At 45.4% G+C, this 123939-nt stretch overlaps 7 protein-coding genes and 2 long non-coding RNA genes across 25 annotated transcripts in view; 4 read left to right on the top strand and 5 right to left on the bottom strand.

Moving 5' to 3' along the window:
- The first annotated feature begins 2366 nt into the window (after nt 1–2366).
- On the top strand, nt 2367–7386 carry SPATA31G1 (SPATA31 subfamily G member 1). Its single transcript, XM_027105609.1, has 3 exons — nt 2367–2875; nt 3282–3949; nt 4241–7386. The coding sequence occupies exons 1-3, from the start codon at nt 2645–2647 to the stop codon at nt 6558–6560; spliced, it is 3219 nt and encodes a 1072-aa protein (XP_026961410.1). The 5' UTR covers nt 2367–2644; the 3' UTR covers nt 6561–7386.
- Nucleotides 7387–11518: 4132 nt separating this feature from the next.
- VCP (valosin containing protein) lies at nt 11519–25597 on the bottom strand. 2 transcript variants are annotated; one of them, XM_027105595.1, is made up of 17 exons: nt 25212–25597; nt 21888–21999; nt 21530–21702; nt 20289–20431; nt 19589–19719; nt 18744–18875; nt 17693–17795; nt 16907–17040; nt 16693–16828; nt 16222–16334; nt 15649–15813; nt 15437–15559; nt 14964–15176; nt 14457–14765; nt 14021–14176; nt 12338–12492; nt 11519–12187 (listed from the first exon to the last, which is right to left on the bottom strand). In XM_027105595.1, the coding sequence occupies exons 1-17, from the start codon at nt 25226–25228 to the stop codon at nt 12082–12084; spliced, it is 2421 nt and encodes an 806-aa protein (XP_026961396.1). In that variant the 5' UTR covers nt 25229–25597; the 3' UTR covers nt 11519–12081. The 2 variants fall into 2 exon arrangements, with proteins under 2 accessions (XP_026961396.1, XP_026961397.1); XM_027105596.1 differs by having other exon boundaries at nt 25147–25527.
- A 1117-nt stretch (nt 25598–26714) lies between these two features.
- FANCG (FA complementation group G) lies at nt 26715–33548 on the bottom strand. 7 transcript variants are annotated; one of them, XM_027105599.1, is made up of 15 exons: nt 32298–33548; nt 32049–32155; nt 31773–31863; nt 31244–31375; nt 30810–31012; nt 30168–30303; nt 29860–29990; nt 29613–29759; nt 29327–29478; nt 28888–28954; nt 28339–28628; nt 28140–28186; nt 27810–27965; nt 27227–27350; nt 26715–27097 (listed from the first exon to the last, which is right to left on the bottom strand). In XM_027105599.1, exons 2-15 carry the CDS (start codon nt 32142–32144, stop codon nt 26989–26991), a joined length of 1881 nt encoding a protein of 626 aa, XP_026961400.1. In that variant the 5' UTR covers nt 32145–32155; nt 32298–33548; the 3' UTR covers nt 26715–26988. The 7 variants fall into 7 exon arrangements, 5 of the variants coding, with proteins under 5 accessions (XP_026961400.1, XP_026961399.1, XP_026961402.1 ...); XM_027105598.1 differs by having other exon boundaries at nt 32049–33548; XM_027105601.1 differs by having other exon boundaries at nt 28339–28394; nt 32049–33548.
- Nucleotides 33549–33682: 134 nt separating this feature from the next.
- On the bottom strand, nt 33683–41132 carry PIGO (phosphatidylinositol glycan anchor biosynthesis class O). Its single transcript, XM_027105594.1, has 10 exons — nt 40333–41132; nt 39584–39727; nt 39275–39398; nt 38456–38615; nt 38064–38243; nt 36313–37837; nt 35545–35748; nt 35113–35327; nt 34432–34502; nt 33683–34280 (listed from the first exon to the last, which is right to left on the bottom strand). Exons 1-10 carry the CDS (start codon nt 40841–40843, stop codon nt 34019–34021), a joined length of 3396 nt encoding a protein of 1131 aa, XP_026961395.1. The 5' UTR covers nt 40844–41132; the 3' UTR covers nt 33683–34018.
- A 171-nt stretch (nt 41133–41303) lies between these two features.
- Nucleotides 41304–45665, top strand: LOC113619996 (uncharacterized). The gene is made up of 2 exons (XR_003432609.1): nt 41304–41417; nt 45449–45665. It is a non-coding gene; the product is annotated as an uncharacterized LOC113619996 (long non-coding RNA).
- Nucleotides 45610–49166, bottom strand: STOML2 (stomatin like 2). Of its 2 annotated transcripts, XM_027105607.1 has the most exons (10): nt 48773–49166; nt 48396–48533; nt 47827–47926; nt 47651–47709; nt 47458–47559; nt 47178–47312; nt 46874–47018; nt 46674–46753; nt 46305–46433; nt 45610–45890 (listed from the first exon to the last, which is right to left on the bottom strand). In XM_027105607.1, the coding sequence occupies exons 1-10, from the start codon at nt 48953–48955 to the stop codon at nt 45753–45755; spliced, it is 1209 nt and encodes a 402-aa protein (XP_026961408.1). In that variant the 5' UTR covers nt 48956–49166; the 3' UTR covers nt 45610–45752. The 2 variants fall into 2 exon arrangements, with proteins under 2 accessions (XP_026961408.1, XP_026961409.1); XM_027105608.1 differs by lacking the exon at nt 48773–49166 and having other exon boundaries at nt 48328–48434.
- A 674-nt stretch (nt 49167–49840) lies between these two features.
- On the bottom strand, nt 49841–61387 carry ATOSB (atos homolog B). 4 transcript variants are annotated; one of them, XR_003432608.1, is made up of 10 exons: nt 61277–61387; nt 53890–54033; nt 52672–53638; nt 52457–52515; nt 52160–52265; nt 51876–52034; nt 51480–51548; nt 51221–51396; nt 50872–51103; nt 49841–50517 (listed from the first exon to the last, which is right to left on the bottom strand). XR_003432608.1 is itself a non-coding variant. In XM_027105603.1 (9 exons), exons 3-9 carry the CDS (start codon nt 53560–53562, stop codon nt 50950–50952), a joined length of 1614 nt encoding a protein of 537 aa, XP_026961404.1. In that variant the 5' UTR covers nt 53563–53638; nt 53890–54033; nt 61277–61387; the 3' UTR covers nt 49841–50949. The 4 variants fall into 4 exon arrangements, 3 of the variants coding, with proteins under 3 accessions (XP_026961404.1, XP_026961405.1, XP_026961406.1); XM_027105603.1 differs by having other exon boundaries at nt 49841–51103; XM_027105604.1 differs by lacking the exon at nt 61277–61387 and adding an exon at nt 56916–57134 and having other exon boundaries at nt 49841–51103.
- Nucleotides 61388–61722: 335 nt separating this feature from the next.
- LOC113619990 (uncharacterized) lies at nt 61723–73439 on the top strand. Of its 2 annotated transcripts, none has more exons than XR_003432605.1 (3): nt 61723–62657; nt 71282–71339; nt 73305–73439. It is a non-coding gene; the product is annotated as an uncharacterized LOC113619990 (long non-coding RNA). The 2 variants fall into 2 exon arrangements; XR_003432604.1 differs by lacking the exon at nt 73305–73439 and having other exon boundaries at nt 61725–62261; nt 62443–62657; nt 71282–71453.
- A 9660-nt stretch (nt 73440–83099) lies between these two features.
- UNC13B (unc-13 homolog B) overlaps nt 83100–123939 on the top strand; it is a 226154-nt gene continuing 185314 nt past the window's right edge. For 4 of the 5 annotated variants that reach the window (XM_027105593.1, XM_027105589.1, XM_027105590.1 and 1 more), the window contains exon 1: nt 83122–83420. In XM_027105593.1, coding sequence (XP_026961394.1) covers nt 83399–83420 — 22 coding nt within the window. In that variant the 5' untranslated portion in view covers nt 83122–83398. Of the gene's footprint in view, nt 83421–123939 lie in introns of all 5 variants that reach the window. The other variant, XM_027105592.1, reaches the window with a different exon arrangement.

Raw genomic sequence — 123939 nt, 5'->3', positions numbered from 1 at the left:
TTTTTTTTTTTTTTTTTTTTTGCTGTACGCGGGCCTCTCACTGCTGTGGCCTCTCCCGCTGCGAAGCACAGGCTCCGGACGCGCAGGCCCAGCGGCCATGGCCCACAGGCCGAGCCGCTCCGCGGCACGTGGGATCCTCCCGGACCGGGGCACGAACCTGCGCCCCCTGCATCGGCAGGCGGACCCCCAACCACCGCGCCATCAGGGAAGCCCCTCAGTATGTACCTTCAAGCCGTTTTATGGTTTCAGCTGCTACATATATACTGGTGGCTGTCAAATTTATATCTCCCCCACAGACTACTTTCCCAAGCTTCAGATACATGTATCTATCTGCCTCCTGCCTGACATTTCCTTGTCACAGGAACCTCAAATGCAAATGTCTAAAATGGAACACATTGTCCCCTCACCCTAAATTGGTTACCAGGTTTGTGTTACTTACCTCAGTAAAATGTCACTAACATACACACCCAGTTCCCCAAGTCAGAATCCCTAGAGTCATTCTCAACTCCCTCCCTACTCCACCCTATCCCACTGGTAACTAAGTCTAATCAACTATAACTTTAGAATTCTACTTGAACCTGTTATTCTCCATTCCCATCATCACTGCCTTGGTTCAGGCCTCATCTTTCATTTTGCCTAAACTAAAGCAAAGTTTCCCTAACCAATCTCTTGCCTTCAATCTCTTTGCCCTCAATATAGCCAGAGTGTTCTTTCCAAGACACAAACTTGATCTTGTCTCTTCCCTGCTCAAAAATTTTCAATTATTTCCCATCACCTTCAGGATAAATTTCCAACGTCTTAGTCTGGTATTCAGGGCCCTTTGTGATCTTGTCTATCCTCCTGCTTCCCCAACCCTCAACTAATACTACAGCTGCACTGCAACACCTTCAATTTCCCTAATGGGACGTGGTTTCTCTGACCCACCACCTTTACACAGGCTGTTTCTACTGCTTGGATTGTCCCCTCTTCCCTACACTCTCATTTTCTTGATTCCTCAAACCAAGCACTGGTCATCTCTTCTGGGAAGCACCCCCTGACAAGCAACCCCCTACCCCAAGGTGGTTAGATGTCCTCCACACCCCTTAATACCCTGTACATATCTCTATTTTAATTGTCTATTATTTGACTGTTTCCCTCACTGAAATGGGACCTACTTTAGCACAGAGACCCTGTCTTACTTCTGCCTCCTCAAGCCTGAGCACGATACCTGATCCATAGTAAGCACTTAATAAATATTCTCTGAATGAGTGAATGAATAAATCTAGTCCCAATCATGGTACCCATGGAGAAAACTTTCTTGCCCAAGATTACATGGCCAAACAGTGGCAGAGCTAGAAAATCCAAGTCTCCTCAACTTCAGCTCAGCGCTCTTCCTACCAGACTAAGCTGGCAGTTGATGGGGGATGGGGTGAGAAGAGAGGCATTGAATTGGACTGTAAAGGCAGATGTTGAAGTTTGACCCTAAAAAGAGGAGTTGACATGAAACAGAGTGGTGGTTTTAGGGAAAAGAGGGGCAAAAGAAAAAAAAAAAAGGGTCAAGCATGTTTGATTTGTCATCCTTAACATGAATATTTGTGGAAAAGGTCTCAGGCAACCTAAAGACATGAGATGTAAAAGAGGAAACAGACTCCATCTATTAAAGATGAAATGAGGTGTATAATCAGGAACCTTAAAAGTGATGGAAGAAATTTTCATATACTGAGGTATAGGGAAGTCATTCTGGCTTATATATGATTTGACTTGAACTTTATACTAACTACAAGCCTGTCTTGTGGTCTATCAAACATACATTGCACATCTGCTTTAACCATTAAAGAAAAGCGTGCAAAAAAAAATAAAGTGTGCATTGTCCAGAAGTAAAGAATATCTGTTATGAAATTAGAGATAAATGCCTTCCTTCCTGGGATGTCAATGCTAGTACTCCTTTGACGATAAGGCTCCCTTCCCAGGCACCAAGGTCATACTGACTTGCTGTGTACGAGCTAATCTGTGTTTTTTGAAACGTTGAAGGAATGTACCCCTGTCATGTTTGATGTCCTTTGTTCTGACAAGATATAAAGCTGTGCTGGAAAACAAGCTTCTTGGGAGCAGTTCCTCAGAGCTATCTGAGAGGCTGTCTCCTGGGCTACAGTCTTCAGCTTGGCTCAAATAAAACTCTCCTCTATTCTATTCTTGTTATAGATTGGTTATTGATCATTTATGGCAAAAAAAGAAATAATGTTTTAACATAGCATATACTATATACTACTCTAAGCATATAAATGTTTTCATTTAACCCTCAAAACAACACTATGTGGTAAGTAATAATATTATCCCCATTTTACAGATGAGATAACTGAGGCACTGAAAGATAAAGTAGTTTGAGATTTCACAGGTAGGAAGTGGCAGAGCTAGGATTTGAATAAGGTAGTTTGATGCTAGAATCCATGTCCTCAACCACAATGCCTGAAGATAATTCTGACCTTGTTAATCAAGACAAAAGGGGATCACTAAGCTTTCACTGAATAAAGTATGAGTTGTCTGGTGGGCGCAATTTTTGGGCTCTAAATTCACAGAGACTGCTGTTAGGTATGTGGGGGATGGGAGTTCTTTGTTCTGTGATGCAGTGATGACCTCAGGGTAAACTGCCACTAGGCTGAGGAAAATGGAATGGCTGCCAGAGGGCCTGCTTGGGGCTGAGGGGGACATGGGGCTTCTCTGGGGCCAGTTGACCCATGCCCTGGCCTGCAGACACTGTGGCAGCAGCTGCCTTCTGAGTCCAGGGAACCTGGTAACACTATTCTTGTTCGTGGTTTGGCAGATCCAGAGGTGGTGGCAGCTTGGGAGATGGCGACAGCTTCAGCCCTGGTACTCTGGGGACAAGATGCAAGGCAAGGTGGGTGACATAGGTGTGCAGCTGGGTAAATGACTCACCACATGAGTTCAGGTAAGGAATCATTGACATCAATGTGGGCTCAAAAGAGTGACTATAAGCCTTAAATGTGAGGCTGGGTGAGTGACCATTAACACTAGATTTCAAGCCAGCTGAATGATCATTGACCCTAGATGTGGGGTTATGTAAGGGAATGCCGATCTCCAAATGTAGTTGGGTAATGGCCATTAACACCAGATGGGTAAGTGACTATTGTCCACAGATGTGGGCCCCAGTGAGTAACTGTTCACTCACTGTAGAACAAAGACTGAGGGCTTAACGGTACATCTTGTGTCTCTGAAAAAGGCTTCATGCCTGATTGTATCTTTCTCCACTCCCCAGAAAGATTGTATCTTTCTCCACTCCCCAGGGCCTACCACTTCTGTACCGCGTGGCTTTCCTTGATCACCTGTGGAAGCAGAAGTCAGGGGAGGAAGAAGAAGAGGAGGTATCTCTGGATCCACTGAAGCCATGTTCTCTTCCCAAAGAAGCTCCTATTGGAGAACAAGCCACCACAGCCCCATCCCAGCCATCCTGTGATTCTGAGGGCCTCCACAAGTCCATAGGGACACTAGAGCAAGTACTCACGCAGACCCCAAACCCTTCCAGATCCTTCCCCACCTTTCAGATCTTGACCAACCTGCCTGTGAGGCACAAGACAGCATCAGGGAGCCACCTACAGCAGAGAGAAAGCCAGCTCTTCTGGGGTCTCCCCTCTCTGCACAGTGAGTCCTTGGAGGCCATCTTCCTGAGCTCAGGTGGCCTCTCTCCCCTGAAGTTGTCTGTCAGTCCTTCTGTCTTCTTTAACAAGTTTGCCTTCCTGCCTAGAACCCCAGTATTGCTGCTTCCCCAGTATTGCTCCCCAACCCCACTTCCTACACATGAAGTCCATACTACAGAAGATCTGGAAGGAACGGCCTCTGACCCTCAGCAACTTCCCTCCCCATCTTCCCCTCCTGTCCCATCACTTCCCCTCCAACTTAAATTCTTTCCCATGGACCATAAGAGAGTCCTATATGGCACTGGGGCAAACACACAGTGGCTTACACAGCAGAGAGAGGTCCCTTGGGTCTCTGAGGATCAAGCCCTGCACCCACAGCCTAACCTCCAAAGAACCAGGCCCTCCAAACTCTTCCATTCATCTGAGGTCTGGTGGAAGGTGCCATGGGATCCTGGCCTCCAACAACACATTCCAGACTCACTCTGTGCCTCCCTAGCAGAAAATCCTGCTAGCCTTCTGGGAGCCCTAACTAGGTCTGAGGCCCCATGGAGGACCACGGGGCAAAATGAGGACCCCAAAACCCCTGAGCCAGCAGTGCCAACTCCCAGCCTAACCCCAACTTCTCTGCCAGAATGCCAAGGAGCCAGCCCTATAGGAGGCCTCTCTGGACCTGAAGCCCTCTGGGAAACCACAAGGCGAAGAGAGAATCCTCAGATCTCTGAGCCTCCGACCTCAGTCCCTTGCCAATCTGTAGCCCCCATGACAGAGCCCCAAGGAACCAGCACCCTGGAAGTTCCACCTGTATATGAGACTCAGTGGGGAACCACAGGACATAAAGAGAGTACTCAAGCCTTTCAGCCCCCAACGCCAGCCCCCTGCCCTCCCCCACATCCCCTGCCAGAACTCCAGGGAGGCAGTCCCCTGGGAGATCCATCTGGATATGAGCCCCAGTGGAGATGCAGAGAAAATTCAACAAACCTTTGGGTCTTTGAGCCCTCAGCCTTGGACGTCGACCCAGGACTCCATGGAACCATGCCTGCATGTGTCCCATCAGGATCTGAGACTCCGTGGAAGGGCACGCAGAGTAGAGAAAATCTTTGGGTCTCTGCAGACCCAGTTTCATCTCCCAGCCTTCCCTCAGCCTCTCTGCTGGAGTCCCTAGGAACGGGTGCCCAGGCAGTCTTGTCTGAGTCCAAAGCTTTGTGGGAGGCCATGAGGCAGACAGACAACCTCTGGACCTCAGAATCTCCAGGCCCTGGCCACAGCCCATCTCTAGTTCCTATTCTAGAACCCCACAGAATCAATCCTGTGGGAGGGCTCACTGGGTCAGAAACTGCATGGAAGGACACTGATCATTCCCGGAATTCCTGGGCTTTTGAATCGCTATCTCTGGCCTTCAGCCCGCCCGCAGTTCTTTTACTGGATTCCCTCAGAGTTAGCCCTACGGGGGTCCTGTTTGATTCTGAAGCTACATGTGGGGACATAGAAAGGAGAAAGAACTCCTGGGCCTCTGAGCTCCTGGCTTGCAGCTTACCCCAAGACCCATGTAGAGCCAACCCCTTGGGAGTCAAATCTGACTCTGAGCCTACTGCGGGGGACATGGAGCAGAAAGAAACCTGTTGTGTTCCTGTGTCCCCATTGTGGGGTCCCAGCCCATGCCCAAACTCTATGTCAAAGTCTCACACAAGTGAGCCTATTGGAGACCAATGCAACTGTAAACCTGAGGGGGAAACAGTGGAGCAGAGAGGGAACTGCTGCACCACTGAACTCCCAGCCCCAACCCCCAGGTCACTCTCTGCTCCTCTACCAGATCCACACATTGACCTTGAGTTTGTGTGGAGGAATGTGCAACAAAGAGGGATCCCCCAGGACCCCAGCCTTCCAGCAGTGGATCCCCTACAGCCAATACCCTGGCCTCCCACCCAAGCTGAAGCTCTGAAGATTGAGTGCAACCAGCCTGGCCTACCCAAGGGAGAGCTGTTCCCAGGGGCTAAGGCAGAGACTCCATCCTCCCAGGGTGAGGCTGTCCCAAAGATGCCCACCCACTCTGGGGTCCAGGCCTGGCACTGGAGTAAAGAGCTGGAACTCAGGCTGAAGAAACTAGAGCAGAGCCCTGCTTCCAGATCTCTTGGCCCAAGTCAATCATTTGGCAGCTCCCCTGCCCTGAGCTCCACAACTCAAGCCACCCGGAGACTCTCTTCTTGCCCACCACAGCAGATTCATCCCCTCAGTCTGTGCCCCAACTCTTCAAGCTGTCATCCCCCTAAACCTCAGAGCACAGTAACTCAGCCTGTCCAGGTCCCCCACTGTTATCACTCCCACTCCTCTATCCAACCTCAGCTATGGAAGTCTGGCAGGGCAGAACAAGAGCCTCAGAAAGAGCAAAGAATGAATGTGAAGATGTCATCCCAGGGGTCATGTGTTCACTGCCCGGGCCTGGAAGAACCCTCATACCCTGAGGTTCCAGCCTCAGGCAAGAGACAGGACAAGGCTTCAGCCCTGTCTTCAGCCAAAAAGAGAGAGCGCCCCAGGAAACCTAAAGGAGACCACGGAGAAGGGGATGCAAAATTGGGCTCAACCACAGTTACAGGGAAAAGCCACCTAGCCCAGGCCAGACTAGCAGAGGTCCCTGTAAGCAGACTTTTGCAAAGATCTCAGCACAGGGACCAGAGCTCTCGACACACTGCTCCCTCCCTGCAGCCTCACTCCAAGGCTTCAGGTTCCCAAGGTCAGAGAGGGGCAAGGCTGGGAGCTGGTGACATCCTGGCCCCTCGTCACTGTAAGCACTGCCCTTGGGCCCAGAAGCATCTTTCCTCCCCCACACCTCAGGCTCCCCTTACCAGGGGTCTCCAAAGGATGTTAGCCAAATTTCTGGGTACCCATGGACCCCTGCCCACCAAATCCAGTCAGCAGAGAAAAGGCTGGTAGTACTGGCACCCAATATAAGTACCCCAAGACCTGAAGCCAAACCAGTTGGGGGGTGGAGACACAAAGGAAATCCTAATAAACTAGCTGAACTAGACAAACCCCACTCATGTCTTTTCTGGAGTCTGGGGTACTGGAAATGACGGTTCCCTATTCTGCTGCAGCTGTATCTCCTCAGGATCAGGTCCCAGAAGTAGAGAGCTCAGGATTCTATAGGCTTAACTTTCTTTTCAAGCTGTTCACAGATGATCAACCTGGAGTCTACAACCTGGAGTCCTCACTCTACAGGGTGAAGCTGTTAAGGCCAGGGGAGCACAGACCAATGCTGCCCTTGAGAAAAACTTCACAGCAAGTCAACAGAAGAAAAATATATCCATTCACACGAGCACAATTGGTCTGGGTCTAGGCAGCTGCTCTTGGTCCTGGGTATGGTCCCCTTCTTCACATACTTGATACACAAGTTCCCCACATATATTTCTAGCCAATTCTTGTCAGCCCTCTGCTCTTTTCTCTCTCTAGTTTAGCTCATGCACCTCCAAGGCCACAAAAACAAGTCCCTTTTCATATGTTTAGCGATCGCTGAATTTCTTCTATAATTGCCTGTTCATATCGTATACCCATTTTTCTACTGCATTGTTTGCTGGGTATTTTATTACTTTTCTACTGCTGCCATAACAAATTATCACAAAACAACATAAATTAATTTTATTAGAAGTCTCACAGGGCTAAAATCAAGAGGTTGGCAGGGCCGCATTCCTTTCTATAGGCACTGGGTAGGATTCGTTCCTGGTCTTTCCCAGCTTCTAGAAGCTGCCCACATTCCTTGGCTATTGGCCCTCCTCCTCCATCTTCAAAGCTAGCAAAGGCAAGTCAAGTTCTTCTCACATCACTTTTTCCTCCCTCTCCCACTTTTCAGGACACTTTTAATTACATTGGACCCACCTCAATAATCCAAGATACTCTTCCTATCTTAAAGTAAGTTAGCTAGCAACCTTACTTCCATCTGCAACTTTAATTCCCTTTTGCCATGTAGCACAATATATTCACAGGTGCCAAGGATTAGGACGTGGGCATTGGTCAGGGGGTTTGGGAATGGCATTATCCTGTCTGTCACAGATATTAACTCAACCTGTTAATATGCTGCAAATAGTTTCTCCCAATCTGTAGCTTATTTTCTAATTTTAAAGCGATTTTACCATGCCAAAGTTTAAATCTACCAACATGTTCCCTTATGGATTCTAAGACACTTTCTTCTAGCACCCTCATGGACATTTGTTTATTTATTTTTGGCCATGCCGTGCAGCATGTGGGATTTTAGTTCCCCAACCAGGGACTGAACCCGTGTCCCCTGCAGTGGAAGGGCAGAGCACTAACCACTGGACCACCAGGGAATTCCCATAGATGTTATGTTTAGATTGTTAATCTAATTTTTGAGTACAGTATGAGGAGAGAATCTAACTCCCCCAACCCCCAAAAAAGATATCCAATTTTACCAATACCATTAAAAACATAGTGTCTTGAACCCATTCCATTAAGTGCGATATTTCAAAACATGGGTCATTTTTTAACCATCTCTAGGCTTCAGGATCCACCTATCTTACCACCTACTAGTATTGTCTCATATACAACCTGTCTAAAACTTACTCATTTTCCCTTTAACCCTGTCCTCCAATGTGCGAATTCCTATTGAAGGGGTGTACAACATCCACCCCAGTACTGAAGCCAGAAGCCTGCTCCTGACTCCTCCTTTAACCTCACGCCCCAATCTAAAAAAGAAAAAAAAAAAAGATTATCTCTGGTTATTGGGAATACTATATAATTTTTGGCTGCATTACAGATCTTAGTTCCCCAATCAGGGATTGAACCCGAGCCCATGGCAGTGAAAGCACCAAGTCCTAACCACTGGGCCACCAGGAAATTCCCAAAAATAAAAGTTTTTTAAAAAGTGAATTGTTGGGCTTCCCTGGTGGCGCAGTGGTTGAGAGTCCGCCTGCCGATGCAGGGGACACGGGTTCGTGCCCCGGTCCGGGAAGATCCCACATGCCGTGGAGCGGCTGGGCCCGTGAGCCATGGCCGCTGAGCCTGCGCGTCCGGAGCCTGTGCTCCGCAACGGGGGAGGCCACAACAGTGAGAGGCCCGTGTACTGAAGAAAAACAAAAAAAAAAAACGTGAATTGTTGGAAACTCCCTGGCAGTCCAGCAGATAGGATTCAGTGCTTTCACTGCGGGGACCTGGGTTCAATCCCTGGTCGGAGAACTAAGATCCCACAAGCCGTACTGTGAGGCAAAAAAAAAAAAAAAAAAAAGTGAACTGTCAATGAAAAAAAAGTGAATCGTCTATACACAACAATGCACATGTAGTTGACAATACTGTACTGTACACTTGGAAATTTTTGCATGAATTTTATGTTATTTTGCCACAACAAAAAAAGAAAAAAAAGTTCTCTAGCCCTGAAATCTGACGGTTACTTTCCTACCTAAACCCCCAGAGGACCCACAAGATCATTAAAATAAAGTTCACACCTGGCATGTGAGGTTCTTCACAATGTGGTTTGGCCTCTCAGAATTCACTCCCTTGCTAGTCAACCTGATGCTTCTTAAGCATGCTCTGACCCCATGTCAAGCCTCCCATCTTCCTTTAACCCCCAGCTCAGACTGCCTCCACAGCCTTCTCAGATTCTCCTTAGTACGGTTTCCCCTTCTTTGCAGCCCCATAACAATTTATGTCTTGTTGATAGCACTGCTTTCCTGATATTATGGCTATCAAGTCCTTCAAAGACAGTGAGGTTCTGTGAGGTCAAGTTCACACTCCCAAACCAGTGCTCTTCCCAATCATAACATTCGCTCTACTCTGTATAGTTGGTTGAGAAAAACAGTCAGAAGGTACATGTTTCCCTCTGCCTCCTCTCACTAATGTTACTATTCTGTTCCAAAGTTTTATTTAGCCCTAACTTGTCTATAGGGTCTGAGCCCAACTTACCACCTGCTGGCCAGGAGTGAAACTGAAGGTACTTTCCTTCTCCCCACCTATCCACCCCCAGAAAAATAGTCTCATAGTCTCAAAGACAATGCAATTCTGAATTTCCACTTGACATAGGGCCATTTAATGAGTCTATGCAACTCTGAATAGCTTTATGAAACATCCAAGTCCTATATTCTTAAGTCTTTTTAAGCCCTCAGTAGGTTGTAGGGCCGGGCAAGATTAACAAACCATTTAACATTTGTTCAGTTCGGTCAAACTAATGACTGGCATCCTGGGCACCATGTAACCACTACTCTCAGGGCTACTTGCAGGATCAGTGTCTTGGACCCCAATATATTTCAAGATTTTAGATTTATAGTTCCATCTTTGCTTTCGCCTCTGTGGTGAACTGTTGGTCCTCCATGATCTAATTTGATGCCATATTTTTGGTTAGAAACCCATCTTCTAATCACAGCACTTATCCTGTGGGAAGATGGCTATAGTAAGATCACATTCCAATTTCTTTCTGGGAACCCTGTGGGGAGAAAGATGAACTGCCTATACAATTTGCCTCTTGGTTTAAGTATGCAGGCTTCTGCAGGTGCATTTTGACAATAAACAGTCCCTCACACTGCTTTCTACAGTTTACGAAGCACTGTCAATCATTTTATCAGACTAAGAAATCTCGAGGCCCCAGAAGAGCTCCGTGCCTTGTGTGACACTACACTGCTATATGCACAAGTGTGAGAAGCAAAACCAGGCCTCTCACAAGTCTGCTCTTATTTTTTTCCTAAAGAATCTATAAAGCTCCAACCACCTTCCCTATAGACACACTTCGTGTTATAAGTGAGTGCAAAGCAATCATTCCAACACAAATTTCTATCACATATCATCCAGTACCTCTACCTATTTTGTGGGATCTTGCCTTCTGTTCTGTTCCCATAGCTTGATGCAGAGGTACCAAATGTCTTTACCACAAAAGACCTTGTCTTTGGTCTTACTGAGGTTAGGTTGCCACAGGGATGAGATAGAGTGACAATGTCCAGAGTAGGAAGACTGAAAGCTAAGCCGTCAGGATACCTAAAATGGTAGGAAAACCAAAGGAGGACCAAAGACAGGATCCAGTGGAGGAAGTGTCACAAGGGACAGTCAATGCAAATCACAAAAGTGCAAGAATATCTATTTCACAGCACATGAGTTCAAGATGCCCTAGTTTAATCACCCCTAGTTTAATCAGACTATCTTGAGTCCTTGTAGTTTACCTACCTATGTAGATCAAACCAGAGGCTGGTATAAGTACTAGAATGACTAATTTGACTCAGTGGATTATTTTCTCTGCACCATACTCCTTCTTCGATAAGGCATCGAGGTACTGATCCCAAAAGCACGAAGTGATTACGTTAGTACTTGCTGAACGAAGAGGATACTCTATACCTGGACAAAACTATGCAAGCAATCATCTGAAAAACGAGGAGCAGGGGAGGATGTTTCGTTTAGAAAGAAACACATCCAATACTAGAATTTTATATTAGAAAAAAAGCTATGTTTTCATAATACAAATTACATAAAGGTGGACATAACTGTAAGTGATCCTCAACCAGAACATGAATATATGAAATTTTTAGATGCATCAAGAGAACATCCATCTCCAGACAGAAACTGTATCTTTCTACAACTTTTAGATTTTTGGAGGACACCCCAATTCAGCCTTGGTCAGGAAAAGGGGACTCTGCAGGCCTAATCTCACCATCCACATCAAATACAGGTAGAGGATCCCACATTCACCACATCTGGAGCTCCATCAGGCTGCTCTCCCTCCACTGCAGTCCTATCCAGTGATACTGCAGACACTGGGCGAGGCAGCAGTATACCAATGTTTATCAGTAGGGGAAGAGGGTGCAATCTTAATTCTAGAATTTCACATTTGGAAGAGTGCCTTGGCACTCTTGGAGTAGCCCAAGGCCCTTCCCAGGAAAAGAAGCAGGCACAGGGGTCAGGACTCAGGCTCCATTTTGACCCAATGTTTATTGTCCTTTTACAACATGTCATTTTGGTTTAGAAACTGCTTGTGATTAGTTTTCCAACATTAACTCAAAAGCATGTAAAATAAGAACCAACCTACTCTCTATATAAACACTCAGCAACTGTAGCCCTTCACCCTCCTACCCAGGTTGGGTAGGGGGAAGAAGGGAGGGCTTGGGCAGCATTGAGTGAAGTGCAGATGCTTTACCGTGGGGAATGGCGATAATGCCTTTGTTCACACCCATAGAGGTCCCCTGCACTGCCCCAAACTACAACAGAAAGAGCATGGGCCCAAGGCCCAATTTCTTGATGGTAATTCATTCTCCGCCTCCCAAATGGAAAATCACTTTTATTTTATCGCTTTTGTTTTGTATTTTTTTGCAACAGCAAGCCCCGGTCCAGAATCTGGCTGCGGCTGAACTGTTCAGACCGAGGAGCGGAGCAGGCCGTGGGCGCACCCTGGTCCCTCCTGGGCAAGCGCCCCCACCCTCAGGGAACAAGGTCCAGCCAGGCCAGCTCACTGCGCGCTGGCCACCACCACTTAGCCATACAGGTCATCGTCGTTATCTTCCGTGTACACACTGCCACCTGTGCCAGCACCACTGCCCTGACTGGGGCCAGCTCCACCTTGGTTTCCTGAAGGGAATCTGCACGAGAGCAGAGGCAAAAAAGAGGGTTAGGGCAGGGCTTGTTTAGGATTTTCACAACTACCCATTCTAGCCTCCTTAGGGCTCCAACTACCTTGGCTGTAGAGTTATCCAAGACAAATTAAGCACTGCCCACTGAAACCTAGTTACCTGAAGCTGCCAAAGCCCCGACTCTGTTGAAGGGTCTGAGCAAACATCTCATACTTCCTGATGTCATTATCACTGACAGAACGGCGGGCAAAGCGCATGGCTTCCTCAAAGTGATCTCGGCGGATCTCAGGCACTGGATCATCCTCTTCTACCTCCTGCAGGAAAGGTAAACACAGACCACCGGGGCTAGTTAAGGCTCAGCCTGCATTCCTTCCCTGGCCTTCCTGACCCCATTACTGCAGTAGCTTATGGCAGAGGCTTAGAGGATTGGGCCTCTCCAATAAGTTGGGCCTCTCCTGAACAGGTTGCCAGGCCAATCTTCCTAAAACCGAGTCACTGCCCTGCTTAAAAACCTGTCAACGCATTCTTGAAAAGGTAAACCTGTAGGGACAGAATTCTTATCAGTGGTTACCAAGGGCTTAGGGTGGGAAAAAGAAGCTGATTAAAGTGGTATGAGAGGGACTCCCCTGGCGGTCCAGTGGTTGAGACTCCGCGCTTCCACTGCAGGGGTTTGACCCCTGGTTGGAGAACTAAGACTCCGTGTGCTGCAAGGCACGGCCAAAAAATAAAAAAAAATTTAAAAAGTGGCACGAGGGAACTTTTGGGGATGATGGAAATTTGTCTATCTCAACTGTAGTTATAGAACTTATATATTTTGTCAAAAAGCACAGAAATAGTACACCTAAAAAGGGCGAATTTTACAATATGTAAATTATACCTCAAAAACATAAACTTTTAAAAAGAAAATGTCAAAGTGCTTATCACATCTAGATTACACCTTACCTACTGGCCTCACTTCCAGCAACATATGATGTCTTCAATTCTACCCAGGTTTTCCCAGTTCCCGTAATCCTACCTCTCAAGCGGGTTATTTGGGCGCCTTATTTCCTTTACCCAAATTCTCTCTCTTCACAGCCCAGGCTCACACCCTATCTCTTCTACTGAGAAGCCACTCAATTGCTATGATTTATGAGACTGCCCTCGGATCAGTGTATCAGTAGTTTATAAGCTTTTTTTTTTTTTTTTTTTTCGGTACGCGGGCCTCTTACTGTTATGGCCTCTCCCTGTTGCGGAGCACAGGCTCCGGACGCGCAGGCTCAGCGGCCATGGCTCATGGGCCTAGCCGCTCCACGGCATGTGGGATGTTCCCGGACCGGGGCACGCACCCGTGTCCCCTGCATCGGCAGGCGGACTCTCAACCACTGCGCCACCAGGGAAGCCCTAGTTTATAAGCTTTGATGAGACGAAGGAGAGATGTCACAGGCCCCCTCTAAAAGGTAAAGAAAGCCATTTATTTCTTTATTCGCGAAGTCAGTCTCTAACACTGTGCCATGATACAATGGGAAACAAGCAAGATGATATAGAGTCCCTATCTTTATTGAGCTTACACACACACTCCACCAAACTGTGCATTTAATTCAAGGGGTCCATGGAACACCAAGGATAGGTCCACAGACACTAGGTTCTTAGCCCTGCTCTATGTGTTTCTCTGCTGATCTCTTCTCAGCCTTTATAATTCCTGATTGAAGAGGTTATATGCTCAGCATTTTCTCTTTGATGCCCTGCTAAACATCTCAGTCAGGTGATCTTTCCAAAATCTTATACTCTTAACTCTAGGGCATTGTGGAGACTGTCCCCTGGCTTCCCACAACTGGCACATCTGGGGAAAGGATGCAGACCCACCATGGCTGATGGGTTGGTCTGCCTCTCCCGTTCTCGCCTGATCTCACTCTCGATCGATTCACGGATGGCCAGCTTGCAAGCACGTTGGCAAATCTCTGTCAAGTCAGCTCCAGAGAAGCCATTAGTCATCTTAGCCAGGAACTCCAAATCCACATCCTAAAAGAAGCAACATATCTATCTTAGCATTCAGTCTCTCCTCCCCTGTGATACATGGATCTTTGACCATCCAAACACTCCCAATTCCAGTTTGTCCCATCTTTTGCCACCCCGTTTTATTCCTTATTCTAGATTACCCTAATACCCCCAAATCTTCCATATTCCCTTTTCAACCATAACCCCAGGAATCCCCAACGGAATCCTGTCCAGGAACCAAACACCACTCCACACAGCCTGCAGATTCACAGAAGTCACCACGACCCCAAGACCTTGCACCTGCCTTGGCAACTGGGGACTTGCGCAGGTTGGCCTTGAGAATGGCAACACGGGACTTCTCATCAGGAAGTGGGATGTAGATGAGCTGATCAAGGCGGCCAGGTCGCAGAATGGCAGGATCAATGATGTCAGGCCGGTTGGTAGCGCCAATGATAAACACATTTTTTTTTGTGGACATGCCATCCATTTCTGTCAGGATCTGGTTGATGACTCGGTCAGCAGCCCCACCACCATCTCCAATGTTGCCACCACGGGCCTTGGCAATCGAATCCAGCTCATCGAAGAACAGTACACAGGGGGCAGCTTGGCGGGCCTGTGTGAGGGGACAGATGGACTCAAGCATTAGCACAATCGGATCTCTCAGATCGGAGAAGGAACGGAAGATAAAGTGACCTTCACTGCCCTAGCTGAGCTGCCGGAATGAGATGGTGTTTACTCTCCCAAAGAATAGCCTCCACCCTTAACTTGTCCCCAAGCAAGTGAATTGATAGCCCAGCCACCTATAGCTCACCTTGTCAAAGATTTCTCTGACGTTGGCCTCAGACTCCCCAAACCACATGGTGAGCAGCTCAGGACCCTTGATGGAGATGAAGTTGGCCTGGCACTCATTAGCAATGGCTTTGGCCAGCAAGGTTTTCCCACAACCAGGAGGTCCATAGAACAGTACTCCCTTGGAAGGTGTCATACCAAACTTGAGGAATTTGTCTGGGTGCTCCACAGGATACTAGGAGGAAAAGCAAAGAGGGTTCAGGGATACCTCCATAGTTTGAAAGAAACCTAACCAAACAGAAGCATCCTCCCACACCATCCCATGGTGAAGACCCAGGTTCCCTAAAAGCAGGCTCCTTAGTGCCTCCAACCAGAGAATAGCAGGTTCCCGAATTATGCTCACAATTTCTGCAATGAATGTGACAACACCCCAATATCACCCAGCTCAATTACAACGTACTGACGCAGTGACTCACCCTGGACCAAGCACCCTACCTGGACCAGCTCCTGAAGCTCACGTTTGACATCCTCCAGGCCCCCAATGTCCTCCCAGGTCACCTGTGGTACCTCTACCACAGTTTCCCGCAGTGCTGACGGGTTGCTCTGGCTCAGGGCCCACTAAAAAGGGAAGAAAAACTGGGGATGAGACTTGCCAGGGGAGATCAAAGTGCATGTGTGTGTACCTGAGATATGGGAGAGGCCCTTACTCGGAAGTCATCCATAGTAACTGCCAGGGAGTTCATGACCTCAGCATCGATGGTCTCGTCCTCTAGGTCAATGAGGTCCATCTTCTTGCGGATGGCTTGCAGAGCAGCCTCCGAGCACAGGGCTGCTAAGTCAGCGCCCACATGCCCATGAGTTTCATTGGCTACCTGCAGAGAGAAGATCTTCTTACTATGCTGTCTCTGAGACCTAGCTGCCTTAGGAAGCTCAGAGACAACAGAATCCTGGTCCCTTCCCCTGACTTCTATCTCTGGGTCCTTCCATTTCCCTGAACACATACTAGTGGCCCTTTCATCGGCTGGGTTTTAAGTATTCAAGCCTGGACTCGGGGCCTGGAAATAAAGCTGCCCCCCAAATTCTGGTTCACTCTAATTCAGTGTCAACCGAGAAACATGCCAACCCTAGTTTCCTGGATTCAATCTGAGATCACTTCCCTTCCCCTGCACAAGAATCAAAATCAATTGCCTCACATCTGAAGCTTATGTCCCTAGTCGGTTCCCTTCAACTGCCTGGAAACAGATATCCTAACTTCTGGCCAGCCCTCTTCATCACTCCACCTGCTCAAGGTCCACATCATCTGCCAGCTTCATGTTCTTAGTGTGGATCTGAAGAATTTCCAAGCGTCCTGTAGCATCAGGGATTCCAATATCCACCTCCCTGTCAAAGCGACCTGTGAGACAGTGCGTAAACATAGACAGGAATCATTTCTGGTGCAGAGGGAAGAAAGGGCAGGCCTAAGGTGACCACCCATCCCAGTTTGCCCAGGAATGTCCTGAAGTTAGCACTGAAGGCCCCATATTCTGGGAAATCCCTTGGTCTCAGGCAAACCAGGATGGGTGGTCACCCTAAACATGACATGGAAAAAGGGAAAGGAACCCTGGGCCCTAACACTGCAAAGAGCTTCAAGAAATCCTCAGGAATAGATGACTTAGATGAAGGACAGATGTGGGATCAATGGGATTAAGGCCAGTAGAGCCACAATCTCCCCAAGAGCAAGGACAGCAAAAAAAGAAATTTGGGGACCTTACCAAATCGTCGTAGGGCTGGGTCAATGCTGTTGGGTCTATTGGTTGCTGCCATAACAATGACATGGGCTCTCTGCTTTAGGCCATCCATGAGGGTCAACAACTGTGATACGATACGCCGCTCCACCTCCCCATGGGTCTGTCGGGACAGAATGTCTGGTCAGAAGTGAAGTCAGGACCTTTCAACACCCCACTATCCCCTCAGGTAAGTTCCTACTTTTTCTCTTTTGGGAGCAATGGCATCCAACTCATCAATGAAAATAATAGCAGGAGCATTCTTCTCAGCCTCTTCAAAGGCTTTACGAAGGTTGCTCTCAGACTCACCAGCCAACTTGCTCATGATCTCAGGACCTGAAAGCATATAGAATGGATACAATGACAAAACTATATCCTTTCTCAATCTCAAAAGAAATCAGCTATCTTGTTCGCCCAGTCCAGAGACAGGTCCTAGGTGAGAATATGGTAATAACCTCTACTTACTTTCTCACAGCCCCTACCAACCATTATCCCAGGGTAGCCACCAAGCCAGGATAAAAAGTCAAGGAGCTCAATACACTTATCGAACAGTTGAGCTGGAAGTATGAAATGATCACAGCAGATGCTATGAGACCTCTGGCCAGAGCAGAAGCAGCACACCAGTTGGACCTCTACCAGCTAAATTTCATTCTCAAAGAGATAGCTGATCTCAGCCAGTCTTCCCCCAAACCCTCTCAAATAAGTAAGCATGGACATTTTGAGTTCTCATTCTAACTTACTCCTCTTAAATGTCTTTAGTCTGTCCACAATCTTTCTCAAGGTGGGGACAGATCAGGCGGCACCAGAGTAGAATACCATCCCCTTGTTGCTTATCTGTCTGCAATGTACTTTAGAATAAAGGTACTGAAATATACACAAGCATAGGTATACAAATGAACATGTCCATGAGTTCTCCAGCTCATGAGACTGGGTCACGCTCAGCTCAGAGTTGAGTCCAGCCAAACACAAAGTGAACCAAGGCTCCTACCATTGATCAAAAAGAAGAAGGCGCCAGTCTCATTCGCCACAGCTCGAGCAATCAGGGTCTTTCCAGTCCCTGGAGGTCCATAGAGCAGGATTCCCCGAGGAGGCTGAGGACCAGTACAGAAGGTGTGATTAGGTTCAGACTCCCGCCTTCTCCCAACCCCAGCCACCCTAAAATGGCTTGACAAGGGCTCCATCTAGAGAGGGTGAGAATCAGAGCTCAACTCTGACACCAGTAAGAGTGAGCCCTCAAGCAGCAGCTGCTAGGAAGACAGTTTACTTCAGACCATACTCACTCCTCTTAGCAGCAGAGAAAATACTGCTAGAAAGCTGACAATACTTATGAATGCATAGGAGACAAAGAGCAGAGAAACCACACCAAGAGACTCTTAGTGTGACTGAGTCTGAAGTCTGAAGGGACTAGGAAAAGCAAGAGGCCATTAGGCCAAGGGCCTGAATTTAGACAGACAAGAACCAAGGACTACCTTAGACATTTAAGAGTGTCGGCCAGAGGCTCACTCACTCCAGTTATCCCAACCCTCCAGGATTTATTATCATGTTGGAATGCCTTCCCTTACCAACTACCACAAGTATTCCTCTTTGAAGTTGTCTTTCATCTTCAGGGTGTCCCATGATATGGGAATGATTGGGATGTTACATTTCAGACCAGCAGTTCGCAAATATTTTGGACTCAGGATCCTTCACACTCTGCAAATTTCCTTAACTTCTACTTCTACTGGGCAGCACTGTTCTACACAGGTTGGCAAACTATGGTGAGATTTTATTTACAGGGTCCATTAGTTGAAAATGGTTTTTACCTTTCAAAGGGTTGTAATTAAGAAAAAAAAAAACAACAGAGAACTTAACTGGCCCACTCTGTTGTAGATCATTAGTAGCATGAATGAATTTAGAGCCCTCTATAAACTCAAATACAGTACTTCCTCTCTAATCCAAGGCAATGATGAAACACATGTATGAAGACGTCCTAGAATTAGACAGCAAGTAGCTGTTAATCACCACCCTAGACTATATCCTACAGAGCCCAGGATGCTCACCTTCACACCAATTGCCTTAAAGAGAGCAGGATGTCTCAGGGGCAGCTCCACCATCTCCTTTATCTGAGCTAGCTGCTTCCGGCAGCCACCAATGTCATCATAGCCCACTTCATTCAAAGACTCTTCCTCATCCTGAATATGGAAGAGACAAAGAAAAGGAGAAGGCAGGAATACTACTATCAGCAAAAGGTGAGTTTCTCCAAATCTGATGTAGAGAAATCTGCTGTATGAGAAGATTCTCCTCTAAGGGGATCATGCCTCAAAGGAAAACTCTAAAAATCCCAAAGAAAAGATTTCTTTTGTTTTGTTTTTATTTTTATTTATTTGGCCGTGCTGTGCAGCTTGTGGGATCTTAAGTTCCCTGACCAGGGATCGAACCTGCACCCTCAGCAGTGAGAGTGCAGAGTCCTAACCACTGGACCGCCAGGGAATTCCCAATTATTGCTTTTGTTTTATTTACTTACTTAATTATTTATTTATGCCAAGGCAAAGATTTCTAGCATAGCCTTTCCCTATCACACTGTCCTTAGTCTTACTGGGATGGGCTTCCCTAAGACCTGAAGCTAGAAACTGTGGGAAATGCACAGGGGTCTAGATGCCAGCATCAGCACCACTTCCTCAAAAATTATTCCAACCACTTAGACCTTTTAGGTTCAATCTAGGTTTTTAAAAATTATTGGTATCAGATACTTCCAAGAAACACCTAGGCCCAGAAATGAATACCTAGGTTTTCCACCTCTGGGAAGAAGCTTAGCTATCAAGTCTGGATATTCTTTGGAACTACCACACAACTGTCCCACTAAGTAATCACGAAGTAGGGTACCGGGATCAGGGAGAGAACTCACCTCTCGTTTGATAGGCTCCCCTTCACAGTGAATCACTGTGTCTGGAGCAACAATACAGTAAGGACTGGGATCTGTCTCCACTACTTTGAACTCTACGGCACGCATTCCACCCCGGACAAGGAAAATGTCTCCTGTGAGAGCAATCAGCACAAGAGCAGTTAGAGGTATCTATTACCAGACCAAGTGAGAATTCCTCATCAAAACCTAGAATCTAGAATGCCAAGTTCACTAGATATTGCCCTTTCTCCTTCCCATCCACATCTCATTAAGCATTAGGCAAAAATAGAAAGTAAACTGTGAAGAGTCCCTCTGCCACTCAAGATAGTGAACAAAACCTGACGTGTCAGAAAGAAGCCCATAAGGTTTTTGACTTCTGGGGTATAGATAACCCAGGCTTTCACGACAACCACCAATGGTAGAACTGTGCTAAATATTAAGTACACTTTGGACAGCCAAAATGGCCCACCTCTTCCTTCAGAGATAAAAGAGAAGACAGCTTACTCTACTGGAGCAAGGAGTGGGAATGGGGAAATGGGGGAGCGGAAGGAAGTGGGGAAGGAGAGAGTACACATGAGCATATGTACAGAATGTGTGTGTATAGACACACATATGAGAATGAGACAAAGATATCCCAAGGTTTACTCTTAGGTATCCCTACAAACAATCACCCTTAAGTTCAGTCCCTAGAATTATTTCTCACCTTTCCGGATGGGTCGATAAGCTTCCAGGAAGTACGGCTTAAGGTAAACCTCAAAGAGATTGCCAGTGATGCCTTCCACCGTGTCATCGATGGGTAGTACATGGATACGTTTGCCGTACTTCACATCAGGGCATGGCTGGATGCTGAGGATGACAAGCAGACTCCACGTTACCAACCAAACTGCAGCCCCAAGCACTGGGTGTCCAAAAGGGCCTGGCATAGACAGCCGATGGCAAGCAAAAGAGAAAAGGCAGGGAATGGCTTTAGGTGAAGAGAGGCAGGAGGGTAGGGTGGGAGTGAGGGCAAAGAAACAGCCAAGCAGAACAGGTCACACGCAGGGTGGGGTAGTAGGGGGAGCCTCTAGAAGAAGATGCTGGGGTGGCCCACTCCCAATCAGTGAGCCAAAAGGAAGACCCACACATCTGGAACCCTCACAAAGACACAAGAGGGAAGGTCTTCAGTGAGAGATATCCAACGATGACCCATTCTGGTCAGTATTGGTAACCCAATGTTACAAAGGGAGACCTTAGTCTGACAAGTGTCAGGGTCAGAGAAATAGAAGTGAAAAAATAATCTCAGTCAGGTGGTCAGAGCACCTTGAGAAAGTGACTAAGCACCTCCAGGAAGAAGGCTACATGAAACCTAGAATCCATGGAAAAGAATCAGAAGTCTGAGATGCTCCTGGCCAAGTGACAGATGGTTGGGTAGCAGTGGCTAGAGATGACTCCAAGATGGGGAAGCCTCTTGCCTAAAGTTAAGTCTAAAATCACTCAGACTGGTGCTATCCTAGGTGTGGCTCAAACTATGCCTCTCTCCTAGATTAACTTGGATCTTTATACAAACCTGCTACGAGTCCACCTCGTAGCCCATACTCCCATCTCATTCCAGCCCCAACAAAAGCCATTAATGCAACCCAGCTGTAAGGTTACTTGGCAGATACAAACACTCAAATGGCATCCTAAACCAGGGTCTAAGGTGTGATAAGTTATATTTCTGGTAGAAAAATATAAAGGTACCAAGAAAGTCATAGAAATGCCAACTTGTCCCAAGGGTCATGCAAAGGCAGGCTTTGAAGTCCCAGAGGCAGAACCAAAACCTAAAGACAACCTAGAAACATAAGTCTTCCCATGGCCTGCAAGCTCCCAATATCTGCAGCTGCCAAGGCCTTGGTGGGGGTACTGCCTGTAATGCAGGCTGTCTCTGGCCTCCCATCCCTGAGGGGCCAAGAACCCCACACACACCTGATGACATCCCCCAGGTGTACGCGAAGGTTATTCCGAACAACTCTATTCATTCGAATCTTCTCATCAGAACATGTGTCATCAGAAAGCACAATGCACACAGCTTCCCGCCTCTTCTTTCCTTTCAGCAACACTGTGTCACCTCGGAACAACTGCAGCTCATCCATCTTGGGCTGAGGAAAGAAGGTTAAGGCCTTTGGGTCACTGGGCCAGGGGGTAAGCAGCAGCCCTGGAGGTTGGGATTCCCAGTAAACCCCACTCTATCTGTGGTCACTGCAAGAAAAATGAGAAAAGAAACCTGGGAAAAGCCCTCAGGTTAAGTGCAATAAGCAAAGATTGGACTGTGGACCCAACTTACCTGGGACAAGGATACCACACTGTTGTCCTCATTGATGGCTTCATCAACAATTAACCGATTGGGACGGTTCTTCTGTTTGAGGATGGCTGTTGATAAATCATCACCTTTTGAACTAGAAAGAGAAAATGAAGTCAGTTCCAAAACATATTCCAGCAAGGGCCCCACCAGTCTCTACCAGCAACTCTTGGTATTCTGAGTACTGGTATCCTAGCTGTAAGGTCCCAGGTGATCTTGCCCCAGGGTCAGGAAACTAAGAAAACAAAATAAAAGTGGAGACTGAGCAGTATTTAGCAAAATGAAAATAGTCTCAGACAGTATAGAATAGCGATTAAGAGAAGGGGCTCTGTAGTCAGACCTGTTGGGTCTGAATCCCAACCCTGCCACTTAACTGTGATCTTGGCCATGTTATTTAACCTCTCTGGAGGTTGATGTCCTCTTCTGTAAAATGGGGACTATAGTAGCACCCATCTCAGAGGATTACTGTCTTAAGCAAGATAATGTATACAAGTTCAACACAACGCCTGACATATGGTATCAACGGCCAGAATGATTAGCACTGCAGAACATAGCACAAGCTCTTTCCTTGCTAACCTTCTTGCAGAAGGAAGCAAGCAAGACAGTCTCCCGTAGGGCTCAGGGAGGCCCCAAGCCCCACAGAGCAATCCTGGAACAATGAAGAATCATTAGAATTACCCTTCTTACTGGCTAAACCTGCTGAACGCCAGAGCATTCTATGTACCACAGGAATGCAAAGTATAAAGACAATCATATTTGGGAAAAAAAAAACACACACAAAACACTAACACACCTGAAACCTTCATCAGAAAGAAGCTCAAGCTCAAAAGGAATCTCAGAAACCTCTGCAAAGACACACAACTCCATGGGGTTGGTTCAAAAAGTTAAAACCAAGAAATGCTGAGACATGGGGCAAAGCCAAATCCCTCTCACCCAAATCAAGGTTGCCTGAGTCTGAACTGAGTTTAAACTATCTAAATAGTTTCTACCATTCCCTAGAAGCTAAGATCATTCATCTGACACCAATTTCTCACTTAGCTCATCTCCAGCCTTCACTAACTAGACACAGTGGGCTCTCCCTCTGAAGAGCTACCCCCTCTTAGTAAGGCTCAGGAAAACATGAGCATTAACCAAAATAAGAGGGCCAGACAATGGAAGAAGCCAAGAAATAAATAAAAAGGAGGCTTTTCCACGGGTTATTTCTTCATTCAACAAATTCACATGTGTGTGTGTGTGTGTGTGTGTGTGTGTATACATATACATAAAAAATACGTCAGGCATCGTTCTAAGCATCTATCAGTCAACAAAAGAAGACAAAAAAGTATTCCTATTGGAAATACCTTCACAACTTGCAAGAAAAAAGATGCCTATGCTCTAGAATACGAGCTAGGGAGTTACGGGATTTTTTACATCTTTTGGTCCTGATACACTCAAAAGAAATACAAATCCCATTCATCTAAAAAGGTTGAAAGTTTTCTGCTGAGCCTCTCATATAGGCTTTAAACTAGTTTATTCATTCCCTTTAAACTAGTTTCCAAGAGTGGAGTTTCCTTAGGTTTAAACTTGCCTCCCCCAACCCCAAGGTGGTGATCACAATGCTGCATACTCTTCCAATGCTTATCAACACCCTAGAAAGCAAGCATGGTCAATATGAGAGTTGAGGGCAATTTAAATCCATCCATTCTCCGTCTCCCCTATGCATTAAAATACCCTTCAAGGGCTGCCCATCTTCCCGTTTGATGTATAGGACCAGGGCTAGAGAAAAACAAAATGCCAGATGCCTCTAGTCATCAGTTTGTATTTTAACCCCAAAGCTGCATCCTAGGAAAACCTCCAATCTGCCTACCATTCCTGACCCCAGCACTGGAGATGAGTGGGATGCTTTTCCCTTAAAGTAAGGACCTTTAATTCCACATCTATCTACTGAGATCAAAGGAAGTAATCTCTAAATGAGGGAATTCAGTTTGATCATGGGCCAAGAGCTGTCCCGGAGGCTCTCTGGGGACATCCCACTGGTCTTATGCATGAGTCAGGCCCTTTCCAGAACCCCAATGGGCCACAGGGGACTTGGACAGAGTTCAGGTAAGTCATCAAGATGACCTAGAGATCAGAAACTGTCTATGATGCCAGGTTCCAAGAATTTTGGACTTTTAGTCTTGGAAACTAAAGACTAAGAGACTACTTTAATTCTTTATTAAGCAGTCCTTTTAAATAGGCACCTGAGTGATACTTCACCTCAATTCAGAAACTTGAGAAAAAGGAACACATCTCAAAAAAAACTAAACTCTCAAGTCAGGAAGGTGATTTGCATAGAAGGGTTTCCATAGGATGAGGGTGTCTTCCCCCCGCCCCCCCCCCACCAGTATCTAAAGCTCTTAATTCTAAAATAGGTAGAGGTGGCCAGGTTTTATCTGATGCTTTCCTTAGTAGAGGGCCCAGGATTGCTCAACATAACTGCTTAGGGAAAGGAACGTGTCTTTGACTAGTTAAGGCATCTCTAACTCTCACACCTCAAAGGCTGAAACTAGAAAGCTCACAAAATACGAACTGAAGTTTGAATTTTAGCAAGATCCTACTGAACCTCATTTCACAACATCAAGGAAAACTAACTAAAGCCTTCTCGTATGAATAACAACAGGCCTAAAGTATGAAGGCGGCCAGATGCGAAAGGCTGGGCCCGCCTCTCCCCAACAGCTTCTCACCACTCAAGTCGTAGACGATGCCAACCACAAGCCAGGCCGAGCCGGCTCTAAAAGTGGCCGTCGTGAGCTTCCCTGAGCTCGCCAGGCCTTCCCCTGCTCCGGCCTCCGCCTCGGTCTCCGGGCTCCTAAGGCCTTCACGTGGCCCAAAGTCCACGCCCACCGGGCGCAGTTAGGGCGTTGGGCCCGCAGGGCCTGCACTCTCTGGGGACCAAAGGCCTAGAGCGGGTGGCAGGCCGGATCGCAGGTGGGCGCCCCCAGGTTCCGGGGCGCCGCGCCAGCAGTGTGGGCCCGCAGACCTCACTAGGGCGGGACGGCCGCCCAGAGGAGCCAGTCATGCCGGCCCGGGCCTGCATGACACAGCACGATCTGGCCCAGGCCCCGACCCAGGCCCAACGCAAGCCCCGCCTAGGGGGCGCGCGGGGGCGCAACCGGGCCCAAATGGGTCCGCGGCTCCTCATTAGCCCCCTTCCTCTCCTCTCCTCTCCCTCCTTCCCTGTCTCCACCTCCTAGACGCGCCCACAGCCAGGCCCGGCCGGGCCTACCCAGCGAAGCGGGTCAGCCGGTGCGCGCACCCGCGGCGGGCGGACGGGCGCGCGCACACACTCACTCAGCTCCGGAGGCCATGGCGCGCGCCTCTCCCGGCCGGCGGCTGTGGCGACCCGTGGGTAACGGCTACAAGGGGTGGCAGGCGACCGACTGTGCCGGGTCTTGGGTCTCCCGGGCTGAGGACGAGTGGAGCGACAAACCCGCAGACGGCCTCCCTCTCGCTTCCTCCCAGCGGCACCGGGGCGGTGGGCGGGCGGGCGGGAGACGCTGACGCCTGATCCGCGAGGGGGCAGCGGCAGCAACCACCCAAACGACGGCTGCAGACGCTTCGCTAAGACTGAGCCGAGAAGAGCCGAATCATCGGAAGGAGAGGTGCTCTCACCTCAGCCAATCAGCGCCTGCCCTGGGGACTCCCTCCCGCCTCTCCGCGCCTCTCCCCAGCAACCCGCGGACCGGAGCCAATCAGGAAATTCGCTTGCTGCCCGGCTCCCGCCTCAGGGATGCAACACGCCTAGTAACGCCACGGCAATTGGCCGCAACGCTACGCTTCCTCGACGGATTGGGATTCTCGACCAATCAACGAAAGGAAGAGGGCCAGATCGACTGGCGAAAGGAGAGGCTTTATCCCTGGGAGGCAGGCTCTCCCACTTGGCTCCAGTTCATTGGCTCCTGAGCTTATCCTGCTGTTAAAACCTGGCACAATGGATTGAACCCTTGTATTAGTCTAGTCCTGTTGTAGTGATAACCTACACACCCATCTTCTCCCAAAACCTGAGTCTCCACCCTAACCCCTCTCCTTGCTCCTTCAATACGCTGGCTCCAGCCATCTGTATTCTGGACTCTGACTAGCATCCCAGCTCTTAATCCACTCTACTTTATTGTCATTGCACCCTTTGGTAATCCTAATCCCATAGGCTTTATAGTTCCTCAGGGCTTAGAGATATATGCTTCCTCTTACCAACAGGTATTAATATTTATGGCTAAACGAGGGAGGACAGTCAAGTCCAGAGAGGAGTCACTAGGCAACTACAGAACACACAGCAGATTCAACAGAACCCAAAGCAGCAAGAAAATTGTAGGCTGAGACTTGAAGTCCTCGGGCCCAAAATGCCAGCTAGCCCTGACTATATTCAATAGGCAGCTTTGGGGGCCTGTTGACTGAATTCACCCTTCACCCCCTATCCACACAGTCACATTTGACTGACACAGTGGAAATCCAAATCTGGAATGAGGGAGGGGGTGGGGAGTCATTCTGAGAGACTCAGGTCTGCTTGTCTCTCTGCTCTAAGAATCAGATACTTGCCCTTCTCCTGAGGACACCACCTTCCAGACCTAACTCCACTCATTCTGTCACCTCACAAAGGATCCTGGGCTTTGGGGTTTTACTTTTAGGCAACAAGAAGGACTAAAAGCACTGCCACCTGAGTAAGGATTCCTGTAGCCCTTTCTCCTGAGGCTCATAAGGTAGATGATGTTGGGAGAAGGTATCATAGACAACCAGCACTCAACTGAATCAGACAGCTTTGTCTTCCCACTCAAGTGTATGTAGTAGGCAGACAAGAGATAGGCATGAAATTTTACTCAACACATGAAAAGGCAAACAGGAAAAAAGGTGCTATGAGCAAAGTCAATGCCTTGTTGGTGGAATGGGGGCTTCTTCTGGAACCAGAACAGCAATAACCAGACCAAATTTTGGAGAACTACCACCAGCCTCTCCAATGCCAGACTTATAGTGGAATGGTCAGCTCCAGCCATGTTCCCCAAGGATGGTATAGCAGAAAGCCCTCCCCACAGATGGCCCACTGAGGCCCCAGCTCAGGTTCTTTGAAACGTGGCAGCTACAGGTCACAAGTCTCCAGCAGAGACGTCCGAAATTCCTCAAAAAGGGTTTCATGGTCAGGGGGATGGATCCAGCCCAAACAGGTTTCTAGGTACAGGGGGAGAGACCTGAAAACAAAAAGGGTGATGTCTAAGGGAGGACAGGCAGAAGACTGCACAGCCATTCCCTCCCTTTCATTCACCACCACTCCCAACAGGCCCAAGGACTCCAGGACGCCAGCTGCCTCTTAACCTCACCATGCAGCATTCTCCTGTGGCAACTCAGTTTGGGCCTCCAGCCTCCGCCAGAGAGCAGTGGCCTCATCCCTCCGATCCAGCCTCCTCAGAGTCTGAAGCAGGTGAAAGGAAGCGTCTTGATTACCTGTAGCCCCACCCCAGAGTAGAGAGCCTTAGAACTTGACACAGACTTAAGCACCATTTTATAAAAGGGAAAACTAAGGCCTAGAACAGGGAAGTGTCTTGCCTACATGGTACCAGGGGTACATCACTGCCAACCATGCCTAGCCCTGGGCACTGCCTGCCCAGGACAAAGGGCCCAGCTGACCCTGCTCCTGCCCAACACATTCTCAGCACAGTTATGGTCTCTGTGTCTGAAGACACTGGGAAGCCTAGAGAACTCCTGAGAGGCCTTCATACACACTTGTATATGTCTTGCATATGTCTACACACCTGGATATATCCCTATATATATACAGGCACAACCCCATTCACCCCTCCTATCAAGGAACATCACTCTTACACTAATCCCCAAGTACCTCCCCCACGGCCCTCTCTGTCCTTATGCACCTGTGCATAGCTGATGTCTTGCACATGTACATACCTGGGCACACCTGCACACTGAGAAGGAAGTCCTGTAGGGCTTTGGTATCCTGGCCACTGGCCACCCATTCCAGTCCACGACTAATCAGGGCGGCTGCGCGAAGCTGTTGTAGTGCCACATCTGATGTACACCCCTGCTCACAGCTGGAAGCAGGCCCTGGAGACCACTCCCAAAGTCAAGACATGTGTTCCCAGCCACACTGTCACCAACACCTCAAGTCCCCTCTCTATCTCTTGTTTGGAGTCCCTTTCTCTTAAATCTCCTGGTGGGCTAGGACACATGGAAAGGAAGCCACCACCACCACAGAGGAAAACTGAGAGTCTAGATCACCTTGTTCTTTATCCGTGGGTGTGGCCTGGAAGAGCAGCTCAAGGCACCTGAAGTGGGACACAGAGCAGGGGTAAAGAAGAGTCAACCTCAGAAACTCTAGGGGTGAGTAGATAAGAATGGAGCTCACCAACTCAGGTCCCAATTAGAAAATTATCCCTCCACATTTCCTGGAGGGTCCTGGTTGGCTTCCTGGGCTCACCGGCTAAATTCACTAATTGCCTCCTTTTGGGCCCCCAGTTGCACCCGAGCGTGGCCCTGAAGCAAATAGGTGGCAGAGACCCAGGGTGAGCAGTGTGGTAACTCTTTGGTTCCTCTTCTGGCATCTTCCCACAGCCGGGGCCTCTTGGGACGCAGGGATGACATGCGGCTAAGCAGCTCCTCACACACGGTCAAAGCATCCTGGGCTCGGCCTGCCTGAATCAGCGCTGCTGCTGCCTCCAAGAACACCTCAGGCACACAGGGCCCTCGGGGGCATGGGGGTGGGGAGAACTGGGGTGGGAGGAGAATGCAATGTCTTGAAGAGACATGAGCCACCACCCCCAACCTCTTCACCAGGCTCTGGTATCATGCAGAGACCACCCATTGCTTGCTGCCCAAATCCCCCCTTGCTCTGGGAACCTTCCCAGTCTGGTGCCCCAGATTGGACAGAAAGAACAGCAGAGGAAAAGTCAGAAAAAAGGAGTCCTGCTCTACTCCAAAGGAGACTCCAACCCTTCCACCCCATTGCAGAGAAACACGACATACCCACCTTTGGCTCCGAGCCATCCAGCAACAGGGCCAGCAGGTCCAGGTAATGTTCTGCAGCATTCTCTGCCCTGAAGAGTCATAAGCCATGAGCCTCACCTTAGGCCATAGCAGGGCACTCCAAGGGCTTTTAGCTAAGGGCACTGGGGTGTGGGGAGGGCGAGGTTTGGGGACTCCAACACTGGGGCTCAATATGGATCTCTACTACTTACAGACTGGATTTGGGAGAAGACTTTAGAATTTTCAAGATACACGAGGTTAGTGTCTGGGTAAAGAATCCTCAGTTCAGGTCCAGCAGCAAGGCAGGAAGCTGAGAGTGGGGAACCATGTCCTGCCCCTGACTTGTCCATTCCCCCCAACTCGTAAGAACAGAAGCAGAGTCACAGCACAGGGGAGGCGTCAGAAGTGGGAAGAGGAGCTCAGGTGAGCAAGGTGAACCTCACCTTCCCGTCTGTAGGCATCGGCTTGCCAGCAGGTACTTGGCCTGGCTCTGTGTGCCACAGTGAAGGGGTGAGGCTGGGTCAGGTCGTGGGAGTAGTAACTCTACCTCAATGAGAAGCTGTGGGGCTTCAGGGATATGAGCGACACTCAAGGCCTAGAGAGAACAAAAAGAAGAACGTGTATCTATAACCCCTGAGAACCATACTTCCTTCTACTTATACCTTGACTAGTTACCCCAACACAAGCATCTCAGCAGTCCCCGTATCTTCGCCCGACACAGTTCCTTACCTCAACCAGCAGCTCCAGACACTCAATCTCTGCTGCCGTGTTCTCCAGTTGCCGATACAGCCTGGAGGCCTCCAGAAGCGGGGGACCCCAGGTTGATTCCCCTTTCAGGGCTGCAACCAAGTACAGCAGAGCTCTCTGTGGACTGCCCTAGAGTGGTGAGAGGACACAAGCCTCAGCTACCCTCACAAAGCAGAAAGCTTCTCCTAACACCCCTGGGTTCCCCAACCCACCCTAAGACTGTCTTTACCATCTTACGAAGACAGGTCCCCAGGGCTGTGTACACCTGGACCAACACAGGCCGTGGGCACAGACCTGAGGCCGCTTCATGCAGGCTGCTCAGTGCCCTGGGCAGGTTCCCTGTGATCAGCTCCTGGAGGCCTGTGGGCAACCAGGGTGTGAGCTTAGAGAGGCCAATAGGGCAGGGGGCATGATGGGGAAGAAGAGCACAGAGAAGCTCTACTGAGCTGAAGGGTAGAGGATAGAGAAGACATGAGCCCAGAGGACCCCTTAAGACAGGGAGTGGGGAGGAAGGGACAAGTCAGATTGCTAGCTGGCCTTGGCGATAAGCAAATGCTGTCAGAAGGACACCCCTCAAGTTCTGGGCATCCTGCAGGGTCAACGGAGCATCTGACTCCTCAGCTGGGGGCCTCCAAGTTTTCAGGAGCAGCAGCAGATCCTCAGAGGCTCTGCTCTGGGGAAAGAAGGATGATCAGAGGTTCCAAGCCTGTAACTACCCCTTCACCTATCTCAGTCCACCCTGGCTGGACTTTGAACTTAAGGATCCTCCTGATTCTTGCTCCCTCAATTCTAAGAGATCGATAGCTGTGGGGCAAGGATAAAGGGAGGAAGAAAAACCTGGGGCAGAGATGATCTATTTTAATGAGTCTCCTCACTCAGGATAAGCCCACAAGGACACAGGGCAACGACCATGTTTGGGTTACTGATGAAAAGACTGAGACTGGGAGGTGACTTCAGCAAGGTCATGAGAGCTCTAATTCTACCCAAGATAATCAAGCTCCCAAGAGAATCCCTCCAATGAGGAACAAACCAGAGCAAGGTCACCTAAGAGTCCCTGAGAGAACCTGGGTCTTCTGAACACCAACCCAGCAGCCTTTCCAACACATAATGATGATACTACAGCTAGGAAGGGTGTGAGGAGGAAAGAGACCCTTAGATCCAGATCACTACCTGAATTACCTGGCTAACATTCAGGGTCTGCAGCAGCAAGGTCAGGTCCCCAAGACGGTCAGTGCTCAGCCAAAGGGCAGCCTGCAGGCCAGCAAGGTGGTGAAGGGCAGGGAGCAGCTCCGGCAGAAGGGAGGAAACATGGAGGACGGAGTCCCACAGCCCCCTGAGCCCATGTTCCAGCCTGGCCTTCAGCTGCTCCTGGGTCTCCAGCACTGTAGAGTATACATACACATACAGCTGAGGTGGGACCTCATCTCTGGCTTTTCTTCTCTGCAGGAGCCCAAAGGTCACAAAGGTGCTCCTGGTCCAAGGAGCACATGGAGGATCAGGGAAGGGCATCTCCGTGGAGGTGACAGATTATGTTGCTCCTCCTATCCCCCTTGCAAGAACTTAAGCCCAGCCTGAGGCTGGCAGGGGCATGGAAGGCAATCTCTGGCCCTCACCTCTCTCTAGGCCCTGCTGGATATCCTGTACCAGGTCCTCAGTGAAACCCTGGGCCAGGCTTGCCCTCAGGGTAATGAAATTGCAGATGACAGTCAGTTCCAAGCGGAGAACAGAAACAGCCGCAGGGAGCCCTGGAGCAACAAATGCTGGTCTCACAGACCACTCTCAGGTGAAAGAGATCACCCCACCCCAACCAAAATGGCCTCAATAAAGAATCCACCCTTTGGAGACTTCCCTGGTGGCGCAGTGGTTAAGAATCTGCCTGCCAATATAGGGGACACAGGCTCGAGCCCTGGTCCGGGAGGATCCCACATGCCGCGGAGCAACTAGGCCTGTATGCCACAGCTGCTGAGCCTGCGCTCTAGAGCCTGCGAGCCACAACTACTGAGCCTGCGTGCCACAACCACTGAAGCCCACGCACCTAGAGCCCGTGCTCCACAACAAGAGAAGCCACCGCAATGAGGGGCCCGCGCACCACAACGAAGAGTGTCCCCCACTCGCTGCAACTGGAGAGGGGGCGCTACTTACCCTGCAGACTATGGAGGAGTCCCCGGAGCCCTTCCAGTGCATCTTGAGCCAACTGCTGTCGCCTCGGAGACAGACCTGAGTCCTGAGCAACCTAACAAATGTGGGGTGGGGTACAGTCCTTCCCTCTCCCCTTGCAGCTGTGGCAAGGGATGTCATTCACCAGCCATTTCTGGCTCTTTAGGGGAGGTCACGCTCCTAAAGGGTGCGTGAATCCACTGCATACCCCTTTCCTGGTATTTTGAGGTTGCAAAGCGAGGGTCCCAGCAACCGCGTTACCTTGGCCTGTTGAACTAGTTGGTCATTCTTTTCCCTCCACAGGTCCAGGCAGCTGGCGTGTGAGGCTGAAGAGCCCGGAGGGGTCCTGTGAGCCATGGCGGCCGAGACTGGGCCCAGACACGTGAAGAGTGCCGCTGAAGGGTAAGCCTGGCCCCTCCGACGCCCCACTGAGAGCGGAGAGGCCCATGCACTTCCGCACCCCGCCAAGGTTCTTTTGCTCCCCTCGGGGTTCCAGCCGGGGCGGCCTACCCTTTCCGGGAGAAACGGACACCCCGCTGGCTGCCTGGCGGGGCTTCTACCTCCGCCTCTTCCACCCGCGCCTCAGATTGGCCCGGCCGGCAAAATGCTCGGCTGCGGTTGGTCGTCGTCAAGGGTTACTCCCCGCGGGAAACTGGAAGAAGAAACGAGTCGGGGCCAGACCAGAGGGGAAGGCAGAGGCGGGCCAGAGGCCGGGGGCGTGTCTGAGTGGGTAGGTCACACGGCTCGCAGTTCCGTTGCTCAGCCCTCGCGGAGGCCAAAGCCTTAAGTCAACCTCAAAAACCCGGAACCCGCGGCTCAGCTCTTCCCTTGCCGCCACACATCCAGGTCGGCCGGGGATCTCCCCCGCCGCGGAGGGCTGGCCCGCGCGATGTACGCTGGGAGTTGTAGTACCGCCGGGAGCCGCCTCAAAAGGTCCAGCCCCAGAAGTGTCTTCAAAAAGAACTGACCTGAGACCGAGGCCCTCGGTTATCGGCCCATCCTATCTCTGCTCACCATGGAGCACCAACACGCTCACCACAGTCTGCTCAACCACATGCAGTCCGACTAGCTGGCAGCGCAGCCCTGTGCCTGTGCAGCCTGCCCTGCTCAAATATACCTGCCCAGTCCTTTCAACATATGGAGTAGAATTGGAGATCCGTATGCAAAGAAGAAACAAGCTGCGACACTTGCCATCTATAAAGTCAACTCAAAATGGATAAATTGGACTTCATTAAAATTAAAAACTCTTGTGCTACAAAGACACCGTCAAGAAAATTCGAAGATGTAAGTTAAACTGTTATGCTGGACACCTTAAACTTATCCAGTGATGTATGTCAATTATATCTCAATAAACTGGGAAAAAAAGAAAATTCAAAGATGTCAATTATACCTCAATTAAAAAAAAGAAATAAAAGAAAACTCAAAGAAAAGTCACAAAGTGGGAGAAATTATTTGCAAATCATATACATCATCTCTTCCTGTCCTGGGCACCCTCAAACCTCAAACCCCAGTCCTGACCCTTCTCAGAACCCCTTCCCCACTTCTTTGATGGATGTTTCCATAAGGATTTCATGCCAGCACTTCAACATGACACAGGGGTAGTGAGGTGGATGGAGGGCACAGGAGATGTGTGAGGAGCATTAGATTCATAAAATTTTGGCTTCAAGTCAGGAATAATCAATGGGACAAGGTGTGTTAGATGGATGAGTAGGTCTGATAAAAGGCAGCATAGGTTGGGAAACCAGGGAAGCCTCCACAGACGTGAAGGGCAAAGGGTGTTCTGAAGTGAAAGGACACAGTTGAGGAGGAGGAGATACAGCACTATTGGGGCTTTAGACAGTGAAAGTCTGTGTGCTCCATGATGCCTGGGCCTGTCTTTTCAGCCATCTCTGTTATCAGCCAAAGCAAAAGAATTTAATAAAATATGTTCCATGGCAAAGGAAAATGGCAGGTGGAATAACAGTAGTGATTTGGGAGGAGTTGGGAGAAGTGAATTCAGACAACTCCAACCACCTCCCAGAGTTCTCAGATGTGGCCAGGTCTCCATAAGACGGCTGATCCCATCTGTGCCTGGATGAGGGGAGACTGACCCTCCACATATCCCCTACAGGACAGTGGGGGCTCCCCTACACCTCAGACACACATATTTACATCATTATTTCATTCCACTTCGGAGGCAGCCCCTCAGTCTCTCAGATGTATCCAAAGCAGGAGTTACGGATTAGGCTCCACTATGATTTTGAATTATAAAATAATGAAGTCCCAGATGCCAGTAGATCCTGGCTGCATGGTGGTAAGAGGTGTGACTGAGCCTCTCTTGCAGATGATCCAGCACCCGTATAGACCAGGCTTGATTGTTCTCCAGCCTTCTGCTGGGCCAGAACTAACTGCCTGAACCAGGAGCTCACAGCACCATCCACTCGCATCACCAAAGCTATGCCCAGGCAAAGTCCCACGCTGCTCACAATGAAGCCCACGGCCTCAAAAATGAACCTGCAAAGAAAGGTGGAGAATCTCAAAGGACACAGACAGGAGGTCTAGAGCCTTTTCCCTGCTGAGTGAACCTTGTCCACTCTGAATGTTCATTGTTTGCTCCAAGCTTCACCCTCCCCCACACCAATACTTCTCAAGCAAATCCACTCACTTGGGGGCAAACACCTTCCAGACCATGAGATGCCTGCGGAGGATGGAGGCTGCCAAGGCACAGGCCAAAATCTAAGGGAAGAGAGGAGAGGTCAAGTTATTAAGGAAGGGGAGGAGGAAGCAGGTCGTATAGAGAATTGCTGCAGGTCCCTGTGAAGAATGGAAGGGGAAGGAAAGTAGTGTGTGTCAGTGGAAAAAAACCCTGGGTTAGGAGTTAGGAGACCTAATTCTTTTCCTGGCCCAGCCACGACTTGCAGTGTGACCTTGGGCAAGCACTATTCATCTGTGCTGCTGACACTCAGGCTCTGCCTCCCAGGGTGGAGGGAATGTCAGAGTCACACCTTCTGCCTCTGAAGGAAAGGAAGATCAATGATCACAGATTGGGAAAGAATCCTGGCCATCACCTCAGATTTTCCAGTCTGTCCACTAATGGAGTAATCCCCAGATGAAACCATCAGGTCCAGATCTAGCTTGTAGAGAGGAAACAATCCAAGACTAGGATGAAGGAGACCCAGGTTCAAGTCTTAATACTGCCATTTGAGGCCACTGGCCTTTGGGCAATCACTTCACTTATCTATACCTCAGTCAACGCTCTCTCCTAGGGTTTTGGCAAAGTGTGAAAGAATGTGATGTACAGCATGAGAAAAGATCACTAACTCCATGATCTCTCCCCTGCACCCACCTGAATACCAAGGACAAAGAGGTACTTGAGGCCCAGCTGCAGCAGCGCTGCATTGAAGTGGTGAGGCGCGTCCCGGAGCCGCATCTCCATCAGTGGCTCCTCCTCCTCCTCAGGCCTGACTCTGGCCTCAGCTTCATTCCCTGGGGGCTGCCGCCTCTTCCGGGGCCCTTGACTCTCACAGAGAAAGGGCCAGAGCAGGAGCAATGGGCAACCTACTGCCTCAGAGGAAGGCAGGGCTAGAATCAATGGAGGACCCAGGGACCAGGCCACCGTGGCCCCCAACTACCCTAGTTGGCTCAGCCTCCAATTAGCAAAGGCCAAGGGGTGCCAAAGATCTAACAAAATCACATTTCCCCACTCAAATCCTGGGGTTTCCTTTCCTTCCACGAAGCCAGAGTAAACAATGGAAGCAAGGGAGGAATGAGGAGTTACCTGCAAAGAGGATATGGGAGGCAAAGGTGTTGGTTCCCACCAGCAAAGCAGACAGCCAGGTAAAGTCATGGCCCTCTGGGACTCCCACGAAGGCAGCATGCCAATGGATAGCTGGAAAGACGGGCTGGTGACCCGTGGAATAGAAGGTCTGTGTTGCCATGAAGGCCCAAGCAGAAACTGCCTGCCAAGGCACAGTAAAAGGACCTGGAGGAAGAGATATGCCTCTTTACAGTCACATCCCACTCCCTAACCCACAGCCCACTGCCCCAAGATCATATACACCTACGACCTCAGTGCTGTCTCTTACACACGAGCATGCCCATCACCCCAAGCTTCTAACAGTCAACACTCTGTTATTCCCTCCGTGGCACAAAGCCCCACTGCTCTAATCTGTGGTCAGCCTCTTTCTCTCATATACACACAGCTCACTATGAGTGGTGAATGTGCTCAATTCACCACTCTCATCACTGGAGAATCAGGAAATGCGCTCACGAGGATGTAACATTTCCATTAAGAATTGAGTCTTGGAGTACTGTTTGTCTCCCTCCTCCATGAACCCTGCTGGCCCTGAAAGCCAATGGGAGGGATCAATTAGCTTGGCTACAGCAGATAAGAGACAGGACATCAGGAAGACCCTCTCAACTGTTGGGGCGTGAGACCCTGTATCAAGGTGAAGAACCTGAGGAGCAACACCTCCCTGAAAATAAGAGGGGCTGAATTCACATCACTACTGTCCTTGGATGAATCAGGGCTGAGATATGTATTTACCAGGGGTGGTGATGGGTATCCCAGCAGCAAGCAGATGCAGGAGAAGGAAGCTCTGCAGAAACAGAAGCAGGAACACAAGGCTAATGCGCTCTGCATGCAATAGCAGAAGTGGAAAGGCCAAGAGGGTGAGGGCCGTGACCATAGCAGCCGAGTAGACACTCCCCAACTGATAGGCGGCCACCGTCAGGGGGCCCTGAGATTTGGTCCTCTCTAGCCGGCCCCGGAACTCCTCCTGCATGTGTCGGTAGATTTGAGGAACCACATAATCCAGGTCAGCCTGAGAAGTGGGGGGGCCTGAGAAGGGAGTGAGGACAGTCCTGGTCCGTGGAGCACCCGCTGCAGCTTTCACCAGCACCGTCACAGGCCTCCAGAGCAGCAGCATGAGCCCTGAAGCAGCCAACCCGGCCACAGCCCTAGGTAACATAACTGATGCCCCAGCGACCAGGGCCCGGAGACGTGGGGGTGCTTCATCCGCCCCTGATGCCAAGGCCCAGTAGGCGGCAGTGCCTAGTCCCATCAGCGGCAGCCCCCAGCGCACAAAGAGCACAGGGGGCTCAGGACTCTTGAGATTACCATAGCGGCGAAGCCACAGGCGCACGGCAGCTAACAGGGCCGCCAGCGCCCCCACACAAGCTCCATACCACACATTCTTGGCTCGACCACCCACCATGGATGCCAGGGGACTCAGCCAGGGAGAGGAGCTGCAAGCAGGCGTCTCTTCAGGGCAGCGATGAAAAAGCCCAGCTAGCCTTATACATAAAAGCAACCCAACTCCAAGCCCCAGGGCATGCGTGCCATTGTGACGTGGGGGGCCTGCTGGGGTCAGAAAGCCAAGGCGAGGTATTGTGAGTAGCTTAGGTGGCAGCAGCTTGCCCTCCCAGTGAAGCTGGGCAACCAGGAGCAAGATAAGTGAGATCAAAAGGAAGGGGGCGGCCCTGGCCTCGGCTATAACAAAGCTATCAGAGAAGAAACCAGCAAAGCGAATGAGCAGGAGTAACAGGACAGGCCCAGGCATGGGAAGCAGGGCTGCCAGGGGCCTCTTAGCTCCCCAGCTAGCCCAGGCTTTCCACAGAAAAGGCAGAAGTGAGCCCACTGCAGCCATGGCCCCTAGAACCACTGAATCCAGCTTCAGCCCAGTAGTTGCCAGGAGTCCAGCACACACTAAGGCTCCAGTCAAACCCCAGGCCATGGGTATTAGGAGAGGGCGGAAATAGAAGCCTGGGGATGCTGCCCACTGGGATACCAGTAGGCAAAGAAAGCAGGTAGCAGCCAAGAGAGCAGCACCCCCTGCCATGCGGACCAGAGAAAAACGAGCCCAAGACTCAATGCACATGGCCCGAACTCCCCGCAGGAACTGCTGCAGCTCAGTAATCACAGTCTGTAGTGCTGCCTCAGCCCCCTGGGGGCTCTGCAGAAGCCGCTGGTAGTCAGCAGAAGCTTTGGAGAAGAGGTTCTGCAGTCGATGAAGCTCCTTAACTTGGAGGTCCTGAGCAGCAGTTGAGTAGGTGTGAAGAAATCGGGACACCTGGCAGAAAAGATCAGAGACGTGAACTGGGACACAGACAAGGACAAGTATTACCATGTGGGGTACCTAGAAATCAGGGACCCAAACTCCGTCCAGGACAGGGAGAGAGGGCGTACTTGGCTATGGAATGTGATATTAAGACTGAACAAAGGACAACAGAGTGGGTCATTATGCTTCTCCCATGCTCAACCTAACTCTGTCACCTGAAGCCCAGCCCATTACCTACCTGCTGGGCATTGAGATGGAGAGCTGAGGCTTGGGCCAGAGTAGAAGAGTGAGGCTGGGAGTCTTCGACCTCCGAGAAGACCTCAGCTATCACCTCCCCGATGTTCCCAAATGGGATGGGCAGGCCCAACAGCAGGGCCAGCGTAGGCACAAGGCTGATTTGAGGAATTACCTCTGGCTCCTAGAGAACAAGGACAGGGGTCAACGGGTTCAACAAAAAGCTGAGGTCAGTTGTTTAGGATGGAAGACATAGGGGCCTAGGTAGGAAATAAGAATGGGGGATGCCCAGGGTTATGAATTTGGGGGCTTAAAATGGAGGGATCCACGAGGATGCTACGATTATGATGCGGACTGAATAGCGGGAAACCACACAAAGCACAGCTCAGGCCTCACCTCTGGTGGGGCGCTGGGGAAGAGGGCTGTGGGACTATACAGAAAAAGTGCAGCTGAGGTCTCCAGCTCACTGTCCCCTCCATGGTTCCCACTCGTGGTCATCCCATGGTCCCCAGTCACTACCAGCAGCGTGTCATTCTCCAGACGCTCCACGAGTCCCCTGGGGGCCAAGAAATGTGTCAGAAGGTAGGGATAATGATTGTTCTCAGGGACTTCCCTGGTGACGCAGTGGTTAAGAATCCACCTGCCCATGCAGGGGACACGGGTTCGAGCCCTGGTCCGGGAAGATCCCACATGCCGCAGAGCAACTAAGCCCGTGCGCCACAACTGCTGAGCCTGCGCTCTAGGGCCCGCAAGCCACACTACTGAAGCCCACGTGCCTAGAACCTGTGCTCTGCAACAAGAGAAGCCACCGCAAGGAGAATCCCGCGCACCGCAATAAGAGTAGCCCCTGCTCGCCGCAATTAGAGAAAGCCCGTGCGCAGCAACGAAGACCCAACGCAGCCAAAAATAAATAAATAAATTAATTAATTAAAAAAAGATTTTTCTCAGGGGCCCATTCACCCCCAGCCAATTAACTTCCACTAGTAGGGCCTAGACCTCTGGCAAAAAAACACTTCCTTGGTCATAACCCTACTGCCCAAAATCACATGCTAAGTTACTCAAAACGGATGAGGCCCCTAGCTTCAGAAAAAGGCCTAGAGAAGACAGAATTTAGCCAAGTAAGAGTTCCAAATAAAGATTTTTTTTCTCTTGGGACCATATATTATGAGATTCTCAGACACAAACCCACTCCCCCAGCCAATATCCCACACTCACTGGATCACCTGGTCCATTTGGCTAAGTTTCTTGGCCATTTCAGGATGATGAGGGCCATGCTTGTGGCCACAGTGATCCACACCCAGGAAGTGAGTAATCAGCACATCCCATTCACCACTGTCCACTGTGAAGGAGAGAACCTGAGCACAGGGGACTAAGGCCCACTCCTCAACCCCAGCCAGGCTCTGATGCTCCTATGTCCAGGGGCACAAGCCCAGGCCACTGCATCCATGGGAGGTTCAGAATTTGTGGACTGACATAGCCCTCCCCAGCCCCCAGTCTTAGGCCTGCCTCTGGCCCCGTGCTCACTGATTGGGTAGAGGTGTTCCAGGATACCATTGTCCACTGTGTGTAGGTCTCTAACATCGAAGGACGGGAAAAAGAAAGCTTGGGAGAAAGCTCCAGGAAAAAGATCGTTCCAGGTTTCATCTCCCATGAAGACCACACGCCTCCCTGCAGGGACATGAGTGGGTCACAGCCTGAGCAGGAGTCAGGAGACGGGGAAGAGGAAAGGCCTTTTAAAGATCTATCAGAAATCCCAACCATGCACTATAAGGCACAGCAGTTCCATCCAAACAACTCTTTATCCTTCAAGGCCTAAAATTTTCTGCCAGGAAGCTTTCCCTGGTAACCATACTCCACCCAGACCTTTTACTACTTATTCCTATAAAAAGCTCTGCTAGTTCTCAGCCCCTGGCTACCTCTGCTGCTCTATTTTTCCTGGGTACATATTGCTTTTTCCCAGTCAGTGAGTGGACGGGGCCTGGACCCTCTGCTCTCTTCTCCACGCTTTTGAAAATACCAGACCCACATCTTCTTTTCGTCTCTCCCCTGCCCCTTTACTGAGAGCTCGCCCAAAGTAAAACCAATACCCCATGCAGATTACAAACGCCAGAAGGACAGAGCCCGGACCTGAGCTCCCTGCATACAGAGTCAGGGTCTCTTTCTCCTTCCTGTCCTCCTAGTCAAGCACGCAGCTGGGCACCCAAAGTTCTGGCTCTCTGACGTCTAAAGAAATTTGCCAAGGTACTCCCGGCCACCAAAGGGGCCTGACTAACCTGTACTGGTAAGCTGCTTAACGAGATTGTCTTCCGCTATGGCGTAGCTGGCAAAATTACTGCCAGCGTCAATAAAGGTAGGCAGTGAGCCGGTGGTGAGGGCCTTGAGGCGCTGCATGGTGGTGGTCGGGGGGTCAACCTTGGACTGGTAGAGCCTGGCATGGTGGGGCTGAATTTCCAGGATCCTCTGCAAGAAGCCCAGTTTGCCCAGGAAGGGCAGGGAGGTGGGAGGCTCCCCAGAAACATGTGAGAGCTGGGGCTGGGCAAAGTCAAATCGCAGAGCGTCTATGAGCACCAACACAAGTCGGGAGAATCGGGAAGCCATCCAGCAGGCCCCGGGCTCCCCTCGGCTCCCCCATGGCAGGGACCCAGGGCCTGGGGGCTCTTGGCAGCTGCTATGGTTGGTGAGCTCCAAACGGGTGAGCAGGAAGCCACTGGTGAAGAGAGCAATGCCGGCGTAGAAGAGGAAGCCCACCCAGGCCAGGAAGAGCAGCACTGAGATCTTCCGCATCCTGGTGGTGACGGGGGAGGGAATTCATAACTGTGAGGCAAAGAACCAGCAGATAGTCTAGTCTCTCAATACAAAGCCCAGCTAGAATCACTTCCTCTTGGAAGCCTTCCTGAAGATAAACAGTCCCATAGCCAACCCAATGCAATGTTCCTCTCCACCAGTTATACCAGAGTTTCTGAAGGCGAGGTGCGCAGGCTATGGGTATCAACCTGAAGCAGCTGTTTTAAAATGGTGATTTCCAGGCGCCACCCCAAATGCCCTGAATCAGGATCTTCGGGGGTGGAGCACAGGAATTTGTACGCCAGGAGATCCTAATGATGGAAAACACAGCCCACGAGGGAAACTTATTCCAAGTGGTAGACTGCTTTCTGACAGCCCGTTTCTCCTCTCTCTTCGCCAATTTCAACACCCCTGGAGTGGCCAGGGCTCGCAGCCGCAGGGGAATCCCGGCCAGGCTGATGGCGCCGCCTGGTGGGGACCCAGGGGACGAAGGGAAGGAGTCCTACTCCGCTTCCGGACAGCCAGGATCGCCAGGAGACCAGAAGCGCGACCTCCCCGGCGCAGCAGGGCAGAGGTGCGAGGTCTTGAGGCAGTTGGGCCTCGCTGGGACCCAGACGTCCGGATGGCTCTGCCGCCTCAGGTGGCTACCCGGCCTCCGGCTGGGCACCCTGACCTGGGTACGGGGCCCGCTAGACTGCGAGCTCTTAGTGGGGTGGAAGGGCCCCTAACTTCAAGCAAAAGCGAGCGCAAGGGGATTTGCGGAGACCCTGGCTCACCTTGAATGGCGCCCGGAAGTGCAGCGTCGGCGCCTGCGGCCTGGCACCACAGAGGTGCGTGCGCCGGCTAGAGCGACCCTCGGGAGTCCCTATCGCCATCTGCTGGCGCCTCCGAGGAAGTTCGGCAAGGAACGCAAGGCTGGCCAGAGACGGGAGTTTGATGGGAGAGTATAGTAATTTAGAATTGGGGGCAAGGCCCTAAACTAGAAGAATTCAGGGAGCCACTGTCCATTCTTGGTTAAGACTAAGATCTAAGCCTCTGGAACCAAACTTAGCTTGAATCCTAGCCCTGCCACTCACTGTCATTATTGGGCATTACCTCATCTGTAAAATAGGGATAATATTTATTTCCCCCTTTTTGCCAAGCTGACTCCAACTGATAGATTTTATTATTCATCCTTTCCAAGGATGAATCTTACAACTCAGTAATAAGACAATCCAATTCAAAAATGGGCAAAGAGGCACAACATTGTAAATCAACTATATTTCAATTAAAAAAATTTTTTTTAATGGGCAAAGGATCTGAATAGACATTTCTCCAAAGAAGGCTTTTTTTAAGTTTTGGCTGCGTTGGTCTTTGTTGCTGTGTGCGGGCTTTCTCTAGTTGCGGCGAGCGGGGGCCACTCTTCGTTGCGGTGTGGAGGCTTCTCTTTGCAGTGGCTTCTCTTGTTGCGGAGCACGGGCTCTAGGCATGCAGGCTTCAATAATTGCGGCATGCGGGCTCAGTAGTTGTGGCACAAGGGCTTAGTTGCTCTGCAGCATGTGGGATCTTCCTGGACCAGAGCTCGAACCCGTGTCCCTTGCATTGGTAGGCGGATTCTTAACCACTGTGCCACCAGGGAAATCCCGAAGAAAATATATGAACTATTAACACATGAGAAGATGCTCAACATTATTAGCCATCAGGGAAATGCTAGAGATACCACTTTAAACACAGGAGGATGGCTATAATAAAAAAGATAAATAACAAGCATTGATGTGGGTGTGAAGAAATGTGAACCCTCATAAACTGCTGTTGGAATTGAAAAATGGTGCAGCAGCTTTTGAAAAGAAGTCTGGCAATTCTTCCAAAGGTTAAACGTAGAGCTACCATATGACCAGCAACTCCACTTGTAGGTATATACCCAAGAGAAAAACCTGTGGCCACACAAAAACTTGCACATGAAGGTTCATAGTAGCATTATCATAATAGCCAAAAGGTGGAAACAACCCAAATGGCCTTCACTGATAAATGGATAAACAAAATATGGTATATCTGTACAACAGAATATTGTTTGGCCAATAAAAAAAGGGATGACGTACTACAAGTGGTTACATGCAACTACATGAATGAAACCTAAAAACATGCTCACTAGGGGACTTCCGTAGTGGTTCAGTGGCTGAGATTCCACGCTCCTGATGCGTGGGGCCCAGGTTCGATCCCTGGTCAGAGAACTAGATCCCACATGCCGCAACTAAAGATCCTGCATGCTGCAATGAAGATCCCGCACGCGGCAACAAAGAGCCCGGGTGCCACAACTGAGACCTGGTACAGCCAAATAAATAAATATTTAAAAAAAACATGCTAAGGGAAAGAAGCCAATCACAAAATAGCACGTATTATTCCATTTATATGAATATGTAAATCTAAAGATACAGAAAGTAAATTAGTGGTTGTCTAGGGTTGAGGGGAGAGAGGAGTGACTACTAATGGGTACAGGGGTTTTGTGGCGGGGTGGGGTTGGGGAGCAGTGATGAAAATGTTCTAAATTGTGATGGTTGCCCAATTCTGTGAATATACTAGAAATTATTGAATTTACACTTTAAGCAGGTGAATCACATTGTATGTGAATTATATCTCAGAAAAGCTACCATTTAAAACAAAAAAACGTCTCCAATGGTTTCCTCATCTCAGAGTAAAGCCTAAATTCTTGTAGTGGTTCTACATGGCCCTACAAATCTACACACGGACTCCCCACTTCCTTCTTTGATTCATCTAGCTGCCACTTGTTTCCTTAACTCAGTTCTATCCACTGTAGTTGCTTTGCTCTTCACATTACAAGGAAGCCACCCTCTGCCTCAGGACCTTTGCATTTCCAACTCCTGGCAGCTTTACTCCCAGATGCCCAAATGGGCCGTCCCCTCCTCATCTCTATATCTAAGCTTAAATGTACTATCAGTGAGGCTTCCTGTAACCCTCTACTTAATGTTACAGCCCGTCCTCTCAAGTTCCCCATCTCCCTTCCTTTTTTTTTTTTTTTTTTTTTGCAGTACGCGGGCCTCTCACTGTTGTGGCCTCTCCCGTTGCGGAGCACAGGCTCCGGACGCGCAGGCTCAGCGGCCATGGCTCACGGGCCTAGCCTCTCAGCGGCATGTGGGATCTTCCCGGACCGGGGCACGAACCCGTGTCCCCTGCATCGGCAGGCGGACTCTCAACCACTGCGCCACCAGGGAAGCCCTCCCTTCCTTTCTTTACTTCCCTCTCTAGTACAACTCATCAGCATCTGAAATACTATACATCTTATTAATGATTTGTCCCTTCCAAATAGAATGTAAGCTCATTGAGAGTAGGGAATTTTGTTTTCTTTATTACTATATCCTCGGTGCTTGGCATATAGTTGGGATTCAATAAAATCATTAAATGGATAAATGAATAAATTCTAATTCAGAAATATGTTGAAATATCCCTCCACCTTCATCTCCAAAGCCCCTTACCTATGTTCAGGCCTCACCACCCTCTCCAGGACCACTGAAGTAGCCTTCTTACTGTCCTTCCAGCCTCCCATCTCTCCTTCAAATCCCCTGACCACATCGCAGCAGGACAGCTCCATCTGAAACTCTGATGTGATTACCTTAATCTTCTTAAAATTCTTCATGGGAAGGGAAAAAACCCTTCATGCTCCCTGCTCCCCAGATAAAGGCCAAACTCTTTCAAGACCCTATCTCCCTGAGATTTGGCCCCTGCCACATTGTCACACCCCCTAACACCCCACCCATCAGCCACAAAGAACAACTGTGAATACTTCAACTTCTCTGGAACTGTGGGCCTTTGCATATTCCAGTCCCCAACTGTAGCCTGATGAAAGCATTGATTTTTCCAGCCTGAGCCCAATGTCCGAGTTAGTAACCTTGCTGCCCACAAAGTGACATGATCCTCCCCCAAGGATCACTCAGCCAGAACTTTCCTCCACCTCAGCACTTATCACTTTGTAGCTCTGTTTCCTGTGAAAACAGGGACCATAGGATTTGGGTTCTTCTGTAGCACTGAGCTTGGCACGTGGTAGACATCATTGAATGTTTTGGGGTTTTTTTAATTTTTTTTTTTACACAGCAGGTTCTTATTAGTTATCCATTTTTTACATATTAGTGTATACATGTCAATCCCAATCTTCCAGTTCATCACACCACCACCTGCCCCCTGCCACTTTCCCCCCTTGGTGTCCATATGTTTGTTCTCTACGTCTGTCTCTATTTCTGCCCTGCAAACTGGTTCATCTGTACCATTTTTCTAAGTTCCACATATATGCGTTAATATACTGTATTTGTTTTTCTCTTTCTGACTTACTTCACTCTGTATGACAGTCTCTAGGCCCATCCACGTCTCTACAAATGACCCAATTTCATTCCTTCTTATGGCTGAGCACTGAATGTTTTTGAATGAACGAATGAGTGTCCTCAGTCCCTGAGGACCCTTTGAGCACTACTCTACCAGGACGGCCCTCTTTCCCATTAAAAAAAACACCAACACCTGCTCAAATTCACAGCCCTACACTTAGCAAGAGGGGGGACTACACTCCCCAGCTGGCAGTTCAGTCGACATGTGGTTTAATCCTTCCACTGTATCCCACAGCTTCTCCTGAAGACATGCAGGATGATTTCACTTTACATGACATTTAATCTTGCTCATGGAGGAATCAGTTCCCAAGACCTGACAGGACTGGAGGTGGCAGTGGTCATCCAAGGAGAACACCGGTGACTCTCCTAACTTCATTCCCCAATCAAAGAGGACAGTTTTGGTTTGCCACTGGTGAGTTTATTACATGATTAAAGTTCAAATAAAAAAATAATAACCAAAATCTTGGCAGGGAGGCTAGAGCCAGAATCTGGGAGCGCTGCTTCCCTGTCCCCAGCCTCCCTGACCAAGCCCAGCTCCATTAACTCAGCTTGACTCGATCAAGTTCCTCATCAAGACTTGCATCTGTGCTCTGGACATCTCTGCTGCTCCTGCTGGAGACTGAGTCCTGGGCTCCTGGCACCGGGGCTTTGGTGAGGGCCCCATACACACCCATGGCCTGAGGAGAGGGACAGAGAGAGAGCCATGATGACACATGGCAGAAGGTATAGCCCAACCCACCAATGGCTCAAAGGAAGAAGGTAGAGCTGGGGCCAGTAAGCTTGTTTTTCCTTTCTCTCTCTCAAGCCTCAGTCTTAAAAGCTTTGGAGTTGGTTCTAGGAATGTTACAAACTACCAGAGCAGGGTCACCCTCAAAATACTAATACAGGCATCTGCAAAAAAAAAAAAAAGAAAGATGTCTCAAGAGGTTCCCTATTGCTAGGGATGACTGGGGGTGTCTCGTTCAGGGGATGAAGAGAGGTGTATGTCTCAGGGCACTCTAGAGGACTCGATGGGGAAAGTGATGGTGGTGGTGGTAGCGTCTCAGTCTCTGGCATTGGTGCTCTATGCTGGGTCTTCAGGGCGCTCTAACCTGAGCCACCATACTGGTGACGTCGCCAGGGTTGGAGGGCAGCAGGATAGTGTTGGAGTCCTTGGCCAGTTTAGAGAATGCGCTGACATACTGCTCAGCCACAGTCAGGGAGGCTGCTGCATCTCCATTCTGTGGCCACAGCGAAGATAAAAATCAGAGATCACAGACTTGCATGGGGGGTGGGGGGGGGAGGAAAGGAAGTGGAGAGAAATCAGGTTCCTAGAAAGAGGATATGCAGATCACAATACAAGAGATCATGTAATGTGGCTCAGTGGAACCAAAAAGGCAGGAATTTCTCCCAAGGGTAGATAAGAGAACCTCTTCTACTGCCAATTCCTGATCCCCAATCCCACCTAGGGGGTCTCTCACATGTTGTGTCAGAGCTGCAGCCAGGATGCGAATAGCTTCAGCTTTAGCCTTGGCCTTGGCCAGAACTGCACTGGCCTCTCCTGGAAGAAAAGAGACAGAGCTTAACCTATGAGGTCAGGGTACCCCAAAAGCTCCTGTCCCAGTAGCAAGCCTCAAAGACCCATACCCTGTTCATCACTCAGCCTCTACCCTCTGCTGACCTGCTGCCTGATTTATTTGTTCAGCCTTTTCTGCCTCAGAGGCCAGGATCTGTGCCTGCTTCTTCCCCTCTGCCACGTTGATGGCCGACTCTCGAGTCCCCTCAGACTCTAGAACTGTGGCCCGTTTCCGCCGCTCTGCCTCCACCTAGAAGCCCCCAGCAAGCCCCATCAACAAGAAACCAGAGTAAAAGTAAACTCTTACACAGACCTGCAATTGTACCCATCACAACAGGGAAGGGAGTCCAGGTCCCTATGCAACTGGAGCATCCTGAAGTACTCCACCTCATCCCTCTCTGGCCCCCACCTGCATCTGCATGGACTCTTTCACCCGGGGTGGCACATGGATATCCTTGATCTCATAACGGAGGCAGCGGATGCCCCAGCAGTCAGCAGCCTGGTTGATAGCATCCACGATGTTAGCATTCAGGGACTCCCGCTCCTGGAGGAAGAGAGGTGTAAGCTCCATGGCCTCAACCCAACCTTCAGGGGGCGAAACCGAGAAGGTCCCGGAACTGATCCCCAGAAAGGACTGAGAGTGCCAGGTATGTGTCTTCAAACCCTAACTCTGGCTCAGATCCCCTTACCCGGAAGACTTTGTCCAGAGAGAGTTTGCCGAGCTCTGATCTCATGGTTGTCTGAGCTAGCTGGGTGACAGCATACTCAGGGTCCTCCACACCATAGCTTGCCTGAAAGGGGCATGGATAGTGTCAGTAGCTTGCATGCAGGATTTTAGTGAGGAGAGCAACTCAGGAGCTGAATAAAGCAGAGGACAGATACCTTGTAAGGGTCCATGATGCGCAGGTAAAGGACTCCATCGATTTGCAGAGTTACATTGTCTGTAGGTGCAGGAGCAGGAGAGAAAGGAGGTCAGGCCTCCAGGTCCCAATCAGCTCTTTCTCCTGCAACCACATCCTAATGGCCTCAGAGCACCCATGTCACCCCACACCCCTCACCAAGAGTCACGGCAGACTGCTCAGGCACGTTGATGACAATTTCCTTGAGACTCTGCACATATCGGATCCGGTCTAACACAGGGATGAGGATATTCAAGCCCTGGGAAGAGGAGTTACAGGTCTTCAGAAGGATGGGGGGCTGTAGGGTTGAGATCGAAGCTAGGCCTGGAGTGGGTAGGGAATCAACATAGATTCTGCCCAGAAAAACAGAAGGCTTGGGGTGTCACCGGTACATAAGAATGTAAGGATAGGAATGTAAGGCTGGATCTCTGAATGGAAGGGACAGTCAAGGAGATAGGAGCCAGCAGAGTAGCCTTTTCCATGCAGACAGGTGGAGCTGAGAGGATTAATAGAAGAGATTCCTAATGTGGGGCCTGTGGGATGCTAGCGCAATGGGAAAAGGTGGTAAGATGGGTATGACCGTCAGCAGTCTGGGCCCTGCCAGGTCTGGCCTAGGGTGTCAGAAGCCAAAGGTGAAGGCAGGCCCCAACGAGGTCTCACCCCATTCCCCCATGTCGTGAGGGAACTGGGATTCAGGCTGGCCCGGGGTGGGCAGAAGAGGTTCTCACAGGCTCCAAGATGCGGTGGAATCGGCCCATTCGCTCCACCACCCAAGCCTCCTGCTGCGGCACAAACAGCACCACGGTGTTTCGGGGCAATCCAGAGGAGGCGCGGCGCGCAGCGCGGCCAGAAGCCTGCACGGAGCCCTAAAGGGAAGACGAGGATCAGCAGAGACCCAGTCGGTCGGGCACCCCGCCCCTCTCGGTGCCTGTCCCGGAGGCATGTCCCTAAACCGCGACCCTAAAGGGTTCTCGGAAAGGAACTCAGGCGAGTACCATAACCTCCGATCCCAGTTCTCTCCCCACACTTAGAATCTGGCCCCTTCCCAGTTGAAAACCCAAGTGATCTCTGGCCCGACCCTTAGAAAAGGATGCCTTGCACTCACCCTCAGCAAAAGGGCCCCAGACGCCCGCACCGAGCGCGCCAGCATTTCCCACTGCCACAGCGACCTCCGGAACCAACGAGACGCGGAGCAGAGCAGTCGCTCTAGATGCCCGGACCTGAGCCTTTCCTTCCGTATTTCCACTCCCCCGGATGTACTTCCGGCCTTCCCTTCCCTCTTCCACATTCAGCCAATCAGCGTTACTCGGCGGAAGCGTGCATCAAGTTGCTCGCTGGGAGACGCAGACTTTCTAGAGAGGGCTCAAGGCTTGAGCTTTTTCTTGTTCTCGCTGTTCAAGCCCAAGATCCCGAACACGGTGACCAAATGGAGGCTACTTTTCGCGTGCAGGTGTCCCAGAAAAGCTTCCCACAGAATTCTTTATCCCCACTGGAGACTCAGTTTACCCTTCTGAGCGTATAATCGCCGTCTTTCACCATAGCGACGAGCGATTGGAGCTGACTCATTGCCGTGGTTGCCATAGTGACATTCTCTGGTAGTCCTGCTGTGCTGTACCCAGCCCTCCCACTGGGGACCGACCCCATTCCCGTTACCATGGTGACTGGGCCTAACATTGCCCGGTGATTGGACTGAGGTTTCCCCCTCCCCTCTTTTCCCAAGGCATCATAGCTTTTTCTTCCTCTACCCCGTCAGGGTCTATCAGGCCAGGTTCCCTCGCATACAGAGTCCGGCACACAGCCCCAACATTCAGCCTTCTCTGGAGCATGTCACCCTGCACACATTTCCGATGCTCTGTCACATGCATTAGGAGACTTGCACAGTCACCCTCATTTTACATATCAGAGCACTGAAGCTCAGAGGAGCTAAAATCATCAACAGAACCAGTGTAAGAATCCAGATCCGCCTTCAGAGTTCAGCTTTTACAGCAGAACCTTCCCCACCACACCACCCCATTATGTGAAAGGGGCAAGACCAGACCCTAAGAATCATGGGGCCTCCCCTAAGACTTCCCTGCCTCAGGCCTTTTTCCTGGGGAAAGGGCAGAGTCCCGGCTCTAGTTAGGCTCTCCATCCTCATCCCCATGCTCTCCCGAACAGAAAAAGTAAGGCTTAGTTCAAGTTTCAAACAAGAATTTATTCTTTCTTTCTTTCTTTTTTTTTTAAAAAAAGTACCAGGTACAATTTTTTCCTGTTTTTTTTTTTCAAGTTTTAGCAAATGCTTGTTCCCCTCAGCCCAGCCCCGGGTATCAGGGCTCAGGCTAGGTCAGAGTCTAGAGTGGGGAATGGGGTAGTTGATAACTACATGACTGAGTTTGAGGGGTGCCCCTCACCCCAACTGAGGTAGGTGGGTCAGAGTCTGGCCAGGTGAGAGGAGGCGCCCCAGTCCTTGGCCCTGACTCTGTCCCCTGAACACCTTCCTCAGTCAGGACCCCAAAGCAAGGAGACACAGGCAGAAGGAGAGGGACAACCAGAGTCTGAAGTCCTAGATGAGGTGTGGTTGACACCTGTGTGTGTGTGCCTGCACGCATGCTCTCTCTCTCACACACATGCACGTACACAGACACACACACACACACACACACACAGACACACACACACACACACAAAGTTGGCCTTCAGAGAGAGGTGAGAGGGTCGGGGAAGTGAAAGGAATAAGGAAGGACAGGGGAAGCTGAGTCTTTGGCTGGTGACTCAGTCCTTCCGGAATACTTCTCTGCTCCCAGCTGAGGGAGAGCAGTTCTCCTACAGCCCCCATATCAGCCTCTTCAACTCCTGAGGTTGGAGCAATATCTGAGAGTGGGAAAGGAGGAGGGGCAATGCCAATTATCAGGTTTGGGACGTTACCAAGGCAATCCAATTTGAATAAATTATAAATTAAAATAAATAAAATAATAAGTGGCCCCTGCCCAGGACAGGGAGGCAACGCTGGCATGACTTGCCTGGGAACTTAGGACAACCTCAGGGTAGCTCCAGTTCCTCCCCACTACCGCAGCTGGCCTGGGAAATCCAAGGGAGGGGGCAGGCACGTGGAGTACCCAGAGTAGGGCAGAGTGTGGTAAGATCAGAAGCTTTAAACACCCAAATAATCAGTTTGGGCATGAGCGTGGTGAGGGCTTTAATTCAAGCCTGAAGGGTCTCTCGCACCTCTCCACGTGTTTGCTCTGTCCAGGATGGAGCAGGATGGGCAGGTCCTTGGCCCACATGGGTTCAGGGCACTGACAATCAGGGCAAAGGTGAATAACGTGGATTGTGAGGGGCCTCAGTCACAGCCTGCAGTTCGTAGGGGAGCCCTGTGTCCAGTTCCAGGCTCCGGCGGGAAAAAAGCAGGCGGATGTCTCCATGCAGGCTTAAGCGGCCTGAGCGGGAGCTCCGGAACCTGGGGGAGGACAGGGTGATCAAAGTAAGACCCCAGACTGTAGACAAGCAAGGAGAGATGCTATTCAGGGAGGACATCCCTGGGTTGTGGAAAGGATATCCAGGGCCCTGTCCTCACCTGAGGTGCAACAAGTAGCAGAGGAGGCAGCGGGTGGGGCTAGCATTCCCCTCCTCACCCACAGGCACCAAAAAGAGGCGATGACGCAGGAAGGTCATATGGGCAGCAGGCATGTCCGAGAAGTCAAAGGTCACGAGGAACATCTTCACCACAGTCTGGTTGGGGTTAAATAAGGTCTGGGGACAGGAAGGGCAAGGTTGGTAGGGTCTAGGGGATGTTTTCCTGTCCCCACTCCCACTCCCCCTCAGGGAAAACTCACCACTTGGATGGTGCCCACCTTGGGCACGCTGTAACCCTTCCTCCCCAGGGGGTTCAGGTCCACGACGCCCTGGGAAGGCCATGGAGCCATCAGACAAAGTAGGGTCTGGGAGATCCCTGAACACTCATCCATCTCCACAATCTCTCATTCTGGGACCTGGCCCCTGCCGTACACTAGAGTTCTCCCCACCTGGCTCTGACTCTTAGGCAAGAAGATCTAGAGAATACTTCCAGAGCAGTTCTCCTGGGTTCCCTAACTCTGCTGATCTCTGCCCAGGGTGCCCTTCCCAATAAAGTCTTTTGCTTTGTCAGTTAAAAAAAAAAAAAAAAGAATACCCCCTGCCCCCAACCCCTCATGCCCCTCATGAGCTAACTTTGGGTTTAGGTCAGGTCATACCAGGAAGGGAGCCGGGGCATTTTGCTCAGAAACATCAAAGAAGGTGACAGTGACAGGCAGCGTGACATGCTGAGGGCAGTAGGATCCACTAGCTCCAATCTCTGCTGTGAAGCCCTCAATGTGGCCAGATGGTGCAAAGCGTCCTCGCAGCAATGATTCCTGGGGATGGGGTGGGAAAACATATTGTGAGACAGATGCTAGCTGTTTTCCTTACCCATCCAAGCCACACACACCACCATCCCTTCCCGCAAGATCCACCAATCAAGGAACCCAAGGGGAACTACCTCAAAGTTGCCCAACAGGGTACGGCTGATGGCGGGGGTAGGAACAGGGGAGGCACTGGGGGTGCTCAGCAGGCCTGGCCTCTTCCGGAGGCTTCGAAGGGAGCTCCTGGTAGGGGAGGGGACACACAAGTGGGTTGGCTTGAGGTATTCTGCTATGCTTGCTACTGTCCTTGGGCCCCACCATTTGCTACTACCTAGGGCTCCTTCCCTGAGGTCCCCCACCCTGGGGTTGGAAAAAGAATTACAGACATCTGCCCCATTTTCAGGGAGGGGTAGAGGGAGAAGCTGGTTACTTACAGCTTCAGGCGACAGGCACCTTTCAGCCTCCGCCCCATGGGACTGCAGTCTGTTGGGTCCTATGGAGAGGAAAGATTAGGGACAGAGATTGGGTGGAGGCCAATGTTTGGAGCAGGGGTTCATCACAAGCTCTCATAGGAACATCCTCCCAAGCCCATCACCTTTCCTCACACAGACGTCCACTTAAGAGCAGACCACTTCCTCTCCTGGCTTACCAGCACAGGCTCCTTGGGCCCAGGCAGCAGGTGGCTCCAGAAGGGTGTGGCTTTGGCATCAGAACTGTTGGCAGCAGGAGGGTGGCCCAGGGTTCCCCGGCGCCTCCGAGGGGCTGGCCCCTCATCCTCAGAGCTGACATCCGGGGCTTCTCCAGCTGGAAGCAGCCTTCGCTTGGTGGGACAGGGGCCTGGAGGTCCAGGGCCAGGGGGTGTGTGCTCGGGGCTGTGCCCATTGGCAGTGCCAGGGGACTCCCTAGGCCAGGGGCTGCCCCCATTGCCCACCCCAGCCACTAGGCTCTTACCCCCTATTTGTGCAAGACTGTGCAAATCAGTGTCAAGTGTGTGCAGCTGGCCCGGAGGGGCTGGCCCTGGGGACTCCCCCAGGGACCCCTGTCCCCCAGGATGTGGGGAAGCCCAGTCTCTGGTGTGCAAAGTACTGCAGGAAGCATTTGATGGGGGCCAGGGGGGACTCGGGGCCCCTGAAGTCCAAGGTGAGGTGGAGCTACCTCCCTGTTCCACAACACAGAGGCCATGATGGCAGAAATGTTGGCTGGCCACGCCCAGTCCCAGCCCCAGTCCCTCTGGGCCCAATAGCCCCAGAGTAGGTGGTTCTTCAGGGGGTAGTCCCTCTCTGGCCCCCAGCCCAGGGCCTCTCTTCAGCTCCCGGGGACCCTCAGGTGGGGCTGGCCGTTTCAGGGCCCTATGAGGCTCGGAGGCACCAGCTGGAGGGGAAAAGATGGATACCTGGTAGACCCTGGGGGATGTTGCCCCCCCCGCCGGGCTGTAGCCCATGAGCAGGCCACCCTGGAGGGCCCCCTGCCTGACTGCAGGCTGTGAAGGGCCAGCCTCTGGCTCTGAGGATGGAGACGGCTCCGCCTGCACGTGGCGCATGAAGCCCCCCCTTGGGTCAGGGGGGACCCCCCCCAGAGCCTTTATGCTGGGCCTGGGCTGGGGGGCCTGGGGACATCTGTGCAAGAGAAGAGAAGAAAAGATGGTCAGGGCAATCAGTGAATCATCTCCCTCCCAGGTGAATTTCAGATCCTCCCCTGGACTGAAGAGGTGAGCTTGTGAGGTTCCTGGGGGCGAAGGTGTCCCAATCTAATACCTTCAGATGGACTAATGGAATATAAAGGCCACTCGCAGAACTTCTGAGAAGGTGACACATTTAGCTCAGGTTTCTAACTGTACCTGCTCCCCCTCCCTCTCCTTGGCACTCACCCCGATAAAGAGGCCTTAAGCCTAGCTGTGTGTTCCCTCTTCCTGACTGATGCCTTGCTCTCCTAGCTTGCAGTCTGGTCCATGCCTGCTGCAATGGCGAGGTGACTGCCACCATTCCGTGCAGCTCCTAGGCTCAGCTAGACCCTGAGGAGAGAAAAACAGACATAAGCCAGGATCTCTGGAGCCAGCAGTAAGGCTGCTCTCCAACTGTCAGCTAACAGAGTATACGCCAGGACAACCTCCTCCAGTATGAGGAGCCCTTCAGAAACAGAAGGGGCAGTCTTGGGATCCAGGGCCCAGAGGGCAGAACTGGGCTACACAAGGAGTCACAGAGAGGCAGGTCTTAGCTCATTGTAATAAGGATGTGACAAGTAAGTTGAGGCAGGATAACTACTTATCAGGGCCACCAGCTAGGGACTCCTGCCCTGAATGAGAGGGGGGATGAGATACCCCAAGATCCAAGAGACCATGCCAACTGCGAGGTGGCCAACGCAAGAATTCAACTCTCCTAGTCAAGGCCACTGAGCTGCACAACTCCTTCCCACATACCTATCTCTAAAGGGACAAGTGCCATCCCATAACCCTAAGGGCAGAAGCCTTACAGAAACTTACATCCCCAACAGCGCTCCTTAGAAGTACAATCTTCAGGTCAGCTCAAAGTGGGCCCTTCAGCATTAAACTCCCAATTGGCCCCAGCAGTCTGTCCCTTTAACAGGAAGCAACAAATCTAACCAAAAACAAGTCTAGAGGGGGCGGGGTGGGGGAGGAAGCACTGCTAGAAGGCACTTTCCAGGGCCTCCCCCTCCCCCTACCTAGGCCCTGCAAACTAGTGATAAGACAGTGACAGTCAGAGAGCAGGAGTACCTCGCCACTCCTCCCCAACACATCCAACACCCCAAAACCAAAACCACTGCTTTTCTGTCAGGGTACAAGATGGTCTTCACTGACTAGTCCACCCTCAGGAGTCCATATTGGGTGAGGGGATGTCCAGTTGAAGGCCATCTTCCTTCATGGGAGAAAACATTGCCCCCAGGATCAAGCTTATCCTTTGGTCAGTAGCCTGTGCTGCCTGCTATCCACAAAACCCTTTCTCATTCAAGGAATGTCCCCTTATGCCTACTGGAGTCTTAACCTTCCTTGGCTAGGCCAAATGCCATCCTCTCCATAAAGCCTACTACGGCCACCCTGGACCATAAGTGTCTGTCTCTTCTGAGACCTCACCTATAGCAGTACCACTATCTCCTGTAGCCCAGTGACAGCTTTGTTTGCTCCTGTGGGTAAGACATCTCGTAGACTGACCATAGGGTTCTTGAGGATAGGTTTGTACTTCACTCCTCTGCCCAACTCCAAGCACAGGGGTAAGCACATAGCAGCCCTCAAAAAAGTAAAATGCAAGTCCCAGAGATCTGGGCAGCAGTCCTGACAGTGCAGAGAAAAACTCCCAGAACATGAGAGAAGCAGGGAGATTAACTGTATAGGGAAAATCAGCAACAACAAAGATGGGGGTGGGGGGCTTCCCCGGTGGCACAGTGGTTAAGAATCTGCCCACCAATGCGAGGGACACAGGTTCATGCCCTGGTCCGGGAAGATCCCACATGCCGCGGAGCAACTAAGCCTGTGCGCCACAACTACTGAGCCCGTGTGCCACAACTACCAAAGCCCACGTGCCTAGAGCCTGTGCTCCGCAACAAGAGAAGCCACTGCAATGAGAAGCCCGAGCCTCTGCTTGACGCAACTAGAGAAAGCCCACGTGCAGCAATGAAGACCCAGCGCCGCCAAAAATAAATAAATAAAATAAATTAAAGATGGGGGTGGGACGCAGGGAGAAAGGGGAGCTTTGCATCCAGGGACTGGAAAACTCTCCTACACCAAGTTCCCATCACTGCACTATCCTACACTATCCTATTTCACCAAGTTCTCATTAGAACTGGAAGCCCTAAGAAAATTCTGGTTCCCTGTGGTGGGTGGGGTGTCTGGAAAGGGCAGAACGCCAATGGCAGCATTGTCAGAGGGTACGGCCTGTACTAATCTCTTCCCTCCTTTCCTCTACCCATGCTATACAGATTCAGGAAGGGCCTCTTCCTTAGCACTCCCACCCCTAAGTCATCCCATCATCCCAGTTGACCTCTTGAGCCCTTGCCCTGGGGAAGCCAGGTGATGACATGATGCCCTACTTGACCCCAGCATGGCTGGCACCTGCTCATTATCCCAGAGCCCTCTCAGTTCCTGCCCTGTCAATGAAAATCTCTAAGACTCACTTTCCTGCCACCCAGCCAGTCTGGCTCTAGACCATGGCTTCAAGCTGACTCATGGGGCAGGACTTGGCAGGGGAGGGGCAGGGTAGGCCAAATCTCACTCTGTGCAGGGGGTGGGCAGCAGCTGGCGTCAAACAGCTGTGCCAGGCTGTGGCTGGCAAGGACTACAGCTCCCAACATACCAAGGGAGCAAGGCCAGCAAAAACAACAAGTCCCAGAATACCACGGGGTCTGTACCCTCAGACACCTGCTAGGCCTGGGAGGTGGGGTAGGTGGATGTTGAGCTGCCAGGCTCACTCTCCACTTCAGTATTAAAGATATCCATTTCTACCCTGATCAAGGAAGGTGGCCGGAAGGAGAATTCCTCTCCATGTGCTTTTCACCTTCACGCCGTTCAGAAGGAACTGCTGCCAGCTGCTCTACATTTTGTACCTGCACACGTCTACACTAGCTACGGGGGCTGTTCCCATGGACCACTACTGTGGGTAGAAAGGTTAACCTCTGCCCTCTCACCAACCCCTTGCCTCGCTCTGGCCTAGAGCCCTCCACCCTCCGTGGAGAGGAAGCAAATCTTAGCACCTCCTCCAAAATGAGCCCAGTAGACTCACCCCAGCACCCCGGCTCCAGGACTCCTTGTTCTGACCGATCCCCCCCACCCCCTGCTTAGCCTCCCAGGTCCTTTCTCTCCCCCCTCCTCCCCACAGCCTGGGACAGGCCCCATTCCCTACTGGAGCTGCGGAGATTTGCTATTTCCCCCTAGCACAAACTCACCCCGTTCCCAGACTGGCTCCGCCGCGGCGCCGCTGCTCCAGGCCCTTCCGTCCCGTCCCGGTCCCTCCCCTCGAATGCCCGATCCTCCCCACCACGGGCCCCCAACCCAGACAAAGGGTGGCTCAGCCTGAGCCCTGCTCTGCTAGGATCTTCTCTGTTCAGCTTCGTGTGCAACACTAGCGGGCCCTGGCGCCCGCAGCCCCCAAGCCGCTGCCTCGCCCCTCCCCGCGACTGTCCCTCCCCGCGGGCGCCCGGGCTCCGCACTGCCGACTCCGCTGCCCCTCTGACTCACAGGCCATTTCCTACCAGCTGATGGGGCAGCCCGCCCCGCCCAGCGCCCCCACTCCCCCACCGCTGCAGCCGCGGCCGCCACGCCCCCCTCAAACTCCGCCCCCCATGGGCAGCGACCATGCTAATTGGCCTAAAGGAGGCCAGCCTCCCCACGACCTCAAGCGTGAGGCACGCCCCCTCCAAGAGGCGCGAGCCCATTGGTCCACAAGGGGGGGCCGGCCTACATAGGGTCGCCCCGCCCATCTCCTTAACCCCTCAGCTGCAGGAGTCCAAAGCAGCTCTCAGCCTTGCCTTTTAACACTTTGAAAGACGTAGGCCTCCCACTTTTCACCCCTCCCTTCCTCTTCAGAGGCGGGTCAGTAGGACGACCTAGGGCGTTCACAGACAAAGTTCGACAATCCCCAAAGTCAGCTTGCTCTTTCAACACCAGATCCCAAATATCCCCACTCCCGTTCATCTCTCCGTGCCTTGCAAACCAGAGGTGCAGAGACCAGAGGGCTGTTGAATCCCAGGAAGCTTCCTTCGTGCCAGGGCAGATGAAAAGGTCTTGAAGTGGGATCTCATCTCTTTCCACTGAGAAATAGTATTGTTCCTCTCTTACTCTATATTGATGTTCTTTTGCCTTCATTAGAGGGGCCCCAAGGGCTCCCGAGATAGGGATACCTTTTAATTCAGGAACTAGACATCATCCTTTGTGCCTCTAAACTTCCATTCTGAGATCAGGCTGCTTCAGCCCTTCTGCACTCTTTCTATTCATCAGCCCCTGTTCAAGGAGGCAGAGCACCCAGGGGAAGAAGTGGGATAGGAAGGCTCCTGCCCAGAGTAGGGGGAAATATGCCCAACTCTTCTGACAGAGCTCACCCCCATGACTCACAGCTCCCTCGAAACTCCCCACCCTCCCCCTGAGTCACTGGGCCCCAAGCCCAGCCCAGACCCAACCAAATTAAGTGGCAGCAGAACCAGCATTCCTAATTCTTATTCTCTTATCCTTTAAATGACCAGGATGGAAACCTTTGCAAGGATTAGACATTAAAAGACACTTTTTAGAGGGGCTGATCTACGGGCAAGCTAAGAAAATAAACAGTCCTGCCTACCTTTCCCTCAGACAGTTTGAGGCTTAAGAGGTTTCTAAGACTCAGGTCTTCCACAAAACAAGAGGCAAAGACCAGAGCCAAAAGAGGAAAGACTCAAACTGAGACCCTAGAGAATTAGCATCAGCCAGGGCAGGCTCCCTGGCTGTGCCTCCAGAAGAGCGGGAGTGCATTCTTTTATAGTTCAGAAGCCACAGAAGCCCCAAGGTCCTTGTTTCTACCTTGCTTGTAGTGGTGGGCCCTAAGGGCCCTGAGGTTGTCACTGGACAGTAAAATGAGGCTCTCCTCCCCTACTTCCTCCCTGTGCCCTAGACTTAGGAAGGACAACCAAGTAACAGTTCCTCTAGCCTCCTTTCTCCTTACCTCAGACCAGGGGAAAAACGCTGAAAAAGAACCCAGTTGCCGTGGACTGACTTCCTTGCTGGTTCCCTAATGCTAAGGAACGGGATTTAGGAAATTTTCAACACCCTGAACAAAATTGCAGAGTACCAACGTAAAAGCCCACTTGCCTTAGCAAAAGCTTACTGGGAAGACAGGTAGACAAAGAACACTGTAGGAAAGGAGTAATTCCTTGGTGACCCCACCTTGTTCTATCTAACTGCCACTACCATAGGCCCAGGCCTTAGTTATTTGCAAAAGTCAGGGGGCAGAAGTTCAGGGGGAAGGATCAAAGATGTTCTAGGCCTCAGTGTGTACTGGGAAAGCAAGCAGCATGGTACAATCAAGAGGCTTTACCTAGCTGCCTTAAATTCTTACCCTGCTTTATTTTTTTCATAACAGTTATCACCAGCTGACACTTCTCCCTCTTTCCCCTTCCCCCTTCCTCTCCCCCCTTTCTCTCCCTTCCCAGCCACACACACATTTATTTCTCCCCCTATTAGAATGGAAGCTCCATGAGAACAGCAACTTTGTCCATTTTGTTCATGCTGGTATTCCCAGAATCAGCATCAGTGCCTGGCACATAATAGGTGCTCAATAAACACTGGCTGAAAGAAACAATGAGCCCTGGGCTGAGTAAAGAGCAATCAGGAGACCTGGATCCTAACACCTGCTCTTTCACCGTGAGACCTGGAGAAAATCTCAGTCTTTTTTTTAATTTCCAAATCTGTAAAAATGAGCGTTTGTATAGACATTGAGGGCCTCTACAATTCGGACCTTATACTGCTATAATTCTAATGGCTGCTGTTCACTCATATCCATTTTCAGAGGATGGATCCAAGCATCTGAATGCACTGCTGCCTGTACCGAAGCAGAAAGTCTATATACTCCAGTCTCTGCACAGCAAACTGATGCCCTTTCTCTTCACGCTCCACCCACTCACACAAATGCCTCAGTCTTGAGGAAGCTGGAGTGAGTCCGCCCTAAGCCTGCCTCTCAGAGAGACAGTCTGGGAAGCTGTGTTGCCATAGCAATCAGCTCCTCCTCAAAGGTTTCAGCCTGCCCTCCTTTACCCCACCCTACCCCACGGCTTTGTCTGGCTTCAGCACCCCCTCCCTCCCCAGCCCGTCTCTCAGCCAGAGGAGACTGGCTTGGGGCCCCTTTCAGCAACACTGTCATACTCATTCAGCCACTGTGTGGAAAACAGGGCTTTCTCACCCTCTCCCAGCCTGCCCAGGGGCAAAAAGAGCTCTGGCACTACATCAAGTCCCCTCAGGGAACCAGAGGAGCCGCCACAAGGACTAGGCCCTAGTCTCAGTTCTGATAGCTTCCAAGCCAGGAGGGTGGGGAGCCATTCCCCCTCCCTCCCCCAGCAGAGACTGGAACCTCACATCCCTTCCCAAGTTCAGCCGACAATAGTGGCCCACCTCTCAAAACATGCCTCATAGAACTTCAGCACTTCTCACCATTTCCCCTTCCCACAGAAGCCCAGAATTTTCGAGGGGCCTAGGGTTCCCTACCCAGGAGAAGGAAGAGTGTGGGGAAATCAGTTTGTGGCAAGTGGTAAAAAGGTGTCTACCATTCACTTGGGGGGCTGTTGGGAGAGACCTCTGCAGTAGTGAGGGCGAGGTCTGGGCCTTGCTGCTGGTTACTTAGGTCTCTGGCCACGGAGTACGAAGTCTGGGGCAGGGCACAGCTCCTAGACAGGCAAGGACCAGGCCAGGCCCCAGGGTGAGGAAGGAAGTGGGAAATGAGCACACCCAGAGCATAAGGGCAGGGCAAAGTGGGGGAGGAGGGGGAAGACAGGGACCAAGGCAAGCTTCTAGGAGGAACAGGAACTAGAGTGGGGGGATAACAGGAACCGAAGCAGGGGAAGGGTCCCCAGGGACACCAGCTAAGGGGAAAAAACCTGTCTCAGCCAGACAGATCCAAAGCCGACTGAGAGAGTCACACAAGCCCTAGTGGCAAGTAGGGCCTGGATCCTCTCTGAGAGTGCTCAGGCCTGAAGGTGGAGTTAGGAGCTGACGAGCCGGGAACACCACAGACTGGCTTCTTCACCCCCCTAATTCCAACACCCTCATTCCTGAAACACAGTACACAAACATCTTCCCGGAGTCTCTACAATGCCCCCAGACTTTCTCAAAGCACTAGGGGTTCTTCCCTCCCCAGATGGGACCTGCAACCCCTTCCCCTCACACAGTGCCCACAGCCCTATCCCTTCTTCCTCCACACAGCCCCTCCCACACTCCGGACCACCAGCCCGTCTCCATCACACGACACCTCCCCTTTCCCTTAAAGCGCTTCAGATCCCCTCCCCCTCAAGTGTCGTCTGAACCCTCCACTTCTGATAGCGACCTGACCCCCTCACATTGTACTTCCCACCTCACAAAGCACTCCCGCCCCGCCCCCGCAAGGGCTACTGGAGAATGCACCTCCTAGCCCCTACACTGAGCCCCCAACTCCTCCCCCAACTGTTTCACTCCACCCCCAGCCAGCATTTCTCTAGATCCTCTCCTTCTCTAACGTGATCCCCACCTCCTCATGTCTGCCCAAGCGCACCCCCGTCCTTGTCCGTTCTTCCACATACACCCCGCCACACACCTGTAGTTCCGCGAGTCCCGTTGCACCTGGGGAGGTAATGGATTGGGGCAGTTACACAGCAGCCCTAGCTGCAGCCTCGGCCTGCAAACCTCACCCCTTTGGTCCGAGCCCCGCCCCCGCAACGACGGGACCCACCCTCCCCCTTGTCCCACCTCCCACCTTCCCCTGGCTCCTCCCCTCTCCCAGTTTCTTTAATCCTGGGGCTCCTCCCCTGTAATCCAGGTCCCGCCCCTCCCTGGCTCCGCCCCTTCTCCTCTCGGCGTCTCCCCATTGAATTTCTGCTTGTCCCTCGTCCCACCCCTGATCCCCGCCCCCTTTTGGTCTCTCCGCCTTTCACTAGGACCCGCCCCCTCGGATTCCAGGCTGGCAGAACCCGTGCCAGGCTCCCTTCCCCTGCTAGCCCCCTCCCATCTCGGAGCCTCTCCTCCCCCTCTCCCCTTCTCCCGCTTGCCTCACGCTGGAGCTGGCTCTCCAGCCCGGAACCGCTGGCTCTGATTGGCTGCGGCGGCCCCAATGGATGGCGGAGGAGACAAAGTGATGGTTGCAGGTCGCCTGAGGTCCCACCCCGGCCACGTGCGGCTGCTGTGATGACAGGTCTAGAGGGGCGGGACCTCGGCCCGCAGTCGGCGGCCTAGGCTGACCGGATCCGGCCAGAGGTGGGGAGCCAGAACCAGCGCCAAAGCGTCAGCCTGCGGGTGCCAAGCCTGAGTAGGGCCCTCCTAGGCTTTCGAGCTGGTGTGAGCTGCCTGCGAAACTTGAACCTCTTAGTGAAGCCGTCTGCGTTAGCGCGCTTATTTGCCCTAATGGGGGAGGTCTGTGGGGTTTGCAAAGTAGTGCCATGAGTCTCAGGATTCTGTGAAAATGCGGGAATCTGATTGGCGGGGTCTCAAGACTGTGAGGATGAGCAGTTTCCGCAGCCTACGCTTTGCGGGAGATTCTGAATTTTGAGAGACTGGCAGTACGAGTCAGATCTGTACCTGTGGAGGTAGGTCAGCAAGAAGTCTGTGAATTTATGAGCCTAAGTATTAATACGGAGTTATGGGAGCCTGCAATCGCCGGAGAAAAGAAGAGTCTTTGCTTTGTACAAGTGTCGATTGAACTATGTGACAGTTACGTATATTCTGTATTTTAATTAGCGCTTGAATCTTCTCTCCAACTACCCCCAGCCCCACGGGTTCCCGAGATACAGCAGGGGAAGTCGACGCTTTACGAGCTACCGGTAGATGGCAGCACAGGACCCTTGCAGAACTCCGTGGCTCTGAGCTCGGGGCCTGGCGGGCTTCTCTCTGGAGCCAGCGGTATTTATGGCTGTGTGATGGACTGGACATGTTAAAGTTCTCTCAAAGTCTCAGATTCTTTAGATCTCTGTGACTTTCTTTCTGTGAGTAGTTAACTTAAGCGGCTTTACTGAACACCAGTGGTGTGCTAGGCAAAATGAAAAAAGAGAAAAAGAAAAAAAATTTTTTCTTCCCTTATGGAACTTGTTCCGATTGTCATACAAATACCTCTATAATCCAAGAGAGTAAAGTTGGAAGGGTTTTGTGTAGTGGAAAAAGCTCAAAGTTTGAAGTCATTTGGTTTGGTCTCTGAACTTTGGGTAAGGAGTATTTACTAGCTGTATGAATTTGGGTAAATTACTTGACTTTTTAAAAATAAACTTTTAATTTTAGATGTACAAAAAATTTGTGAAGATAGTACAGAAAGTTTCCATATACCCCACACCCAATTTGCCCTCTTATTAACATCTTACATTAGTATGGTTTGTGTGCTACAATTAATCAATAATATTGATACATTATTATTAACTAAAGTCCATACTTTATTCAGATTTCCTTAGTTTTTACCTCAAGTCCTTTTTCTATTCCAGGATCCCATCCAGGATAGCACATTACATTTAGTTGTCATGTCTCCTTAAACTCCTCTTGACTGTGACAGTTTCTTAGACTTCCTTGTTTTTGATGACCTTGACAGTTTGTTTTTTGTTTGTTTGTTTGTTTTTTTGCGGTACGCGGGCCTCTCACTGTTGTGGCCTCTCCCGTTGCGGAGTACAGGCTCCGGACGCGCAGGCTCAGCGGCCATGGCTCACGGGCCTAGCAGCTCCGCGGCATGTGGGATCTTCTCGGACCGGGGCACGAACCCGTGTCCCCTGCATCGGCAGGCGGACTCTCAACCACTGCGCCACCAGGGAAGCCCGACCTTGACAGTTTTATAGAGTACTGATCAGGTGTTTTGTAGAGTGTCTTTCAGTTGGAATTTGTCTGATGATTTTCTCATGATTAGACTGGGCTTATGGGTTTCTGGGAGGAAGATCCCAGAGATAAAGTGTCAGTTTCATCACTTAGTATCTGTATGTGAATATGTATCTATGGTATGTTTACATATACAACATTGGCCTTATACTGCATTTTCCTATTACAGTCTTTTTTTTTTTTAAACTAGTGGCTCCTAAACATTCTCTGAATCTTTATTCTTCTACAAGATTTAAAAAATTTCTTTATGAAATATTTTAGGCATTCAGAAAGTTGTAAAGAATACTGTAACAAACCCACATTCTTTTCACACAGCTTTATCAGATCTTAGTATTTTACCACCACATTTGCTTCAAATTCTCTTTTAAGGAAATTAATATTTCAGATAAAGTTGAGCTTATATATACTTCTTCCTAATCTCATTCCTGTTTCTCCCTTGTTCTTCATCTTCTCTTCCCAGAAGTAACCAGTATCTTGAATTGGTGTTTATTTTTCCTCTGCAATTTTAAGAATAAATTTATTGACTGATGTACATGAATTTCTATTGGGTATATACCTCGGAGTAGAACTGCTCAGTCATAGGGCATGTTTATGTTCAGCTTTAGTAGGCATCACCAACATTTTTTTCCAAAGAGATTCTAACAGTTCACATTCCCACAACAAGGTCTAGTTTCTCTACATCCTTGCCAACTCTTGAGGTTGTCAATTTTTTTAAAAATTTAATTTAATTTATTTTTTATACAGCAGGTTCCTATTATTTATCCATTTTATACATATTAGTGTATATATGTCAATCCCAAACTCCCAACTCATCACACACCCCCACCCAGCCACTTTTCCCCCTGATGTCCATACGTTTGTTCTCTACATCTGTGTCTCTATTTCTGCCCTGCAAACCGGTTCATCTGTACCATTTTTCTAGGTTCCACATATATGCGTTAATATACGATATTTGTTTTTCTCTTTCTGACTTACTTCACTCTAGATGACAGTCTCTACATCCGTCCACGTCTCTACAAATGACCCAATTTTGTTCCTTTTTATGGAAGAGTAATATTCCATTGTATATATGTACCACATCTTCTTTAGCCATTCGTCTCTTGATGGGCATTTAGGTTGCTTCCATGACCTGGCTATTGTAAATAGTGCTGCAATGAATATTGGGATGCATGTGTCTTTTTGAATTATGGTTTTCTCTGGGTATATGACCAGTAGTGGGATTGCTGGGTCATATGGTAGTTCTGTTTTTAGTTTTTTAAGGAACCTCCATACTGTTCTCCATAGTGGCTGTATCAATTTACATTCCCACCAACAGTGCAAGAGGGTTCCCTTTTTTCCACACCCTCTCCAGCATTTGTTGTTTGTAGATTTTCTGATGATGCCCATTCTAACTGGTGTGAGGTGATATATCATTGTCATTTTGATTTGCATTTCTGTAAAAATTAGTGATGTTGAGCAGCTTTACATGTGCTTCTTGGCCATCTGTATGTCTTCTTTGGAGAAATGTCAATTTAGGTCTTTTGCCCATTTTTGGATTGGGTTGTTTGTTTTTTTAATATTGAGCTGCATGAGCTGTTTATATATGTTGAAGGTTAATCTTTTGCCTGTTGATTCATTTGCAAATATTTTCTTCCACTCTGAGGGTTGTCTTTTTGTCTTGCTTGTAGTTTCCTTTGCTTGGCAAAAGCTCTTAAGTTTCATTAGTTCCCATTTGCTTATTTTTGTTTTTATTTCCATTACCCTAGGAGGTGGATCAAAAAAGATCTTGCTGTGATTTATGTCAAAGAGTGATCTTCCTATGTTTTCCTCTAAGAGTTTTATAGCATCCAGTCTTACATTTAGGTCTCTAATCCATTTTGAGTTTATTTTTGTGTATGGTGTTAGAGAGTGTTCTAATTTCATTCTTTTACATGTAGCTGTCCAGTTTTCCCAGCACCACTTATTGAAGAGGCTGTCTTTTCTCCATTGTATATCCTTGCCTCCTTTGTCATAGATTAGTTGACCATAGGTGTGTGGTTTTATCTCTGGGCTTTCTATCCTGTTCCATTGATCTATATTTCTGTTTTTGTGCCAGTACCATATTGTCTTGATTATTGTAGCTTTGTAGTATAGTCTGAAGTCAAGGAGTCTGATTCCTCCAGCTCCATTTTTTTCCCTCAAGACTGCTTTTTCTATTCTGGGTCTTTTGTGTCTCCATACAAATTTGAAGATTTTTTGTTCTAGTTCTGTGAAAAATGCCATTGGTAATTTGATAGGGATTGCATTGAATCTGTAGATTGCTTTGGGTAGTATAGTCATTTTCACAGTATTGATTCTTCCAATCCAGGAATATGATATATCTCTCCATCTGTTGGTATCATCTTTAATTTCTTTCATCAGTGTCTTATAGTTTTCTGCATACAGGTCTTTTGTCTCCCTAGGTAGGTTTATTCCTAGGTATTTTATTGTTTTTGTTGCAATGGCAAATGGGAGTGTTTCCTTAATTTCTCTTTCAGATTTTTCATCATTAATGTATAGGAATGCGAGAGATTTCTGTTCATTAATTTTGTATCCTGCAACTTTACGAAATTCATTGATTAGCTCTAGTAGTTTTCTGGTGGCATCTTTAGGATTCTCTATGTATAGTATCATGTCATCTGCAAACAGTGACAGTTTTACTTGTTCTTTTCCAATTTGTATTCCTTTTATTTCTTTTTCTTCTCTGATTGCTGTGGCTAGGACTTCCAAAACGACGTTGAATAATAGTGGCGAGAGTGGACATCCTTGTCTTGTTCCTGATCTTAGAGGAAATGCTTTCAGTTTTTCACCATTGAGAATGATGTTTGCTGTGGGTTTGTCATATATGTCCTTTATTATGTTGAGGTAGGTTCCCTCTATGCCCACTTTCTGGAGAGTTTTTATCATAAATGGGTGTTGAATTTTGTCAAAGCTTTTTCTGCATCTATTGAGATGATCATATGGTTTTTATTGTTCAGTTTGTTAATGTGGTGTATCACATTGATTGATTTGCGTATATTGAAGAATCCTTGCATCCCTTGGATAAATCCCACTTGATCATGGTGTATGATCCTTTTAATGTGCTGTTGGATTCTGTTTGCTAGTATTTTGTTGAGGATTTTTGCATCTATATTCATCAGTGATATTGGTCTGTAATTTTCTTTTTTTGTAGTATCTTTGTCTGGTTTTGCTATCAGGGTGATGGTGGCCTCATAGAATGAGTTTGGGAGTGTTCCTTCCTCTGCAATTTTTTGGAAGAGTTTGAGAAGTATGGGTGTTAGCTCTTCTCTAAATGTTTGATAGATTCACCTGTGAAGCCGTCTGGTCCTGGGCTTTTGTTTGTTGGAAGATTTTTAATCACAGTTTCAATTTCATTAATTGTGATTTGTCTGTTCATATTTTCTATTTCTTCCTGGTTCAATCTTGGAAGGTTATACCTTTCGAAGAATTTGTCCATTTCTTCCAGGTTTTCCATTTTATTGCCATACAGTTGCTTGTAGTAGTCTCTTAGGATGCTTTGTATTTGTGCGGTGTCTGTTGTAACTTCTCCTTCTTCATTTCTAGTTTTATTGATTTGAATCCTCTCCCTCTTTTTCCTGATGAGTCTGGCTAAAGGTTCATCAATTTTGTTTATCTTCTCAAAGAACCAGCTTTTAGTTTTATTGATCTTTGCTATTGTTTTCTTTGTTTCTATTTCATTTATTTCTGCTCTGATATTTATGATTTCTTTCCTTCTACTAACTTTGGGTTTTGTTTATTCTTCTTTCTCTAGTTCCTTTAGGTGTAAGGTTACATTGTTTATTTGAGATGTTTCTTGTTTCTTTCTTTTTTTTTTTTTTTTAAATGTTTCCTGATTTTTCTGCCAGTCTAATATCAGACTGATCTTTTTTTTTTGCGGTACGCGGGCCTCTCACTGTCGTGGCCTCTCCCGTTGCGGAGCACAGGCTCCAGACGCACAGGCTCAGCGGCCACGGCTCACGGGCCCAGCCGCTCCGCGGCATGCGGGATCCTCCCGGACCGGGGCACGAACCTGTGTCCTCTGCATCGGCAGGCGGACTCTCAACCACTGCGCCACCAGGGAAGCCCCAAGTCCTTTTGTTTATTGAGGTCTTCAACTGATTAGATGAGGACTACCCACATTAAGAAGAGCAATCTGCTTTACTCAGTCTACATATTCAAATGTTAATTTCATCCAGAAACATCCTTACAGATACATCCAGAATAATGTTTGACCAAATATTTGGATACCCTGTGGCCCATTTAAGTTGACACATAAAATTAACCATAATGGATATTTATAGGCATTTGAAAAAGGAATGCTAGAATAAGATTTTAGGTTAGATATAAAAGTAGTTAATGTCTATAGTACAATAGCACCATAACCTTTTCTACTAATCAGAAATCCTTTGCTTCATTACCAGACAAAAATCTATAGGTTACCATATGACTTCACAGGGTTAGACTTTAACCAATAATAGTTAATGAGTAAAGCAAAAGTTTGTTGCCTGGATTAATTAATCTTTGGCTGCCCTTGCTATCTTTTCTTTGCAGCATTTCCAAGTTTTGGATGATTTTTATTAACAAAACAATCCTTTCCCCCTTTCCTCTGTAGTGTCTGTTTTTCATAAAACAAGTGTTCATAATATGTAGTCTGTTTCTGGACCCTCTGTTCTGTGGGTTTATTTGTCCATCCTTGCACCATTATCTCACTGTCTTAATTACTGTCTTGGTATCTGGTGGTGCATACCCTCCAGCTTTAAGATTGTAAGATTATATTGACTATTCTTGGCCCATTCCATTTCCATATAAATTTTAGTATCAGCTGGCCAGTTTTCATACACACACACACACACACACACACCCCTATCTTCTAGGATTTTCATTAGGCTTGCATTAAATCTACAGACAAAACAGTTAAGTTCTTTACTGTTCCAAATAATGTTAACATTCCCTTACTTAGTAAAAGAGTTGTAGAACTTTATAAGAATCTTTTCACTTTAGGCCCAAAGGAAAAATAATAATTTGGTGACTCTAAGCACACTGATCTTTTAAAACAAAACATTCAAGGAGATTTTACTTTGCCAAGTAGAGTTTCTGGGTCAAGAAGTAGAATATATATATTTTAAGACATCCCAATGGTTTTAAGTTTTCACATGCTGAGTTTGAGGTACCAGAGTGATATTCAGGTAGAGAAATCTAGCAGGTTATTAGACATTTAGGTCTGAAGCTGAGGAGAGCAGTCAGAACTAAAGATACAGATTTGGAACCTATTGACATACATAGATAGCAGATATATGTGGACAAGGTATAGAGTTTGTGGAGGAAGAAAAACAAAGGCTGTACATAGAGACTTGGGGCTCTACTTCACATCTATATTGTATAGTCTGAGCAATAAAATGAGCCTGAGCAACAGATTAAGGAGGAAGGGGGCCCTAGATCTTGCAAATACGTGTGTTAGGGTGGGAGCGGGTCTTGGTTTGTGCCAGAGAGCTCCTCATGGTGCCTTGACCACTGGGCAGGGCTTTGTCAGTCCTGAGTTCCTTTTCCCTACCACCTACCCCTCCCAACCTACCTCCTGCCACTTACTCCCCCTCTCCCCACCATTACTAAATCTTTGTGTGTTTTGGCTCTCAGAATTGGTACCTGTTCTCTTTTTGCCAGCTGGGGATGACTGTCCCCAGACACCTGAGTTTGCCCATCTGTCTAGGTTCATAAAGATGGGAATTGAATTTGGACTTTCTTTTAGGATTTCTCCTACCATACCCTCTGTCCTTGGAAGCATTCTGCGCTGTGGATTAGCCCTCAGCCCCTGACAGTCATTCCCTCTCCTTTTGTCCACATTTCTAGGCCCTAGTTTTATCAAATTCCTGGGAGCCTTTGGCTGAAAAGACAGATGTTTTAGGGAATTCCCTGGCGGTCCAGTGGTTAGGACTCTGTGCTTCCTCTGCAGGGGGCCTGGATTCGATCCCTGGTCGGGGAACTAAGATCTCACAAGCTGCGCATGCAGGAAAAAAACTAAAAAAAACTAAAAAAAAAAAAAAAAAAAAGACATGTTTTGTATAGTCCATTTGCAGCTTGTTCCTTTAGAGAAGGAGAGATTGTGTAAATGTTGTCTATGCACAGGGCCTACTCAAATAGCCTTCCTGCTTTTATAGATATAATCTTGGTGATTAAACAAACTTTCCCTATTTTAGGTGAAACTGAGATGGTAGTTGGGGGTCACCGTTTCCTTTGAGATTAAATAAAATTGCATCTAGCCCTTTACCCCATATTGAGTGGGAAGTCAGTGCCATCCTGGATCCTTCTGTGAACTCCAGGACTGGGGAGGACCTTGATTTCTCATCACCATTCTTGGCCTAGAGTCCCTGGCCCTTGCTGAATCTGTAGTTCACTGGTGTTTCACCTCCCACAGCTGATCTTTCTTTTGTTTTTTCTAACCTAGACATGGAATTCTTTTTTCCCCCAAAACCTCTCATGGGAGGCATTTGTGAATGGCAGGCTTGACTGAAGCTTTGGGGGGTGATGTAAGGGGTAGAAAGATATCTACCCAAACAATTAAAATTGAATATTTGAACATCCCATTTCCTTAAATATTCTTAAAAGTCCTTCATCCATCTCAGGATATTTTTTTGACCCTCTCTCATATTCCCACCCACATCTCTCTATTCACAATGCTTTATTAAGCCAAACAAATTTTCCATACCCATCTCTTTTGGGAGTTTATATTTGCATATCAAAAGGCTCATTGTTATAGAAGACAAAACCCTTAAAGAAAACCTTAGTCTCTCTGACCCTAATCCTGAAGAGATATGTTCTTTTTTGGTAAGGAAAATAAATTAGTAGCTCTGTGGAGCATTATTCACTGTATTAAAACAAGTTACTCTTAAGATCTGTGTGCCTCTTTTCCCAGAAGATAGGCCATATATTGTAATAACAAAAAAAAGAAAATTTAATACTTACAAATTGTTGAAAGACCTCTGTTTTGAGATAATGCTGATTTGCTTTTTATCTTTCTGTTAAAGAATTGTTTCTCAAATGAATTAGGAGAACTGTAAATGTGTGTGTCTAAGGAGACCCCAGTTTTGCCTCAGGAGAGATTGTAAAAGATCTGAGAACAGCTGACATCTGCCCTGCTGCCCCTTTCCCCTGATTTGGTAGTAGAGGCCACTAGTCTGCAGGGCCCAGGCTGCAAGCACACTCTTTTGGAGTTTGCCTTCAAACTGCAGGAAACATCAGTTTAGGATCCAAAATGGTTTGGACAATTAAAGATTCCTTTAGTGTTCCCTGGTATTCCCACTGCAAAGAAATGTTTGATTGTAGTAGCTGAAGAAATATGTCCAAAGATAATAAAATTTTATCTCTTCACCTTTTGGTGAGAACATTTGCTTGGAGAGTTGAGGACATTGGAAGCTTAAGGATAAACAAAAATTATTTTCTCCATTTATAAAAGGCAAAGGGACGATTTACCCTCTTCCTCTTTCTCAGATTGTTTTCTTGCAGACATGGTAAATCTGAGTCCTTACTCTAACCTTGAGAATAAAGATAAATCTCTCTAGGGATTAAGTCTGGTCTCCAGTTTTTACAATATAGAGATATCTCCTAGGTTGTGGACCTATGATCTCTAGATATTTAAACAAGGGTCTCTTTGGAGATGTATAGGAGATTATTAAGAGGTGCAGCCTTTTGTCGCTTGAGGAGATATTGTTCTTTCTACTGCTTTGCTGTATAAATTATGTGAGATTTTATTCTAATTTTTCAGGCTGCCTTATGTTGCAGAAAAATGGAGAACAAGAGAATGGTCATGTCCCAGGTCTCAGGTGAGTTCTCAGGTGAGGGCCACCAAGTGAGGGTCCTTGGCTTTGCTCAGGAAAGAATTCAAGAGTGAGCCATGGTATCATCTCACACCGGTCAGAATGGCCATCATCAAAAGATCTACAAACAATAAATGCTGGAGAGAGTGTGGAGAAAAGGGAACCCTCTTGCACTGTTGGTGGGAATGTAAATTGATACAGCTGCTATGGAGAACAGTATGGAGGTTCCTTAAAAAACTAAAAATAGAACTACCATACGACCCAGCAATCCCACTACTGGGCATATACCCTGAGAAAACCATAATTCAAAAAGAGTCATGTACCAAAATGTTCATTGCAGCTCTATTTACAATAGCCAGGACATGGAAGCAACCTAAGTGTCCATCAGCAGATGAATGGATAAAGAAGGTGTGGCACATATATACAATGGAATATTACTCAGCCATAAAAAGGCACGAAACTGCGTTATTTGTAGTGAGGTGGATGGACCTAGAGACTGTCATACAGAGTGAAGTAAGTCATAAAGAGAAAAACAAATACCGTATGCTAACACATATATATGGAATATAAAAAAAAAAAGAAAAAAATCGTCAGAAGAACCTAGGGGCAAGACGGGAATAAAGATGCAGACCTACTATAGAATGGCCTTGAGGATACGGGGAGGGGGAAAGGTAAGCTGGGACAAAGCGAGAGAGTGGCATGGACATATATACACTACTAAATGTAAAATAGATAGCTAGTGGGAAGCACCCGCATAGCAGAGGGAGATCAGCTCGGTGCTTTGTGACCACCTAGAGGGGTGGGATAGGGAGGGTGGGAGGGAGGGAGATGCAAGAGGGAAGAAATATGGGGACATATGTATATGTATAACTGATTCACTTTGTTATAAAGCAGAAACTGACACAGCATTGTAAAGCAATTATACTCTAATAAAGATGTTAAAAAAAAAAAAGTGAGCCATGGGAATTCCCTCGTGGTCCAGTGGTTAGGACTCCACGCTTCCAGTGCAAGGGGCACGGGTTCGATCCCTGGTCAGGGAACTAAGATCCCATGTGCCGCACTTGGAGCAACCAAAAAAAAAAAGAGTGAGCCATAGTAAAGTGAAAGTGGGTTTATTTGGAGATACACGTTCCATAGGCAGAATGTGTTCCCTCTCAGAAGGTGAGGGAGGCCCAGGGCTGTGGGCGTGGTTAGTTTTTATGGGCTGGGTAATTTCATAAGCTAATGAGCGGGAGGATTATTCCAATTATTTGGGGAAAGAGGTGGGGATTTCCAGGAATTGGGCCACTGCCTACTTTATGGCCTTTTATGGTCAGCCTCAGAACTGTCATGCCTATAAAAAAAAAAAAAAAAGACTTCCCTGGTGGGCTGTGGTTAAGAATCTGCCTGCCAATGCAGGGGACACAGGTTCGAGCCCTGGTCCGGGAAGATCCCACACGCCACGGAGCAACTAAGCCATGTGCGCCACAACTACTGAGCCTGCACTCTAGAGCCAGTGAGACACAACTACTGAGCCCACCTGCCATAACTACTGAAGACCGTGCACCGCAACAAAGAGAAGCCACCACAACGAGAAGCCTGCACACCACAACGAAGAGTAGCCCCCACTTGCTGCAACTAGAGAAAGCCCGCGCACAGCAACGAAGACGCAACACAGCCAAAAACAAACAAACAAACAAATAAATAAGTAAATTTATTTAAAAAAAAGAACTGTCATGGCACGGGTGGGTGTGTCATTTAGCATGCTAGTATATTAGAATGAGTGTATAATGAGGCTCAAGATCTACTGGAAGTCAAATCTTCCACCATCTTGGGCCTAGTTGGTTCTAACTAATTTTTTTTGTATCCTCAATGGCTGTGTCATTCTTTTAATGGTTGTGCCCTGCCCCCTTCCCTCCTGGGTCACTTACATGCATGTAATCTGTTAGTGCTTACTAAATAATAAAGTATGTTCTTTTTCTATATTGGCAGGAATCGGTCTTTTTGCTAGCAGGATTGTTTTATTTCCCCAGTAAGAGCAACACAGTAGCCAATTTAAAAACAAAGCAGGGACTTCCCTGGTGGTGCAGGGGTTAAGAGTCTGCCTGCTGGTGCGGGGGACGTAGGTTCGAGCCCTGGTCCGAGAGGATCCCACATGCCGCAGAGTGGCTGGGCCCGTGCACTGCAACTACTGAGCCTGCACTCTAGAGCCCGCGAGCCACAACTGCTGAGCCCGTGTGCCGCAACTACTGAAGCCCACACGCCTGGAGCCCTGCTCTGCAACAAGAGAAGCCACCGCAATGAGAAGCCCTCACACTGCAGCGAAGAGTAGCCTCTACTCACCCTGCAACTAGAGAAAGCCTGTATGCAGCAGTGAAGACCCAACATAGCCAAAAATAAATAAATGAATAAATAAATAAATTTATTTTAAAATTTTAAAAAATTAAAAAAATAAAAACAAAGCAAATTATTTCAAGCTGTTTTCCTTTAATTTAATTTAATTTATTTATTTGGCCACGTTGGGTCTTTGTTGCGGCACGTGGGCTTCTCTCTAGTTGTGTGGGCTTCTGTCTAGTTGCAGCACATGGGCTTCTCTCTAGTTGTGGTGCACGGACTCAGTAGTTGCGGTGTGCAGGCTTAGTTGCCCTGCAGTATGTGGGATCATAGTTCCCCAACCAGGGATGTAACCCACGTCCCCTGCTTTGGAAGGCGGATTCTTAACCACTGGACCACCAGGGAAGTCCCTCTACTCTAGTTTTGCTGCTTTGGGATTTATAACTTTTCTCTAATTTTGCTAATTTTATAGGTTGAAAGTCATTGGTTTGCTGTTTTAATTTGCAATTTCTTTTGAATTTGTTATAGGTTAATGAATCTTCTCCTAAATGTTAGACATTTTAAACGGGTGTCTCTGCCTTTGAAACCTTTCAAAGGTCACCTGTTATATTAGTCATGATTCTTAGTTGCAAATGAGCACTCTAGCTAGTTTAAGAAGAAAAAAATTGGGGTTATTGGAAAGTTTATTTAATCTCTGGGAGGCTTAGAGGCTAAGCAGTCAAGAACAAGAAGTACCCAAATTATACCACAGAACTGCACCAGCAAAGACCCCACTGTGCAACAAATGTCACAGAGATCAATTACTTAGACCAGACCATCTATCGCTACTGACTCTGAAAGTTGGAGGCCCAAACACTGCCTTCTCCAGAAAATGTATCCCATAGGGCACCTACCTCCTCATGCTGGCTTCTTCTGTTTTGAAGCCTGAGGTGGGGGAAGGAAACCAGTGGGAAACTGGGAAAATGAACTTCTAGCTCCTAGAAAAGTGTCAACCATGTGTTTAGAGATATTGTGAAACTCCCCAAATGACAGTTGTCTACCATAGCAATGACCTCAAATTGCCAAATTCAAAGGCCTTTGCCCAAGTCCTCAAAATCTCTGCAGCATAATAAGAAGACAAATAGCCTAGTTAAAAATGGGCAAAATACTTGAATAGGAGGCATTTCACCAAAGAAGATACATGAATGTTTAAGAAGCATACGAAAAGGTGCCCATCATTATTTGCCTTTAGGGAAATGCAAATTAAAATCATGAGATCCTATTACATACATACATATCTAAAATGGCTACAATAAAAAACACAGGTAATACCAAGTGTTGGTATGGATATGGAGAAATTGGAATCCTTATACATTGCTGGTGGGAATGAAATATGGTGTAACTACTTTGAAAAAGTTTGACAGTTTCTTATGTCCACACAGAGACCTATATGTGATTATTCATGGCGACATTATTCTTAATAACCCCAAGCTAGAAAAACTCAAATGTCCATCAAATGATGAATAGATAAACAAAATTCTACCCATGCAATGGAAGGTTATTCATCAGTAAAAAGGATGAAGTATTGATAAATGTTGCAACATGGATAAATATCAAAAACATTATGTTAAGTGAATGAAGCCAGACACAAAAGACATAGGTCTTTGTGTCATTGTATAGCTCCATTTATATGAAAGGTACAGAAAAGCAAATTGTGACCAAATCAGGTCCGGCTGCTTGCCGCTCAAAAATCAATACTCAGGGACTTCCCTGGTGGTGCAGTGGATAAGACTCTGTGCTCCCAATGCAGGGGGCCTGGGTTTGACCCTTGCTCGGGGAACTAGATCCCACGTGCATGCCGCAACTAATGAGCCTGTGTGCCACAACTAAGGAGCCCGTGTGCCACAACTAAGGAGCCCACAAGCTGCAGCTAAGTAGCCCGCCTGCTGCAACTAAGACCTGGTGCAACCAAATAAATAAATAAATATTTTTTTAAAAAAATCAATACTCAAGAGAGGCAAATGTTGGTAGAAAGGAAAGTTGCTTTTAATCAGAATGCCAGCAATCTGGGGAGACGGTGGATTCAGTGTCTCCCAAAAACCACCTCTGAAGATTCTGCTCAGTGATGAAAATGTTTAAAGGGTAAAAGGGAAGTAATCTCAGTTAATCATTGAGATAGGGGGTCAGAGTCGTTACTGTCCCCCACTGTGTGCAGGCTTGTCTCACAGGCTTGTAGATGCTATCTTGTCACACAGTTTGTTCATATATTTTGTTGGTGCGATCACTGAAGGGGAAGCTAGGGAAGAGATCTGGTCATCTGTTAATTACTTATTTTTCATTTCTATTTCTTTGATCTATGCAAAGCACCAATAGGTTAGTCAATGTATTCTGTGATCAAAAGATTTGAAAGCTGTGCTAGGGCCGAAGTTGAGTAGAGCATGGGGGTGCCTGGTTTAAGGTTAGTGGCAAGACAAAGGTCCTCCTGCAGAGAGCTCTTTCCTGCCAAAAACTGTTTACCACTCTATAGAGACATAGAGTAGACTAGTGATTGCCTGGGGTTGTGGATGGGAACACAGAATGGCTGCAAATGGGTACAAGGGACCTTTGGGGGGGGCAACGGAAATATTCCAAAATTGGATTGTGGTAATGGTTGTGCAACTCTGAAAATTTACTAAAATCATTGGATTGTACACTTAAAACAGGTGGATTTTATGATATGTAAATTATATCTCAATAGAACCTTTGAAAAGAAATCTCTGCAGCATTCAACAATATTTAGTAATGACAAAGATTCTCTTGTTAACCAAACTCTAGCTGGGCTCCTCTGAGCCCTCTTCTTGGCTTGTCCTCAACCTCAGCCTACAAACGCTGAAAAAACACTAACATAGTTTCTAATAGTGCAAGGTTGCATCCCTAAGGATGACTCTTAAAGCACCTGCCTGAGAAAACTCAAGGCTGCCAAAAAGATATAATGTTTGTTCCAGCCAACACCTAAAGATAGGGCCCCTGTCTCCCAGTCTCTGTGGGAGGGTAGGAGCCTGACTTCAATAAGCACCAGTTAGCAAACCCAGCTGGGTTTTGCATGGACCAATCCCCTTCCTTCCTAGGTCTTGTAATTTTTCACTTCTCTGACTCTGCTGAGCCCACCCCCCCAACTTCCTCCCTGTTCCATCATTCTCCCAGTCATCTCTGTACAAATTGAAGTTGAGTTGAGTTCACTCTAGACTATTTTCCCTATTGCAAAAGTATAGTACTGATTGAAATCTGTCCTTACCACTTTGACTGGTATCCAGCTTTATCTTTTTTAAAATAAATTTATTTATTTATTTATTTTAATTTTAGCTGCATTGGGTCTTCATTGCTGTGCTTGGGCTTTCTCTAGTTGCGGCGAGCAGGGGCTACTCTTCATTGCAGTGCGTGGGCTTCTCACTGCAGTGGCTTCTCCTGTTGCGGAGCATGGGCTCTAGGCTCACGGGCTTCAGTAGTTGCAGCACACAGGCTCAGTAGTTGTGGCTCGTGGGCTCTAGCACTCAGTCTCAGTAGTTGTGGCACACGGACTTAGCTGCTCTGCAGCATGTGGGATCTTCCCAGACCAGGGCACGAACCAGTGTCCCCTGCATCGGTAGGCGGACTCTCAACCACTGTGCCACCAGGGAAGCCCCCTCAGCTTTATCTTTGACAATAATTAATCCTTAAAACATTCTCACTCACTCATTCATTCATTCATTTATTCTAGTCAACAAATCTTTTGGGGGCACCTTTGCCAAATGTTGTGCTATGTGTTACAGAAAGATAGAGAAAACATCCTTTGCTGTTGAGGTGTGCTGAGTCTAAAGAAAAGACAGATGTGCAATTACTCTTCCATACGATAAGATTTATAATGGAAGTATATACAATTGGTTTACTTATTTTCCTGTTTTCCCTCTCTGACCATTCCGTTCCTGTCTCCCTACTCTTGGTAGGTGTCCTCTGCAAGCCGACCTTTGTTCCCTTCTCATTTTGTAGTCTCCTGGCAACCTTATAGTGCCAACTCTCAAGCTCTTTGCAGCTTCTTCTTAAATACCTGTACAGGTTGAACGTTTTCATTTCCTGATTTGTTTGTGCCACTTATTCTCTGTGTATAGAACGCCCTTTCTTCCATCATTTCATGTCCAGTGCTATCTATATTTTGAGATCCATCTCCTCCATATGCTACTTCCCTTGTGAAGCCTATCTTGATTCCTTCCATAGCTTCTGCTCAATTCCTCTGGTACTTGAAAGATGATATAGCATTATGGCTAACTTCTTGAGCTCTGGTGAGAGATACAGCTGGGTTTGCATTCTGGCTTTGCCTCATTTTCTTTATCAACAAAATAGGGATTAAAATAGTTACACCTTTATTGATTGAAATCTCTATCTCTAGCCTGGACTGCTCTCTTAGGGTCAGTTATGCATCACTGTCTAATGGGTATATCTGAAGGTTATCCTAGGCAATCTCAAACTTAATATACGTGTCCAAAGGAAACACATCTTTCTTTCCAAAACTACATTAACTGTAGCATCGTCATCTTCCTAGCCAATCTGCCTTTATTTTAATTAATTAATTTATTTATGTTTCGGTTGCACCCTGCGGCTTGTGGGATCTTAGTTCCCCGACCAGGGATTGAACCGGGCCCAAGGCAGTGAAAGTACAGAATCCTAAGTACTGGACCGCCGAGGAATTCCCCAATCTGACTTTAAAACTCTCTCCTCTGCGCTTTCCTGGTGGCGCAGTTGTTGGGAGTCCGCCTGCTGATGCAGGGGACACGGGTTCGTGCCCTGTAGGCCCGCGTACCGCAAAAAACAGAAAACAAAAACTCTCTCCTTTGCCTTCTCACCCAGTTGTTGGCTACAAAAGAAAGGATATTCTCTACTATATTCATAGTCACTATGTGCCAAGTTATATCACTTTTGGCTCCTTAACACGAGGGAAGTGTTAGAGGGATTGTCCCTTTCCTTCCCCCTCAGTTCCGTATTTACTGCCCTAGTTTAGTTCCTTCTTATTATCTGTCATAGATCTTTCCTATCACCTTATAAACTATTCAAGGATAGGAACTATGATTTGTTACTTTTGTATCCTCTATGCCTGACTTAAAAGGTATTTAATAAATATTTGTTGAAATGAGTTTATTTATTTATTATTTATTTATTTTTGGCTGCACCGTGTGGCATGTGGGATCTTAGTTTCCCAACCAGGGATCAAACCCCATGCCCCCTGCAGTGGGAGTGCAGAGTCTTAACCACTGGACTACCAGGGAAGTCCTGAATTGAGTTATTTATATTAAATTTCTCTGTGAAGACATTGGGAAACATTTCCCAAAGATATGGAACTTGCAAGAAGGGCAAACTTTTAATAGTCTTGGAGCATGACTTAAAGGTGGTCATAAAATTCAGTAGAGGGTTCCCCTGCAACAGGGTTCTTACTCTGCTCCTTCTGCCTGAGAGTTTCCAAAAAGACAGCAGCAATGCCAGCCCTGGGTATTTTGGCTTTATTGTCTTGAGATTTTTGAGTTTCCTTTATTACTTACTTTCTTTGATCTCTCTCTCCTTCCTCCTCATTTCCTGGATCTCAAAGAGTCTTAGCTGTCAGCTACCTGCCAGCTAAGTCTAAGTGTGAATTCCACTCAAATGCTGAAGAACGTTCAAGTAGTGTACTGGAAAAACTAATGAAGACAGTGGGACAAGAAGGCTCTGGCTTTTTATCTCTGAGTTGCTTCTGAAGATATCCTTACCTTGCTGATGATTATAACTGGTCCTGGTCAAGTGCCTAGAGAGCAGAGGACCTTAGTGCCTTCTTTTGCTGAACTTTTAACTGGGAAACTGGGGTGCCTCAAAGCGTACATCACAACCTTCAGACACTGACTCTTGCTCTGCTTATGTCTTTTCACCTCCCAGCTGCAATCCCCCCTCATGTCCACAACCTAAGCAGTAATGAACATGTATTGGGCATTTAGTATGTACCAGGTAATTTTTTTTTTTTTGCAGTACGCGGGCCTCTCACTGTTGTGTCCTTTCCTGCTGCGGAGCACAGGCTCCAGACGCGCAGGCTCAGCGGCCATGGCTCATGGGCCTAGCTGCTCCGCAGCACATTGGATCTTCTCAGACCGGGGCACGAACCCGTGTCCCCTGCATCGGCAGGCGGACTCCCAACCACTGCGCCACCAGGGAAGCCCCTGTACCAGGTAATTTAAATGCATTTCCTCATTTAAACCTGAAAACCCTCTTATGAAGTAGATACTGTTATTATTTCCTGGGAAATAGAGGTCCTGTAGCTTGCCCAAGGTCACAAGTACCAGAGCTAGGACTCAAGCCCAGGTGTGATAGGCAGATTTCTAAGATGGCCCCGCAATGATCCTGCCTCCTGGTAGTATTCATGTCCTGTGGAATTCCCTTTTCTTGAGTGTGACTTGCTTCTGATGAATAGAATACAGCAAAAACGAGGAGATGGCACTTCTGTTATTAGGTTACAAAATATTGCGACTTCCCTCTTGCTAGTAGACTTTATTGCCTTCTCACCTTGCATGCTTTGAGGAAGCAAGCTGCCATGTTGGAGAGGTCCACATGACAAGGAACTTAGAGCAGCCAATAGCCAAGAAGGAACTGAGGCTCTCAGTTCAAGAGCCCAGGAGAAGTTGAGACCTGCCAACAATCATAGGAGTGAGATTGGAAGTGGATCCTTTTGCAGTCAAGCTGAAACTTTGCTTGCAGTCTGTAAGAAACCTTGAACCAGAGATTCGACTAAGCCATACCCAGATTTCTGACCCATAGAAACTGAGATAATATTGAAATATCTTTAATTGACAAAGATTTTTTAAATGTTACTGTTCAGTGTTACACAGTACATATCAGTATATCACTCCCAGGTTGCTGATGGGAAACATGCTTGTATAGACTTTTTGAAGTCAACATGGTATATATATCAAGAGCACTAAAAAAAAAAAAAAAAAAAGAGTACTAAAATTGTTTTTAATTAAACATTTTTTTATTGAACTATAATTGATTTACAGTGTTGTGTTAATGACTGTTGTACAGCAAAGTGATTCAGTTATACATACATATACATTCTTTTTTAAAATATTCTTTTCCATTAGGGTTTATCATAGGTTATTGAATATAGTTCTCCGTGCTATACAGTAGGACCTTGTTGTTCAGAAACTGTGAGATAATAAATGTTGTTTCAAAGCACTAAAGTTTTGGGTAATTTGTTATATGACAATAGGTAATATACCAGGTGAATCTGATTGGTTTCAAAGTTCACGCTCTTCACAATTTTATTAGGTTGTTTCCCACTACTCTATACTGTTTCCAAGTGAGGTTGACTTTCCATCCTTTCTTGGATGGCCTCTGCATCCCCTAGGAGAATCCCTGGTTCCATAAGAGGTTTGTTTTTTGTTGTCTCCATTCTTAGTTCCAGAATGCAGAAGTTTAACACCTTTTTAGTCCCTTGCTCTTGAGGTTAGGACAGCTGGGCTAAATAGCTAGATATTTCAACCTCCAGCAGCCCAGAGAATGCCCAATGTTTTTAGGGTCAGGCATCTTTGTTAACTAGCCTGGCTCAGCTGCCCTGCTCAAAATCTTTCTCAGGGTATTTCTCCAAATTTGGACAAACACTGCATAGGCCAAGTCTTCTTTCCTTCTCCAGGTTCCTACTTATATCATTTGGAGTGTCACTCTCGCCAAATGCTATATTCCAGTGAGAGGAGTCATATGCTAACTAGGCTTGTTTTTGGAGGGCAAAGACGGTGTTACATTAATATAGACCCTCCCTGGGTCTGACAGGCAGAATCCAACTGGGCCAAGGGCTTACAAACACGGAAACTTGAGCTGATCTAATGTGGACTTAGAAAGTACCCAGTCTAATGGTGCTCAACTCCGGCATCACAGAATAATCTGGGGAGCTTTTAAAAGGTAGGATGCCTGAGCTCTACCACAAACCAATTAAATCCAAAATTTGGGGTGGATGAGATGTTGGATCTGTACATGATATTATGTGCATTCCTGTTTTCTGCTCTGGTCTTTTTCACTTCCTCGCATGTATGTACATCATCCTGCCAGAAGTCCTCAGTTTAAAATGACTATCTTCTCTCCATCCTTCATTAAATAAACATTTACGGGGCTTCCCTGGTGGTGCAGTGGTTGAGAGTCCGCCTGCCGATTCAGGGGACACGGGTTCGTGCCCTGGTCCGGGAGGATCCCACATGCCGCAGAGTGGCTGGGCCCGTGAGCCATGGCCGCTGAGCCTGTGCATCCGGAGCCTGTGCTCCGCAATGGGAGAGGCCACAGCAGTGAGAGGCCTGCGTACCGCAAAAACAAACAAACAAACAAACCAAAAAAACAACATTTACGGACTGATTACTATACACTAGGCACTATATACTATATACAGACATTGGAAATACAATGGAGACCATGAAAACAGGTCTAGATGAGAACTGAGGTCTCCAGACATCTTCCTTTAGGCTGTCGTCTTCTTTTTTTTTTAAGGAGGGTGAGACATTTGTTTAAAGTTTATTATTATTATTTAAAAATTAACTATAGCCCATTCTTCTAAAATTATTTATTTATTTATTATTATTTTTTTTGGCTGCTTTGGGTCTTCGTTGCTGCACGCGGGCTTTCTCTAGCTGCAGAGAGCTGGGGCTACTCTTCCTTGTGGTGCGTGGGCTCTAGGTGTGCAGCCTTCAGTAGCTGTGGCACGTGGGCTCCGTAGTTGTGGCTCCGGGTGTCTAGAGTGCAGGCTCAGTAGTTGCGGTGCACGGGCTTAGTTGCTCCGCAGCATGTGTGATCTTCCCGGATCAGGACTCGAACCCGTGTCCCCTGCATTAGCAGGCGGATCCTTAACCACTGCGCCACTAGGGAAGCACAGTAGCCCCCTTCTTTATTGAGGTATAGTTGACATATAACATTATATTAGTTTCAGGTGTACAACATAATGATTTGATATTTGTATACACTGCAAACTGATCACCACAATAAGTGTAGTTACCATCCATCACCATACAAAGTTACAAAAGCTTTTCTTTCTTGTTAAAGTCCATTTTTTAAAATTGAAGTATAGTTGATTTACAATATTATGTTAGTTTCAGGTGTACAGCAAAGTGTGGTACGATCTTTTTAAATTGTTACAGTAAGCTGCAAGGGATAGACTCAGAAGGAAGTCCGATAGATATTCTCAATGAAAAGAATCTGTTCTTGGGTGGAAGCCCCGCCCACGTGAGAGGGGCAGAAGGCTTCAATTCCCGCCCCACGCAGGTGAGGGGGAAGCCCGCCCCTCTCTGCAGCAAGCCTAGTAAGTGTGCGGAGCCGCCTTCATTCTTTCACTAAGAAAAGCGGAAGGGGACCCCACCTCCTACGTGCCCGTGAGGGGGCGGGGTCGGCGGACTGGGCGTGAGTTGATTGGCTGGGAGGCGGGGCGCAACGGGTTGGCTCTGTCCCGGCGCTCTCCCGGATCCCGGCTGGAGTGAGGGGAGGGTGTCCCGGTCGCTCTTTCCTCTCAGCGATGGCGCCGCGGTGCCGCGCCCAGTCTCCCGCCTGCCGGCCGGTACTCACCACTATCGGGAGCCCGCTCAGACGGTGAAAATTGGAGCGGGTCCGAGGGAGCGGCGGGAGGCTGCCTGCGAAGGAGACCATGAGGAGCGGCGAGACCCGTGGGGTCGATAGCGGGAACAGCTGCTGCACCTGCTGAGAGGAAAGAGGGAGCGGCCCGGCGCAGCTGCGGGGCTGGGGCGCGGCGGAGGCTCGCCGGCGCCTCGGCCATGTCGCTGCTCTGTGTGCGCGGTGAGTGCGCGGACTGGGGTGCAAGGGCGGACGTCTCCCTGGGGTCTCCACGGGCTTCCAGTGGGCGTCGGGTTACCACCTTTTCCAAACTTTACGTCCCATCCGTGCCTCGGGGAACCATTATGTTAACTCATTTTTGAACATTTAAAGAGTTCTTTCCATTCTCTCTTGTTTTTCCTCGCGCTCCTATGAGGGACTGTTAGCTCTCCGTTCCGGTGTCCATGTGACAGTGTTGTTGGCTGGCAGGCCCAGATCCTATTAAACAGTGTCTGGCGCTCTCCTCTAGCGAGAGTGAACGAGCTAGGGACCGCGGATAGTTGGTGTCTGTTCATAGCGGGCAGCCCCCTATTCTTTTCTTCCTCCTCCCTGCACGGTAAAACCTCAGTCGGCTTAGTAGCAGGTTCTTTTTAATCACGCTTTGAACGTGTAGTGGTACACCTGTCACATCCCTTCTTTCAGCGTATTTCTTGGCTTGCACCCCTTTATTGCTTGTCTTTGTCCCCTGCTCCTTCTGTGGGTTCTAGGCTAAGAATGTGCTCATATTCGACTTGGAAAGGTGTGTCGGCTTCTCTCCTTTTGGAGCAGAGCATAAGAAGTATGATTTATCTATTTACTTCTATCACAGTAACTAAAGGTGAAGTCCTTTATTGCCTTTCCACTGACCCACCTAAGAAAATATTTAAGGCAAGAGCTTTGGGATTTAAGATGAGGCAAGGTGCATGGACTAAGCTCCATGAGGGTAGAGACTGTTTCTTAATGGTTTTTGTATTCCGGGTGCCTGACGTGGTAGAAGCTCAATGCTGATTTTGAATGAATGCAGGGACTGTGATTTTAGAGATTATCTGATCAGAAAAAGCAGGGTTTGGATTACCCATTGAATTTGATCTTGGGAAATTCAAGTTACAGCCTATCACATCTGTGTTGAGCTAGGTGGAATAAGGTGGCTTCGTTGTGAGTGAGAGAATTTATCCACAGGAACCTTTTCCTGGCACCTTTTACTGGATAGAGTTCATGTTTCTTTTGGCTCTATGGATTAGAAGCATTGTTGTGATCTCTGTTAAGCGTTTCCCCCAGCTTCTGGCAAATGGAACTGATTTCCTCTCTTCTCTTCCGCTGTTGTTAAATCTGCTTTAACCCAGAATGGATTTGGCTCTTTCCAGGGATTATGAGACACACAGAAATTTTCTTCTTTCATGGTTGATTTTTCATTAATGAGAATTTTGCTTTGATTTTAGTAAGACATTTTCTCTCAGCAGCTGGGAATCTATTTTTTCCTTTAGATCCCTGCTGTTGAGTAGCAGGATTTGAGAGAGGTTGGGTTTTGCAATGTCTATTGGACAGTTTAAATCTCTGCTGCCACACTGTATTACAGAACTAGCCCTTATGAAAGATTCTTCAGGCAGGAGCATTATTGAACCAGAAATTCCTATTTAATTGAATTTAAACTTTAGAGAAGGAGCTGCTGCTGTTTTCATTTGTTCTCATATCAGGAAGCTTTCATTTTCTAGAAATTCTGTTAGCTAGCTAAATTCTTTCTCTTCAATGTTACATTAGTCATATTTCTCCTTTTGAACCTGGAGGATTGGAGACCAGCAGGTCATTGTCTTTTGAATGTAGATCCTGAAGATTATTAATTATGGAAACAAGTGGCTACCTTGTACAGAAGTAGTCATATTAAATGGCAAGGTATTTATGCTGGAGAAACTTACAGAAATGGATCAAAATAAATCTTTTTATTTTTAAAATATTTTTGTTATTTATTATTATTATTTTTAATAGATCTTTATTGGAGTATAATTGCTTCACAGTACTGTGTTAGTTTCTGTTGTACAAGAAAGTGAATCATCCATATGCATACATATGTCCCCATATCCCCTCCCTCTAGAGCCTCCCTCCCTTCCTCCCTATCCTACCCGTCTAGGTCATCACAAAGCACCGAGCTGAAAAATAAATCTTTTTTTAAAAAAATATTTATTTATTTATTTAATTTATTTTTGGCTGTGTTGGGTCTTCGTTTCTGTGCGAGGGCTATCTCTAGTTATGGCAAGTGGGGGCCACTCTTCATCGCGGTGCGCGGGCCTCTCACTATCGCGGCCTCTCTTGTTGCGGAGCACAGGCTCCAGACGCGCAGGCTCAGTAGTTGTGGCTCACAGGCCTAGTTGCCCCGCAGCATGTGGGATCTTCCCAGACCAAGGCTCGAACCCGTGTCCCCTGCATTGGCAGGCAGATTCTCAACCACTGCGCCACCAGGGAAGCCCTGAAAAATAAATCTTTTAAAAGTGACATTCCTTGTATTATATTTTGGCAGTTAGGAATGTTGTTCATATTCAGAAAGAAACCTGTGTAATGATATTATATAACAACTCAATTTCAGTTCATCTTGGAGTAGAATTGAATTAGAAACTTTTTCCATGTAGTCAAAGACATACTGTGTTCTTAGATTGGAAGAATCAATATTCTTAAATTGACCATACTACCCAAGGCAATCTACAGGTTCAGTGCAATCCCTATCAAATTACCAATGGCAGTTGTCACAGAACTAGAACAAAAAAACCTTAAAATTTGTATGGAGACAGAAAAGACCCCAAATATCCAAAACAATTTTGAGAAAGAAGAACAGAGCTGGAGGAATCATGCTCCCTGACTTCAGACTATACTACAAAGCTACAGTAAACAAAGCAGTATGGTACTGGCACAAAAACAGACATATAGATCAATGGAACAGGATAGAAAGCCCAGAAATAAGCTCACACACCTATGGTCAATTAATCTACAACAAAGGAGGCAAAACTATACAATGGAGAAAAGACAGTCTCTTCAATAAGTGGTGCTGGGAAAATTGGACAGCTACATGTAAAAGAATGAAATTCGAACATTCTTTAACCCGTATAGAAAAATAAACTCAAAATGGATTAAAGACCTAAATATAAGACCGGATATTATAAAACTCTTAGAGGAAAACATAGGCAGAAGACTTTTTGACATAAATTGCAGCAATATTTTTATCTAGAGTAATGGAAATAAAAATAAACAAATGGGACCTAATGAAACTTAAAAGCTTTTGCACAGCAAAGGAAACCATAAACAAAATGAAAAGAAAACCCACAGAATGGGAGAAAATATTTGCAAACGATGTGACTGACAATACCTTAATTTCCAAAATATACAAACAGCTCATACAACTCAATAACAAAAAATAAACAACCCAATCAAAAAGTGGGCAGAAGACCTAAACAGATATTTCTCCAAAGAAGCCATACAGGTGGACAATAGGCACATGAAAAGATGTTTAACATTGCTAATTATCAGAGAAATGCAAATCAAAACTGCAGTGATAGGGCTTCCCTGGTGGCACAGTGGTTGAGAATCCACCTGCCAATGCAGGGGACACGGGTTCGAGCCCTGGTCCGGGAAGATCCCACATGCCATGGAGCAACTAAGCCCGTGAGCTACAAGGCACAACTACTGAGGCCCGCATGCCTAGAGTCATCGAGGCACAACTACTGAGGCCCGCATGCCTAGAGCCCGTGCTCTGCAACAAGAGGAGCCACCGCAATGAGAAGCCCGCTCGCCACAACTAGAGAGAAGCCCACATGCAGCAACAAAGACCCAACACAGCCAAAAATAGAAATCAATCAATCAAAAAAACCCACAAAAAACCCGCAGTGATGTATCACCTCCCACTAGTCAGAATGGCCATCATTAAAAGGTCCACAAACAATAAATGCTGGAAAAGGTGTGGAGAAAAGGAAACTCTCCTACATTGTTGGTGGAAATGTAAATTGGTGCAGCCACTGTGGAAAACAGTATGGAGGTTCCTTAAAAAACTAAATATAGAGTTACCATATGATCCTGCAATCCCACTCCTGGGCGTATGTCTGGAGGAAACTCTAATTCAAAAAGATACATGCACCCCAGTGTTTATAGCAGCACTATTTACAATCATCAAGACATGGAAGCAACCTAAATGTCCATCGACAGATGAATGGATAAAGAAGATGTGAGATATATATGTACACACACACACACACACACACACACACACACACACACAGAGTATGGAATATTACTCAGCCATAAAAAAGAATGAAATAATGTCATTTGCAGCATAGATGGACCTAGAGATTATCATATTAAGTGAAGTATATCAGACAGAGAAAGACAAATACTATATGATATCACTTATTTGTGGAATCTAAAAAAATGATACAAATGAACTTACAAAACAGATAGACTCACAGACATAGAAAACAATTTGTGGTTACCAAAGGGGATTGGGGGAGAGAGATAAATTAGGAGTTTGGGATTAACATATACACACTACTATACATAAAATAAATAAACAACAAGGACCTATTGTATAGCATGGGAAAGTATACTCAATATCTCATAATAACCTATAATGGAAAAGAGATCTGAAAAAATACATATATATTATAACTGAATCACTTTGCTGTACTCTTGTAACTAACACAACATTGTAAATTATACCTCAATTTAGAAAAAAATTTCAAACAGTATTTAACCTGATGTAGAATTTGGCAAACTGGTATTGATTTAATCATCTCCAAATATCTCAATCAAGAAGTCAATTTCTTGGTCTAACTCTTTAATCATGCCTATTCCCTGCAGGTTAAGGGCTCTCAGTAGTCTGACTCCAGCCCTCCTTTTGGTCCTATGTTCTTGCCTATCCTTATTAGCACTAACTTTGTTCATTCCTGCCTTGGCAGTGTTCCACATTTATACTCTCTGAAATAGTCTTTTTGTGTTTTCCGCTTATCAAAAATGTATTCTTCATTTCCCAGCTTACAGTCTCAACTTTTGTTGTTGAAAATGTCCTCAGTTCCTCAGTCCACAGTGATCTTTCTTCTTTACACTCTTTAAACTCTTAAATGCATTAAAACATAAATTACTTATGGTCTGAACAGTGCCACTAAATTGACAATGAATTGTATACCACCTAGCAACTAGTCTTGTGCTGTGCTCATGGTGACCCAAACAAAGGAGATAAAAGCACTAGTCAGATCAGTTCTGGAATTTTGTGTTCAGTCAGGGTATTTGATTCTAAGAGGCACACTGAGAAACTGGAATTTCTTCAGAGAAGAATAATTAGAATAATGGTGTAGAAACCATTTGAGGAATTGAGAGGTTTAGTTCTTGAGAAGATTTAAGAGGGGGGAGGATCATAATAGTAAATGAAAATTGTCTAAACTATTGCTCCAGGGGACAGAACTAGGACAAGTTGACCAGTGATTGAAAATGATAGGAAATTAGATTTAGCTTAACATAAGGAAGAACTTTAACAGAGTTGTTCTTAACTAATGGCATGGACTACTTTTGAGGATTTTTTGACATAGGATACTTTAAGCAGAGACTGAATGAGTGGTAAAAGGAATTTTGACGTTGAGTGGGACGTTAGACTTGAATTTTAAAAAACACCCTTTTATAGAATTCACTTAGTCTTTCTTCAAACATTCGGCACAGCTTTCTTCACAATACTGATATCTTTTTGCTTCCATAGGAGCCAGTACCACATAAGCAACTCCAGTAAATTAAATCAATGATTTTCTTTAACTTTTGTTGTCTTGGTGTTCAAGACTGTTTTCTCCAAACAAATAAGCATTTTGAGAATTGAGTCTTTCCGTATTTCTTTTTTTTTTGTTTGTTTGTTTGTTTTTTTGCGGTACGCGGGCCTCTCACCGCTGCGGCCTCTCCCGTCGCGGAGCACAGGCTCCGGACGCGCAGGCCCAGCGGCCATGGCCCACGGGCCCAGCCGCTCCGCGGCATGTGGGAACCTCCCGGACCGGGGCACGAACCCGTGTCCCCCGCACCGGCAGGCGGACGCCCAACCACTGCGCCACCAGGGAAGCCCCTTTCCGTATTTCTTTGTAACTGCCACAGTGTTTATAACTGAGCGCTGGATTTCCCTCCCTAATTTGAACCAGAAGTGACTACACTTGACTTGTTAAAAAATCAAAAACAAAAAAATAGTCTTGGAGGTATAAAAAGCAATATATGCTAATATATTGTTAATCATAGAAAATTGAGAAAATGCAGAAAAGTGTAAAAAGGAGAATAAAAATCATCATGGTCCTACCACCCACTCAACACCATTAAGTTTTTTGTTCATTGCTTTCATTGGTTTGTTTTTATTATAGAGATAATGTATATGCATGATAAGAAATTCAAACAATTTAGGATGTGAAGTGAAAGGAAAAAGTTCTCCTGTCTCCATTCCCTATTCTTACTCCCCATATGAGCATATATAATTTAACCAGTTTCATATTGATGATCAGAATTTTTTTTGCTATTATAAATTTTGCCTTTATAAACAATATAATTTATAATTTTGCTACTATAAACAATGCTACAATGAACATCCCTGTAGATGGTTTTGTTATGTTTGGAGATCGCCAATCAGCTTTCCACCTGGTCTTTCTGTGTGATTTGCTCATTGCTGTTTTCTTGGCATAATAATTACACTCACCTGGACCCATTAGCAAACCAAGTGCCTCAACATCTCTCATATCAGTAATCTTCTATTAGAAGCAGATCCTTCACCAGTAGGTAATATTTTTTGCTTACCAGAAATACCAAAGACCTCAGCTCTTTTAAGTTTGACCTGTGATTTTCATGTACTTTTCTTGTTTATCTTCTTTGTATTATTTAAAAATTATTTTTTCTATATTGAACATTTATTACTTGTGTTTTTAAAACAGAACAAAACAATGTCACTAGTGATGAGAACTATACCAAGTCAATGTATGTTGTGACTTGCCCTTAGAAAAGCTTATCATAATTTATCATTACATATCAGCCATCTAACTAACTGAACAGGTACTACTGGGAAACTCTTAGGAGGTGAACTCTGATGGACACTCAGGACACCTATTGATTGTGGGTTTATTCTAGCCTGGGGAGACTCCAAAGATATATTTTGATTTACTGCCACTCTGGAAAGTAGGAATAGTAATGATTTTAGAGTTTTTAGGTATAAGAACAGGTTGCTCAAGTGCTTTCTTCTCATCTTATTTCTCCAACATTGTCATCTGCCTCAGCTAAATCCTTGCTGCTACGTTTTCATCACATCATGGTTCAAGTAGTCCCTGCCCTTACAGGCAGAGTTGCTTCTGGGTGTCTTTTGCTTAGCTATGGCATCAGGAAGTTGATTGTGCCTTGTCTGAGCTAGGCAGAAGGGGGAAAGGACCAATTTCCTCTGCCAAAGATAGTGTCATAAATTGTGTTCTTCCTTATAAGCGGTACATTCTGTAAATTTTTTAGTTTCTAGAGGTGGGGTTTCTGGAAGTTGCACTCTAGGCCAACAGACTGAGTGTTTATCCTATTTTACCAGTGCTAGGTATTTCAGATTTTGCTATGTGAGTTTGTTTAAAGTTTGGGCTGTGTATCATTAGTAAATATTTGTTGAGTACCTTCTCTGTGCTTGTTATGTAGTAGATAAGAGCCCAAGCAATCTACATAGGTCTTAAAATATCTCCTTTCTTAGATAAACTCAGAATCCATTAGGATTATTAGGTCTGATTTGGGATAAGCAGAGTAAGTTAAGTTCCTGCTAGAGCAGGGAAATACCGCACTATTTTTTCTAACTTTTAAAGCAAGATTCTTTAAGTTTGGGAGGTGTTTTATACATACCTTATAGTGGACTGTCTTTAATAAAGTTCAGAGAAGATTTGATAGTTGTATATTAAAATTTTTTTTATTGACTTATAACATGTATATTAAAATACACGAATCTTTTTTTGATTAGTCATTCATTTTAATTTTTTAATTATTTTATTATATTTTTAATATCTTTATTGGACTATAATTGCTTTACAATGGCATGTTAGTTTCTGCTTTATAACAAAGTGAATCAGCTATACATATACATATATCCCCATATCTCCTCCCTCTTGGTCTCCATCCCACCCTCCCAGTCGCACCCCTCTAGGTGGTCACGAAGCACCGAGCTGATTTTCCTGTGCTACATGACTGCTTCCCACTAGCTATCTATTTTACATTTGATAGTGTATATGTGTCCATGCCACTCTCTCACTTTGTCCCAGCTTACCCTTCCCCCTCCCAGTGTCCTCAAGTCCATTCTCTACGTCTGCATTCCTGTCCTGCACCTAGGTTCTTCAGAACCTTTTTTTTTTTTTTAGATTCCATTTATATGTGTTAGCATACGGTATTTGTTTTTCTCTTTCTGACTTACTTCACTCTGTGTGACAGACTCTAGATCCATCCATCTCACCACAGAGAACTCTATTTTGTTTCTTTCTATGGCTGAGTAATATTCCATTGTATATATGTACCACATCTTCTTTATCCATTCATCTGTCGATGGACAATTTAGGTTGCTTCCATGTCCTGGCTATTGTATATAGAGCTGCAATGAACATTGTGGTACATGACTCTTTTTGAATTATGGTTTTCTCAGGATATATGCCCAGTAGTGGGATTGCTGGGTAGTATGGTAGTTCTATTTTTAGTTTTTTAAGGAACCTCCATACTGTTCTCCATAGTGGCTGTATCAATTTACATTCCCACCAACAGTGCAAGAGGGTTCCTTTTCTCCATAGCCTCTCCAGCATTTATTGTTTGTAGATTTTTTGATGATGGCCATTCTGACTGGTGTGAGATGATACCTCATTGTAGTTTTGATTTGCATTTCTCTAATGATTAGTGATGTTGAGCATCCTTTCATGTGTTTGTTGGCAATCTGTATATCTTCTTTGGAGAAATGTCTATTTAGGTCTTCTGCCCATTTTTGGATTGGGTTGTTTGTATTTTTGATATTGAGCTGCATGAGCTGCTTATAAATTTTGGAGATTAATCCCCTGTCAGTTGCTTCATTTGCAAATATTTTCTCCCATTCTGAGGATTGTCTTTTCGTCTTGTTTATGGTTTCATTTGCTGTGCCAAAGCTTTTAAGTTTCATTAGGTCCCATTTGTTTATTTTTGTTTTTATTTCCATTTCTCTAGGAGGTGGGTCAAAAAGGATCTTGCTGTGATTTATGTCACAGAGTGTTCTGCCTATGTTTTCCTCTAAGAGTTTTATAGTGTCTGACCTTACATTTAGGTCTTTAATCCATTTTGAGTTTATATTTGAAAATACACAAATCTCTCGGGCTTCCCTGGTGGCGCAGTGGCTGAGTCCGCCTGCCGATGCAGGGGACACGGGTTCGTGCCCCGGTCTGGGAGGATCCCACGTGCCGCGGAGCGGCTGGGCCCGTGAGCCATGGCCGTTGAGCCTGCGCGTCCGGAGCCTGTGCTCTGCAACGGGAGACGCCACAACAGTGAGAGGCCCGTGTGCCGCGAAAAAAAAAAAAAAAAGAAAATACACAAATCTTAACTTGTATGGCTCACTGGATTACCACAAAGTGAACACACTCATGTGACCACCACCTAGGTCAAGAAATAGAATACTACTAACACCCCAGAAGCCCACCGTACCCTTCCTCTCAGTCATTACTCCCTTCCATCTTCCCAAAGGTAACATTATCCTACTCTAACACTGTAGTTTAGCTGTTTTTTAAAAATTAATTAACTTTATTTTTTAAGAGCAGTTTTAGGTTCATAGCAAGATAGAGTATATTTTGCCTGTTTTTGAGCTTTTTAAAATTGAGGTATTATTGACATATTGAACTTTTCATAAATGGAATTATAAGATATTTCTTTTGGGCTGCTTCTGCTTAACATTATGCTTGTCAGATGCTTCCTCTTGATGCATTTAGCAGTAGTTTATTTTTATTACTGTGTAGTATCTCATTGTATGAATATGCCACAGTTTATTTACCTTTGCTGGACATTTTTGTTTTCCATCTTGGACTATGATTTTATAATACCACTCCAAATGTACTTTGTATCTTTTAGTTCTACCTTTGTATGTCTATCTGATATATATATATCTGGGATTAAAATTTCTTGGTCATTGGTTATGTTCAACTGTAGCTGGTAATATAAAACAGTTTTCCAAAACCTACCTCCTAGTAACTGTATTCCTAATATTCATTTTTTAAAAAAAGGGAATTTGGCCAGGTTCTCAAACTACTTCACAGACATTAATACATACTTTTTACATGTTAATCCTGTAGGCTTGGAAATGTCTTTTTTTTTTTTTTTTAATGACCTGACGAGATCCATTATGCTCAAAATGATGCCTCACATCATTTGTGACCCTCATTTTTTTTTTTTTTTTTTTTGTACGCGGGCCTCTCACTGTTTTGGCCTCTCCCATTGCGGAGCACAGGCTCCGGATGCACAGGCTCAGCGGCCATGGCTTACGGGCCCAGCCGCTCCGTAGCATGTGGGATCTTCCTGGACCGGGACACGAACCCGTGTCCCCTGAATTGGCAGGCGGACTCTCAACCACTGCGCCACCAGGGAAGCCCAGCCCTCATTTTTTGAAAGAAATGTTGAGTTCATGTTTATGATGCTGAACAAGATAACAGCATAGCCCCTGAACTTAGTGGCATTACATACCTTTAAAAAAGAATATTTTCTAAAGAGATCAGTTAACATATTTTTATTTTTGCAACTTTACTGTAAGTCTGAAATTGCAAGATAAAAAATTTAAAAAAATTACTGACATGAGAAAATGTATGTGAAAATGGAGCTCAATGAAAAAAGAAAAAAGGGGTGAGGAGAATGGTCAAATGGTATGTAACTATATGGGGGAAAAGGCTGAAAAGATACATATCAAGATATTATCAGTGAGAGGCTCCTAATGGCCAAAGATGGGCAAGTTGCAATATCAATAAGGATAACAACCACAAGAATTGAAGCATATTAACTATGCTTAAATCCATGACTTCATAATACTGAAAACAACAGCAACTAATAGGTAACTATTGGAGGATACTAAAGGACCAAGTTTTTTGATGAGATTTGAACTGTCACAGAAGAGCAGTGAGCTCCATTTTCCTAGGGCTATTGAAAAATAACTTATTTCCTTCTGTATAGAATACTTAGGTGTAGCTGCTTCTGATGAGGAAGCTTAGATAACCAGCTCTGCATTTCATGCTTTGTTGTGATCCTTTCTGTGATTACTGAGAAATGAAATAAAAATGTAGGCATGTGGTAGAATTTTGTATTCAGCTTCATAAAGGAAATTGTTTCATTCTTCTATTTGTCTCTTCAGTAAAAATGAACTGGTAATTCTCAGGTGTAATCTCCAAAAGCAACTATCCACTGAACATTTGAGAGCAGCCCATGACATCAAAGGAAAATGAGTTATCAGGACTTCTTTTTTTTTGTGCTAGTGAACCCCATAGTGATAAAATATGTGGTAAAAATATGACAGGAGAAAGTTTGTGTTACAGTGTATGTATATAAACTGTATTCTGCTAAATATATAAAATAGGGAAAAATCAATTCTTAATCACTAGGAAGTACAGCTTTCCAAAAAAAAATCTTTTTAAAAATTCTATTACTTCTTCTATTTCTGTCCATTTAGTTCTTAGTACTTATTTGAGACTGGAGAACAAATAGGCCTGTGGATTGTGTTAGGCTATTAATTTTCTCTTACAACTGTTTGCTTTATTAATTTCCATAGTGTTTTACTATGAGTGATATTGAGAAGAGGCCAGAGGGCCATGAATGAGGAAGATCTGCCTAGCAACTAAGGAGGGGCTGGGCAGTGGGAAGGTAATTGCTTTTACATGTGATTCAAAGTGGGACAAAGATGATTCAAAGGGCTAGCTCACTTGTGTTTCTGTCTACTGTTATTAGTTATGAGCCAGATTTGTAGAGCCTTCATCTGCAAATGGATACAAGAAGTCTGGTTGCCAAGGAGAGGGCGGTGAATGATACAGATATAAACCTCTGTCCACCTCATTTCAGCCATCTAAACCCATGATCACATCATAGAGCATGTCACTCCTTGGAATGGTGCTCTGCTTTTATAATTTCAAACTTCATTATCTGACTATCTGATTATATTCCCCAGTCTGTCTTTCTAGCTTTTACTCTTACTATGCTTTACTAGTGTGATATAGGGTAGATGTTAAAAGTTTTGGTTTTAGGCAGACCTCAGTTGGTGAATATATCAGCTCCACAACTTACATATGTTACTTAACGTCATTGAAACTTAATTTCTACATCTTTAAAATTTATACATCCATTCAAAGTATTTATGAAGCTCCTATTAAAAGGAGATACACAAATAAAAAATAATATGATTTCAGGCAATGATAAGTACAGTGAAGGTAAGAAAGTAGGATACAGGGATTGAGAGTGATCTCAGTGGGAGAGCTATTTGAAGGAGGATTTTCAAGGAAGGCCTCATTGAGGAGGTAACATTTGAGCTGAGACCTGATTGATGAGAAGGAACCATCCATCAGAGACCTGAGGTAAGTTTTTCATGCAAAGTGAATTGGAAGCAAATATTTTGAGGTGAAGGAGAAAAGCAAGGGGTTACTGGAAGAGTGGTAGGCAGAGACTATAAATCAAAGATGCTTTGATTTATATTTTGCAAATGTCCAGTTTGTGGTGAATGGACTGGAGTGGGAGGCCATGGCTAGCAACAGTGGAAGCAGGGGGTCCACTTGGAGTGTTCAGGTGAGAGATGGATAAAGGCTTGTACTAAGGTGGTAGTACTAGAGATGGTGAAAATAGCTATAGCAAAGTATTGCTGAGATAATTGGGAAGATGATTAGCACTATCCCAGGCATTGAGTGAGCACTTATTTTAATATGAAAATAGTGTTAATGACCTTCATCCTGCTCTGTGACATCTATTTATCTAAGTCAGAAAGTCATCCTAGACTTCTCAATTGAGGAAGAAAATATATAGAGAGGAAGGAAAATTGTTAGGTTCAGCTGAGTTCATGGTGTCTGTAAGATAAGTTACTTAAACAATATGTTGAGTTGGGAAGTATTTGTCTTGTTGCAGATCACCCTTGAAAATGGTACCTGAAAATGTAGATCTGTAGCTTAGTAGAGAAGCCTGCATTAGAGATAAATTTTGGGAGTTGTAGTTATTTGGTAATAAAGCCATTAGCATGAATAAAATTGTACATAGAGGATAATAGAGGAGAAAAATTAGCTAATGCTGTACCTATGGGAATGGGCAGAAGAATTGATAGGTGTGATCAGAACTGTAGGAAAATGGAGGTGCTGTGTCAGTGTCTGAAGCCTAGACTAAAGGGAGTTTCAAGAAGGAACGATCAAATGATAGAGATGAATGATACTGGTTGAGAATAAAGAAAAACAATGTCATTGGATTTGAAAACTAGAGCAAGTTTCATTAGAGTAGTGTGAGAGTAGGCATCATATTAAAGCGGTTTAAGAGTCTTTGCGGGGGCTTCCCTGGTGGCGCAGTGGTTAAGAATCTGCCTGCCAATGCAGGGGACGCGGGTTCGTGCCCTGGTCCGGGAAGATCCCACATGCCGTGGAGCGTCTGGGCCCGTGAGCCATGGCCGCTGGGCCTGCGCGTCCGGAGCCTGTGCTTCGCAACGGGAGAGGCCACAACGGTGAGAGGCCCGCATACCGCAAAAAAAAAAAAAAAAGGAGTGTTTGGGAAGTGAAGAAGTGGAATCAGCAAGTGTAGGCTACTCATTCAGAAGTTTTGCAATCAAGAGAAATGTTGAGGGACTTCCCTGGTGGTCCAGTGGTTAAGAATCTGCCTTACAATGTAGGGGATGTGGGTTTGATCCCTGGTCAGGGAACTAAGATCCCACATGCTGCGGGCAACTAAGCCCACACACCACAACTAGGGAGCCCGCGCCTCAATTAGAGAGCCTGTGTGCCACAAACTACAGAGCCCACGGGCTCTGGAACCCGCATGCCACAACTACAGAGCCCATGCTTCCTGGAGCCTGCACACCACAACTAGAGAGAAGCCCGTGTGCCGCAACTAAAACCAGATGCAGCCAAAAATAAATAAAATAAACAAATAACAAGTAAATCTTAAAAAAAAAAAAATCCACGTTTCCAGTTCTTCCACTGCAGGGGGTGCAGGTTTTTTCCCTGGTTGCGGAGCTAAGATCCCACATGCCTAGGCGTGTGGCAAAAAAAAAAAAAAAAGAGGGGTGAGAGTGGTCTTAAGAAAAAGGAAATTTGAATGTTTGTAGCCCAATGGGAAGGGATCTATAAGAAGGAGAAACTTAAGATGAGTTGGGGGGAGGAGAGGAGCCAAGATGGCGGAGTAGAAGAACGTACTCTCCTCCCTCTTGCGAGAACACCAGAATTACAACTAGCTGCTGGACAATCATCGACAGGAAGACACTGGAACTCACCAAAAAAGATACCCCACATCCAAAGACAAAGGAGAAGCCACAATGAGACGGTAGAGGGGTGCAATCACTGAAAATCAAATCACTTAACTGCTGGGTGGGTGACTCACAGACTGGAGAACACTTATACCACAGAAGTCCACCCACTGGAGTGAAGGTTCTGAGCCCCACGTCAGGCATCTCAACCTGGGGATCCGGCAACGGGAGGAGGAATTCCTAGAGAATCAGACTTTGAAGCCTAGTGGGAAGTGATTGCAGGACATACCATGGAATATTACTCAGCCATAAAAAGGAACGAAATTGAGTCATTTGTTGAGACGTGGATGGATCTAGAGATCGTCATACAGAGTGACGTAAGTCAGAAAGAGAAAAACAAATATCGTATATTAACGCATGTATGTGGAATCTAGAAAAATGGTACAGATGAACCGGTTTGCAGGGCAGAAGTTGAGACACAGATGTAGAGAACAAACATATGCACACCAAGGGGGGAAAACCCTGGGGGGGTGGGGATGGTGGTGTACTGAATTGGGTGATTGGGATTGACATGTATACACTGACGTGGATAAAATTGATGACAAATAAGTACCTGCTGTATAAAAATAATAATAATTAAAATAAAAAGATGAGTTGGGAGTAGGGAGAGAAAATAACTGATTTCTCTGTAAAGTAGAATGCAAGAATTAGCTGAACGTGAGGGGGGTTCGGATGATTTAGCAAGCTTGGGGATATTCTTTCAACAGCTATTGTGCCCGGTACTTGGGGCAGAATTGTGGTTTTAAAAAATTTCTTGCCTTCTTGGAAGTTATATAGACTAGTGAGGGAGCTAGACATTAAGCAAATAGGAATAATGCAAATTAATGTAAAATTACAATTAGGAAAAAAATACAGCCATGATTTGTGCTATAAAGGAGAGTGTGTGTTGTTATGAGATCATGTGATAGGGAAAGTTACCTACTTAGGTTAGAGATGGATTACCTAATGAAGTGAAGATTGAACTGAGATCTAGAAGAAGAGGAGGAGTTAGTGAGACAAGGGAAGAAGAAGAATATTCTAGGCAGAAGAAATAGTATGTGCAAAGGCCTTGTGGTGAGAAGGAGGAGCTGAAAGAAGGCAAATACAGCTGCTATGCTCAGAGGAAGGGAAAAAATGGGTCAGGACAAGGGAGATAGGTAGGGCCCAACTATAGGGCCTGGTAGACCACGTTGGGGTGGAAGGTTAGTGGGAATGACACTGAGGGGGAGGGGCAGAAGGATAAAAGTTTATAAACTGAAAGCATGGGGTTTGTAATTGGATTTGAGTTTGAATTCTTTTTTCTACCACAGAAAACTTTTGGCAAGCGTCTTGACTATTAAGCCACAATTTAAAAATGAAGTGTTATTATCTGTTCAGTGTACCTAGGAGTTGAGAATTAAACCCTAAATGAGATCATGTGTGTGAAATTCCTTTGTAAGCTAAAGGAACTTTTACTCTTGGATAGTCCCTTTTTCTCTCTTTATAGAGGCTTAAATTACATATAATTGAAACTTATAACAAACTTATAAACAAAGAGGATGTGATCACTTCCATAAACATTTATTGAGCACTTAGCTACGGGTGAGGCATTGAACTATTTCCCCTGAGTATATAAAAATGAGTAAGAAATGGACCTTGCCCTCAAGAAACTGAGAGCCAAGATGGGGAAACATCCATATGTCCAACTAAATGTGTTGCAAGATACAGTTTGGTAATTTCTGAAATAGAGGTATAAAATAAAACGGGTGCAGAGATGGAGTCTTTGATTCCAACGGAGAGACAGGAAAGGCCTCAGATGGGAGAGGAAGAGGGAGGAGGTAAAGGTAGAGTCAGATTTTTCTTTTCTTTTTTTTTTTAAGCTGCAGAAACATTTTTAATATTTGAACTTGTAGGTATGTAACAATATCTATAGGATATTTTATTTATTTATTGAAGTATAGATGATTTACAATGTTTCAGGTACAGGTTTTTCTTTAAGGTGTCATTAATTGGGATAGGAAACAAAGAATAACAGCTCTGGGGAGTTGATGACTGGTTTTCAACCTGTTAAATTTGAGGTGCTGCCAATCTGTCCATGTGTCACAGATGGAAACATGACTTGGAAGATCAGGGTTAGAGATGTAGATTTGGTCCATTTTTTGTGGATCTTTTGGGTAGAGGAATGGTGGCAGGGTAAACATTTACTCAGCAGCATCATTATAATATATTTCATATAATATAATATTAATATATTTCATCAAATATAAGGTGCCAGAGATTGTAAGAAGCATAATTTTATGTACCATTAAGAAGAAATACTATTGATTGAGCTATGACACATCATTGATTGTAAGACACATTTTAATTTCAGAGTTGTTAAAATATGAGAAAATGTCCCACCATCTTAGATCAGTGAAATACTGAAGCTAACATTTAATGAGCCCTTACTCTTTGCCAAGCTGTCTGCTAATAAGCAGATAAGATTAATAATTTAATTCTCATGATAACCTTGTTAGTTTATCTTTATTATTCTCATTTTATAGATGAGGGCACTGGGTCCACAGAAATTAGTACTTTTATGTACTGTAGAGCTGAATTTAGATTTTTCTGCCTAACTATAAATGATAAAATACAAAATTGATATATAGGATACTGCTTTGGAGCAAGAAAAGAGTCTTATTTTATAAATAATGTTTAGGGGAAGATGGCTTTGTGCACTATTGGCTGTGAATGAGTCTCACTATAGCAGTGGTTTCTGTTGCTTAAGATGTATTCAGGGGCAACATTATAGCAGGTGTTTTATAGACTGGGGAGTTCATTATGGTTCTAGTTTAATAGTGTTCACAACTTAAATTCCTTTTTTCCCCCTTGGGAGGAAATATGGAATAATGGAAAATCCAGGACTTTGGATTTTGGAGAACCGTTTTGAGTCTCACTAGATAATGACTAAAATTTTATCTAGAAGTCTCTCCACTCAATCATCTTTTGTCAAATGGTAGAGATAATACTTGTGCCAGTCTCAGTTGGAGTGAGGGTCAAATTGACAGTAAATATAAAAGTACTCTGCAGTTAAAAAATAAAACAAAATGGACAGTGCAGAATGGTAGATATAATTGTTTTGAAAAATTTAGGAGTTGGAAGCTATTCATAAAGCCTGACCTAAGATATAAAACATACCTGAAATACAGCCACCTGTCATGTAAAATGAGAAAGGTAATCATTGTCTTGGGATATTATATACCAAGTCACCTTAAGAAATAAAATTGTAGACTTTCTTTCTTAGCTAGGTCTGGCAAAGTGCTGGTCTGCTGTTCTTAGGCAGTTGATGCTTGAAAATTTTAACATCTACTAGCCTTGAATATATCTGATTAAGAGAACTCATGTTGGTACATGCTTGTATTAGTTTTTGTTGTGGATTCAGTGGGAGTTTTTTTTTTTTGCGGTACTAAAAAATGGATTCCCCTTGGGAAAATAAGGGAGGGCCCTTGAGGACCCCATGTCTTAGGCTTAGTTGCACAAGGAAAGCACTCTTTCTATAATTTTAAAAAATTTTTTTTTGCGGTACGTGCGCCTCTCACTGTTGTGGCCTCTCCCGTTGCAGAGCACAGGCTCCGGACGTGCAGGCTCAGTGGCCATGGCTCATGGGCCCAGCTGCTCCGCTGCATGCGCGATGCTCCCAGAACGGGGCATGAACCCGCGTACCCTGCATCGGCAGGCAGACGCCCAACCACTGCGCCACCAGGGAAGCCCCGAGAGTTTTTTCAAGAAGACTAAAGTTCACAGTTTGTCCTGTTCTCTCTATGAAATTAGCTTAATATGCCTTACTGTTTTCAGCTGAAGCACAATATAGCCTTAAAGAACACATGTAAGGCGTTATTGTATACACTATATTATGTTGCTTACAAAGGTAAACAGATGCGGTCCATTCTTCAACTAGTTTGCATTCTAACAGGGAAGACAGATATAAGAGAATGTAACTGTGATATAGAACAGAATATGATAAGTGACATTATAGAGGAAAACTGAAATTGAACAGATTTCATCTGGGGGATGGTAGGGAAAGCTTTGGTGACAATTATTTTTCCTCATTATAAGAGCAATATATGATCACTTTAAAAATTTTGGAAAATACATCAAGAGAAAAATTAAAATTATAATTCTACCGTTCTTCTCTGTAGTATGTGTTTAGATATATATATATAAACTTTTTCTTTTACATAAAATTGCATCATACTTTATATGCAATTTATCCTGACATTTTTTTTTTTCCTAGTGGAATATTACCATATAGAGTAGAGCTTGACAAGGCCTCTCTGGGTTTATATCTTTAATTTTTTGAAACTGGAAAGGATCTTGTAGAATGTCTAGTAAGCTAAACCTCTAGTAAGCGAAGAGGTGCCAACGTAATGATTCATTTGAAGTTGTGATAGCAGTTTATAAGCTATTTGAAAATGTTTCTGAAAAAAACAAAATAGACAAGGAAGGGAATGCATTAATTGCTGCATCAATAATGCCGATCTGCTTACAGTTAAGAGATCACTGTAATTAGGGCTTCCCTTGTGGCGCAGTGGTTGAGAGTTTGCCTGCCGATGCAGGGGACGCGGGTTTGTGCCCCGGTCCGGGAAGATCTCACATGCCGCGGAGCGGCTAAGCCCGTGAGCCATGGCCGCTGAGCCTGCACGTCCGGAGCCTGTGCTCCGCAACGGGAGGGGCCACAACAGTGAGAGGCCCGCGTACCGCAAAAGAAAAAAAAAAAAAAGGAATCCGCCTGCCAATGCAGGGGACACGGGTTCGAGCCCTGGTCCAGGAAGATCCCACATGCCATGGAGCAACTAGGCCCGTGCACCACAACTACTGAGCCTGCGCTCTAGAGCCCACGTGCCACAACTACTGAAGCCCACGCGCCTAGAGCCCATGCTCTGCAGCAAGAGAAGCCACCACAGTGAGAAACCCGCGCACCGCAACGAAGACCCAATGCAGCCAAAAATAAAATAAATTTAAAAAATAAATTTATTAAAGAAAACCAAAAGAGATCACTGTAATGAAATCATAATAACTCATTGAAATGAAATGATACCAGTATTTGATATTTGAGGATTAGTTGCAAAACATGTCTTTGTGGTGTCAGTAGCTGTTGCTTTGGTTGGAATGATCCAGACATTTCTAGCAGAACTCCAGTCTAAAGTCACTTACAACCTCTGTTCTCCTGTCAGGGTGTTAACTGGTGTTTCTTGCTATGATCTGTAAATGCTATTTCCATAACATCCAGAAAACTTGTTCTCTACCTTTCTTGAGATCTAGGTCTATACTTTTTGTTGCAACTGGAGAAGGGAGTTGTTAAAAACTATACCACAAGCACGTGTGGATGTGCGCCCACACGCATATTAATGAGTAATTCTAGCTTGTAGCTAGTTTGAGATATTTTAAACAGGGCCACAGAATCTTTCACATAATAAGTAATGCTCAATAAACATTTGATTTGATTTAGTGTGTGTATGTATCAGCTATTTATGAGCAATTAATAACCTGTGGGCTCCCTTGTGGGATATTTAATGGATTTTAATAAAGACCAAGAAGTAGTTATGATACATGTGCAAAATAAGAGATTTTACTATAATAATTTTAGGTATTGAAGTTAAAACATTAAGCCAAATGAATCAAATAATGTTTGAATTTTTCTTTACATTCTACTGTAGCCTGAATGAGCTGCCTAATGGAGGAATTAGGTGGATAGATGGCTAGACTGACCTTGTGCTATCCATGTATAACCAAGCTGGAATTATTTCTAATAAATAGTAACCATAGAAATTTGGTTGTGTATTGATGTAAACTCAATTCCAGCTGAGGTTTATTTATTTAGAAAACATTGAAAAAGATACATTTGCACACTTGCACATACTCGGTTATAACCTGGACTGTATTTACTTTAGAATTAGTCATTGGCTTTGTTAGTTAAAGTTTGACGTAAGTAAGTTGTTTGTCTTTTGGTTTGAGAAGGAGCTCACAGGCAGTAAATTTTTGATTCTTTGAGAAATTAAGTTATTTTTTTCCAAGGACAGGGTAGCATATTTATACTTCACCTATACTTAAGTTATGATAAATAGCATAGTAACGTGGAAGATTAGGACTGATATTTGACTCTTTCAGGAATATAATGCATGAATGAAATCATATGTATATTACTGGTTTGCAATTTTTGTTTAATCATATCACCATATTTTTACAGAATTTATTTTTCTTTGCTTTGGTTCATGTGAGCATAAATTGAAGCATTAGCTCCTTCAGTTGGTGTGGATTTAGTACTAATAGTGTATTGCAGGGAGAATGCTGTGGACAGCAAGAAGTGTGGCTTTTGAAACTGGGTTTGAATTCCAGATTTCACTGTTTATTTAAGTCCGAGACCTTGGGTAAGTTATTTAACCTCTGTTTTAGTTAATATGTAAAGTGGAAGTTGTACACTGTACTGCAGTGTTTTTTCCAAACTGTAGGTACAATTCATTAGTCTTGAAATCAGCTAGTGAGTGACCAGCATCAGGGGAAACAGATAGAGAATAGAGTTGCAGCTATAGGGAAAGTATTATTCTGTGAGACTTTTGTTTCATAGTATACATATATATTAATACACATGGATGTAAGCAGATGGGAACTTTGTTGCAATGTAAGATATGTTTCTTACTATAGGCTGGGTTAAAAAAAAGTTTGAAAAACATTTTTCTATAATGTTGTTAGGATTAAGTGCCTACCACAGCTCCTGTTTCATAGATAGGCATTGAAAGAAAGACAGCCTTGGAGAAGTCATAAGGGATATTTTGGCCTTGTTGGATTTTGTTGTATTTATACAGATTTGGTCTTTATTCCAAGAGCTATAAAACTGAAAGCTGGTTTGTTACTTCAAAATGTTATTGCACATGGAAAATTATTTCTTATTTAGAAAATTATTTAACACATAAAGGTTTTTTGGGAAAGTATTGTTTGGGGAATTTTTATACGCAGTAGGTGGAAGTGAATGATTATATGACCACTTGGAGCGCAATTTGGCAATACCTAGTAAAGTTGAGATACGTATACTTTACATCCTAATGAGTTCCAATCCATGTGCTTATGTCAAAGGAGACATGCAGGAGGATGTTCATTGGAGCATTATCTGAATGGCAAGAATTTGGAAAGAACCTAAAAGTCCCGCGGTAGATGTTTGGATAAATAAATTGTGGTATGTTCATCAAATAGAATGCTAAACTGAACTAAGTTAAATGAATAAACTAAGCTTCATTTATCAATAATGATAAATCTCAAACCAAAAAGGGTAGAAAAGCAAGTTGCAGACAGATACAGTTTGATGCCATATATTTAACATTTAGAAACATCCAAACAGTACTATATATTGTTTATGGACACAAATATATGTAGTAAAAAAATTTTGGCCTGGAATGACACATATCACTGTTGGGATAATGGATACTTCAAGAGAGGGAGGGAGGGAAGGAATGGGATTAAGTAGGCATTTTAATTGTATCTGTAATGTATTATTAAATCTTGGGGGAAAAAAAGATCTGAAACAAATATAGCAAAATGTTGAGATCTGGTCAGTCTAGCTGTTAGGTACAGGGGTGGTCATAATTTTTTTCTGTATGTTTAAAATATTTAAATAACACACATTTCTTTACAAAGTTTAGTGTACAATTCATGGCACAGATTAAATACTCAATGGTATCTATTAAAAATAGCACATTGTTTTGAGGTCTAGAGAACAATGAACTTTCTGAGAACTAGGGCTTAACCTACTTAGGTGATCTTCCAGGATTTCCAGTAAGATGAAAATTCAGTTCAGTGTAGACATAGGTTAAAAAACCAGAAAGTAGAATTATTGAGCGTCGGTTTTTATAATATGGAACCAGAGCTTCAACCTAGACATTTTTCTTTGTACGTGTGAATCTACCACCTTACTATGCATGTTATTTGCCCACTGCTCTTCTAGGATGAGTCACAGCATTTGTGATTACCCTTGAGAGGCTCCTGTGGTTTCTTAGATGGACTTTGTTATAGTTGTGCTTCAATGTGTCTTAGCTTGGCTCCTGCCCTTATTGTGTTAGAGATGTCCTCTGCTGAATCATCATGAGCAATTTCTTGAAGATCCTGGTTAACCAGTTTTAGTACTTATTCAAAGATCTGTTGTGCTAAGCATTGTAAGCCTGCATTCTAGATTCTCAGTACGCTCTAATCTAGTGCTATTTGATAGAACTTGCTGTGATGATGAAAATGTTCCACATCGGTGCTCTTTGGCATTGGCAGCCACTAGTCACATGTAGCTATTGAGCTTTTGAACATGGCTGGTACAACCTAGGACTGAATCTTTAATTTTACTTAATTTTGATTAATTTAAATTTAAATAGTCACATGTGGCTGCAGGCTATCATACTGGACAGTGCCGCTCTAGTCTTTTGAAAAGAAGGCTAGGTTTGATTACTAGCACTGAATTTTCTGAGCCTGTTCTCCTGTATATAAAAGGGGACTAGTAATTCTCGTCCTAACCACCTCTGGGGATCCTAGAGAGAAGTTAAAGGATATATGAGAGCCTGTTGAGAAAAGACTAGTCACATGGGATGTTATGTACAGTTGACCCTTGAACAACACGGGTTTGAACTGCTGGGATTCATTATATGTGGGGTTTTTTTCAGTAGTACTAAATACTATAGTACTACATGATTCACAGATTTTAATTTCTTTGGCCAAGCTGTGCAGCATGCAGGATCTTAGTTCCCCTACCAGGGATTGAACCCGTGCCCCCTGCAGTGGAAGCGCAGAGTCTTAACCACTGGACCACCAGGGAAGTCCCCACAGTTTGAATACATGGTACCAAACCGCCTGGAGAGACCTCGCAGATGGAACGACTGCACACAGGGAGTGACCTCAACTGTGCAGAGGGTCAGGGCCACTAACTCTGGTGTTGTTCAAGGATTAGCTATAATAAGAGCCATAAAACTGTGCTGCTTATTTAATTGCAGTTCCACTTCTAGGACTTGATCCTAGGAAAATACAGTTTTTACACATTCCTGATTATCTGTAAGGATAGTCATCAAAGATTATTTACAATTGTATTAGTTTGCTAGGGCTGCTGTAACAAAGTACTACAAACAATGTGGCTTAAACAACTGAAGTTTATTGTCTCACAGTTTTGGAGGCTTGAAGTTCAAGATCAAGGTGTCTGCAGGGTTGGTTCCTTTTGAGAACCTGTTACGTGAGTCTCCCCTAACTTCTGCTGGCTTGTTGGCAATCTGTGGCATTCCTTGGCTTGTCACAGCATCTCTTGTTTTTTTTTTTTTTTTTTTGCGGTACGCGGGCCTCTCACTGTTGTGGCCTCTCCTGTTGCGGAGCACAGGCTCCAGATGCGCAGGCTCAGTGGCCATGGCTTACGGGCCCAGCCGCTCCGCGGCATGTGGGATCTTCTCAGACTGGGGCACGAACCCATGTCCCCTGCATCGGCAGGCAGACTCTCAACCACTGCGCCACCAGGGAAGCCCTCTGTTTTCTTCTTATAAGGATGCTAATCCCATCATGAGGACCCCACCCTCATGACCTCATCCAAACCTACTTACCCTGAAAGGCCCCACCTCCAAATACTATCACACTGAGGGTTAGTACTCCAATATAAGAATTTTGAGGGATCACAAACATTCAGTTTATAATAACAACTAATAAAAACCATGTTATAAATGAATACTTAATAACATGGAAAAACATTTATAAAATATTTTTAATGGGGAAAACAGATTGCAAAACAACTAAGTAAACTAAGTTCCAAACTAGGTCAGTAAAGTAGAAATACTGTATATTAATTGAAAAAAACTGAAGATATATATATATATATATAGTAATGTTAAAATAATTACTTTAGGTAACATGGTAGAATTTTGGAAAAGGTTTATCTTTTTTAATGTTTTCTACAATGAATATATACTGGTTTTGTATAGAAAAAAAACCATAATACCTTTCTAGGAGTGGAATTGCCAGGTCAAAAGCAAAGAATTTAAACATTAAAAAAAATGTAGTAGGCATTTCTTCCTGTAATATTTGTGACCTTGTTTATCTCTTGTTTTAGTTAAAAAAACTTTGTCTAATGCCTTGATATGGGCTCTTAATTTTCTTATTTCTCAGATGTATCTAACCTTACAGTCTTTTATTTTTGGTCTCACTATGTTGATTTAAAGCAGGTCTCTTAGAGATAGCAGTTGTTAGAGTCTAATTTTTAAAAAAATCACTTTATGACTTTTGGTATTACTGTGTCTCAGTGATTTAGAAGCTGTTTTATTGACATAGTAACTTAGATGTGTGATCTTGAGAAAGTTATTTAATCTGTCCATCATGTTTTCCCATCTATAAAACGGAGGTAATATTAGTATATACCTAATAAGGCTATTGTAGGGAATAAATGGCAAAATACATTGAAAACACTTAGAATGGTATCTTGCCAATAGTAGCAATCAGTAAGTATTTATTATTATTTTTCCTGTAGGAAAGTTTAGCTGTTTTATATGACAGCTTCTATGAATATAAACAAATATATATGTATGTGTAGTCTATATTTATATGTTTATAAATGTAACATGAGTGGGATATTACATGTGCTTTTATTGATTTTTCGCTTAACGTAAAAACTTTGTCTAATATCTTTTGGATATCTTTTTTTTTTGAGAGGTACGCGGGCCTCTCACTGTTGTGGCCTCTCCCGTTGCGGAGCACAGGCTCTGGATGCGCAGGCTCAGCGGCCATGGCTCACGGGCCCAGCCACTCCAAGGCATGTGGGATCTTCCCGGACCGGGGCACGAACCCGTGTCCCCTGCATCGGCAGGTGGACTCTCAACCACTGCACCACCAGGGAAGCCCTGGATATCTTTTTATGTCAATAAAGATAGGTCTATATCATTGTTTTAAATGTTTACATAATATTCCATTGTATGTACCATGATTTACTAAAATATTTCCTTATGAATGGGTATAATTTAGGATATTTTCATTTTCTTGATAATACAAATGTAACTGTGATTAATATCCTTGTGGTTAGAATTCCTCCTTACAGTAATTTCAGTAAATTCTTAAAAGTGTTCTTAGGGCTTCCCTGGTGTCGCAGTGGTTGAGAGTCCGCCTGCTGATGCGGAGGACGCGGGTTTGTGCCCTGGTCCTGGAGGATCCCGCGTGCTGCGGGGCAGCTGGGCCCGTGAGCTGTGGCCGCTGGGCCTGCGCGTCGGGAGCCTGTGCTCCGTGGTGGGAGGCGCCGCAGTGGTGGGAAGCCCACGTACCGCAAAAAAAAAAAAAAAAGTGTTCTTAGTGTTTTGTGAAAAGCACCATGAGTTCCAGGACTTTATAGAAAACTCACTTGGGACTCTGCCCCAAGGAGGTGTGTGAAATACTGTTTTAATTATAGAAGGCATGCATTTCCATAGTGCTATGCCTTTGCATATGCTCTTACTTGTATTCTCGTTTTCCAGCTGAAGAATGACTACCTGTTTGTGATCCTGCTTATATCTGCCTCCCTCTCCACAACCCAAACCAAACTAAATCCAAAGAAAATCCCAGTTGAAAATCAGAATCTTTTTTTCTTTAGGTCCCTTATAGCATCTTTTCGTACATCCATTTATCATTCATTTAGCAGGTATTTGTTAGTGCCTTTTATGTTGTAGACACTTGACAGGGTGCCAGGTTGAGTGAGTAGTAGATAACAGAACATGGTTCCTGCTCTCATGGAAGTCATAGACTAGTGGGTGAGAAGATAATAGGTGATCAAAAATAAATATGTAAATATAAATCGTCATAAATATTTTAAAGAAAAAGAACTGGGAATAAATAAGAGGGTTTTATATTTGCAATGAATGGTTAAAGAAGGCCTCTCTGAAATGTGGACATTTAAACTAAAACCTGAAAGGTGAGAAGGAGCTAATCAGTAGACTGTTGGGGATGGGGTGGAGGAAGAGCCTTCCAGATCGAGGAAATGGTTCCATTGGAAGATCCTGTGGGTGAAAAGGGATTATAGTATTCTAGGAACTGAAAGAAGGCCCAATGATAGGCTAGAATATAGGGAAGAGAGTAAAGCCAGAGAAGTTGAAAAGTAAGCAGGGCCAGATCAGGCAGAATTTTAGGCTGTGGTAAAGAGTTTTGATTTCTAATGGGCAGCCATTGAAGGACCTAATTTACATTAAAAAAAATCATGGGATAGGGAGTACCCTGGTGGTCTAGTGGTTGGGATTCCAGGCTTTCACTGCTATGGCCTGGGTTCAATCCCTGGTCAGGTAACTGAGATCCCGCAAGTCATGTGGTATGCCCAAAAAAACCCAAAAAACAAAACCCAAAAAACTCATGGGGTAGAATGGGTGTAGAATACATTGGAGAGGGCAGGATTGAAAATTGGAGGCTAATTAGTAGTCTACTGCAGTAGACCAGGTGATATATGAGGATGGCTTAAACTATTAGGTTAATGGAAGTGGAGATACAGAATAGTCGATTGATTTGAGCACTATTAAGTAGGTGGATTGACAGGACTTGATTGATTGGAAATGGAGGGTGACAGAGAAGGGGTCCTTGAGAGCTGATTCACAGGTTTCTGGCTTGAGCAGCTGGATGGCAGTGCTGTTTACTGAGGTACCAAAGATTGGGTGAAAGAATAGACTTGGTGGGAGGATCAATCAAGAGTTCACTTACAGAAATATTAAGTTTGAGAAACCTGGAAGACTGGTCTGTAGATGGGCATTTGGAAATTGTAACCATAGAGATTGTATTTTAAACCGTGGAAGTAGATGATATCATTTAGAGAATAAATAGAAAGGGAGAAGAGGGTATGAGACCAAGGTCAAGGGAACTCCAGCAATCTGAGGGGTTGGTAGATGAGGAGGAGGTGATGGCAAAGGAGACTGTAAAGGAGCAAACTCATATGCAGCACACAAATCAATAGATGTCATGAAAGTCAAGATGAGTCTATTTCAAAGAGTGAGTTGTCAATTTACAATAGAGTCAGATGAGAATTGAAAAGTGTCCGTTGGATTTGGTGGCATGGAGTTGACTGGCCTTGTCGAGAGCAGTTTCAGTGGAGTAGTGGGAGTGGAAGCCAGACTAGAATGGTTAAGAATCACTGGGAGGTGGGGAAGTAGAGACAAATATGTGTCAACAATTCTCTTATCGTTCTTGTTCCCTGTTTGGATAATGTGGCTGCTTCCCTGCTAGACTCAGTTCTTTAAGGGCAGTGGTGATGTCATAGTCACTTTTCTGACCTCCCTTAAGTCTCTTATACATAATTGGCCCTCGATAAAATGTTGAATGAATAAAACACCTTGTAGTTTGCACAACATACTATCCATTTTACTTTATAGTATTAATCTCTTTCAAATCTATTTATCATAAAAATTTCTGCTTTTAATTCTTCAGGGCCTCTTAGTGTATTTTTTTGGTTGTTATTAAGAAAATTCTTTTTTTTAGTTTCCTTTTTTTTTTTTTTTTTTTGCCCGCGCCGTGTGGCATGTGGGATGTGGGATCTTAGTTCCCTGACCAGGGATCAAACCCGTGTCCCCTGCATTGGGAGCGCGGAGTCTTATCCGCTGGACCACCAGGGAAGTCCCAAGAAAATTCTTTTATGTCCTGTAGATTTTTTTTTTTTTTTTGGAGCATGCTTTTTTTCTCCTTTCATGAAATGGTTTCATGTTTTTTTTTAAAAGTATATACTTGATATGTTAAGTTTATTCTACGTTATTCTACATTTGTATAAAGCTGCTTCTTAGCCATCATTTCTGAAGCCTGAAAATGTAAGAACTGAAGGTGTTTTTATATTCATTCATACCTATAAATGTTCTCTGCCTTTCTAAGAATTTTGTCCAATTTTTTTTCTCGTATATCTTCCATGAAAACACTTAGTGGGCATCTTTATCAACACAGTTATTCCCTTTTCACAATCACTAGTTTCTCTAAGCTGGTTTTTAAGTCTTGAGCTTATGCTAGTTATTTCTCCATTGTGAGTACATTTTCCTAAGTTCTTCCCACTTTACTCTTTTCCTTTCAGTGTTCCTTTGCCTTGAACATTTCTGTGCTTTCCCTTTATATACCTTTCACTGTATTTAGGGGTCTTAAGAGAGACACATCCAGCAGATTATTCAGGTTAATATACACTCTTTATTCTTAGCCAGGGCTTTTGTCCTGATTCCTGATCCTATATCTGCTTTCTGCTTTCCTTCTCCAGTGAGCAAAGTAGGGAACTGAGGAAATCTCAGCACCCAGCTTTTATCTTGCACTTTTAAATCCTAGAGCAGATCCAGGCCTAAGAAACTACCTCGATTCCTTTCTTCTGGCCTTAGCACTGCTTATATCCCTAGGGCCACAGGGACTTTCTAAGGAGAAGGCATTGTCAGTGCTCTGTTGAAAGAGTACAGAAAAGAGGGAATTACTATTTGCCAGCCTCATAATTTTGTAATTCCTTCAGTCTGCCTACTTAGATTTAGAGAAACAGCACCAATCATCAAATTGCAGGGATGAGTTAGATCCATGAAAATAAGAAATGAAGACCAAGGAGCTCAGTTACAGTTTGGGAAATTGAGTTTAAGATGGGTCTAGGCAAACAATTGGGGACTGAGTTGAGAATATCAGGTCTTTTGCTGGTTTTGATTTTTTTGGATGTTGAGTACTGTAACCCTTCAAGGTCCTGGATGCAAATCAAATTGTTGATTTGATCTTGAAATTGGAGAATGTAATTCAGCTTTGATTAGAGTCAAACAGAATCTGAGGCATCAACAGCACATTGTCTAGTGCTGCCATTCCTATACTAGTTTGAGATTGAGACCCTTGAGGGCAGAGAGGGTATCTTTATCTCTGTGTCACTTGGCGCAGTGCCTGACAGTAGGCCCTCAGTAAATATTGAAGTAATGAACCTAAAATGTAAAAACATCTGCGTACCAGAGACTGCTAATGCTCATCTGCTCTGCCTTGGCTCCAGAAACTAATTCTTAATCCTTCACATACTTTATTTTCTCAGATCTTTTTCACCATCTCTACCTCTACTACATTAGTGCAAGCCACCATCATCTCTCATCTGGACCACTGCAATAGCTATCCAATATATATATTTTCTTTTTTCCATTTGTGCTCCCCTGAGGTACATTCTCCAAAGAGTAATCAGAGCTGTCTTCTAAAAATGTAAATCAGATCATGTTACCTGTCTACCCTGACCTTCCAATGGCTTCCCAGTATATATCTCTCACTTTTAAAATCTATTACATTCCTGAGTTAGGAGAGCTGACATTCTGGTAACGAGAAATTCTTTTATACAGTATTTCTACTCCCCCCTGCCAAACACACACACACACACACACACACACACACACACACACAGAAAACATCATTAGCAGCAGGCAGAAAAGCTTCAAAAGAGAGGGACAAATATATTTTAAAAACCCAGGGCCTCCCTGGTGGCGCAGTGGTTAAGAATCCGCCTGCCAATGCAGGGGACATGGGTTTGAGCCCTGGTCCGGGAAGATCCCACATGCCTCTGAGCAACTAAGCCCGTGCACCACAACTACTGAGCCTGAGCTCTAGAGCTCGCAAGCCACAACTACTGAGCCCACGTGCCACAACTACTGAAGTCCGTGTGCCTAGAGCCCGTGCTCTGCCACAAGAGAAGCCGCTGCAATGAGAAACCCATGCACTGCAATGAAGAGTAGCCCCCGCTTGCCGCAACTAGAGAAAGCCTGCGTGCAGCAACAAAGACCCAATGCAGCCAAAAATAAATAAATAAATAAATAAATATATATAAAGCTTCCCTTTAAAAAAAAACAAACCCAGATCCAATTAAAATGTCCATGTAAAGGTCAATATACCTTTGCAACCCTCTCATCTAATTCCTCAGGAAAGCCCTCTAGTGTACATGCATTTCATATAATGGTGTCACTTATTGAGCCCTTCTCTAGGTCTGAGGAAAGAAATGAAAAGATTACTAAATTCTTTAAGCTTCTAATCAAAATGGAGGAAGCTAACAAGGATACCTACTGGAAAGATATCTATACTCTCCAGACCAGGAGAATGGCAACTTACCATAGTGATTAAGAATGTAGATTGGTCTTGAAGTCAAACTGCCTGAGTTTGAGCCCCAGCTCTGTTACTTACTGGCTGTGTAACCTTGAGCAGATTGTATAAACCTCTCCCAAACCCAGTTTCCTTATGTGTAACATGGAAGTAATACCACTGCTTATCTCATAAAATTTCTGTGGGGATTAAATCAGCATTTAAGGGATTAAGTGGCACTGTGTTTTCAAAACTGTTAGTTGTAGTTGTTGTTTTCGCAGTTCTTACTATCATCACTATAATCCTATTCCATTCCAGTGTCTTGTGTTTATCTCCATTGTAGCATTTGTGTTGTAACTTTCTATTTCTACATCTATTTTCCCACAGACTTTAAGACACCCATTTTTAAATTTGTATTCCACTAGTGCCTAGTACACTTGACACACAATGTACATTTGGGATAATCTGAATAAAGACTAATGTTTAACGCCTCTAAATTAGTGGCCCCTTGTACAGAGAATACAGACTTACAAAATCTGGATAAAGCATAAGCAAGCTTTAATGTTGTCTCCCAAGGTCTAGTGGGGAAGAAAGGGAGGATTCCTTTGCCAAATATGAAAATTGAGGGGTTCTTTTGGTTTGTTTCGTTGTATATCAACATCAAAGAATGATGGGTAGAGTTCTTCTGACAGCCTTTGGGTCCCCAAAGAACCTCAGTCCTTCAGCTACTAGTTCTATTGTCTCTAACTATCCCAGAGAAATGGCCATTTGTCCTTATGTTTTATGGGGCCAAATAGATGTGGCCTTTACTCTTTAATATGTCTATGCATTCAAGGATTGGGCACGGATAATCCATTATTCCTAAAAATATATAAGTAAAAGCCAATTCCATGTTTATATTTTAGGTGTAGCATTGGCATCTAAACTCACAACTGCCTTATTAAAATTACATTGCATCAATCAATTTTATATGTAACGCCCATATTTTCTAATTATGTGAGGGAATTTGTAGTTACCAAATTGGTTACCAAGGAAAGTCTTGTTGCAAAGAAATATTTATGGTATTTGTTTGGGGGAGTGTTATGGGTTCCAAAAAAGGAATTGTCTCAGGGACCCCTTACCAAGATTACATTCAAGGAATTTTACAGAAGTAATCTGATGAGTAAAAAAAGAATTCTGGCCTTACAGAGTTTTTGCCCATTATAGGAGTTAAGATTTTGATATAAATAATTGCCAGGGGGAGGTGGAAAGTAAGAGATGCATATAAACTGCTGTGGGAATTTGGAGCAAGGAGACTATCTTTGACTGATAGTATGTTGGAAAAAAATTGGGAAATTTGGTAAGAGAGATAATATTAATGTTTGGTGTTGAAAAATGAATATTTTGAACATGTGGAAATGAAGTGTATTGTGAATGTCCTTATTAAGGACAGGAGCCTATGTTTATTAATGGATTTTCTTTTTTGCATAATTGCTTTCTGCCATTTTTGGTAACAACATTAACAGTTATCATCATAGCTAACATTTATTGACGGCCTACTATGTGCCAGAACCTAAGTGCTTTACCTTTATTAACTTAATCCTCATATATCTATTATCTGTATTTTAACTTTTTTTCTGCTTTGTTCTTTCCTGCCAGACATTGCTTTTTTTAAAAAGAAATTTTTATCAAAGTTACATGTGTGTATAGTTTAAAGGGTCAATCAGTAAGTACTATATATTTTGTTACCACAAACAGCAGTCTCCCCTCCTTCACATTGGAAGTTTCTTTAAGGGGAACTTAAAAAAAATTTTTTTTTGACCATGCCATGCGGTTTGTGGGATCTTAATTCCCCAACCAGGGACTGAACCCTGGCCATGGGAATGAAAGTGCCGAGTCCTAACCACTGGACCGCCAGGGAATTCCCAAGGTGAACTTGTTTAGTACTTGCAAGGGCAAGCAAGGTGTTAAAGTAGAAACTATTTATTTGTTACTCTCTCCCCCTCATCTCTTTCCTCCTTGCTTTCTTTATGCTGTATCTTATCTGTGGGTATAGGGTGGCCAGCATTCAGTGCATCTCCGGTTCTACAAGATTATAGCCATGAGTTGTAGTGGTTGCTCCTGCTTTCTCAGTCTTTGGGTTTCATGTCAAAAATGTCATCCCTTTTTCTTCTTAGCTTCATCTTCCTTCTAGTTCTTCCTACCTAGGTACAGGCTACCATTCTCTCTCTCTCACCTGGACTTCTGCAATAGCCTTTTTATTGGTTTTTGCTTCTCTCCAGTTTATTCTACATACTGCAGCCAGAATTACTTTTCTAAAATATAAATCTGATCAGGATACTACTCTGCTTAAAATCCCTTAGGATAAAGTCGATCTCCAAATTCCTTGGACTGGTTTCCAAGGCACTTGATGGTCATCCCTGGCTTTCACCTTCACTCTTGCCATTTTCTGTCCCCACTCTTTAAGTTCCAACCATAATCGAACTACTAGAGATCCCTCAAATGCAGTTTTCCTTCTCACTTCTGGATACATAAGGAGTAAAGATATGAAGATAATTGTCAAGTGTAAGCCTACCCTTGTGAAAACCAGCAAAGCCACACCTCTAGGTTTCCTAGGAAGAACAGGAATCAGACCCTCAAGAGAATAGAGCTTACTTGGGGAATTAAAAGGTTGTTCAGTATGAATGCAATTGTAATAAACATGCTGTCTTGTTACCACTTGAACCTCAGGAATTTGTCAGTGTGGAGTGGAGACATAATAAGTGTTTGGTTTTTCCTCCTTGATTTTTTTTCCCCTACTTTTGTCCTCACTTTTTCTCAGACTTGTCTGTGTGATTCACATTTTTCTTCCCTAAATGAGGTGCTGATTGATTTGGTCAGTCACTATCCCTTATAAATGCTTATTTCTAGCATAGTTTTTCTTTCAAAACATCTGTTGAGATGCTGTGTAGTCTACTGATTGACTACCCTTCAGGCTGATGATCACCCTTGATTTAATCAAAGAGGGACAGGATGGTGGGGTCATGTTGTAGATATAGGTACTTAAATACATGAAGAATTGCACTGGGTTGCGTTCCTTAGCTCAGGGTCAATGATACAGTGTTTATTTTAGCAAGGCACCAAGAGCATAATGGACTCCTTTTCATAGGTGAATGCCAAGTGGCTAGGTATAGAGTTCCTGGATTGCATTTTTTGTCATTTTGTCATTAGAAGAATGTCTATAGATGGTGCTTTTCACTAAAATATTTTAGGTACTGATCCCTTCTTTTTTTTTTTATTAATCTTATCTGATACGCTTGAGCTCTTTCTTCATCTGAAGAAAACTTTCTTTTGTATTTGAATATTACTTCTGTTCCATTTGTTCTTGTATCATCTTCAGGAACTCCAATTATCAATGTGTTAGAGCTCTGCTACTCTCGCACCCGTCCCCTCACCCCTTAAAATTATATTAATCTTTTCATTTTTTTTCCTTTTTCATTCTTGGAGATTTTCTTAAATTTCTTCTTTAAATCATCACTTCGGTTTCTTCAAAGTTGACTCTTCTCTCACTACTTATAATGAATTTTTATAATTTTCCTTTAAAAAAATTTTTATCATTATTTTATTCCTTTTTTTTTTTTGGCTGTGCAGTGGCTTGTAGGATCTCAGTTCCCCAAACAGGAATCAAAACAGTCCACGAAAGTAAAAGCCCAGAATCCTAACCACTAGGCCACCAGGGAACTCCCTCTAATTTTTCTTATGTTTACCTTAATATTCTTATCTCACTGAGCTTCCTTTCTTTATCTGCCTCTCAGCAGGCTTCCTTATTATTTTAGTCTTTCATTTTGCTTCTGTGACTGCATTTTTTAAATATTTAGAAGCTGTGAAATACTGCCTAAATTTTGTTTTTTGCAATGCGTAATTTTAAAAGTGTTTACTTTTGAGTGCTATTTTCTTATTACATTGTTTTAGAATCATTTCATGGTCTTCTTAAAAAACAATTAAAAAATTTTTTTCCACCCAAGAATAATGAGATATTCATTCATATGTGGCTTTTTTCCCCTCTAGAAACAGGGTATTTCTTAGATGGCCTCACTCTCCATTTCCTGTTAGAAGCCTCCACTTAGATTTTAACATAAGGCCCTGATTGCCAGTTAAGTGATCCAGCAACCTCAGGAAGTGAAGAGGGAGCCCTGGCTGCAAATTATCTTATTAGCGGAAACTTCTCTTTGTGTAGAATTGTATTTGTATTTGGCAAAGTTGCTATGTCAGGTTCAGATCTGGTATGGCTGCCCCGCTGCTTTGTACCAGAATAGTCCCACTTTCTCCTAGAGAATGGATCTGCTTGGTGTAGCTACCTTTGCTGCACTAGAAAATGGTCTGCCACTTGACAGTTTATCATAAAGGAGAGGGAAGGAAAAGGACATCTTGCTAGCCAGTAACAACACCTGAGTCAACTCCTGTGTTCAGTTGTTTGACAGATGTCACAGTTAGTGCATCTTTATGTCCAAATATTTGACAAATGTAAAAGTATAATACAACAAAATATGCAAATTAATAATTGCAACTATATTAAAAAATATATATATATACACTATAGCAGATTGAAAACAGGGCAGTAGGATTATATATGATTCCTATCTTTTAAAATGTTAACTTTTTTTTTTTTTTTTGCGGTACGCGGGCCTCTCGCTGTTGTGGCCTCTCCTGTTGTGGAGCACAGGCTGCGGACGTGCAGGCCCAGCAGCCATGGCTCACGGGCCCAGCCGTTCTGCGGCATGTGGGATCTTCCCGGACCGGGGCACGAACCCGTGTCCCCGGCATCAGCAGGTGGACTCTCAACCACTGCGCCACCAGGGAAGCCCTAAAATGTTAACTTTTAAATAAGAAGGAAATGGTGGTTATCGATTTTGGCAGGTGACACTTCTTTAATGCTAGATTCTAAAATAGGAGGTTACAAACCGGGGAACTAGTGCCGCAGTCTTTGGAAATTATTTCATAAGAAGGACAGGCTAGAACAAGGCAGGTTAGCCGTTCCCAGTGCCTGAGGAACCAGGTCACTGGATGCAGAGTCAGTGTGAATAGGATTATTTCCTGTAATCTCAAGGGTGGCAGTTGTAGATCTGATTCTTCAGCAAGGTCAAGGAAACTCAGGAACTGAAGTTATAGCATTTTTGAGGATTAGGCATAGCATAAATAAAAAAGAAATAATCTTCTCTTATTTTTGCTTTTAATTGTAAGCAGTCTGGAGCCAAATGCTCTGCCTGTCCATTTTCTCTTTAGCCCTGACTTCTCGGGTTTTCATATTGGCGGAGTCTTTTTTAATTTTTTAAAAAAATTAATTTATTTACATTTTGGCTGCGTTGGGTCTTCGTTGCTATGCGCAGGCTTTCTCTAGTTGTGGCGAGCGGGGCTACTCTTTGTTGTAGTGCGCCGGATTCTCATTGCAGTGCCTCCTCTTTTTGTGGAGTACGGGCTCTAGAGCGCGTCGGCTTCAGTAGTTGTAGTGCGTGGGCTCAGTAGTTGTGAGTCGTGGGCTCTAGAGCACAGGCTTGGTAGTTGTGGCGCACGGGCTTAGTTGCTCCGCGGCTTGGTGGAGTCTTAAAGAGCTTGTGTTCAGTCATGATTATCTCCTTTTTTGCACCTTTTACTTTCTCCTTGCTTTTCACAGCTGTTAGTAGCATGGAATTAGATGATGAGGAATTGTGTGCTGTAGCTGTAGCTCCTCTCAGCTTTGACTATGAAAATACTACTTTGAAATTAGCTTCATATTTAGACGGATAACAAGTTTGTTGATCAATCAGTTATTTTTTTTTTTTTGCGGTACACGGGCCTCTCACTGTTGTAGCCTCTCCCGTTGCGGAGCACAGGCTCCGGACGCGCAGGCTCAGCGGCCATGACTCCCGGGCCTAGCAGCCCCGCGGCATGTGGGATCTTCCCGGACCGGGGCACGAACCCGTGTCCCCTGCATCGGCAGGCAGACTCTCAACCACTGCGTCACCAGGGAAGCCCCAATCTGTTATGTTTTAACAGTTTGTGGGAATAGTTTATAGTGTAGAGCCTTACAGTGTTTTCTTATTTTAAATATATACTTAATGTTTTTCAAACTCAAAATTCTTCAGACTTTAAAATTAAAGTTTTAATAAGTGAACAATATAGTGGTGAATAAAGATTTAAAAACTTGTGAAAACCTGATAACCTCACATCTGTCCCCATCTCATTTCCTGAGGTAACTAATGTTAACAGCCCACTTGGTGTGTATCTTTCCATACCTTTCTTCCTATTCACAACAACTTTACAAGCATATTTACACATCTATTAGGGTGTTTTATTGTTTTTGTTTTTTTAAATAAATTTTATTTATTTATTTAAAAAATTTATTTATTTTTGGCTGCATTGGGTCTTTGTTGCAGTGCACAGGCTTCTCATTGCAGTGACTTCCCTTGTGGAGCACAGGCTCTAGGTGTGTGGTCTTCAGTAGTTGTGACACGTGGGCTCAGTAGTTGTGGCTCACGGGTTCTAGAGCGCAGGCTCAGTAGTTGTGGTGCACAGGCTTAGTTGCTCTGCAGCATGTGGGATCTTCCTGGACCAGGGCCCGAGCCCATGTCCCCTGCATTGGCAGGCGGATTCCTAACCACTCTACCACCGGGGAAGCCCCTCTATTAGGGTTTTTTGGTTTACTTTTTTTCTAACAGCTTGAGATATAATTCATATACCATACAGTTCATCCATTTAAAATACAATCCAGTGGTTCTTACTGGATTCACAGAGTTGTGTAGCCATCAGTACAGTCAATTTTAGAACATTACTATCACCCTCAAAAGAAACTCCTTACCCATTAGCTATCACTTCTTTCCATTTTCTCCCAACCTCTCCAGGTATAGACAACCACTAATTGACTTTCTTTCTTTACAGAATTACTTATTCTGGATTTTTCATATGAATGGAATTATACGATATATTTGTCTTTTGCGGCTGGCTTCTTTCACTTAGTGTAATGTTTCTGAGGTTTATTCAAGTTGTAGGTTTTATCATATTCTGTCCCTTTTTATGGCTGAATACTATTCCATTGTTTGGATGTATCACATTTTGTTTATTCATTCATCTGTTAATGGACATTTGGGTTGTTTCCACTTTTAGGTTATTATGAATAATGCTGCTGTGAATATCTGTATACAGTATTTGGTGTAGACTTAAAAAAATTGAGGTAAAATTCACATTACATACAATTAACCATTTTAACAGTTCAGTGGCATTTAGCATATTACAATATTGTGCAATTACCACCTTTCTCTTTCAAACTAGAGAAAAACATACCATACTTACTAAGTAATCACTCCCTCTCCCTCCATCCCCTGGTAACCACTAATCTGCTTTCTGGCTCTGTGGATTTTCCAATTCTGGTTATCTCATATAAAAGGAATCACAGACTGTTGTCCATTGCAACTGGCTTCTTTCACTTAGCATGTTTTCAAGCTTCAGCCATGTAGCATGTATCAGCACTTCATTCTTCTTTGTGGCTGAATAATATTCCACTGTATGGCTATACCACCTTTTGTTTATACATTCATCAGTTCATGGACATTTGGGTTGTTTCCACCTTTTGGATACTGTGAATAATGCTGCTATAAACATTTGTGTGCATGTTTCTGTGAGTGCATATGTTTTCATTTCCCTCAGATATATAACTGCTCCTACAAGCCAGATGGTAAGTCTGTGTTTAATGTTTTGAGGAACTGTGAACTGATTTTCAAAGTGTACCATTGTTCATTTCCACCAGCAGTGTTATGTGGATTCCAGTTTGTCCACATCCAAGCCAACAGTTGTTGTTATTCTGTTTTTTGCTTTTAGCCATCCTAGTGGGTGTGAAATGGTATCTCATTTGCGAATACCAATTTTGATTTACAGCTTTGTTTTTATATACATTTCTGTAATGACTAATGATGTTATACATCTTTTCCATGTGTTTATTGCCTATTTATATTTCTTCTTTGGAGAAATACCTATTCAGTTCCTTTGTTCATTAAAAAATTGGGTTGTCTTTTTATTAAGTGGTAAAAATTTTTATATATTCTAGATATAAAACGCTTATCAGTTACAGGCATACCTCATGTATATACTGGTGTATCACCAATACCCTGTAGAGATACTGTGGGTTTGGTTCCAGACCACCGCAATAAAGTGAATATCACAGTAAAGTGAGTCACATGAATTTTTTGTTTCCTAGTGCATATAAAAGTTATGTTTACACTATACTGTAGTCTGTTAAGTGTGCAGTAGCATTATGTCTAAAATGTTATGTACATACCTTAATTTAAAAAGATTTTATTGCTAAAAAATGCTAACCATCATCTGAGCCTTCAGCAAGTTCTAATCTTTTTGCTGGTGGAGGGTTTGAAATATTTTGAGAATTACCAAAATGTGACACAGAGACACAAAGTGAACAAATGCTGTTGGAAAAATGGCTCCGATAGACTTGCTCGATGCAAGTTACCACAAACCTTCAATTTTAAAAAACACAAAATCTGCACAGTGCTGAGGTATGCCTGTATATGATTTTCAAATATTTTGTCATTCTGTGTTTTTTCACCTTCTTAAAAGTGTCCTTTGACATGAAAAATTTTAAGTTTGAAGTCCAATTTATCTATTTTTTTGTTGTTGCTTGTACTTTAGGTGTTATAAATAAGAAACCACTGCCTAATCTAAGGTCACAAAGATTTACACCTATATTGTTTTGTTTTTTCTTTTTAAAAAACTTTTTGACTGTGCCGCACAGCATGTCGATCTTAGTTCCTCAACCAGGGATCGAACCTGTGCCCCCTGCATTGGAAGCATGGAGTCTTAACCACTGGACTGCCAGGGAAGTCCCCTACACCTATGTTGTTTTCTAAGAGTTTTTGCAGTTTTAGCTTTTACAGTTAGGTCTTTGATCTCTTTTGTGTTAATTTTTGTATATGGTATGGGGTTTTTGGTTTGCTTTCACAAAGTAAAATTATATTTATACAAAGTGTATCATATTTTTACTTGACAATACATCCTGGTTATCTCTTCCAGTCAGTAGGTAGCTATGTATTATACTTTTTAAAGTCTGTGGTTAGAAGAAAGGTTTTACTTTTCCAATCTGTACACTTTCCTTCTGGGGCAGTACTTCCTATGAGTCTACCTGCAGTCACCCCTGCCTGCTGCTTTATTTCTTCAGACTCTATTCGTAGTAAAACTCTAGACCAATTACTTTCAGGCTGTAGTTTGCTTTCCATTTTAATAAGGCATCCATCCACTTTGAGATCAACTAATACTCTGCCTGGAACATTCAGTGATGCGTTGGCATTCATATAGTTAAATGTTGTTAGGGAGGCATAATCTAAAACAGATCTACCCTTTCATATTAACTATTCATACTCTTTAGACTATTATGAAACTATTGTTTCAAGGTAATATTTTTGTCGATTTGTGTTAGACAATCAGCAGGTGCCTAGACACAGCAATCAGACAAGAAAAAGAAATGAAAGTTATCCAGATTGGAAGGCAAGAGGTAAAATTGTCCTTATATGCAGATGACATGATATTATATATCAAAAACCCTAAAGACTCCTCACAAAAACTACTAGAACTGATAGATGAATTCAGCAAGGTAGCAGGATACAAGATTAACATTCAGAAATTGGTTCCATTCCTTTACACCAACAGTGAAATATCAGAAAGGGAATGTAAAAAAACAGTAACTTTTAAAATTGCAACCTGCCAGGACTTCCCTGGTGGTCCAGCGGTAGAGAATCTGCCTTCCAATGCAGGGGACACAGGTTCGATCCCTGGTCTGGGAACTAGGTTCCCACATGCTTCAGGGCAGCTAAGCCCACATGCCACAACTACTGAGCTTGTGTGCCTCAACTAGAGAGCCTGCGTGCCGCAAACTGCAGAGCCCATGCACTCTGGAACCTGTGAGCCACAACTACAGAGGCCACGTGCCCTGGAGCCTGTGCGCCACAACTAGAGAAGCAAAAACCTGCATGCCACAACTAGAGAGAAGCCCATGTGCTGCAACAAAGAGACCATGTGCCTCAACGAAGATCCTGCATGCTGCAACTAAGACCCGACACAGCCAAAAAAAAAAATAAATAAAATAAATATTTAAAAATAAATAAATAAAAATGCAACCTGCCAGATAAACTACTTAGGAATAAACTTCACCAAGGAGGCGAAAGACTTATATGCTGACAACTATAAAACATTGACAAAGGAAACTGAAGATGATTGAAAGAAGTGGAAATATATCCCATGCTCTTGGATTGGAAGAATTAATATTGT

The sequence above is a fragment of the Aethalodelphis obliquidens genome, unplaced genomic scaffold, assembly GCF_003676395.1.
Source record: "Aethalodelphis obliquidens isolate GAN/ISIS:26980383/991018 unplaced genomic scaffold, ASM367639v1 scaffold7, whole genome shotgun sequence".
Classification (NCBI taxonomy): Eukaryota; Metazoa; Chordata; class Mammalia; order Artiodactyla; family Delphinidae; genus Aethalodelphis; species Aethalodelphis obliquidens.
Note: the sequence above shows the minus strand (reverse complement) of the source record. Positions and strands in the feature narration are given on the sequence as shown.

Bases quoted from the DNA above. Each gene is read 5' to 3' on its own strand.
- VCP (XM_027105595.1), bottom strand. The intron at 20,432-21,529 runs GTGTGTGTGGGG...TGTCATCCTCAG, and splicing joins CACCTGGGGGATGTCATCAG to CATCCAGCCATGCCCTGATG. The intron at 15,814-16,221 runs GTGGAGTGATGA...TTCTCTCTGCAG, and splicing joins ATGATGTGGACCTTGAGCAG to GTAGCCAATGAAACTCATGG.
- FANCG (XM_027105598.1), bottom strand. From the start codon at position 32,144: ATGGCTCACAGGACCCCTCCGGGCTCTTCAGCCTCACACGCCAGCTGC. The intron at 30,304-30,809 runs GTAATTCAGGTA...TTCTTTCCCCAG, and splicing joins AGACCCTGAATGTTAGCCAG to AGCAGAGCCTCTGAGGATCT. The intron at 28,629-28,887 runs GTGGGTATGTCG...CTCCCACCCCAG, and splicing joins TGGATGGCTCGGAGCCAAAG to TTCTCCCCACCCCCATGCCC.
- PIGO (XM_027105594.1), bottom strand. From the start codon at position 40,843: ATGCGGAAGATCTCAGTGCTGCTCTTCCTGGCCTGGGTGGGCTTCCTC. The intron at 35,749-36,312 runs GTAAATACATAT...CTCTTCCTCCAG, and splicing joins GATACCCATCACCACCCCTG to GTCCTTTTACTGTGCCTTGG. The intron at 35,328-35,544 runs GTAACTCCTCAT...CCTCTGAGGCAG, and splicing joins CTCCCATATCCTCTTTGCAG to TAGGTTGCCCATTGCTCCTG.
- SPATA31G1 (XM_027105609.1), top strand. From the start codon at position 2,645: ATGGAATGGCTGCCAGAGGGCCTGCTTGGGGCTGAGGGGGACATGGGG. The intron at 2,876-3,281 runs GTGGGTGACATA...TCCACTCCCCAG, and splicing joins GGGACAAGATGCAAGGCAAG to GGCCTACCACTTCTGTACCG. The intron at 3,950-4,240 runs GTGGCTTACACA...GCCAACTCCCAG, and splicing joins GGCACTGGGGCAAACACACA to CCTAACCCCAACTTCTCTGC.
- STOML2 (XM_027105607.1), bottom strand. From the start codon at position 48,955: ATGTGGAAGAGGGAAGGGAAGGCCGGAAGTACATCCGGGGGAGTGGAA. The intron at 48,534-48,772 runs GTGAGTGCAAGG...TCTTCCCTTTAG, and splicing joins CTGGGGCCCTTTTGCTGAGG to GGCTCCGTGCAGGCTTCTGG. The intron at 47,019-47,177 runs GTGGGGGCCAGA...GGGGGCTTCTAG, and splicing joins AAGAGTCCATGCAGATGCAG to GTGGAGGCAGAGCGGCGGAA.
- ATOSB (XM_027105603.1), bottom strand. From the start codon at position 53,562: ATGCGCCACGTGCAGGCGGAGCCGTCTCCATCCTCAGAGCCAGAGGCT. The intron at 52,266-52,456 runs GTAAGTAACCAG...CTCCCCTACCAG, and splicing joins GGTGCCTGTCGCCTGAAGCT to GAGCTCCCTTCGAAGCCTCC. The intron at 52,035-52,159 runs GTAGTTCCCCTT...CCCCATCCCCAG, and splicing joins CCCTGTTGGGCAACTTTGAG to GAATCATTGCTGCGAGGACG.